The 105,061-nt window shown below is 39.7% G+C and overlaps 1 protein-coding gene across 4 annotated transcripts; it reads right to left on the reverse strand.

Annotated features, from left to right (window-relative positions):
• Positions 1-23,863: 23,863 nt before the first annotated feature.
• On the reverse strand, positions 23,864-99,039 carry NOD1 (nucleotide binding oligomerization domain containing 1). Of its 4 annotated transcripts, none has more exons than XM_081970098.1 (12): positions 98,914-99,039; positions 94,668-94,980; positions 91,385-91,559; positions 73,318-75,121; positions 72,848-72,931; positions 70,342-70,425; positions 59,677-59,760; positions 58,183-58,266; positions 37,176-37,259; positions 33,923-34,006; positions 32,262-32,345; positions 23,864-25,457 (listed from the first exon to the last, which is right to left on the reverse strand). In XM_081970098.1, the coding sequence occupies exons 2-12, from the start codon at positions 94,881-94,883 to the stop codon at positions 25,385-25,387; spliced, it is 2,856 nt and encodes a 951-aa protein (XP_081826224.1). In that variant the 5' UTR covers positions 94,884-94,980; positions 98,914-99,039; the 3' UTR covers positions 23,864-25,384. The 4 variants fall into 4 exon arrangements, with proteins under 4 accessions (XP_081826224.1, XP_081826225.1, XP_081826226.1 ...); XM_081970099.1 differs by lacking the exon at positions 98,914-99,039 and adding an exon at positions 98,536-98,818; XM_081970100.1 differs by lacking the exon at positions 98,914-99,039 and adding an exon at positions 97,762-97,881.
• Positions 99,040-105,061: the final 6,022 nt, after the last annotated feature.

A 105,061-nucleotide genomic window follows, 5' to 3' on the forward strand; every position in this document is an offset into this window, starting at 1 on the left:
TATAACACCTCTCCTGCGCGAGCTGCACTGGCTTCCTGTGGCCTACCGGGTGCGCTTCAAGGTGTTAGTCACCATCTTTAAAGCGCTCCATGGCATAGGGCCTAGTTATCTGCGGGATCGTGTCCTGCCCCATACATCCCTGCGGCCCATTCGCTCACACAGAGAGGGCCTTCTCCGGGTGCCGTCCTCTAGAGACTGTCAGCGGGCGGTGCCCAGGAGTAGGTCCTTCTCTGTGGCGGGTCCCACCCTTTGGAACGACCTCCCCCCAGACATCAGGACAACAACCGATCTCCGCTCCTTCCGCAGTAAACTGAAGACCCACCTGTTTCGGCTAGCCGGCCTGGCATAATCTCGACAACTGTTCCACCCCTTGGTTAATTTTAATTGTCAATGTTAGCTTTTAAACTTTTATTCTTATTGGGGTTTTAACTTCTCTGATTATTGTATTTATTTATTTTTACCTCCTTCTTTGTAGTCCGTAGACCGTTGCTTGTGTACGTCGCCCCGAGTCCCTGTGGGGAGAGGGGGCGACTAATAAGTCTGATAAAATAAAATAAATAATAAATAAATAAATAATATTCCAGCTGAGCTATTTAAAATCTTAAAAGATGATGCAGTAAAAGTGCTACACTCAATTTACCAGCAAATTTGGAAGTCAACAGTGGCCACAGGATTGGAAAAGGTCAGTTTACATTCCAATTCCAAAGAAGGGCAATGTCAAAGAATGTTCAAACTACTGCACCATTGCACTCATTTCATATGCTAGCAAAGTTATGCCAAACATCCTACAAGCTAGGCTTCAGCAGTATGTGGACCTAGAACTATATGATATATTTGGTCTATTTCCAAGATGTTATATATCTTGGTATATTTCCAAGATGGCGCCACCGATGGCAGCCTTGGTGAAATGCTCTCTGTTAGTTTTTCTGTTTCTTTTTTTGTCATTCTCTGTGATTCACTATGGATTTCATACTCAGGGGACCAACTACTAAGCATCTAGCAATGTTTCTTTGATGGACAGCTATCTATGACTTCACCCCCCCTTTTTTTTAACAAATGCAGAAGAGTTTCTAACACAGGAAAAAGCAACTTCCTCTGAACAATGGATAAACAAAAACAAATGGAGGAGACACTGGAGGCAAAGAAGGGATAAGCAGGTAGGGATTTTGAATAGACTTAGGAAAAGTGGGATAAAAACCCCCCTCCTTTCACTCTTTCTAACTAATTTACGTTCACTCGCTAATAAGATGGATGAAATACTTCTTTTAAATGGATGCAGTTCTGATTTTTACAACTCAGCAGTTCTCTGCTTCACTGAAACCTGGCTAAATGAGTCAATTGGTGAAAGCAGCCTGCATATCCTAGGATTTCAGATACAAAGAGCAGACAGAATTGCAGAAACATCTGGTAAAAAGAAGGGAGGAGGGTTATGTTTATATATTAACAAACCACTGGTCCTGAGATATAACTATACTAAAGAAATTCTGTGATGTGGACTTAGAGACATTAATTATCAATTGCAAACCATTCTATTCTCCATGAGAGTTCTCCTCATTTCTCCTAATTGCTGTGTATGTTTCTCCACAAGCTTGTGTAAACAATGCATTGTGAACTCTAGCTGACCAGATTATGTGGTCTGAAGTTAAATATCCAGATTCACTTCCCATTATTTTAGGAGATTTTAACAAAGCCAATTTAAGGAAAGAGCTACCAAAATATTTTTAGCATGTTAATTGTCTCACCAGAGGCAAGACTACTTTAGACCATTGTTACTTTACCACAAGTAGCTGTGGAACATTCTGATCATTGCATGATTCATCTTGTACCTGCTTACAGACAAAGGCTTAAAACCATGAAACCAACAATTAAATCAATGAGGACATGGACTGAGGAGGCGAAGCTAAAGCTACGGACTTGCCTTGATTGCACTGATTGGAATGGTTTCAAAGATACCTCTGCAGATTTGGATGGACTCACAGATACTGTAACATCATATGTCAGTTTCCGTGAAGAGCTATTTGTGCTGACCAGAAACCTGTAAATATACAGTTAACAATAAACCTTGGTTCACAGCTAAACTTAAGCAGCTATGTTGTACCAAAGATATAGCATTCTATTGCTGATTGTGCAGCAATAGAATGCTGTACAATCAGGCCAGAAATGTATTAACAAGGGAGATCAGAACAGCAATAAGAAGCTACTCTAAGGAATCAATTCTCAATAAATGAACCAGCAAACATGTGGAAAACTCTTGAAATATCACCGGTTACAGCAAACCTTCTTCCCATGCTGAAGGAAACCAACAACTGGCAGATGACCTGAATGCCTTTTACTGTTGGTTTGAGAGAAAACTAGTGCCACCCATCTCCACAATCCCCATCTCGGACAGATCAATACCAACTAAGCCTCCTACAACCTACCCCATCCCATCGGGCCCACCACCTCTGGTGATTACAGAGAATGAAGTGCAAGATCTATTTCACAGACAAAAGCCAGGAAAAGCACCAGGCCCAGACAAGATAACTCTTTCTTGCTAAAAAGTGTGTGCTGACCAACTGGCCCCAATATAAAGTCCTGCCTCTCCTTCCCGCTCCAGAAAGTAAAAGTCTTGAAATGAAATATTTCAAAAGGAACCTTTTATTAAATAGAAGTGATAGCAGAACAAAAGCAAAGCAGACTCTGAATTCCCTTAGGCAATAGTTAGAAATAAGGTATTAAAAAAAAACCTCTCTCTCTCTAGTCTGATGTGGATTCAGCTAATCCACAGGTGTGGAGATGTTGTTCCTGAGAACCTAGATAAGACAGCGTTCCCAGTGTCATCTTCCCTGGGTGAAACAACCCACATGGCCTCCCCCTTATACATTCCCCAAAAGGTAAGAAAAACTCAAGGCACTCCAGCACCAGGATAAAGGTAAATAGCAGTTGTCAAAGGTAATAGGAAAGAAATACATTCACCGTCAATCTCCACTTGTATGGCAGTATCACTTTAGGGATCTGAAGTGAAGCATCTTTAATAAATCACTAGAGATGTGCTATGTTCCTTCTTGCTTCAAATGCTCTACTATCAACCCAGTGCTGAAAAAACCTTCCATCAAGGAATTGAATGACTTCAGACTGGTTGCTCTGACATCTCTGGTTATGAAGACTTTTTAAAGACTAGTGCTGGCCCACCTGAAAACCACCACACATCTGCTGTTAGACCCCTTGCAATTTGCCTACTGAGCAAATAGATAGACAGATGATGCTGTTAATATGACTCTGAACTACTACATCCTACAACATCTTGAATCTCCAAAGACCTATGCAAGGGTCCTGTTTGTAGACTTCAACTTAGCATTCAATGCCATATTTCCAGATATTCTTCTAACTAAACTAAATTAGATAGCTGCACCTGACCACACTTGTAAATGGATCATAAGATTCCTAACAGACAGGAAGTAGCAGATGAAGCTAGGCAAAAATCACTTCAGATACCTGTACAATTAATACAGGAGCTCCCCAGGGCTATATATTTTTTTAAAAAATAAGGAATAGGTTATTATTTTAAATCTAATTTCAGTTCACATAATTTATCTTGTATTTAACTTGCAGAATGGAACTTCACAAAACCTAATTTTGTGTAAGGTACTGCCTCGTCACTCTTCTCAAGAAAGCAGAACTCTTAAAATGATTATCATTTCAAAAAGAACTTGTATTGAAAGACAGTGATGGCAAAGGAAACATAGGCAGGATCTGATATTTCCCACTCAAAGCATTAGCTACAAAGCCCCTTCCAATGTCCAGTTCAACATTGAGCCAATCCCAAGGTGCAAAGACGTTTTGAGAACCTCAGGCACAGAAGGTGATGACTGTCAATTCCCAAACGCTTCAGTTTTGCTTTCTCTGGTGTTGAGATAAAGCAGATGGCTCAAAGCGCATTCCTTCCCCCTCCCTATTTCCCACAAGGTACAACAAAGCAAAGTAAATAAAACCCTGCATAAATAATCCCTCTCAAGCCTCCCCCACTCCCACCAGAATGGCAGCATCCCAATAGAGAACTATGGGAGTTGACATTTTGTTTTATTATTTCCTGGCACAGAAAACATTATGCACTTGTACCCCTACTGTGATGGAGTACTTTTCTACAGGCTTTCCCACCTGAATTTCTGAAGTCTAAACAGACACACTGCTCTACTTCCTCTGAATTTTCACTCTGAACTTCCACTCTCCCAAAGAAGATTCTTCATGTGATCCTGTTTCCATGGAGAAAGAGAGAGGGAGGGAGAAGACCAAGGAGAGGGAAGAGAGAGAGCAAGGGAGAGGAAGAAAGAGAGAGAGAGCAGTTTTAGACCTTGGAAGTAGCCTGGCCCTTGGTGTGATTATTACATCCTATCCATCATGGAAAATGATTCTTCATTAAACTCTGTTCAATTGTTTCATGTACATTTTGGGGATTATAAATGTGTGTTCTGAAATGCTTTGTAGAGAATTCTGTCTTCTCTGTAATAATAAATTAAATTTATTATATGTGAAAAGAGGGAAAACATAGAAGCATATATTGCTTCTATACTAACTAGCCATCACACATATTTATACATGCCAAACACTTATATTAGCATTTAAAGTCTTTTTACAACAATGATAAAATGTTCATTCAAATGTAGAAAAAGAGCTGATGGACAATGAGAAGTCACTTCTTGCTTTTTCTCAGGATGCTCTTTAGAAGGCCCAAGAAAGGCATGGATAATTCATGAGCTTCATGAATTTCAGTTTTTACAACCTGGGAGACTTCAAGATTGTCATTTTAATGAATGTTTCAGCAGAAAATCAACAAAATTGGTTTGTTAATTCTCCAATAGACTTAACATACCTATAAAAAAAACCTCAGCACGGAAGAATTTGGGCTAAAAGTTTTTTCTTTTGTGATGTTTTTAGGTGACTCTTCCACACACTGCAGCTTTCACTAACAGTTAAAAATATGTGTGTGTCTTATGGCAATTCTAATTCAAGGTAGTTGATAGTTGGATCTGGGAATACAGTGTCTCCTTGGGTGTATTGTAAGCCATGCAGGGCTTCCCTTCCTCAGGTGGCACTTCCCAAATGTGTTAATATTTGGTCACACTTGCTAGATCAACCGACATACAGCCTAAATCATTTGGAACTTTGGGAACTTTGGGAATGGTGCTGTTCTAGAGTTTCAAGGTAAGATTATACTTTTTAAAATTTACCTAGGCATTCAGTTTTATTATAATGGTCACATTTCAACTGCTAGCATTTTATGGACTGTTTCAGTGTTTTCTTTTCTTTTAATGTTAATTTTATTACTGTTTTAATGATTTCTTGCTGGATGATATTTATAGATCTTTAAAATTAAATGCTTTCAGATAAGATGATGCAAGCCTCCATTATGGACAATGTCCATCCTCACATTATGGTTGAAAAGAAACTAAGCAAGTTTTAAAAATGTGCTTCGTAATATGCTATTTTGCAAATTCATAATTTCAAAACAGTATATCTAAGGCCATTTTTTAATTTTCACATAAGACTATGTTGCCCTCAGTAATGACTACTTTTCCCACAGTCTCAGCTTGGCCAATGAGAAGGCATATTGGGAATTATAGTTCCTTACCCCTGTTTATCAATAGAGTCAATAGAGTCTCTTTGTCTGACAGATGAACTTGCTATTAAACATTAGATCATCTTACATCACTCTTCATGCCTATTGGCTTTGCACTGTTTTTTAACCTCTGACTCAACAACACATGTTGGAGAGCCAATTGATGGAAATAGTCCTTAACAGCTCTTTGTTCACATGTTGGAAAAGTTCAGCTCTGACTGAGCAAACTGCATCAGAGAACAGAACCCACAAGTATTTTTTTTTTTGAATTTTTTTTACAAATAGATTTCGTGCATTACTACCACAATCATTATTTATACTTCCTTCATATTGAATTGTACATTTTAAATCAAAAATCTTTATGTATTTTGCTATCAAAGTACTATCATTCTCATTGGACTAGAATTATTGAAATGTGTTTTTATCTAGAATCATTTATATTTAAAGACACAACCACTTACTGGCATTCGTTAGCTATTTCAATAAACCTCGAATAATTACCCTTTAATAACATATTCCTTTTCCCTCCCCAACTCACTGTTCAAGGCTTATATCTAATTACTTTTACCATTATCCATTAACATTTCCTTGTTGATATTATAGTTACCTAAACATTTTTTACTATTCATATCACATCTCCTCTCATCCAACCCAAGAAAGATTACATCTTAATAATAAAATCTAAATAAAAATTTGTTAGTAGAGTTTATAAGTACCCAAGAAAGATTACATCTTTAAAATAAAATCTAAACAAAAATTTATTAGTAAAATTGATAAATCTTTTTCCTAGGTCCCGATTTGTAGTTTATATCCAAATTGCTTTTACTAGTTGAAATTATTATTTCATTATTATTATCATAATGAATTATTTGTTAACAAATAAACATTTAAAGAAACATTCTAAAAACATCTAGAAAATCCTACTTGTTAGTCACCAAAAAATAACTAAGTTTTTAATTATCAACATTCATTATCAACCTGTATCTTTCCAGTAAGAAAACAATCTTATCACTTTAGCCAGTTGTTGCGTCAATTCTCTTAACTTCTTTATAAGGTTTTTAAAGACTTTGCACTTTTTTGCTTAAAAGATCTCTCATATAGTCTCGTTGCCCTTGAATTGGTGTTGAAATTAACAACTTTGATTATCAGATGTATTTCTGAAGCTGTTTCTCTTCTTAATTCCATCATCAAATCCATATCTTGCCAAGAGGGATAGAGCTCCAGATTATCAAGTTCACTTTTCCATATTCCCTTCTTTCCACTTTTACTCATGAATGCTCCATTAGTAAGATCATCTTTATCTTCTATATCTTCATTCTCTTCTTTAATTTTGGGGGTTCCAACCCCTTCATCTTTTGCTGTGCAAGACAATAGTCTATCCAACTTCTTATCAAATCTCTCAAATCCTTCCAATATATTTTGAATTCCATCCAAAAAATCCTGAAAACCTAGGGTTTCCTCATCTGTATATTGATACATATTCCCAAGAAGAGAAGAAAGAGTCTAGAATCCACTGCCACTCTCACCTTCAGTGTCTTAGATGTATAAAAGTACTTTTATTTTGAATTTACTTAAGCACAAGATTGTTTTAATTTTTTTTCAAAAGGGGAGGGTTCTATCTTTTTCTTTTCTTTTCCTTCCCTTGCCCAAAATATTTTACAAAGACACCTGCAAAAGAACAGTCCGTGTCCTTGAGTCCTTATCAGTCTCCACAAGTAAGCTGCAAACCCTCCAGTTACAACATCAATAGAATCAAAGGAGATAGAACAAAGGATACATTGTTTCAAAAAAAGAAAAACAAACCAAGTTCTGGCTTCTGAATGGCAGATTCAACTTTCTCTTATTCGTTTCAAGCTTAAAGAAAACAGAAGTCTCCAAATGTCTTTAATAAAATTTAGTAAGCAGTAGAAGAAAGAATTATTAAAATAAAAAAAAGGTTTTTGTTCAGCCAAAAAATAAGGTAGCAAAGAATAGAAGAAGAAGAAATCAATTCATTCACTTAAGAGGAGAAACAGAAAGCCACAAAACATTGTTGCAAAGAAAAAGGAAAAAAAAACTTTCTAAGGCAGTCCAATAGAGATAAATTTTGCCATTTTATTCTTTTGTTTAAAGGACTAATTTATCTTTTTAAAAAAGGATTTTCTTTGGGCAATCATTCTCAAAGAAAAAAATCTCACCAGATGGACTCACTTTCACTGCCTTCTTTCCAGAGCCATCTCAAACTTTGTCAGCCTGGGGGCTGCCTGTTTACCCCCGGCTTGAAGAGCTTCCCTTGGGTCAATTAGGGACTTTGCGATGTCCCTCAGACCAGCAAGGATTTGTCGCCCTGTTCACCATCTCTATGGGACGGTTTAGGTCCATATGGACCATGCAGTGGTAAAAGTATCAACAGCGGTCTTGGACAATTGAGACTGCACGATGTCTCGTCGTGATGTTGGCTCCCAACCCACAAGTATTTCTATGTTTGCAGGGTGTACTTGCTCTAACTACAGCGGTTTCCACTAAGGTCCTCTGTTCCAGCAGGAACAGAGGTCTAATCCTATTGGTCGAAGGGTCTGACAGCTCCCTATAAAAGGGCTGCTGTCAGACTAAACCTTTGCTGGATTCACAACTTCTGGAGGCAAGCTGTTCCATTGATTAATTGTTCTAACTGTCAGGAAATTTCTCCTCAGTTCTAAGTTGCTTCTCTCCTTGATTAGTTTCCACCCATTGCTTCTTGTTCTACCCTCAGGTGCTTTGGAGAATAGTTTGACTCCCTCTTCTTTGTGGCAACCTCTGAGATATTGGAACAATGCTATCATGTCTCCCCTAGTCCTTCTTTCTCTTAAGCTAAACATACCCAGTTCTTGCAACCGTTCTTCATATGTTTTATTCTCCAGTCCCCTAATCATCTTTGTTGCTCTTCTCTGCACTCTTTCTAGGGTCTCCACATCTTTTTTACATCGTGGCGACCAGAACTGAATATCAGTATTCCAAGTGTGGCCTTACCAAGGCATTATAAAGTGGTATTAACACTTCACGTGATCTTGATTCTATCCCTCTGTTGATGCAGCCTAGAACTGTGTTGGCTTTTTTGGCAGCTGCTGCACACTGCTGGCTCATATTTAAATGGTTGTCCACTAGGACTCCAAGATCCCTTTCACAGTTACTACTACTGAGCAAGGTATCACCTATACTGTACCTGTGCATTCCATTTTTGTTGCCTAAATGTAGAACCTTACTCTTTTCACCACTGAATTTCATTTTATTAGATAGTGCCCAATGTTCAAGTTTGTCAAGATCCTTCTGTATCTTAAGCCTATCTTCTGGAGTGTTGGCTATTCCTGCCAGCTTGGTGTCATCTGCAAATTTGATGAGTTCCCCATTTATTCCCTCATCCAAATCATTGATGAAGATGTTGAAAAGTACTGGGCCTAAAACAGAGCCTTGGGGTACTCCACTGCATACTTCCCTCCATGTAGATGCAGTTCCATTGAGAACTACACGTTGAGTGCGGTTGGTCAGCCAGTTACGAATCCATCTGGTGGTGATGCTGTCTAACCCACATTCTTCTACTTTATCTAGTAGTAGGTTATGGTCTACCTTATCAAAAGTCTTACTGAAGTCCAAGTAAACTATATCAACGGCATTCCTCTGGTCCACTAATTTTGTCACATTATCAAAGAATGCAATAAGATTAGTCTGTTGTCACTTGTTGTACTTAATAAAGAGCTATTGTTACCGTTAAGCCTGTGTGTGCCTATCCATTACCCAATCTAACACTGGCAATGAAGATGGGATTGGAAGGCAACTAGGTGAACCGAAAAGAGCGTAGCAATCCAGCAAGTACATCCAGCCCAGAGCTCAGCGCGGCTTCAAGCAGCCATTTTTGAGTGGCAAACTCAAAACGCCCTCTGAACACAAAATGGTCATGCACGTCCCACCGACTCCATATGACCCAGTCACCGAACACTGGGACTCATAAATGCTACGATTTGACTGCTTCCTCGAGACAAATGACTTCATGGGCCTTTCTGAAAGCCGCAAGAAGAACATGTTCCTCGGGTACTATGGCCAGGAAATGTTCAAGATGGTGAAAGACCTCTCTGAGACGACACTGCTACAGTCAAGTCACCTGGTCCATGCTTCAGCAGACACTAAGGACTCACTATGCACTCAAGCCATCTAAGCACATTCGCCGGCATGAGTTTAACATCAGGAACCAGAAAGAGGGTGAGTCGATTAATGAGTATGTTGCGGTGCTCCGCAGAAGAGATTAGCCACTCTAGTTGATTCCAAAGACATCCACCCTACTCCGTCCAAGGTAGAGGCAATTAAGAAAGCCCCCCACTCCCTCCTCTAAGGCTGAACTGTAAGCCTTTCTGGAGCTGCTTAATTTTTACTGCATTTTTTACCCCATAAGGCGTCTTTGGCATAGGCTCCTGGTCTCCAAGACACCCTGGCATTGGGAGTTTAAGGAAGCCCAAGCCTTTAGAGCAGTTAAGGATGTCCTTACATCCAAATCTTTATTAGTGCAATACAGTGATCGCCTCCCATTAACTTTGGTGTGCGATGCATCGCCTTATGGCATTGGGGCCGTTCTGAGTCAAATTCTACCTAATGGCTCTAGCTGCTGTAGCAGGGGTAAAGCGGTTTCACAATTACGTTTATGTTGTTTTTTTCACTTAGTGACTGACCCTAAACCCTTCTTGGGTCATCTGGTGGGGGATCGCCAGACTCCTCAGATTTTGTCTCCATGAATGTCCAGATGGACAGTCTTTCTAGCAGCATATAATTATCAGCTACAATATAGGCCAGGAAAAAATTGGGGCACGCTGATGCCCTCAGTTGCTGCCCTCTGCCAGCGCCTGTTTTGGACCCTGCTCCTACTGTTTCGGTCCTCTTAATTGAAGAGTTGGCCATGCCAGTATCCACCCGGGATATTGCCAGGCTCTCTGCTACAGATCCCATATTGGTCCAAGTTTTGGACTGGGTGCACAGGGGGTGGCTACAGGGGACAGTAGATCCTGAGTTTCACCCCTATTATATACGGCAGCATGAGCTGTCCGTCCTTAATGGGTGTCTGTTATGGGGCAATAGGGTGGTAGCTCCTGCAAAGCTTAGGTCGCCAATTTTAAGTTGCCTGCACACTGCTCACCAAGGCATTGTGTGCATGAAGGCTTTGGGCCAAAGCTACGTGTGGTGACCCAAGATTGACCAGGAAATAGAAAACTGGATAGCCCCTGCCAGTAGTGCCAGCAATCTAGATTGGCTCCCCCTTCTGTGCCCATCAGGGAATGGGAAATGCCCCGGACTCCATGGGCATGAGTCCATTTGGACTTCGCCGGCCTGTTCTTAGGGCAGAACTTCTTGGTCCTTGTAGGTGCCTACTTGAAGTGGGTGGAGTTGGCACTCATGCCTCCACCACTTCGGAGGCCATAATTAGGGTGCTGGGGAGGCTATTCATGACCCATGGGTTGCCTGACATGATGGTGACTGACAATGGGTCCCAGTTCACGTCGGCACCCTTCCAGATGTTTTTAGGCCAGCATGGCATCCTGCCCCGGGGAACTAAGATCGACAGAGGCTGCTCCAATGCAGACAGAGCCACACGCAACACCCCCCACTGATGCATTCTTCTTGCCAGGCTTACCTGAGAATCTGGTCAGTCCCACAGCGGTCAAGTTTCCTGCCGACTCAGCTGCGCAGTCTCCTGATGTTCCACAGGAGTCTCCATCAGTTTCTTCTCCTTTGGCCACCGCCCCTGAACTTAGACAATTGGAGCAGAGCCAACACCGACCGGCGTACTTGGCTGACTATGCATGTGCTAACTGGGAGGAGAGGGGTGTTAAGTCCTCGAGGATACGACACCATTGACTATCATTGCCGGCCTGATTGGTTGAGACGCAAGCAGCCAGCTAGCAGGAGAATGCAGCCATTCTATTGGTTCAGCATCTGACAGCTCTAGTAATAAAGGGCTGTCAGCTGTCAAATGTTGCTGTTTGCTGGTTCGAGGTTTGCCTTACATTTTACCATGTTAAACTGTTAATAAAGGTTGTGTTAGCTTCAACCTGCCTTGCCTCAGTTCCTGCCTGCCTCGTTCTCCCTACAGAACAATATATTACTTTATTATCATTATACATCATTTGTTTAGCTATAACTATTATTCCTTCATTTTGAACAAAATGTTCTAGGTATTGGATTCATTTATATTATAACTTTTCATTACATCATCCTGAATCTATTCAATAATAATGTATCTTTGTAATATATTCTATATCATTCTATTGTTCTTATATTATGAAAATTCTCCAACATCTTTCATTTCCATGTTTTTTTATCTAACCACTGATAAAATAAATCTCACACCTTATAAAATTGTTCATCTTCTTGTTCTCTAATTTCAAATGTCAATTTACTCATTTCAGTGCATTCCATTATTTTCTGAATAACTTCCTCCTGTGTTAGTATTTTCTCATTTTTCCAATTTTTAGCAAATACAATTCTAGCTGCTGTTAACACATTTACAATCAAATATTTCAATTCTCTGTTGTATATTTCCAGTAATATTCCCAATAAAAAAAATCTTAGATTTAAAGTCTATATGTCATTTTTCCAACCATTTAGCCTAATATCTTTTAGCTTCTGGCACCACATATGGTAATATGAACCCGTTATCTGATGTCATTTCCAGCACTTTTCTGATTTATTCTTGAATGTTCTTGCTATTCTCACCAGGTGTAAGTGCCACCTGTAAAAATCTTATACAAGTTTTCTTTATATGCTGTTGACATTGTCATTTTATAATTTTGTGACCATAATTTTTGCCATTTCTTTAAATCAATCCCATGACCAAAATTCCCCCCCCCCAAGCAATAATAGATTCTTTAACCTGTTCTTCTTCTAGTTTAACCTCTAATAAGTATCCATATAGTTTTTAATCACCTTTTTATCAGTACCTGTTAGAATTTTATCCAAGTCAGTCATTTTATCATAAAAACCTTCTGTTTTAAGATCTTTATCATATCTAGAATGTATTTGCATACATGAAAACCAGTTCATTCTTATACCTTTTCTTCTAGTTCTTGCATAGATTTAAGTTCACACTGTACATTCAATATTTCACCATATCTAATTGTTTGTTCCTTTTTGTATGTTATTGAGTACGAGAATGCTTCAATAATTGATAACCATACTGGAATTTTTAGATAATGTTGCCTTTTGATCTTCTCCCAGTTTAATAACAAAGCTCACATATATAATGCCTTCTGAAATACCTCTGTGTTTTAGTTCCCTTGTATAATAAGAAAGCATGCCATCCGAACAACAAATCATGACCTTCTAAAGTCAATAATCTAGAGTTTCTTAGCGTTATCCATTCCTTAACCCACATCAAACTTGTTGCCTGGTAATATAATTTCCAGTTAGGTAGGCCAAATCCTCCTCTTGTTCTGGCATCTTGTAAGAGTTTTAAACCGTCCTGTAGAGACGGTGAACAGGAAGACCACGTCTTGCTGATATCAGGGACAACGCAAGTCTCTGATTGATACAAGAGAAGGACTTCAAGCTGGCGACTAAAGGCAGCCTAGGCTGATGAAATGGGGACGGCTAAGGAATGGAAGAAACGGAAAGAGAAAGTGTGTCTATCTGGTGAGGAATCCTTTTTGTTTTGAAAAAGACTGCCCTAAAAAAAATACCCTTCTTTTTTTCATGCTAAATTAAATCCTTAAGCAGAAGTTAGCGGCGGAACTGATCTTCTTTGGTTTGTTTTGGTTAGTCTTCTTGTATTGAAATGCGCTTTGCAATTTTTTTTTCTTTCTCACTCTTCTTAAAGTGAACGGACCGTTTTTTCTTCTTCGGCTCCTTCCTGCTTTATTTTTCAACTTAAGGACTAAAACCTCCCTCTCTACTCTAACAAAAATCGTCTATTATTTGCTATTAAACTCCATTTAAGAACTTTGTCCCTACTAATTCTGAGACAACACAAGAAAGTGAAAAAATACTTGAAGTTTGTTGCTTGAAGGCTACAGGCTCGAGTTTTTTTTCTTTTGAAACTACGCATCTGTCCCTGTTTCTCCTTTGATCTCACTGTCTTCGTGCTTCAAAGCTTGGTAACTAAAAATGATAAGAGTCAAAGGCACAAACTGTTTACCACAGCTGTTCCTTGAGAGCCTTATTGGCACTGGGAGAGGGGGAAAATGAAACCTCTCTCTTGTGAAGATTAAAGCTACAGTGGCAGTAATTTATAATTTGGAACATGGAGCAATTTTCAGAAGAGTAATCTTTAATTTGGCAAAAGATTTGGGATGCAATTCAAAAGTTATTGGAGGTAACTTTGACAATTGATAAGAAGATAGAGTCTATATCAGAAAAAAATGAGGGAGATGAAGCTCCAAAAACTGAGGAGAAAAATGAACACAAAGAAAACTAATGAATTGATTTCCGAAATGATAGTAGTTGAAAGCAAAATAAAACAAAAAAACAAAAAAAAACGGGAGTTTGGAGGGTGGAATTTGATGGTCCGGAGCTCTACCCCAAATTTCAAGGCACAAAAGAAGAAAAAAGAGAAAAAATGAGGGTTTTAAAGAGAAAAATGTTATCCGAAACAGGATTGACAATCAAAGATAAATCAATTAAAGCAGCAAAAGGGCGCCAAGATTACCTGAGAGATCCAACAGACAACAAGGTGCGGAGAGATATCCATAAAAACTTTACCAAGGAAATAAACAGAAAATTAATTCCACAAATGGCAAAAGAAATAAGATTATATGCCTTCTGGAAAGACACAGGTTGATATATGAAAATTGAAAATAAAAAATAATAATAGCTAGGTTTGATTATTAGCAAGTAGAAATTTAGTAATTTTTGGACTGCTTGCTTAAATAAATAGTTGATAATGATAACAATGTATATTTCTATGTTGACTGGAGGTGAGGAAACTGGATATAAGTAATAAATGATTTTGTTAACAAATATTAATGATAATAATAATGAAATGATAAGAGATATAGTTAATGACATATATATGCACTGGTCTAATATAAGGAATTTGGATATAAATTGCAAATAATGATTTGGGAAAAAAAGGTTTAGAAATTTAATTAATTCTTACTTTGAATATGTTATAAAGGTGTAATGCTATTGGATATATGAAAGTAGATAACAAAAAAATTAACTAAGTTTTATAATTAGTAAGTAGTAATTTAGTAACTTATAGATTGTTATGTTAAATAAATAATTGATAAGGGCAATAAAGTATACATATATGTTGGTTTGATGAGAAGAAAATAGATATAACTATTTTGTTAACCAATAGTAATTCTAACAATTAACAATGGAATGATAAGGATAAGGGATACAGTTAATGACATATATACATATATGTACTACCATAACAAAACCTGGACATAAATTGTAAACAATGATTTTTTGGAGGGAAAAGGGTTTAGAAATCTTGTCAACTAATTTTGTTTATGTTATAAAGGTTTAAGGCTTTTGGATGACTTTGTAATAATTAATGAAATGCCATTAGGTGGTTGTGTTTTTAACTATGGATTATTCTAGGTAAAAGGACACTAAAACAATTTCAGTCAAATGAGAACTATGATATGTTGAAAGTAAGACTTATTAAGAACTTTGACATTTGATATGAATGTAATGACTGTGGAAGAGATGCACGAAAGCTAATTGTAACCAATTGACACACTTTCTACAAGATGTAATGTAAGATGATTATTTTGTGTGTGTGTTGTTTGTTTAATAAAAAAAGGCTTTCTGTGCTTCTAAGAATATCAACGCCATTTGTTTTTCAGGATGAGCCTCATAGTATTCCAAAGTGTCCAGAATTATTCTCCTATTATCATTAATTTGTCTCTTTGGCAGAAACCCATTTTGGTCAGGATGAATAAAGTATCGTTTGAGTCTTTCTGCCAATATTGAAGCAAATTTTTATAATCTGAATTTAGCAGGGAGATTGGTCTGTAATTCTTAATTTGATGTGGCTCGGCATCCTTCTTTGGCACAAGTGTTATATATGCTTCTGACCAAGATTTGGATATCTTCATCTTTAACATGGCTTCATTCATAACTTCTAACAATGGGAGATACAACGATTCCTCTAAAGTCTTATAAAATTCCACTAGTAGTCCATCTGGACCTGGAGCCTTTCCATTATTTTGTTTTTTAAGTGCTTCAACTAATTCCATCATCATTATATTATCTTCTAACATCGTTTCAGTTTCTTTAGATATCTGGGGTAGATTTGCTTTCTACAGATATTGTTTAACTCTTTCCTCTTCTATCTTCTCTTGTTCATACAATTTTCCATAGTAATCTTGTGTAATTTTTTTCTTCTCTCTATTTCCATGACAAATTTGCCCTTGATCATCTATTAGTTGCACTATTTTTCTTGAGTCTCTCTCTTTTTTCAGTTTGTACGTACATACGTACAGTTTGTACGTATGGTTAATGTACAAATAACCATCTCCCTAGTTTATTTACTTTTTCAAAATAATTCTGTTTAGCACTTCTAATTTTTTGTGCTAATTCCTTCTTTTCCATTAGCCGCATTTTATGTATAAGTGTATCCATTTTTATTTTAATGTCCTTTTTTGTGGGGCCTTCTGTAGCTCTTTTTCACGTCTCTTGTAGTCACCATCTAGTATTTTAAAAGCTTGTCTTTTCTTAGTATTTCTTTTACTTGTATAGTCTATTATTAAACCTCTGGCATAGGCCTTCATTGTGTCCCAGAGATTCTGCATTGATGTGTCCTCTTTTGTATTTTCTTTAAAAAAGAACACCAGTTCTTTCTCCATTTTCTGTACAAAGTCATTTTCTTTTAATATAGTATTATTTAGAGTCCATCTAGATCTTCTCCTTTGTCCTTTCCATTTAATTGTCATTGGATTGTGGTCCGCCCAAGTACTTGTTTCTATATCAATTTCCTGTATATCACAAATCAATTCCATTGAAATCCATATCATATTTAATCTGGACCAAGATAAGCATCTATTTGAATAGAAAGTATATTGTTTATTTTTAAGATTTCTTTGTCTCCATGCATCTTTTAAATCGATTTCATCTGTCATTTTGAAAAAGGATTTTGGAAGAGTCTTTCTATTTTGTTTTGTTGTTTTTTGTGTTTTATAGTCCAAATTTTGATCTACTATTCCATTAAAATCTCCCATCATTCAAATATTAGCATAGTCCAGTTCAATTATTTTCATATGTAATTTTCCATAAAATTCATCTTGGTTGTCATTAGGAGCATAGATTACTATTAAAAGTATTTTCTTATTATTGTCCATAATTTCCACCATTAATATTCTTCCATCGTCATCTGTGTAGATTTGCTCTGCTAGAATTATATCTTTAATATATATAACCACTCCTCTTTTCTTACATTGTGTCAATCCAGTAAATATTTTCCCTAATTTTGGTTGTATCAATAATTGTTCCTGTTGTTTTTTAATATGTACTTCTTATAGGCAGATTATGTCCACTTTTAATTTCTCTAATTTATTAAATGTTTTCCTTCTTTTAATAGCTGAGTTAAGTCTATTTATATTAATTGAAATTAAATTTTTCTCCTCCATGTTTATACTTTATAGGAAGGATTTACTGCTCTAGTAGATCTCAGTTCTCGTTGTTATGTAGGGTCCACAATGCCACCTACCACACCTTCTTCTTTTTCAGTCACAACCTGGTCATTATCTTGTAATTCAATTAATGATTCTTCTTTTCCTGCCTCTCCCTCTTTCCCTCTAAAGTATTCTGCATAGAATATTTCTGCTTTATCAATTGAATCTATTCTATGTCTTTGTCCTTGCCATACAAACATAAGGCCTTCTGGAGTCAGCCATCTATAATTAACTCCTTTTTTCATTAAAATTTTAGTCAAAAATTGATATTCTCTTCTTAACTCTCTCAATCTTCTTGGTACTTGTTTCAGAATCACAAATTTTTGTCTTTGTATTCCAATGTTTTATCTCTTGCCATCTTGTAATATTTGTGTCCTAATTGTTTTCTTAGTAAATCTTATGTGGACTTCTCTTGGGAGCTTGCTTTTCATTGCATATCTTGTAAAGACTCAAAACACCTCATCTATACCATCCATCATTTCTCTTTGGTTATCTTCAAGGCTCCTGCGAGAATTTCTATCATTATTTCTGCCAAGTTCTCTTCCTTTTCTTCTTCTATATTTTGAAATCTGAGGTAAAATTCTGATCTCCCATCCCAATATTCCACTTTTCTCTTTTTCAAGCACACTCAATCGATTATCAATATTTCCAATTTTCTTATCTCTTTGTTCATCTTTTTCTTCAATTTTTTGAATTCTATCTTCAAATTTCATCATCATTTGGTGGATGTTCTCAACTTTTTCATCCGTTTTTTCTGTTCGCTTTTCAATATTCTCATTTCTTAATTCAATTTTTTGAATTCCTTGCATAATCATTTGTAAAGTCACTTCTCTATCTTTTTCCTGTTGCAACATTGTCTGTATTGATCTTTGTCCTCCCGACGGTGAAGAAGAGGAAGTTGGTATTGAAGAGCTGGCGGCTGTTATCTTTTTGCTCATTTCCAACGAGATAATAAGCTTTATTGGCTGAGAAGTAGAAAATCTTCAGGTTCTTCTATATTTTAATCAGCTTATGTGGAGGGCAATTATAATCCAAAGAAGAAGGAAAAAAAGAAATAGAGAGAAAAAAAGAAAAAAGAAAAAGTCTTCTTGTGTGTCCTAATCCATTGATTCCACATGTTTAAAAAAGGAAAAAGAGAAAAAGGTAAAAAAAATTGACAGCTCAATCACAATAAAAGTGGGAAAAAATAGCAATTAAAATCTTCAGGTGTGATGACAAAATCAAAAATCAAAAAAAGGAAAAAAGAGAAAAAAGGAAAAAAAGAAAATGTGTATATATACATCCATAAAAAGAAAGGAAAAGAAAAACACGCTTTCTTTAAGAAAAATAGAGACAAGGAGAAGGAAAAAAATGCTAGGCTTCTTCTGTCAAAAGCCTCCAGCCAGCTAAAAATAACTAAGTTTAAGGGAAAGTAGTGGTGGGAAAAGAAAAAAGATAAATAGAAAAAGAAAGCACTGTCACTGCCAGGGCTCTTCTGCTAAATTCCAAACAAAATTATCAGTTCTCTTTTTTCAAGGTCACAACAATCTTCTTTCTTTGCGCTGCAAATTTCCCTTTCAGTTCAGCCTCCATTCACTGATAGTATCCCAGGAAAGCACCTGTATAAACAATCTTCAATGCTCATCCCACTATCAACAGGCTCAAATACTTTGAAGTGTAACAACAGTTCTTAACATTTCTCTGAACATTCATGCAAGAAAAAGAAAACAATGTTTCCAAGCCTCTGGGTGGCAGTGTTACTTATTTTTAGCACTTTCACTTCCTTTCCCTGAACTCGAAAAGAGGTCAAAGAATTTAGTAATAGAACTAATATGCTGATTGTAATCAATTATATACCAATGCATTATATATAAATGTATACTATGGGTATGGAGGGAGGGGCGCCTTTCACATTTTGCAACTGCCAAAATTTGTAGACCTGTCCATTTACCCTTTTCCCTATAAATGTTGAAAACCCAATAAAATTTTATTATAAAAAAAAAAGGAAGAAAAAACCCATTCAGTTTGACTCTGGCTTAATCTTGCCACTTATCCTTTTTCAGTCTTCAAATTTAACTTTACTTTTAGTCTTTTAGGCTGTTCTCTCAAATAATAATGAAGAAAAAATTCTCACCAAATTGGCACACTTTCTCTCATGTTTCTCTTCCGTTCCGGAGCTGTCCCCAATTTCAGTAGCTTTAATGGTTGCCTTGCTGCTACTGAAAAGAAAGGGCTTCTCCTGGATCAACCAGGGGCTTTGTGATGTCCCTGGGATCAACAGAATGTGCCCTTCTCTATCACCATCTCTACAGGACAGTTTAGGTCCAAAAGGACGGTCCAGTGGCAGAGATATCGACAGCAATATTGGAGCTACAAGATTGCACGTCGTACCATCACGACGTCAGCACCCACCTGGATTTCACATTTATTCATTATGCAGCTGCATTTGACCATCAAAATGACCCATTTGGTTTAATAATTCAAAGATGAAAGAGCTGTTTGTTGATTATTATTTATTATTTGCTGAGATGGCAGTGAAAGGGAGAGAATGGCTGGATTTATGTACTGCCCTTGCCATGATGTGATTTACTTTAAAGCATTGTATTAAATTAGCCATTCAGTAAACCATAGTGTTTGTTGGATGCAGAAAAAATGGCCCTACATCTGCAGGGAATCCTCAGAGCATTTCCTAAAAATTCTTAGTGAATTTGTCACAGGAAGAGGAAATTTTTAAGTATCCTGATAGTATTTGTATTGCTTACATGTAATTAAAGTTCATTAAATGTTTAAAGTTAGTTTTAGTTTCACCTGACCTTGTTACCTGGGCATCAGCATGTCATTGGAGGAACAACTGGAGTTTTGATTAGACTGTATTGGAAAAACCCTGCTAGCAAAATGTGCAGCAAACTAGTGAGTGGCCAAATAGGATCAATAGGATTGTCCTCATCCTAACAAATATTGTCCACCTGAAAAGAGCTATTGGACAATCACTAGTTGATGATGCAATAAGAAATAATTTAAGTTTCACCTCTCTGATTGTAATGGATCATGAACCCCTGCTTGGTCTGTTTCCATTATCCTCCATCTGCCAGCTACTTAAAATTTCCTTTCGACCTGTTTTTGAGAAGCCCGACTAGAGGGAGGGGGATTTCCCCCCCTCGGACAGGCGGCTGTTAACATGAGATGAAGAAATAATTAAGAAAACACTAGAGTGTGCAGAAATGACATTAAAAATGAAACAGAAAGAAGATACAGAATATTATCAAACATGGTATTTATTTTATCAGTGGTTGGAATTCCAAGCAAAAACCTTTCAACCACTCATTTAAGGAGGTAGGGAGTAAAAAGAAGAAGAAAGAAAAACATAATGAGCTAGAGAGGAATGAGCTACATAGGAAGTATGTAAAAACTGCACTCTTTTTAAATTTTTTATTATTAACTGCATAGTTCTTTTTACCAGTAACTGTGCTTACTTTCAAATAAATAATTGCAAAATAAACTAAATGTAAATATTTTTACAAAGATGTTTTTTTTCCCTTTCTCCACCCATAAGTGCTGCATATTTATAAGGATTTATAATCTCTCAACCGTATTTTATACTTTATATTAACTAAATGATCCTGAATGAATTGAATGATCTGAATTTTTTCCTTCGGCAACTGAATCGTTACAAGTTCCTTGAAGAACTAATGAACTAACTGGAACGGCCAATCAAGAGGCCTCATGGAAAAAACTTCATTAAGTCTTCCTGACAGCAGCATACCATCTCTTCAAGCAACTTACTCTTAAGCACCTGCCAGAAATCAGGTGGATGCATAAGATGTCTGGATCAGATCTGATTGTCACAATACAATACAATACAATACAATACAATACAATACAATACAATAGTAGAGTTGGAACGGACCTTGGAGGTCTTCTAGTCCAACTCCCTGCCTAGGCAGGAAACCCTATACCGTTTCAGACAGATGGCTATCCAACATCTTCTTAAAGACTTCCAGTGTTGGGGCATTCACAACTTCTGGAAGCAAGCTGTTCCATTGATTAATTGTTCTGTCAGGAAATTTCTCCTCAGTTCTAAGTTGCTTCTCTCCTTGATTAGTTTCCACCCATTGCTTCCTGTTCTACCCTCAGGTGCCTTGGAGAATAGATTCCCTCTTCTTTGTGGCTACCCCTGAGATATTGGAACACTGTTATCATGTCTCACCTAGTCCTTCTTTCTATTAAACTAGACATACCCAGTTCCTGCAACCGTTCTTCATATGTTTTAGTCTCCAGTCCCCTAATCATCTTTGTTGCTCTTCTCTGCACTCTCTCCAGTCTCCACATCTTTTCTACATCGTGGCGACCAGAACTGAATGCAGTATTCCAAGTGTGGCCTTACCAAGGCATTATAAAGTGGTATTAACACTTCACGTGATCTTAATTCTATCCCTCTATTTATGCAGCCTAGAACTGTGTTGGTTTTTTTGGCTGCTGCTGCACCCTGCTGGCTCGTATTTAAATGGTTGTCCACTAGGATTCCAAGATCCCTTTCACAGTTACTACTACTGAGCAAGGTACCATCTACACTGTACCTGTGCATTCTGTTTTTGTTGCCTAAATGTAGAACCTTACTCTTTTCACCATCGAATTTCATTTTATTAGATAGTGCCCAATGTTCAAGTTTGTCAAGATCCTTCTGTATCTTAAGCCTGTCTTCTGGAGTGTTGGCTATTCCTGCCAGCTTGGTGTCATCTGCAAATTTGATGAGTTCCCCGTTTATTCCCTCATCCAAATCATTGATGAAGATGTTGAAGAGTACTGGGCCTAAAAGAGCCTTGGGGTACTCCACTGCATACCTCCCTCCATGTAGATGCAGTTCCATTGAGGATTACACGTTGAGTGCGGTTGGTCAGCCAGTTACGAATCCATCTGGTGGTGATGCTGTCTAACCCACATTCTTCTACTTTATCTAGTAGTAGGTTATGGTCTACCTTATCAAATGCCTTACTGAAGTCCAAGTATGTCGATGGCATTCACCTGTCCAGAAAATGGATGTAGTTCCATTTGGAGCAGGAAATAATCCATTCATAACAGGGAACTGATTTAATATTCACCACATTAAAATTATACAGCACTACTTGGAGGAACAAGACACCTCATATATAACTGTCCACATAACTCAGATAACTAGGGGCAAACCCATGGTTGCCATGGAATCCACAAAGAATACTTTGACTCACATCTACCTGAGAATGAAAATGCATGGGAATCCTCCACTATCCACTTGGCAACAAGGATGATTTGTATGTGTTTCTATGTGTCATTCCAGTCATCACCATGCCTGTAGATAGATGTTTCTCTTACAACAAGACAACAAAATTGTTGTTTATGTTGAATAGATACTTTACCCCAAGCCAACAGATGCAAAGAGCCTTAATGTTAGGGTTCTAAATACCATGCAGAAATAAATCATTGTCCAAGGCAAAACATCCTTAAAGGTGCAATTTATTCTGCAGGCATGTTAGCACGGCTATGGAAATTCCAACTCTGGAAGTACATCCTCTGGGTTCACCCAGTTGAAAGTTCATCATCTATCCCCACACCCACAAATCCATCACATGTTCCAATCATATTCTTCCACGCTGGCATGTACACCCATCTTCTTCCGGCCAGGTGTCGAGATGCGGAGACAAAAGATGACCTTGGCTTCTATAAAAGAATGTCAACATACATTCCACAATCCTACTCCTTTCTATTCCCCCCTCCCAACTACTACACTAATGAAACAGCATAGAAAATTATAAGAAAGTGTGGCAGGCCAAAGATCCTAAAAAGAATATAACTACAGGCCTGACACTTAGATTGGGAAATGGTAGTTTATATTAACCCTAGGTTTCTACATCCAACATTGTAATCATTTGTCAGTCCAAAAGATGTCAAAAAGAAAGACAGCAGAAAGAACCATCAGGCATGACTTTTACATACCTTAAACTACAAATAACTGTAATTATTTAAGTAACTGCCTATGTTTAATCCAAATTTGTTGCAGGATATGCACAATTGTGGAGATTTTAGGCATAACTAAGAGAGCTTTTTAGTGATAACCCCTATTTATAAAATTCCTACTGGAGTGATAAAATAATATATTTTTCATTTGTTTTTTAGAGGACTTGCCAATGTTGTATTTCTCATTTTTTAAAGAATTTATTACACTGTTATGAGTTTAATGTCTCGTTTTAGCTCAGGCTGAAAAATGGAAATGAATGTTCTAATTACGTTGTTTTTCTGGTCATTATTCACACTATTTTAAACCTTTTTTCCTCAGTTTAACAATCCATATATGATAAATCACAACCTCTATACTTCCCCACAGGAAAGCTTTGATTTCAAATATATGGTGCCATGGAGGGGGAGGAATCACATTTTAAAACTGACATAACAAGTTATCAATTGGTCATTTACAAAAGAATAATTCATTCAATGTGTCTGTTACTTTAAGATTACAAGAAGATGCCTATTTCCTCTTGGTAACAATGGTAATAGGTACACAAATGCATGTGGTATGCTAAGTCCATTTGTTCTGACTTGTAAACAGTGGAGCTAATTAAACCATTTCTACATATCTTTTTTAAAAAGTATTGCATACATGAAAAAGATAACTTACAATGTAGTCAGGACAAAGAGAAACAGAAAATGAAAATACTTTAATAAGAAAATAACTAATTCAATAAATTGAACCTTGATTACATATTGGTGGGTTTCCACCACATGATGAGAAACAAATTAATATGCAAAATGGAATACATTTCATCATACCAAACTGTAACATAAAGTATATGTCCATCAAAGTAAAACATTTTAGTCCATGTCCAATAAGTCCAGAGTTCTTCACATACCAAATTAAATTCTAAATTACCTTTATATTGTTCAACCTTTCATCTTTTATTTCTATTTCCAACCCCTAATAATTAATTTATTAATACTTGAACAAAAAGATAGCACAATGGAACATCCCCAAAATATCGGTCATTTATACCATACTTCTCTTCCAACATATTGGAGGCTGTGATCCAGCCCTTATTAAATATCCTCAGATAACCAAAAAACACTAGAAAGAGAATTTTTTTAAATGAACAAATAATATTTAACATTCTGTAACACTAACCCCATCATTTGACTACACCACTAAACCACAATTAAGGACAACTTATGTGAGCATGTTGGATGCATTTCTTCTCTTCTCCCTAAGATCTAGGAGTAAATTAGCACAACTTTCAAGTGAGCCAGTAGCAAAATAGGGGTATCCACAGTGATAGTCACTGGCTTCAAAATGGCGAGTTAACTAGTGATCAAGCTTTTACCTTAACTCTGCCCCTTTTAGGTGTGCGATAACTCATTACTTAACACATTTCTACATTGCCTGTCTCACTTAAGTCACATAAAAAAGCTTTACCCATAACTCTGAAGCTAGTGACTGGGGGACTCTGTTCACCTGTGTACAAATGTGCTCTTTACCACAATATTTGTGAAAAATGCAAATCTTCTCAAAACTCCCCATACTCTTAAAAAGGGGTAGTAGTGCAAAATCAAGTCCTAAACCTTAAGTACTAATACCTGCAATAGGTTGTGGAGAAATCTATCTTGCTATTTTCCTTTGCACCATGATTCCTTTCCTTTGAATCATGGTTGATATCAAAGGTAAAACTGACTGAAGGCAATTTGCTATGTTTCCACTGAGAGAAAGAGATTCATTGGTGGATCTAATTCTGTAGCAACAGCAGCATCCAAATCTCTTTCTCCCGGCAAAAAAAAATGTGGGGCAAACATTTGAGGGAGGGTGGAGTAAGGGAAAAGGCAGACAATAGATTTTTTCAGATGGGCTGCGAGTTCCCTCAGTTCTGATCCTCCAGTTTCGGTGTCCTTTAAGTGTTGTCTTCTGAACCAGGTTCTGCTGATGTATCTGGAGGCCTGGCATAAAATCAAAGTCATCCCACAAACCTAGCACAAATGTTGTTAGCATAGAACTGGTTCATTATTAAGGCATAATACTCCCTTCAAGCATCAGTGTCAAGACAGGCACACAGAGGATGATTGTTTTATTCAAGTTTTGGGTTCATTTATCCCAGGCTTCTGGCATTTCTCTGAGCACTGATAAAGTTATAATTGTCCTGATATGACAATTACTATCCAATCTGGAAAAGATTTCTCAGAAGCAAATAAGTCTCTTTTCATTTTCAAAGACTTTGGCCTCCTCTTGACTTATTGGATTTCCGTTTAAGCTGTTGAAAATGGAAAAAGAGAAAAAAATGGTTTTTAAAAACAGCTGTTTCTACAGGTGTATCAATAAGTATGTTTCCTTTTCTTTCCTTAGCTTCTTTATAGCTCTTTCCATTGCTTGTTTCTTCTAGGATATGGCTGATTGTAGGATGCAGAAAAACTTCAGAACACTTATAGAACCTTTCATACATTCCCCATGTTTTACCAATGCCAGGGGGATACTGAAACTAACGATGCTTGATCGATTTTTCAGTTTTGAGAAAAAATATTAAGGTTCCTCTTATTTAGCAAGAATTTGCTTTAATTATTGTGATGTGAGCCCAATTTAACAGAAATGAAATTGGAACTCTTCTGTTTCCTTCAGATTTTTATGCAGCTAATTAATTAAGAAACATTAACTAAGGCTGAGGCTGTAAATCACCACCTAGGGAACTTGTCTCTCTCTCTATCCTTATTAACAGGAACAGCAAATGTGTAATCTTCCAGATTGCAGCCTCCTTTATAATTGGCTAAACATCTGAAGGATCATCAATTGCCCATCTTTGCATAAAACATAAAAAGGATACGGAAATCTAACTATAGGCATCACATAGGTATATTTACTTTAGTTAAAGAACTGAGTCAAAGAGAATGTTTATACAACTGTCTATAGAAAACACCAAAAGGCATGTTTTAGTTTATGCCTGTGATCATCCAAATAAGATAATCCTTGACTTATGACCACAACAGAGCCCAAAATTCTTGTTGCTGAAAGACAGTTAAGTGAGTTTTGTCCCATTTAGAATCTTTCTTGTCACAGTTAAGTGAATGACTGCAGTTATTAAATTAGTTACACAGCTATAAAGTGAATCTGGCTTCCCATTGATTTTGTTTATCATAAGACTGCAAAAGGTGATGACCCTGGGGCACTGCAACTGTCATAAATATGAGATTGTTGCCAATATCTGAATTTTGATCACGTGAACATAGAGATGCTGCAATAGTTGTATGCGTGAAAAATGGGGCGTTTGTTCTTACCTGATTCGCCCCTTCTCTGGGCAGGTGGAGACAACGGTCATGCATGGGTTAACTCGGTCAGTAACCAATAGAACTGAGTCTACCAAAGTGATGTCATTGCCCCTGAGGAGTGTCCTCCCACTTTTCTTGACGAAGGAGATAAGTAGACTGCTGTGCACTATTTGATTGCTCTCAATCCCTTGATGCTCCAGTTTCGCTCCCAGATCTCCCCCTGTGAACTAGGCCAGGGCCTAAAAGGGTGGGGATGACCGCTGTCTCCACCTGCCCAGAGAAGGTGTGTATCAGGTAAGAACCAACACCCCATTCTCCAAAGTTGGTGGAGACAGCGGTCATGCATGGGAGGTACCAAAGCTGGGCCTGTCCCTGAGTGGGAATGAGACTGGGCTAGGAGCTTGAAGAGGGGAGAACCTGTTGAAGGACCCGCCGTCTGAATGCCGCATCCACTGATGCATACCTATCCACCTTATAATGGCAGATAAAGCAAGTAGGGGTAATCCAGGTGGCCGCCTTGCAGATCTCTTCCACCGAGGACTGTCTTGTCCACGCTGCTGATGTAGCTGCTCTGCACGTGGAATGCACCGTGATGTTGGATGGAGGTGTAAGGTGATGTGCCAGGTAAGCCCTTGAAATGGCAGACCTGATCCAGCACCCAACCATAGACGGAGAAGCTTTTAGCCCCTTATTTGTGGGATGGAAAGACACAAAGAGAGCTTCGGTCTGCCAGAAGATGGCCGTCTTGGCGTTGTAGATCTTAAGAGAACGTCTTACATCTAACCTGTGCCATTTGCGTTCAAGACTGTGAGAAGGATTAGGGCAGAAATTTGGAAGAGTGAGGTCTAGCAATCGATGAAAGGCCAAATTTACCTTTGGAACAAAGGTAGGATAAAGGTGAAGGACCACACAGTCTGGGTGAAATACACACAAGTCAGATCAGATAGAAAGGGTTGCCAATTCTGAGACCCACCATGCAGACGTGATGGCCACCAGAAAGGTTGTTTTTAGTGTGAGGTGATGCAATGAGGCCAACCTTAGAGGCTCGAAGGATGGTCCAGTGAGAAAGTCAAGGACCTTGGTTAGATCCCACAAGGGGAAACGGTTTATGACAGGAGGGCAGAGATTAGACGCACCCTTAATGAAGCGGCGGACATGCGGGGGCAAGGACAGGGGCTCATCCCAGTGAAGTGAGAACACCGAAGAAAGATCCAACACCTGCTGCTGTAGGGTGTTCGGTGAGAGTCCTTTATCAAGCCCTTGTTGCAAGAACTCCAAAACCAGGGGAACTGAAGCCTCCAGGGGAGTAGCATCTCTAGAAAGGCACCAAGTAATTAAAGCCTGCCACGTTAATTCATAGATTCTGTTAGTCGCTAGGCGGTGAGAAGCCTGAATAGTTCTAATTACAGTTTCAGAAAGGTTAGCTGCCCTCAAGACTGCCCGCTCAGCCTCCATGCGGTTAGGTGGAGCCAGGCCAGGTTGGGATGGTGAATGGATCCCTGATGAAGAAGGGACGTTATCAGGAGAAGATGCCATGCTGGGCCCACTGAAAGATTGATCAGATCCGCGAACCATGGTCGGCGTGGCCAGTGGGGGCGATTAGGATGAGCTCGGCTTCTTCCTCTATCATTTTCTGAATCACCCTCTGTAACAGGAGGAAGGGAGGGAAGGCGTACAGGAGACCATGAGGCCACCTGCACTTAGAGCGTCCGTCCTTTCTGCGCCTGGTGTCGTGTAACGAGACAGGTATCTGGGCAGCTGCTTGTTGGATGCCATTGCGAAGAGATCTAGCACTGGAGTCCCGGACCTGAATGACAGCTGTTTGAAGATTCGACGATTCAGACTCCACTCCACAGGGTCGATTGTTGTGCGGCTCAACCAGTCTGCTCTGGTTTTGTCGGAGCCCGAGATGTGTTCAGCGTGGAGAGAGAGAAGGTTGGCGCCCAGATTCCTAGGCGAAAGGTAGACTCCATGAGAGATACCGCTCTTGTCCCCCCCAGCAGTTGACATGTGCCTTGGCGGTCGTGTTGTCTGTCCAAATCAGCATGTGTGTATTGCGAAGGGAGGATTGGAAATGAAGGAGAGCCAGGTGGATGGCCCTCAACTCTAGCCAATCCATACTGTGAGAAAGGTTGGAATCGGACCAGAGACCCTGAGCTACTAGATCTTCCAGGTGAGCACCCCAACCCGTCAAGCTTGTGTCCATCATAACTACGAGACGTGGAGATTCCCTGAAGAGGGACCCCTGAGAAATGGCCGGAGAGATCCACCAGTCCAGAGAGCGGATTACCTCTGGAGTCAACCAGACCTTCACTAGAGAACAGCTGCTGTTGGTTTTCTGGAATGGCAGGAGAAACCACTGAAGGCAGCGACTCCCAAGTGCACTAAACGAGAGGTGGGGACAAAGTGACTCTTCTGATTGATGGAGAATCCCACCTCCTGAAGCACCTGTAAGGTGTCCTGGAGATCCCGAAAAGCCTGGTTGTGAGACCTGAACAGCAGGAGAATGTTGTCCAGGTAGCAAAAGATCCAAATGGGTCTGGCTCGCAGGTGGGCTTCTACGACTGACAGGAATTTGGTGAAAACCCTTGGGGCTGATGAGAGCCCAAAGGGGAGGGCACAATACTGAAAGTGACGGCCCGCATGAACAAAGCGGAGGAACCATCTCTGTCGCTTGTGAATGGGCACGTGGAGATAAGCCTCCGTGAGGTCCACTGACATGAGGAGATCATGTCTGCACACACTCTCTAGGATTGACAGGAGAGAGTGCATTTTGAATCTCCTGTACCTGATGAATCGATTTAGAAATTTGAGATCAAGCATTGTTCTCCAGCCCCCCAAAGACTTTGGCACGATAAAGAGATGAGAGTAAAAAACCCGTCCCACCTGGCCTCGAGGCACAGGTTGAATGGCCCTAATGTGGAGCAGATGATGGATGGCCTGTTCCACTAGGAGCTTCTTTTGAGGATCCCTGGAGATTGGGCATGTGACAAAGTGGTTCAGAAGGCTGGAGCGCAAGTCCAAGAGAAGGCTGAATCTGATCGTGGACATGACCCACGCATCATTGGTGATGTCGTCCCAATGATCTGTGAAGATTGACAGATGTCCCCCTATCGGGAGATCCTCCAGGCAGTCATTTCTGGCTCTTATAGGGACGGTTGGTATTGTCCCCGAAAGACTTTCTGTTCTAGAATCTCTGGTTGTTTCCTTCTGATCTGTTGGAAAAATATGGGCCCTGCCTGGGGGAAGCCTGATGTTGTGGACGGGAGCTGGAGGAACCCCCGTCCTCACCACGAAAAGGCTGCCTATGATAATTCCGACCTTGTTTTTTAGTGGCCGATTGCAGGACCTTCCGCTTATCCTTGGATTCTACTAGTAAAGGTTCTAATGGAGGGCCAAAGAGAAGGGAGGAAGAATAGGGAGAGGAGGCAAGCTTCCACCAAAGGAGCCGGCGGGTGGAGATGGAGGATGCAATGGCCTTAGATGCAAAATGGGCCGCATCCAAGGAGGCATCTGCGGTGTATTCTAGGGCCACCTTCAATTTGTTAATGTCCCTGCGAGTCCTAGAATCCAGGGCCGGAAGCCTTGCTTGAAGTTGTCTTAGCCCTAAGAGAGCAGAGCGACTAAAGAAAGAAGCAGAGGTACCCGCCCTAACGGCCCAAGCCAAGGCCTGGTGACCCTTGACCAGAGTTTGTTCTATCGTCTTGTCCTCAGGGCGAAGAGCCTCCTCAGGTGCTGCTGAGGCTGTGTTAGGAGAAGAAAGTCCAATTATAGGTAAGTCAATAGAAGGTACCTCTAGAGCCTTGGTGAGTTCTGGTCCCACGTTATACAGGTGCTTGTCCAAGGTATTGGGGAGGGGACCTGTACCTGGTGATGCCCATTGAGTCTGGGTGACGGAATCACCTCCTTTTCCACCATAGGCTGGATGAAGAGGGGGTCAGGCAGTCTTGTCCGCCTCCATTCCCTGAGGTGCTTTGGGAGAAGGGATGCCATGATCTTCTTGGCCTTACAAAGGAGAGATCGAAAGATAGCAGGTTTAAATAAACTGACAAGGGTAGGTGGGTCGGGTGAAGGCCCTCGTCTTCCGAGAGATCTGAATCTCTTGCCGGGCATTCCTCCTCTCTGAAAACTGACTGTTGACTGGACGTGCCAGGTAACTCATGCGATGAAGAAGCCGAGAGCTCACCATCCCTGCATCTGGAACCAGAAGAAGAAGCAGACCTGCATGGCGTAGAATGGTTAGAAGACCTATGTTTAAGTCCTGCTGCTATGCCTCGTTTGATGGCCTCAGCTATAATATCAGCCATGCCAGGTGAGTAAGAACAGCGGCAGTGGGTTGGGGGAGAAATGACTTCTGGGAAGAGGGGCTCTTCATCAGGACTGATGCTCCTGCCACCCTCAGATTCATCCCCATTGCTGGCCAGATCTCCTGTACCCCTGGCTTCCTCAGGTTGGATAATGGATGCAGCAGAGGAGAGATTGTCCTCCGAATCAGAAGATAGGTCAGGAGGAGGACTAGGATGAACAGGCCTCTGGACCTGAAACAGATGGGATTCCGAGTTCTTGGTCTTGGCCCTGGCCTTTTTAGGAGGAGCCTGGGTGGTACTGTCATTCTCCTGAGATGATGGATTGGTTGTGCTCCTGTGACTAGACCTGGGGGTCTTGGAAGGGGGCTCAGTGGGGAAAGCTTCCAGGGCAGGCCTGTGCCTGTGGATCCCTGATGAAGGGGACTCGGTGATGGGAGCAGGGGCCAAGGTGTTTGGAGGCACTTGTGGCTCAGGGGCAGGAGAGGAGGCCATGGCCTGTACTCACGGCTCGTTGAAGGAGAAGGAGACAAAATGGCCACCGGAGCTTCTTTGCACCAAAACAAACTCGCCACTGAGGCTACAGAGTCTATGGGCCGGGCGTCACGAGGTAGCCGAGGCTGCGGGATCAATGAGGGCTTTGGAGGCCCTGCGGAGAGGCTGTGGAGACGAGGGTGGCAGCAGCGGTGGTCTAGCGGTGACGGGAGCGCTGAGGAGCGGCGGCGGCATGCAGTGGCGGTTCTTCCCAACGGCAGCAGCGCCTTCTGGTGGCATTGGCGGCAAAGGAGAGCCAGCAGAGGCGGCAGCACTGAGCGGAGCCTCCAACGGCCAGTGCTAGGTAGCGCTGCATCTAAGAAGCCTCTGAAACCCGCAGGCAAAGTCAGGAGGCAGAAGCCTCGAAGAAGCCCTGACGATTCTCTTCAAGAAGCCCAGGGGCTAATTGAGAGCCCTGGCTCCGAGAGCCTTGGCCTTGGCCAAGCCGATCTGTTCTCCTTTAGTAATTTAGAGATGAAATTTTTGGAGAAGAAGCCAATTAAAATTAATTAGAGTATCCAATTGTGAAATTTAACTAAAAAGTTGAGGAGAGAGCAATTAGCACAGCCAGTTCTGATCGAACTGAGTCTAAAAAAGACATCACTTTGGTAGACTCACTTCTATTGGTTACTGACTGAGTTAACCCATGCATGACCGCTGTCTCCACCAACTTTAGAGAATGGGCATGAGCACTTTTTTCAATACTATTGTAACTTTGAATGGTCACTAAACGAACTGTTGTAAGTCAAGGACTTATCTGTATTGCTGAATGGTAACTCCTGACAGATTTAAGCAATTGGATCTGTAATTAAGGTCTCTGGGAGTTGTAGTTTGCCCCATCAAGAGGGCAAGGGTATCCCACTCTTGTTTTCCCCCTATTCAATTTAGTGAAGTTTCCATAAGAATCATGGAACTGAAGGCTCACTGGTGGGTGAGCATATTCCATATGAATGACCTTACCAGATTTCTTTGAGAGCTGTATTATCCTGAAGAGCATCAGCTAAGCTCCTAGCTCCTCGAACTGTAATCTGGTTCTGGATAAGCCTGGGGATGAAGAGAGGAGGGATAAAACAGACTGAAGTCAAATATTTTGCACTGGACAAACTCTTGTTATCTATCCTACTTTGCAGCATCCTGCCTGTCATGCATTTGGCCAGAGCTTGGTGCACCTGATGCAGAAAATCAACCCACTTCTTGACAAGTGAAACTGGTGGCCAGCCAGGAATTAATGGTTTCTGATATCCATCTGCATGGCTGGCCTGTTTGGAATCAGACAATCTTGCCACAGAAGGGAACCAAGAGGCTCCAAGCCTCTTCAATTTAAAGCTTCTTTCAGGGTTACTGAACTTAATTGTACTATTAACTTTATGACTCCTCTGTGTTCACAGCACAGCAGATGTCTGAGGGATTATACTGGCTGATTCCACACAACTGCTTGAAAGACCATTCGCTGGCCATATTGTGCTGTCTGTAAGCCACTTCAGCAAATGCCTCCAAAGACAACTCTGGGGAGTTATCAATCACTGTAAAGACTTCAGCCCTCCTTTTTTTGTTCAATTAAAAAATGAGCAAAATTCCTTCTGTTGAAGCCACATACTTCCAAAGCAGGAGCTACATTTCATGCCAAGGATAGATTGGACAAAAGCAAGTGAGGGGCATAACACAAACCAAAAGCAAGTGGAGCCCACCTTATCTCTATTTCTGATTCTTATTTCTCCTTCCATGATACCTCTTCCACAGTGGTGAAATTCAATTTTTTTTACTATCGGTTCTGTGGGCGTGTTTTGGTGGGAGTGGCAGGGGAAGGATACTGCAAAATCTCCATTCCCACCCCATTCCAGGGAAAGTTACTGCAAAATCCCCATTCCCTCCCCACTCCTGGGGGAAAGATATTGCAATATTTCCATTCCCACTCCACTCTGGGGCCAGCCAGAGGTAGTATTTCCTGGTTCTCCGAACTACTCAAAATTTCTGCTAGCAGTTCTCCAGAACCTGTCAGAACCTGCTGAATTTCACCACTGCTCTTCCCCCTTTTTCTTCCCAATGTAACATCCTCTAGATGTAAACAAGGATGAAACTTCCTGGAGTCAAGATTGACGCCTAGTGAAGTCATTTGCTTTTGTCTTCTTGTCGCATGTTGTACTTTTAGTTTATTGTATCCTAATAAACTTTATAAAGCTATGCAAACAGTTGATAAAGGCAACTAGGTTGCTGTTCCGAAAATGCAGTCTAAATATTGTACAGTACACAAGAAGAAGGAACTCAACAATTGTGTTAACATATAACAATCTTAAAGACCATCAAATATTCTTTCCTATTTTGCTTCTGCTGAAGAAAGAATTTACTGTTTGGTGTTGTTTTTCTGTGTTTGTCATATGTTAGTTTTTCTTCATTTTCTCATTTGTAATGTGCCCTGATATCCACTGGGATAGGGTGTATTACAAATAATAAATACAGAAATATATAACATTAAATAGATACCTCAGTCAAAATAATTCAAATAACCAACTATGGATCTTTCTTTACAGAATTATTACAGAATTTGTAATAGTTCTTAAAATATGGTTTACTGCCCCCAGCCATGACTAAGAATGTGTCATTCACAAACCAGTGTAACTCACCACAGATGGCCCAATCTCTTGTTAACCTTTACCATTTCAGCAAAACTCTCAGCTGCTTCATCATCCAACTCATTTTTTGTTAGCCTAGTCAAGAACACAAAAGGGTTTCAGTCATGTGAATGAATGGTAGTTAGCAGTTAAAAACATTGCCATTCTTGTTCTAGTTGCTAATTTTGATGCAGTATTATCAAAAATCCTGGCAAGCCAGAATGGATTTAAAGAAAACTCTTTTCAGTCTAATCTGTCTGTCTGCCAAGCACCATACAATTTCTGTTGTGCATACTGCATTACATTATAGCCTCTGGCAGCATAACTAGATGATAGAGTTTCATTTTGTTCACCATTTGGTTGAGAAAGTAAGAGGTCACTCAGACTAGAAAACCAACATACTCCCTCCTTATTCAAAGTCATTTCTATGTGTCCTGAAAACTTTTTGTTTTTGTCACTGTGGTTATTATATACAACTATGTAAATCACCCAAAGAAGTTTAGGGGAATGCCTGGGATAAAAATGGGAATGAAAGGGTCTGAGAACTTTTAGTAAACAACAGCAAGTCCAGTTAGCTTTTCCTCAATTACCCTGTAGATATATTCCAATAATGTGATGTGGCATTCCCAATATTCCCCCCCAGAAATTTCAGAAAAGCATTACAAATACTGTATAACTGAGGGTCTTATTAGCAGTCCTAAAACATGATCTTATTTCTGTCCATAGACCAGAAAAAAAGAAAGAAAACTTCTAAATACAGGAACCACTTTCAATTATTCATGGGACGTGAATATTGAGAACATATAAGACCAATAACAAAAAAATGCACTATATTTTCACTTCAAAAACAATCCTCCTTGAAGTTCTAGCCAGTTGACCATCCTAATCTACAACAGGACTCCATTTTGCCTCTCATGATTCTGCTCTTGCTTTCATTTCTGATGGACCCTCAATATACCACTATTGACACATTATTCAGATGAATGAGGAACATCTATATACCCACCTACGGTACCTAATGATTGCAGCTGCATCATGGAAAGATATATTCTGTCTCAGTTCTATTCATTTCTTGTTCATATTGTTCAAGCCAATAGCACTGTAGCCATTGTTCCCCAGAGTTTTGCAACAGATTCTGGGCACCATTTAGGATATCTTTAAATGCCACCTGCCCCTTTTGTTAATTCCAGGATTTGCTGTTCTACAGATAAGTGTTGTTTATTATACTGGTCACAATCAGCTATGTATTGTTAGAACTCCAATAGAATAAGAGTGGAATGATTTGTTTTTTATTTAATTACTGACATATCAGACTTAAGTGTTTGATACTTCTGCTCTCCAGATGATCATAAGCAGAATTAATGTGCCAACCTCATCCTTTCCAAATAGATCAGAGTATAACTACCTCCAACAACTCTGACTTGAAGAATTTTCAATCCTACCACAATACTATAACCCAACACCAACTATGATCTTCCAATATATGCAGCATCTCAAGGATGTAGTACAGTACAGTATGATATAGTAGAAGACAGTACATTAGACTGTTTCCACAACTATCAATAAAAGTTAATAGGTCTTATATAGAAATAGCCAAGAAAACCTTATGGATCATAACTCCCTCAGTTTGCTGTTGGTCGTATTGGCTCAGGACTGATCTGAGTAAAAACATCTAGCAGTAGCGATCAGAAATTGTTCTCTTTCGGTTTGGGTGCACAACTGAAATCACTTGGCATAACAAAAAGTATCAATTATTTTAAGATATTTTATACTAACTGCTTCAATGATACTTTTTGGAGAAGATGCTTCTTTCTGCCCCAAGTTCTTTGTTACTAGGAATGGATTTTTAAAGGAAAGAATCCTGTTTCCTTTATTGTCATTTTTAAAGATCCCACCAACTTTTATTTCACGCATATTTGCTTGTTTTAACAAGCCTAAGTTCAGTTGCCTTATCAGCTGCCAGTGTCTTCCTCTTTTTAGTACAATGATTTCTCTCTCTCTTTGGATTCCAGGTTTATGTAGAAAGGTTTTTATTTCAAGATTTGGGAATACTGGCTCTACTCTTCCAATACCCATTGTTTACTCTCTTCAAACTGGGAAACCTTAGATTATCCCTTCCAAATGACCACATTATCATGCATTTCTAACTGAGAGTGCCTGTACTGGGTGTTACAACAGAAGGCCTGAAATCAGGAACTCCTACTTCATGGCTGCTTTGGGGGTAGGGATTAAGGTGCTGACCTACAAACCAGGACACTATAAATTCTAGACCTGTCTCAGGCATGAAAACCATCTGACAGGGTGATTTGGGACCAGTCCCTCTTTCTCAACCCAACCCAGCTGACTCGGTGGTTATTGTGGGGAAAATAAGAGGAGGAAGGGATATTAGGTATGCTCACTGTCTTGAGTTGTGTGTAAAAGTAATAAAGGCATGATTTTAAAAATCTGTGGAGATGGACAGAGATGATGGCAAACTGGGGCATGACCTGTTTCTTCCTAGTTTGAAATTATCAAAATGTTCAGATTAACACATGATTAGGGCATGTTAACTATTAATCGGTCACTCTCTTTCATGCTTTTCCTTTCGCAAACTGCCAGCTTCATAGGTGTTAAGTAATTAAGCTCCCCGTTAAAAGAGCGAGTATGCAGAGAAGCGTAATGAGTGTGATATGGAATAATATGCACAAACCAGCATACAGAGACACTGAATAGTATAAAAATATAGTAGTTTACTATGTAGAAATATAGAGGTATTCAGAGTCCGGTTAACAGTCCAAGTCATACACAGTTCAGTCATTCAGTTATCAATATTGTAAGTTTAACCCACAAAGTAGCTAAACAGTAGCAAACCACAATACCTCAAAATACACCTGACCAGCTTCTAGCAAAACAGAGAGAGAGAGAACTAACAACCATTCTGGCTTCCTCTTATGGCTGCTTGAGGTAATTAACCAATTAATCTCTTAAGCATTTAAAGTAACAGTAACATAATCATAGCTTATATACATTGCCAAGCCAAGGCTAGGGTTACATCCCTAACAATAGGTTGTTCAGAGTCAGCCTATGCATCAATTTACCTTAGTGGAACCTCAGCTTTTCCAGTTCTTTCTGAAATCAAACATGCCAGAAAGACATTTGACAATGCTGAGATTTTTAATCCCCCTCCTCAGAAGGTTAGGATGCTATAAAGCAGATTTATTCCACCACTTTTGCAAAAAGATGTTCAAAATTCTGTAATGTTTATTCTCATCTTCAAGTTCCTTACCAAAATATATTTACACCATTGTTGTGTTTCATCGCTTCTGCGAGACTTTTACCTCCTTCTGTAGTGATGCTGTTAAAGGCAAGGCTGTGAAGCAAACAATGGAGAAAGAGTTTTAAAAATCCAGAAAGTAGTACCACCCAAGCAGCAATAACTATTTTGATTAGGTTTTAAATCATACTTTTAACAAATTAATTAACTGTAAAATTCTGCAGATGCTTTCTTTTTTTGTCAAATAATTTTTTATTTTTTTATTCTTTTATTCTCTTACATACCATTTTAAGTATACATTCACATAATTGTTATTCTTCTTTACATTTATCATTCTTATACATTTATTATTTCATTTAATAAGTTATAATGTACAGTTTGGATTGCTTTATTTATCATCCCTTCCTTCTTTTGTAACACCTCCTTGTTTTCCCTTTCTTTTCTCCCTCCCTCCTCTTTCTTCCTTCCTCCTCTCCTTCCCCTTCCTTCTTCCCTTCCCTTTCTCCTACTCCTGCTCTTCTTCTTCCCCTTCCTACCCTCTCTCCTTCTCTTTCTCTCCCTTCCATCCTCCTCTCCTTACCTCTTTCTTCTTTCCCCCTTCTTCGTTTCATTCCCTCCTCCTCTCTCCCTTTCTTTTTCTATTATTGTTGGTGTATAGTTCAAAACTCAGTTTATGTTTCCTTGGCATGATATTTTGCCAACCCAAATATAATTTAGAATCATTTCTTATTCCCTTACCTTCGCTAGTCTACCCTAATTATGTTCCCCCTCCCTTTATATCTCACTCTTGAATATATACTTATATATTTAATATTTTCTTTTCTGTTTTCCCCTTCTTCTCCCGACCTTTTTCATTTAATAGTGTATCATTTGGATAGTTTATCTTCTCCCTATTGTCTTTTCTAGCTTGCTTTCTCTAGCCAATCATAAAATCTTCCCCATGTCTCGAAGTACTCCGATTCCTCTTTATCCTTTATTTTCATTGTCAACCTATTCATCTCTGCACAATCTAATATCTTTTTGTTATCTCTTCATCTGTTGGTAGCTTATTTAATTTCCAATTGTGGGCAAATACAATTCTCACTGCTGTAGTTACATGTATAATCAAATAAATATCCTCTTTCTTGAATTTCTCTGGAATAATACCTAGTAAAAATATCTCTGGTCTAAATTCTATTTCTTGTCATAACATTTTCTTTAACCATACTCTTATTTTAGTCCAATATTTATTTGCTTCTGCACATGTCCACTACATATGATATGAATCTATTGCTTGTTGATATTTCCAACATTTCGTTGACTTGTCTTTAAACATCTTCGCTAGTTTTCCCGGTGACATGTACCATCTGTAAAACGTTTTGTATAAGTTTTCTTTCTAGGCTGTTGACATGGTTAATTTATAATTCCTTTCTCATAGTTGTTGCCACTTTTCTAGTTCAATCATATGGCCCAAGTTCTTTGCCTAAGTTAACATTGTATCTTTAACCACTTCTTCTTTTAGCATAGTTCTTAATAGGTAGCTATATAGTTCCTTGATTATTCTTTCTTCCATTCCCATAGTATTTATCCAACTCCAAACTTCTTAAGTTAAAACCATATCCCCTGTTATCTTTTTCATATCTTGATTGTATTTGCAATTGTGAAAAACAACCTATATCAATCCCTTGTTTTTCTAGTTCTTGTTTTAGTTTTAGTTCCCCTCTTTGTGTTAAGATATCTTTGTATCTAATAATATTTTTCATACTACTAATATTTGGATATGTCAATGCTTCCATTGTTGAAAGCCACATTGGTATTTCTAAATAATGTTTCCCTTTAACTCTTTCCTATATTGTTAATAATCCATTCCTTACATAACGTCTTTGAAAATAGCCATGTTTCCTACTTTTATCATACCACAAAAAGACCATAACCTACTACTAGATAAAGTAGAAGAATGTGGGTTAGACAGCATCACCACCAGATGGATTGGTAACTGGCTGACCAACCGCACTCAACGTGTAGTTCTCAATGGAACTGCATCTACATGGAGGGAAGTATGCAGTGGAGTACCCCAAGGCTCTGTTTTAGGCCCAGTACTCTTCAACATCTTCATCAATGATTTGGATGAGGGAATAAATGGGGAACTCATCAAATTTGCAGATGATACCAAGCTGGCAGGAATAGCCAACACTCCAGAAGATAGGCTTAAGATACAGAAGGATCTTGACAAACTTGAACATTGGGCACTATCTAATAAAATGAAATTCAATGGTGAAAAGAGTAAGGTTCTACATTTAGGCAACAAAAACGGAATGCACAGGTACAGTATAGGTGATACCTTACTCAGTAGTAGTAACTGTGAAAGGGATCTTGGAGTCCTAGTGGACAACCATTTAAATATGAGCCAGCAGTGTGCAGCAGCTGCCAAAAAAGCCAACAGAGTTCTAGGCTGCATCAACAGAGGGATAGAATCAAGATCACGTGAAGTGTTAATACCACTTTATAATGCCTTGGTAAGGCCACACTTGGAATACTGCATTCAGTTCTGGTCGCCACGATGTAGAAAAGATGTGGAGACTCTAGAAAGAGTGCAGAGAAGAGCAACAAAGATGATTAGGGGACTGGAGACTAAAACATATGAAGAACAGTTGCAGGAACTGGGTATGTTTAGCTTAAGAGAAAGAAGGACTAGGGGAGACATGATAGCATTATTCCAATATCTCAGAGGTTGCCACAAAGAAGAGGGAGTCAAACTATTCTCCAAAGCACCTGAGGGTAGAACAAGAAGCAATGGGTGGAAACTAATCAAGGAGAGAAGCAACTTAGAACTGAGGAGAAATTTCCTGACAGTGAGAACAATTAATCAGTGGAACAGCTTGCCTCCAGAAGTTGTGAATGCCCCAACACTGGAAGTCTTTAAGAAGATGTTGGATAGCTATTTGTCTGAAACGGTATAGGGTTTCCTGCCTAGGCAGGGGGTTGGACTAGAAGACCTCCAAGGTCCCTTCCAACTCTACTATTGTATTGTATTGTATTGTATTGTATTGTAAAAAAGCATGCCAACCCAATTGCAAAGCATGACCCTCTAATGTCAATAATCTTGTATTTCTCAATAAAATCCATTATTTCATCCAAACTAATCCCGCTGCTTGATAGTATAAGTATAAATCTTTATTGTGGTCAAAGACCAGCAATACACATTACTTTTTACAATATGTTAAAAATATTGACATTAAAATATATTTAAAAAGTATTGACATTAAAAGTGGATAACATACATATTCTCAAATTGTTTGGACCATTCCCTGGTTTACCTGGGTGAAAAGCCGATAAGTATGGGAGTAAATACAATGGTCCAGAAATTGTTAGAGATATGTCCATATAATTGGTACAAGATGACAACTATACTTCTGTAACCAATTTTTTTCTTGTGGACATTGCAGCAACACAGAATTTTGCCACTGTATACGTGGTAGTCGGGTTTGTGTCCTGGAGGAGAAAGTCTACATAAAAAATTCTGCCCTCCCTGGAAATCTCTCTAATAAGGGGAGAATATAAGCAGACCTACAAACTCTATATAGCTCAGAGTGTAATAGAACATATGAGATATCTTCCACTTCTCCTTTACCACATATACAAACCCGTTCTGCTATTGGTGTTCTCTTATACCTGCCCTGGAGGAGTGCTGAAGGAAGAATGTTAAATCTGGCTCTGAAGAAAGCTATTCTTTGTTTTGGGAAGATCAAGTCATTTAGATATCTTGCCGATTCCACACTCCCTGTTTGATTCTGTCCCTACTGTGGAGAGGTAACCTATTTAGTTCTTCTTGGAACTCCATGTCCTTCATTCTATTGATTACTACTTGCTTTGCTTGATCAAGCCTAGGGACATTAAGAATAACAGTGAGAGCCTATAAGAGCCCAGCTTGTGATCAATTGCCTGTTTCCAGGGGGAGGGGAAATTGTCAGTCAACACTAGTGGGGACAGTCCCTCTGGAAAGAAATGCATTGTAAACCAATGAATGATCATGAGTGCTCAGAAGGCTTTAGGGAAGCCTCTTGAAGGTCCCTGAAGCCTTTGGAGAGCTTAAAATGACCCTCCGAGCAAACTGGAAGTGACTTCCGGTTTGCTCAGAGGGTTGTTTTGACTGCTTTGGAGGCTTCAGGGAAGCCTCCTGAAGGTCCCTGAAGCCTCCGGAGGGCTTCCGGGGGGCGGGGGAGGCTGTTTTCGCCCTCCCCATGCTCCTATAAAGCCTCTGGAGCCTGGGGAGGGTGAAAAAAGCATGCAAAAATGGGGGCACGCCTGTAGTGTGCGCATGCGCACTGGGGGGTTCATGCATTGCATTATGGGTGCAGCACGCCTGCACTCGACCCTCCTGTGCTCCCCCCACTTAAGGCACGCAAGCCAAAAAAGGTTCGCCATTGCTGGTTTAGGTGTTTGGCATACAGTTTACTAATAACACTCAGAAGACTAATGGGTCTATAATTGCCTGGGTCATTTCTATTACCTTTTTAATAAATTGGTATGATAATTGCTACTCTCCAATCTCTTGGTATATGGCCTGTTTTATCTATAAATGTAAACAGAGATACTAAAAGTGGAGCCCACCAACTGGCATTCTTTTTGATTATTTCTGGCAGGACATTATCAGCACCGGGTGCCTTATTAGCCTTTAGAGCTCCGATCAACCGGGATATCTCTTATGGTGTAGCAGGGGGCCAGTAAGGAGTTTGGTCCAAATTAGTTTGGCTCTCCTTGGTTACATAGTCAGGGTCTGTATAAAGCTCCCTAAAATATTCTTTCCAGGCATGAATTAGTACCTAATTAGTTAGAAATAGGGAAGGTTTCCCCAATCCTCTGGTGATGTAACAAAAAAGAGATGCATTTTTTGTCCTGACTGACGTAATTAGTCTATGCCAAGACTCCTTCAGAGCTGCACTTTTCTTTTCTTTTAGAAGGGTCTTATATTGTGCTTTCAACTGCTTTAAGTAGTGAGTGTGATCCTCAAAAGGGGCGTTTTTACTTTTCCTGTACTCCTTATTATATAACATTTTTAGTTGCACGCAATCTCTATTGAACCATTTCTTATTCTTTGAGACCAGCCTTTTGGAGTGAGCTAGTGTTCTGTTAACCGATTTCAAATTTCAAATTAAAGTTTCAAACCTCTCTAAGTAAGATCCTCCAAACTTCTACTACTCCTTAGTAGAGATGTATGTAGCTCTATGGTTTCTGGAACTAACATCCATTTAGTAACTTCCTTAGCATTTTTATCATTCCATTTAATTTTTACCTGGGTATTTTGACTCTCTAATCTTGGTAGGTAGACTGTGCCTGCCTTTAGAGATTTCTGGTGTAATGTGAGAGGATTATTGCATCATGATCGCTTTCCAGTCGCAAGTCTACCTTCATTTTCTGTAAGAACTTCAGGTGGTCATATGCTATTATCCAGTAATCAACTGTAGTTTTTCTTCCTGATCTCCAATAATATTCTGCTGGGTAGTTGCCCTATGTGGACCCATTAAGGATACAAAGATCCAAATGTACAGTCATCTATCTTACACACAAACCTGCCCAATTTGCTTTAAGGTCTTTAAATTGTCTGGAATGCAGGGGTTCTCCTGTTACATTCTCATCATAGTGGATCTTAAATTGACTAAATAATGCTTGGTCATTTGGTCCCATTCTAGCGTTTAAGTCTCCCCACCTATAATTATTGCTGCTTTGGGGTAATTATCTGAGCAGCCAAGAATAAAATCTTCTATGCTGTTCCAAAACTTATTGATCACATTATTCTTATTAAGTGGAGGAATATACAGTAGATATTAAAAAGCAAAATCTCCACGTGTTTAAATAAGAATAATGTAGTTACAACCCATGGCTGGAAAGGTAGCAGTGATACACATTTAAATTGCAAGGATGTATTAACTAATGTCACAATACCCACTTTAGCTCTCCCCACCACCTTGCTTGGGACAGCCGGGATTGAGTTAACCCAATAACCATCTAACTGTATCTCTGTGGAGGCTCAGGTTTCATATAAGCTGCAGTTCCGCCCCATAATTCTTTTTTCTAGTGCCTTCTTACATTTTTCTGGGATTTTGGTTATTCTAGTTTTCTCTAAATATTGTCTTATTTTCCCTTGTGGAACCCTCTCATGTTGATACATTGACTTATCAGCCTTCTTTCTCTTTCCTTTTTCATTTTGTTAAGCCAGCCAACGTCCTGGTTTATTTGTATTTTCAAAAAAGTTTTGTTTTGCCAATTTTATTTTATTTGCCAAGTCCTCATTTTCTATCAGGTTCAATTTATGTTTTTTCAGTTCCATCATATTTTTTACTTTTTTATTTTGTGGGTTTTCTGCAGCTCCATCTCCAAACTTTGTACTCTGAATCCAACTTCTTTTGAACTTGTCTGTTCTGTATATTCTTTTTCCCTAAATATGTCATTGCAAGACCTCTGATATATGCTTTACAAGTGTCTCATATGTTCTGTAATGATGTGTCTTTCTTTCTATTTTCCTGGAACAAATATGTCAATTCTTTTTCCATATATTGCTGGAAACTTTTTTCTTTCAATATTCTTGAATTTAAAGTCCATCTCCCCTTTTTCCTCTGTCCCTTCAAAGTCATTGTTATTGGATTATGATCTGCCCATGTGCTTATATCTACGTCTATCTTAATTGTTTTGAGTGTTAGCTCTGTTGACATCCACATCATATAATTATTGACCATGGCAAATGTCTGTTTGAGTAGAATGTATCTTTTCTTTCTTTCGGGTGTCTTATTCTTCAAACATCTTGCAAATTTAATTCTTCTACCATTGTGAAAAATGTTATGGGTAGGATTTTTCTTGGCTTCTTGTTCATCTTTGTAGATTTATAATCTATTCCATTATTTACAATTGCATTAAAGTATCCTAATATACATATATCTTCATAGTCATATTCTATTATCTTTTTGTGTAGTTTTCCAAAGAATTCTGCTTGTTTGTCATTTGGGGCATATTTTGCCACTAATAATATCTTTCTCATATTCATCATTATTTCCACCATCAGTGTTCTCCCCTCCTCATCTTCAAAATTTTTATTTGATTGTATTGTCTTATATAAATTACCTAGTTTTGCCTGTTCCAAAAATTTCATGTGTTGCTTTCTAATATGTACTTCCTGTAAGCATGAATGAATGAATGAATGAATATTTATTTCTTAGCCGCACCCTCTCCCGAAGGACTCGGGGCGGCGTACAATAAAACATATAAAATACATATCTGGACAAAACATACATATAACATAGAATGTTATAATGTCCAATTTCAATTTCTCTAATTTGTTGAATGTTCTTTTTGTTATATTAATGGAGAGGTTTAGTTAATCTAGTCGCTTTTAGCTCCCTCTGCTCCTTTGTCTCTTTGGCCCTTGCTCCTTCTCTTAGCGCTTTCTCTTTCTGTTCTTTCTCCATCTCCCTTTGATCTTTCTCCTTAACTTCCTGGTATTTAGCTCCTCCCTCTTCGCTTATCACCATTCCCTCCTGTGCTACTATATGTTGTTCATAAAATAATTCTGCTTTCTCTATTGTATCTAGGCTGTATCTTTGTTCGTGCTAGTTTACCAAAATCCCTTCTGGAACAAGCCATCTAAAACTCTTTTTTGATCAGACTCTTAGTCAGAATGACCATTGTCTTACCTGAAGGGTCCTTTACAGGGCGCTGCAAGGGAGAGTCCAATGAAGGGTTAAACACAGCCAATCTGCCCAGAACTGAATTGAAAACTTTAAGCCACGCCTCTGGTGCTGACTATCCTCAGATTTATTCAATGAAGACGTGGAACAGTTGCGCGCTGAAAATCCAACTGGAAGTCTAATATGGAACAAGTCAAAAATAGTCCAAACAACAATAACAGAAACAACAAAACAACACTGTGACTTCACAAACACCAGCGGAGAAAAGACCCCAGGGCGGGGTGGACTCTCCCTTGCAGCGCCCTGAAAAGGACCCTTCAGGTAAGACAATGGTCATTTTCCAGGGCGCTGCTCTGGAGAGTCCAATGAAGGGACATGCCCAAGCTAACTGTCACTAGGGCGGGAAGGCTCAGCCATCAGGGTCGCTCCGCTGGTATGGATGTCCTGAAGAACACGCCTCCCAAAGGCCCCCTCCGACGATGCAAAAGTGTCCAGTTTGTAATTTCAGACAAATGGAGACAGAGAAGTCCAGGTGGCCGCCTTGCAGATCTCTTCTATCGGTGCCTGAGTAGACCAGGCAGCTGTGGTGGCGGCGCTTCTAGTCGAATGTGCTGTGATATTGCGAGGCACAGGAACGGACTTTAAAACGTGGGCAAGGGCAATGCAGGCTCGCAGCCATCCACCGATGGTAGATGAAGAGACCTTCTTGCCTTGAGAAGCTGGTTGAAAAGAGACGAATAGAGATTCGGATCTCCGAAAACTGGCCATGTGCTTGATGTATCTGCGAATAGTCCTGCGCACATCCAGCATGTGCCAGCGTTTTTCCCTCGGGTGCCGAGGATGCGGACAAAAATCCGAAAGGACCACCTCCTGTGCCCGATGGAACCAGGAATTGACCTTCGGAATAAAGGAAGGATCCAGCCTCAGGATTACTCTGTCATTACGAATGAGACACAAGTCCTCTCTGACTGACAAGGCAGCCAGTTCCGATATGCGTCGAGCAGAGGTGATAGCGACCAGAAAGACCGTCTTGAATGTGAGGTGTCTGAGACTGGCCATCTTAAGTGGCTCAAACGGGGAACCGATGAGGGACCGCAACACTACATTGAGATCCCAAGACGGGTATCTGTGGACCACTGGGGGTCTCAGGTTGGTCGCTCCCCTGAGAAAACTGCGGATGGTCGGATTCCGGCCAAGAGATGCGTAGCCCTCAACTGAGAGTTGAGGTTGACAGGGCTGCCGCCTGACGCCTCAGAGTGTTAGGTGCCAGGCCCTTGTCCAAACCTTCCTGCAGGAAGTCCAGGATGACAGGAACCGAAGCAGAGGGCGCAGACGTACCATGAGCAGTGCACCAACTGGCGAAGGATTTCCAAGTGGCATCGTAGATGCGCGTCGTGGACTGCCGTCGTGACGCTTGGATGGTGCCAATCACCTTGTCTGACAACTTGCCTCTGCTCAGGAGATCCCTCTCAAGTGCCAGACGGCCAGCTGAAGCCACTGGGGCTCTGGATGTTGAAGGGCCCCCTGGCTGAGAGAGATGTCCTGTGGAGGAATCCGCCACGGTGGTGTGATTGAGAGACTCACCAAGTCTGCAAACCAGGTTCTCCTGGGCCAGTACGGTGCTACCAGCAGCACCTCCGCCTCCTCTGATAGGATCTTCCTGATGACTCTGGGAAGAAGAGGTAGCGGGGGGAAGGCGTAAAGCAGACCTTTCGGTCATGGGCCGTGCAGCGCGTTGACTCCTTCCGCCCTCGGGTCGTGGAACCTTGTGAAGAACCGCGGAAGATGCGCGTTGGCCGTGGTGGCAAACAGGTCCACCAGCGGAAGACCGAACCTCTGGGACAGTTGCTGGAACAGCAGCGGATGTAGACGCCACTCCGAGTGGTCGACTGTGGATCTGCTCAGCCAGTCCGCCTGGGTGTTGCTCGTGCCTGAGATGTGCTCCGCCTGAAGAGAGAGAAGACACCTCTCTGCCCATCGACCCAAGAGCTCCGCCTCCTTCATCAGGGATCTGGAGCGCGTTCCCCCGTCGATTGATGTGCGCCTTGGTGGCAACATTGTCTGTCATGATGTGCACGTGGTGGCCCTGAACGGTGCTCTGGAAGCGCTTGAGCGCAAGCCTGACTGCCCTCAGCTCCAGCCAGTTGATGCTGTGAGTGGCTTCGGAAGGTGACCACCTGCCCTGTGCGAGCTGGTTGTCGCAGTGGGCCCCCCAACCGAACAGGCTGGCATCCGTTGTGATGGTGAGCCTGACTGGCTCCTTGAATGGCGACCCCTTTAACAGGGCCGGAGACAACCACCACTGTAGAGAGCGACGTACCTCTGCCGGAACTGGAATCAGTCTTGTTGAGCTGCTTTCGTTTGTTCTTTGATATGGAAGCAGGAGCCACTGAAGGGGACGGGAGTGAAGTCTCTCCCAAGGCACGATTGACAGGCACGAGATCATCTTGCCGAGGAGCTGTGAGAGCTGAACCACCTTGACTAGTCATGACTGCTACACCTGAACGACCATCTCCCGAAGGCTGGCCACCCTTTCCGGGGACAGGGATACCGTGCACGAGGTAGTGTCGATGACGGCCCCTAGATGTTGCAGTCTGGTCGTGGGAATGAGATGACTTTTTTCCAGGTTGATGCTGAACCCGTGGTCCCGGAGCGCCTGAATGGTGTGTTCTAGGTCGCTGACAGCTTGTTGATGCAATGATGACAGAATGAGAACATCGTCCAGGTAACAGTGGAGTCTGACCGGACGTGACCATAGAAAGGTCGCCACGGCTGCGAGAACCTTTGTGAATGTCCTGGGTGCCGATGACAGGCCGAATGGCAAGGCCCGGTACTAGTAATGAAGGCCCGCGTAAGAGAACCTCAGGAACTTGCAGTGGGCTTTGCGGATAGGGACGTGGAGGTAGGCCTCTTTGAGGTCTATGGACGTTAGTATATCGCCTGGTCTGATGCACCCCAAGATGGACTGGAGGGACTGCATCTTGAACCTGCGATATGTCACGTGGTAATTGAACCTTTTTAGATCTAATATCCCCCTCCACCCTCCTGAGTTTTTGGGGACCAGAAACAGGATGGAGTAAAACCCTCTTCCCTCCTGGCCTGCTGGGACAGGCTTTATGGCCCTGATCTCCTTGAGGTGCCTTATCTCCTGTTCCATGAGGGATCTTTTGACTAAGCCTGAGGGAACTGGACACCGGATGAAGTGGCGGGAAGGGGGGGGACCAGAATTCCAGAGTGAGACCTATGCGGACCGTTTGAAGAACCCACTGGTCCGACGTGGTCTGCTCCCATTTGGCGTGAAACAACTGCAGCCGCCCTCCTATGGGAGCTGACCTGTGATGGTCATTTATACCTCCTAAAGGGTCAGGAGCCGGAGCCCCCCCGAAATGGCCGCTTGGAGAAAGGCTGCTGGCGACCTCTGTCTCAAAAGGACTGACGGTCCTGGGACCGCTCACCCTGCTGGGGATACGCCCGATGATAGGGGACGGAGCTGGTGGAGGGCTCATTGCTCCGAAAGGCCTGCCTCCTGTAAGAGCCAGGACCCTTACGATCAGGCTTCTTGGCGACTGATGGCATCACTTTCTTTTTGTCCTTGTTTTCCACAAGGACTGGATCAAGGACCTCACCAAACAGCTTGTCCCCTTTAAAGGGGGCAGTAACAAGCTTCCATTTGGAGCGCATATCCACATTCCAGTGCCTAAGCCACAGGAGGCGCCTGGAAGTAACATTAGACGCCAGGGCACGCGAGGCAAACTTAGCAGCAGTCAGAGTGGCATCAGCAGTGTACTCTGTGGCTGCCATGATCTTATTGATATCCTGCCTCACTTTAACGTCCTTGGCAGGTATCTTCCTCAACAACTGTCTCAGCCACAGGAGAGCAGCCCTGGAGAAAAAGGAGGCAGAAGCGGAGGACTTAATAGCCCATGCAGCTGCCTGATGAGTCTTGTGACAAGCAGTTTTGGTTCTCTTGTCCTCAGCCTTGAGCCCCTCCAACAGGTCAGGAGGGAGCACAGAAGAGGAGGTAAGAGCCGCTACAGGGGGATCGATAGGAGGGAGCTTGAGCAGATCCTCCAGGCTGGCATCCACCGTGTATAGCCTCTTGTCATTGCTGCTGGGGGTAGCCATGGTAGCTGGCTGCGCCCACTGTCTTTGAACTAAATTTAGGAACATCTTGGGCACGGAATCTCCTGGACCGAAATAGGTTCCTCAAAGAGATCCCCAGATAGATCATCAGGGTCTACAGCCTCTTGAGCTGGGGGAGTGGACCCCATGTGAGTTGAGATCTTAGCCTTATCTAAAATGGTTTTGAAGTTATCCAATTTAAATAGGCCTGAAAAGGCCGACTTTTTGGCGGGGCCTGCCTCATCCCCAGAGAATTCAGCTTCCTGCCTAGGAAGAATATCCTCTTCCTCCTCCCAGTCTGACTCATCGGAGGCCACTGAAGAATGCAGGGACGGGGGTGGAAGGCTAGGAGTCATCTCTCTGGGATCCTCCTGGGGCTGCAAATGGTGGGTCTTGCGAGTGCACTTGCCACCCCTTCGCATGCCTGCCTCAATGCCCTGGGAAATGGCCCTGTTAATTACTTCCTGCATTTCAGTGGATAAGTTAGGCCCTTGATCCTCAATGGGGCGAACCCCTTGAGTGGGCCCGGAGATCGGCTGTTGAGGGGCTAAGGGCCCCATTGGAGCTGGTCCCTCCTCCATATCAGAGGGACAGACAAAGAGATCAGCCTGATCAGCCATGGAATGGCCTGGAGAAGTTGCCATGGCCAAGGAGCCCGTGGGGGAGAATTCCTGGCCTTCCTCTTCACTATCAGAAATGGGGCCTCCCTGGGCTGGAGGAATTTCCCTGGAGGGCTCTCCAGGAGACACCGAAAGGGAAGATTGGGCCTGCTGTTGGGCTTTGGAAAACTGTTTTTCTAAGGCCTTCTGGCGCCTTAATGCATCTTTGTCTAGGCCTGAGCCCTGTTTGGGACCATGCCTGGAGTAAGGTTTACTCCCTCTAAAGGCCTCCCTGGCAGCTTTCCCGGCCTGTCTTACAGGGGCTCTGGAAGAGACACCCTCAGAAGTCTCAGGGGCCTGATCTGCCATGGTAACAATCACTGGATAGGACGGTAGGGGGATGGGAAAACCACCACTCACCACCTCCAGAAAGCCCACCGCAGCACGATGCTCCTGAGGAGACAGAAAAAAAACTGCAAGGCCTGAAGTAAACTTTGGAAATTTTGGCGTGAGCAGAATTCGCTCCCAGCGCCTGCAGGAGAGTAAGGGAGGCGACCCAGCAGGCCACGATCCCACGCCGCTATCACTTGCTTGGATTGGGGCCCAGGTTGCCGGTCACACCGGCCAAGTCTGACTCCACGCGGCTCCTGCAAAGAGTCAGGCACCAGGCAGCTGCGGCAAACTTTTACACGAGGAAACGGAAGGTTGCGCAATCCAAAATGGCGGCCGGAACTCACCGCTGCTTTGCGCGCCAAATTTGAAGAGGGAACAAGCCAAAATGGCTGCCCTGGAAGCCCGCGCCGCAATTTGACTTGCTAGAAGCACAAATGGCAACAGCGGGCTTCCAGCGGGAATCGGCCCCCAGTAGGGGTGCCCCAACAGCGCTGGCATCGGCACTCCGACCCACGCGCTTCCCCCAACAGCTGCCTGCGGCTTCGAGGAGCCAGAGCAAAGCCCCGGACACCAGGAGAGCCGAAAGGGTGAGAAATTCCAATTAAAGAGGGGGAAAAAAACTTAATTTAAACTCACCAGCCTGCTCTAAAAGCCTCCTTAATTACTTAAGTGTTAAGAAATTTTCTTCCTCTGGAGAGTCCAAGGAATCAATCTTAGAACTGGAGAAAATTTTAAGCGCGTCCACTGGGCTAGCTGAATTGAAAAAATCTGAGGATAGTCAGCACCAGAGGTGTGGCTTAAAGTTTTCAATTCAGTTCTGGGCAGATTGGCTGTGTTTAACCCTTCATTGGACTCTCCAGAGCAGCGCCCTGGAAAAAATGGTATTCCTTTCTTATTTCTCTGACCTTCCTTGGGACTTGCTTCAATACCACTATATTTCTAGACTTGTATTTTATTGTGGTACTTCTTGCTGCTTGCAATATTTCATTTTTAGAGGGTTTCTTTTTTTTGACAAATCTTACATGTACCTCTCTGGGCAAGTTGTTTCTCATTGCATATCTTTTTTTTTTAAACAAAGTTTTATTGGTTTTTTTATATTTTACAAAGGGGAAAGGTAAGGGAAAAGTTACAAATTTTGGCAGCTGCGAAATACAGTAGATGCACCCTCCCTCCAAACTCATAGTATACATTTGCATAAAATTCAATATTAAGTAATAACATGTAGTCAGTGTGGTAAATTCAATTGGTAATTTCGATCAGTTTATATCAGATGACTTTTCTTACTCATTTGTGTGATCTGAGCTTTCTTGTTGTCGCCCCATCTCCCCCCGCTGGCAGAGCTCCGGCCCCTCCCGTGTCTTGTATGTCTGTTGAAGAATCATCTGGTTTTTCTAGGAGCAGTTTATTTTTCTCCATAAAGGCCTGTGCCTCTATGGGTGTATTAATCCTAACTCTTGTCTCCTCCCAGAATATTAACATACCTTCAGGCATCAACCATCTAAACCACACCCTCTTCTGGTATAATTTATTCGCCAATTGCGAATATTGTTTTCTTTTTTCCCTCACTTTCTTGGGGATCTGTTTCAGGATGGTTATCTCCTTATCTTTATATGTCAAGGCTTGCCCCCTTTGTGCATTCAGGATTTCATCTCTTGTACTTTTCCTAAGAAATTTAATGTGTACCTCCCTGGGAACATTGTGTGTTCTAGCATAAGCTGTGTTTACTCTATAAGCCAGGTCTATTTCCCACCCCATCTGTTGTTTCTCCTTCTGAATATACTCAGCCAAAATGTTTATCATGATGTCCCTTATGTTTTCATCATCTGTCTCCATCACGTTTTGGAATCTAAGATAAAAAGACATTCTCTCAAACTCTATTTTCATTTGTTGGGTGTCAAGTTCTTTGTTTCCCTTCTGCACACCCTCTATCCCCCCCCCCTCATCTCAGCCGCCCCTTCCTCCAAAAGATCCAGTCTCTGTGAGTTCTTATTAATTTTATCCTGGTTCTCTTTAATTTCTTCTTTCATCTCCTTCAGTTGTCTCTTTATTTCCTCTTGTCCCTGTAGAATTTGTTGAAACATTTGATGAAACTCCAGGTCCGTAGATTTAGGTTGCTTGAAGGCTGTTAACGTTGATTGTGTGCTAGGACTGGAGGTTGCAGATGTTGGGGCAGAGGCAGCAAAGCCTGACTTTCCAGGAGGTGGTCTTTTAGATGCCATTGTTTATGAAGTAAAGAGTCCAGTCAGTATAAAAAAGGATCAGTCAGAAGAGTAGAACAGCCAAGAGAGTCCAGGAGACAGAGAGTCCAGGCAGAGGGGGATTTTCTAATCACCCTGGCAGTTGAGCAAAAGTTTTTAACTCCAAGGAGTTCAAAGGCAAACAATCAACAAGAGAGTTATCCAGGTAACACGGAGACAAAGACCGGAAGCCTGAAGTTTGGAAGGTGGAGTCAAGTTTCACATTTCATAAAGACAACGGAAGTGTGCCATCTTGCCCTGCCAGCTTCGGGTTTCGAGGCAACAAATAAAGTTTTCAAAGTTCAAAAATCCCAAAGCTTCCAGATCTCATTATTTATAGGTTTAAGTCCGAAAATCCACTTAGCTAGGGTGTGGCATCTTTGGTTTGGCTCTCCCCCTCCTCCTTCCCTTGGGGCTGAGAGCACACTTGTTTCCAGCCGCTTGTCCGAGGGGCGGGAAATCCCTCTCCCTTCCAGCCGCGCCTCTCCAAATCAAACCGAAAAAAAAGTTTGCACAACTGACGAGTTTTAAAATTAGTAATGGGGATGAAGGGAGTCTACACCTCACCGCTCCGCCACCGCATCCTTCAGTTTTCTTTTTCTCCGCACAGCCTCTCAGCGAAGACGCCCACGCGTCCTCCGATCTGCTCCCCGGTGCCTTGGGCGAGGCGGGGGACCTCCCGCCGGCCGCCGCCGATCCAGGGATCCTCTGCGGTGCCGCCCCTCCGGCAGGACGCCTCTGCGGGGCGTCCTGTGCCCCCCAAGAAGTGGGGAAGCCCACCGGGGAGCCGGAGCGAGCAACAAGTTGCCCGTCGCCTTCAGCCGCCAGAACCGGAAGTTCCCTCATTGCATATCTTATATATACTCTAAAGGTTTTCATCCATTCTGCCTAGGATATATTCCTTACTCATTTCTGTAGCCACTGAGAGAATTTCTGCGATCTTCTCTGCTAAATTCTCTCATTTCTCCTCTTCTATGTTCTGGAGTCTTAGATAGAATTCGGATCTTTCCATCTCCCACAAAACACTGACTCCATCTTGCTTTTCATCAATTGCTGTCAGCCTATAATCCATCTCCTCCACTTTTTTCTGTTATCTGCTTTTCTTCCACCTTCTGCAGTCTCTGCTCATTTTTCCCCATCATTTCCTTGACTTATTCCACTTTGCCCACTTTCTCTTCTACTCTGTTTATATGCTCCTTGATATCCACATGTATGTCTTGCAACATACTTTTTAGCTCCAAAATAGCTTTGTCTTGTTGTGTTCCTATGCCTGCTGCTTTCTGTGTCATTGAACTGGGCGGGGTGGCTGTTGCAGAAACATATGATGTTATTTTCTTCATCTCGGTATTTTGTTCTGACATTATTGCATTTAAGTTGTAATCAACTTTTGTAATCCAAAAAATAGATTAGTAGATTAATTGTAATCCTGGAGTTGCTCACACCACCCCAAGCACCGGCCTCCAATAAACCGGCCCCTATTCTTGGGCTCCATCTTCAGGTTCTTGCTACCTTAATCCATTTGCTTTATAATAACCACGTGAAGTAAAAAAAAGAGAAAAAAAAAGAAACAAGGAGAGAAAAAATAAACACATAAAAGAATATTGGTCAAAAAGCACTCATCCACCCAAGGAGATTAAAAAACAGGAGAAAAAACCCACAAAATTAATTCCACAATGGTAATCTACACCTCTTTGCAAGAGGTAAAAAAAGGAGATTAAAAAAAGAAAGAAAAAGATAAAAATTGAGTAGATAGAAAATGACCCAAAGTAACCAAATGAAAAAAAAGGAACCTTTAGTATGAATTGTCTGGGTTATCCAAGTTTCTCAGCCCTGCCCTCATAGGAAAAAGGGGGAAAGATACACTATCAGGAAGAGATTCTCAGAAATCCATTATAATGTAGCCAGGGAAGGCAAGGCAACAGCTGGTCTTATTTCTTTCTTCTAAAAGATTCACTTCATTATTATCCACAATGGTTCAAGGTCAACTCTTCTACCGGGCACAATTTACTACTAGACAGCAATGCAGACAATTAATTCAACATATTTTCTTTTAAGTTCCTGGCTTCGAAAGCAAATCTCAGCGATTCTCGAAAGTTACCAAGAAAATCAAAGGCATAGAGTGAAAGTTAAATACTGAGAGCTTCTGATTTGCTTTCTAATATCCTTAAGCAGTTCTCAAGATCTATCACTTCCTTTCTTCTATCTATCATCTCCTTCTGTTTGCTGCTGGCCCGAGGGAGGGAGAGCTTTGTAATGTCCCCTACCTCCCCTTTTTCTGTCACTCTCTCTTTCAAAAGCTTTAAACAGTGGTTAAAAAGTTAAGTTACCGGAATGTTGCATTTTCAAGCACTCTTATAATCTCACACAGATGTTCATCATGCTGATTTCCGTGCTGTCTGGCCTTCCTGCTGCGGTAGCTCACGTGGCTACTTTTCTTGCTTTGAGTCCAAAGGCAAATGCAGGCATTTTAGGGGAATTGCGTGTTCCCCAATCACACCTACTTGTGCCCCCCCTTCACTGTCCCCCCAGGACAGCTATGGTAGGGTTAAAAATAACCCTCCCTTGATACAGCAGGAATCTGACGGTTCTTCAGAGAGCCCTCTGGAGAACACGTCCTGTTGCTGGGATTCAGGCCACACCCACCCTGCAGATACTTTCTTAGGCATTACGGGTATCTTAATACAGAAGAAGAAACTGGAAAGATTTCCTGAGTTCTATCTATACTGCAAATAGATCCTGGTGATGATTAATTAGCTTTTGGCAGAACAAATAATTAGCTGTAGACAACTAATTAAAAAAAGTCTCCCATATTTTCACAATATTTTGAACATAGCATTTCAAGCTGCATTAATGAAAAAATGCATGACTGCAAGGCAAGCATGGGAGTAAAGTGAAAGGGCAAGCTATTTGGAAAATATGAAAAGGAATGCAGATCCCAAGTCCCTCAACCTGTGTTTCCTGAACTCTCCAGGAACTATAATCATATATACATTTCTATGCATTTGATACGAGTTCAAAGAGAGGTCAGTGGCCCTGCTGCCTCCAAAGGCTGCAATAACAAATTCAGGGAAAACATTTATTTTTCTCCCAAGTTTGGAGCAGTGTTTCTTTATGTAAGCTGGCTAGGAAATTCTGGGAGTTGAAGTTCACACAACTTCAAGAAAAACACTAATTTAGAATATTTAAGATTAGGTTTCAGTTAGAAGCAGGACCAAAGGTCCGATATAGATATCACAAGACTGTTACTCTTGAGGCAAGCAAAGAAATCTAATTAGATCTTTCTTTAAAACAAAACAATTGGGAAGATGAGAAGTCAAAACTGCTTACTGGTATCGTTCTGCAGCTGACTGAGAAACCAAAAGAAATGGAAGTTCTTAGACTAGATGTTCCATTGTCACTGAGAGCAGCTACTACACTTGGGAAAATAAGTGTCCTAATGAAATTCATTAACCAATTTCCCATGTCATACTTTTAATTGCCACTATAAACCATCTTAGAGCTTTGGAAAAATAAAAACCACTCAAAGTCTTTGAATAGCTGTGAAAAAAAGAGACTAAAATAAACAAACTACATTAATTATGAAGCAAATAAAGAACAGTCTACTAATGTTTACTAATTGAACATTTACCCCAAATCACATCTGTTTTCCTCCTGGACACCAAGCACAAAAGTTTTAAGGGCGGGCGGGTGGTGGAATTCCCAAGTTTAAAAATCATCAGGGTTCTGGAAACAACAATTTAGAACATTTTCTTTCCTTCCATATTTCTTTGTATGCTATTTCCTCATAGGGCTGTAGGTGATTTACACTACATAAATAGTTTTTTAAATATTCATAAAATTGAAATAGAACAATTCATTAAAAACAGAGCTATTTGCTATTACTAACACAATAAAATGCTACTATTACTGGGCTGTACAGGGAGCATAAATTTTACCACAAGACCATTGTCAAGCAAATAAAGGAATAAGTTAAAGAATGGATGTTTCTTCAAGTCATGTCAAAGAACTTTTGCCTAAAATTTATCCTTTTTTAAAAAAAGAATGGAAGGTGAAAGTAAGTACTGATATGGGATGAAGGTCTGTTGTTCAAAAAACATTTCGCTTGGTAGAAATAAACCTTGGGATCCTCATACTCTGGTAGCAAGTGATTGAAAATAAGATAATTTAGTATCTCTTCTTCAGAACTAATAATATGATTCATTTCTTTGTAATAATAGCAAATATTTGATTGTGATATGAAGAAAAACAAATGGAAGCTCATTGATTTTTCTTTTTTCATATACATGAACCAAGTAAAGCATGGTTCTCTGACATTTTGGCTTACCTGGGCTGCACTGAGTGAAAAGGAATTGTCTTAGGGTTGCATATAATATATATAATATATTTAATCTATATAAATAACAAACTTCCTTTATTTTTTAATATTTGTATTATCTTGTGGAGCCACATAATTAACTGTCCAGGGAGGCATGTGGACATGCGTGAAGTAAAGAAAGAATAAGGAAGAAAGAAGTCAATAGGAGTTCTTTCTTCAACACAGCCCATTGGCTGAATAATTTTTTGTGGAACCTAGGAAAAAAATGTTTTCTGCTTACAGAATGTACATCATTAATAAGGAGAGCATGACTCTTCCTAAAAGCTATTTAGTGAGTGATACGACTAAATAGATTTTCAGAATCTAGATTCAGTTCTTTTCCTGTCAAGCTATCTTACGTACTACCTAGGAATTCTGAAAGTTGTAGTTTCAATACATCTATAGAGGACAGGATTGCAGAAGGTGTCATGAAGAAGCAGGCCTGCACCAATTACTGGGATTTATTCTTAGTAAGGAATAGAAGCAATGGTAGTTTAGGATATTCTATTGGAGTGACACATTGGGTGTGTCCTGGGACAATCAGATCTTGGCTGCAAAAATCTGGATAACAATGATGACAGCAAATATGGTATCTATGCTGTCATCTTATCTTAGTCAATAAGTATTGAAATTGGATATCATAATCTGTTGCTCTACCCAACTCTGATATCCTAGAAAAATGCATAGGTTCCTCTGGGGGACGTTCCCCGGCTTCAATAAGACCAATTTTATTTTTATATTTTTCCATATGAAATCCCTCCTGCTTTGAGTGCATTTCTATCACTGAGCTTTTTTAAAAAAAATATGCACAACTACTGCCATTTATCCAAAAGAAATCCAGTAAAGTTTGCCATCTTGTGGAGGAATTAGAAATGCCTATATTTCTTATTTAAACCAGATGATGTTTGAAAGATTGAAAAAAAAGTGATGGACATCCCCACCACCTCTTTTTCTTTTAAAAAAAGAAATTTCTTAAAAAGTCTCCTTGTTAAATTTTGAAGGGATGTCAATACTTATTTTATTTTTAATGGATTTTTGTACAGTCAAATATAAACTGCCAGTATCATTTTCTAACTGTCACACCGCATTTTAAAACATCACTTAAATTTGATGTTTTAAATGATTGATGCTCTATTTTATCCTTTAAAATCCATTGCCAAATGTTTATCTGTTCCTCTAGTTCTTTTTCAAAAAAGGTCATATCTTCTTTTGAACTGATTGCTCTTTACTTACAATAGGATGGTCGATCTACTGGGGTCTCAGAACTGTATTTACATGTGAAGGGGAGGATCACAGAGTGTGACTATATAGTCCATGTTTTGGGCTATCATATCTGGGGTTGCAAAAATCTAAATTACTTGATGGCTGAAAAGAGATATTCTATCTAGCCAAGCTTTGATTTTTTCCCCAATGCTATAACTGCGTAAGTAAGGCCCTGGCAAAGGTATTGTTGGGAATTTTAAAAATGGCATTGTGATGCTCTGGATAGGATGAAGGAGAAAAGAGAGGTAATGTTGACAGTGACACCAGAATATTGAGGTTCTGCACAAAAGGGTAATAATGCTGGTTCTGCAAAGCTCATTGAACAATTCTGAATCTAGAGGGCCTTTTGGGTGGCATGTGGCATGAATATCAGTTTACTCATAAAGATTTTACCTGATATTGGTTAAGGTGGGGTGATTTTTCAGTGCCTCTGCAAAGGCCTTTGCTCCTTCATCCCCAATCTTGTTACCCCACATTCTGCCAAAGAGAAAAAGACCAGGTACATTAAAGAATATTACCATCATGGGTTTTTTAGAAATATTTTTTAATCCTACCTTTATAATTTTTATAAATAACTCAACCCAGCAAGCATACTTAATACTCCTTTCTATTCTTACTTTTTCCCCACAATAGCAAGTCTTTGAGGCAAATTAAGCTGCAGCGAAGTGACTGGCCAAAGTTACCCAGCTTGCTTGCATGCATAAGGCAGGACTAGAACTCAGATCTCCTAATTTTTACTTTAGTACATTCCAATAAGCTGTCAGAATCACACTATCCCTAGGGTTCTTTTTTTAAAAAAGGAACTGGACTTTCTGTTCAGAAAGCACTTTGGGACAACCAGGTCCTGGATGACTGAGAATCTCCACAGACAGAATCACACTAGTAGAGAATTCAGGAAGTTGAAGTCCTCACACATGGAAGGTGCTTAGGATGGCAATAGCAGGTTCAGGCTTAACATTATATGTGTATTAGGTCAATTGTGCCTTTTTCAATAATCCATAGGTAAGATATAGTAAGCAGCCCTTGACTTACAACCATTTATTTAATAACAGTGTGAATTCATGGCAATCTCTGAAAAAGTTAGTTACAAATTGGTTTACAATCTGTTGCAATATCCTGTAATCATGATTTGTAATGTTTTTTGCTGGTTTCTGACAAACACCTTTGCATAACTGGATTTGCACTAGCAACTGCATGACTTGAATTATAACTACATGATTCTTATGACTGTTACAAAAATGCAGTAAAATCAGTTCCAGTCAAAGATGATTCACTTTATGTGGCAGTGGCTTACAATGGAAATTCTGGACTTAAATTGTGGCCATAAATCAAGGCATTCCCATGCATGTGGTTTAACATTATGAATAAAATAATTTATACTCATTCGTTTGGAAAACAAATTTGCAAGTAGATAAAAAGCTAACAATGGGATTAGAAATGAGATTTAATAAAGCTAGACTTCTTAGCAACATAAATGTTAAAATGAAGTTACAGATTGTCTTTGTTTAACAACGACTTGTTTTTAGCGATGGGTCAAATTTACAATGGTGCTGAATGACCAGACCTCATACACAGTGATCATGACTGTGGGTTATTGCAGTGTCCCACAGTCATGATCACTACTTGTGAGTTTCCCTGCCAGTTTCTTGCAAACAAAATCAATGGGGAAGTCAGCTGGAAATAGGAAGTCATGGTCATGTGAGGTCCTCATTTAGTGATCCATGTGGTCCTTGCTTAAAAACCACAACTGGACTCCTGGAAGTGTTGCCACTAGACAGGAAGGTTACATAGTTTTTTGGTTTATGACCATATCACTTAATGGCAGTTTCTGGTTCCCATTAGCCTCATTAAATGAAGACTACATTTCTTTAAAAATGCCATACTTACCCAATTTCATACATAGTTTTACTTTTCTTGATGGCGTAAGCAAGACTTCTCCCTCCCTCGCTTGTTATCTTGTTTGCTCCTATCCTGTAAAGAAATTATTTTCCTTGAAATCAAATCAACAAACATTTTTATTTCAATTCTGTTTTAGATATCTAACATTGTTTTGGAAAAAACTGGTCTTTTCACCATGGCTCAGTTAGCCTTATGCCCCATTCCTACTTCTTCTCCTTCTTGTGCCATATCTGTCATGCCTGGACCTCGTTTTGCGTTCAATTTTTTCCTGGAGGATTAAGTGAAGTATGCCATATTTCCCTGGGTGTCGCATTGCTTGTCCAAAATATTCTAACTTTTGCTTTTTAATGACTGATGATTCCCTTTGCTTTTCCCATTCCTACATCAGCATATAATTTGATAATCTCAGTTGCAAACAGTGGTGGGTTTGGCCGTACCAGTAGTAGCCGGGAGAAATGGCCACCGTACCGATACGGTGGCTCATTTGGCCCACCCGCGTTCCATGGCCATTTAATAACACGACCGGCCCATTGCACAAGTGTGTGCAGCGTTCAGTGCTTGCACAACCTCCAACGGCCAGCTGTGTGTCACAGGGTCGTGGTGTGTGCAGGTGTGTGCAGGCGCACGCAGCGCACATGCCCATCTAGGATGCCCAGCTCCGTGTGCAGCGTACTGGCTGCGCCGGGGTCCGGAACCCACCACTGGTTCCAATCCTTATCCTGCCTTTATTACCTGTGTTCTGGCTTGCTGCTCCATGGTGGTGTTCTGCTTTCAGATATGTAGAGGTTTTAAGCCACCCAGCTTTGCTGCCCTCTTCTTTCTAACTGACATAAGCTTGCAGATACTTGTCAATTATATCTTTGCTGTGACTGGCAGATGGAGAAGACATGCCTAAACCAGTTTAGGCTGTTTTTGCTACTTTACAGTTATAATTAATCACAGTTTCACATTTGCCACACTCTAAATCACAGGTGTCAAACTTGCCGCATCATGTTATTGTCATGTGACATTTTTCCTCTTTGCGGAGCTGGGGTGGAAGTGGCCTTTGTGGGTTGCATCCAGCCTGCGGGTCACCAGTTTGACACTCCTGCTTTAGGTAATGGCTAATTTTTAAAAAGTGGAAACTTCCAACATTCTTCAGAGAAGAAGCCAGCAAACTAGTCTGCTCTGATATCATTCAACCAAGATTTAGCACTGCATCTAAACACAACTATTTGCCTTTTACTAGTACACTATGCTTTTAGTTCATACTGTGTACTCTTTCTGCTCTTTTATGAATTTTTTTAAGTACTGTATTTTTCAGAGTGTAAGATGCACTCTTCACCCCCCTAAAAGAGGCTGAAAATTTGGAGTCTTATACTCTGAATGTAGCTTTTGGAAGCTTTTTTTCACCCCTAATGAGGTGCTAATGAGTGAAATGTTAGCACCTCATTAGGGCTGAAAAAAAGCTTTGAATATTTTTATTGCAGCATACTCACACCTTTGTATACCGATACATCTAAGTGAGGCTTGGAAGAGTAAAGACAAACAAAATGGAGTCTGTGCTTCAAAAACAATTTCTCAAGGAATAGAAAATCTACTTCTCTCCAATGCCACACATTCTTTTGCAAATTGTGGCTATCTTCTTTGAATTTTCTCATTTAAGTATTCCCTTCAACTTTTCTGAGGAGCAGATAATTTGCTAGTATTACTGCTCCAAGTTTCCACATTAAAAATAGCATCGATCGTGCTGGTTGGTGATGTCAGATAAAGTTTAGATAGGAAAGTGTACTTTTTGCCCTCAATGATTATTTGTAATGATTGTAAGTGATTATTAATCAGTGTGGCCTCACTTGGAATGCATAGTCCAGGGAATAAAAAGTGTGTGCCCTCAAAACCAGCAAATTTATATGCTGAAGCTGACCAGACTAAGGACGCTAGCCAGATGAATACCTGGTAGGCAAAAAAAAATTCCTATTTCCTCCCCCAAAACTAAGATGCATCTTATACTCCAAAAACATGGTACTTTTAATTGATTCATTAAAACTAAACAGATATGCACAGTGCACAAACCATGTGCAAATTGAATCTTGGAAATTTTTGTTGGGAGAATATGTAAATTACTTTGTAATCTACTTACAAATTAAAATGTAATCAAATGGGCAGGAGAGATTACTCTTCCTTCTAAAACAAGGCAATTAAAATATTGAACAGGGTATTTCATTCTTTGCACACACACACACACACACACACACACAATCCACTCACTCATCACAAAATTTCCAGAACTGTAAAATCTACAAACTTGAAATTTGCCACGTATGTTCCTCTTGGCTTCTAGGTGCTTACTAAGAAAGGATTTTTCGAAATGACCATCAGATCATTAGTATTTCTTATACAGTATTTATATATATAGATAGATTAACACGCTCTGATGCTAAGGAGTTAGACATTCTATTCCCCCACAGTTCTGAAAAGAACTGTGTTCCAACTGCCAATTGCCTCACATTCTGTTACCTCAGTTCAAACTGGCAGATGTTCCACTCCTTCACTCAAGAGCGATCTGGGGTTCCTTACAGTATTAAATGTTGGTACCCCACCAAAATGTCTACGCCTTCCACCTATAAAACTGCATCCAAACTCAAGAAGGCAGGGGAAATATTCCCTTATGAGTTTCAATCATCGACCACCACTGAGCCAACGGTTTATGAACCAATTTTTCCTGCATATTGTCCCATCCCCAAGTCACTTCTTACACTGATCTCCTCAGTTCAGATTAATCTGTTCCTCTTACTGTAACACCAATTAAAGGGAAAAGAAGGAAAAAATGCCACCAGCACCCCTGGATTTTTGGTCTATGTAGCCAGGCTAATAACTTGCATAGCATAGACTTTCAATTCCTCCGTCAGATGAATTGCTCAGGACCTCCCTGTAAACAAAATTCCTGGTTTTATTCTCTGGCTGGAGGATGGCCAGGCTATCAGGTGAACTGATTCTGGAGCATATCACATACAACTGGCCATGGGAGAAACAGTCACTCCTCAGATGCATATCAGCCACTTTCAAAGTCTGTCCCTATGCCTTATTGATGGTGATGGCATAGCACATTTTAACAGGAAATTGTAGATGTTTGAACTTGAAGTGGTAGTCTGATGGGATCAGAGGAATTTGGGGGGATGAAAACGGTTTCTCCCTGATTGACACCTGTGAAAACCGTGGCTTCGATTACATGTTTGTACGGTCTTCACCTGAAGCCTGATGCCTTTGCACAGTTTCGGAGGGCTTAGATTGTGTAACAGCAGGTTTGGAGCCCCAACCTTGAGGTAGAGGACATGAGGTAGTAATCATGGAGGGTTGAGAGTGTGCAAGAACTCCACAGGGTAATGTACAGCATCCTCAACCTAACTGCCCATTAATTTTCAAGCTTTAAATGTCAATTTATCAAGCCTGATCACATAGCTTCGTAGCAAAGCACTATCCAGCTAGTGTGCTTATATGGAAAAAGTTTCTAAAGCTGATGAATCCTAGCCAAAGTTACAATATTAAAATAATTTTGGGAAACATTCATATGCAAAGAATATTCTTAAATTCAAATACAGATAGTCAGTGAAACAACACCATCATTGAGCCTGCTCATTATGATTATAAGTTGTGGTCATTAAGCAAGCTGCCAAGGTGCTTGCCTCACTTACTGACCACAGTCTCTGCTCTCCCCATCGCAGTCACTCAGTAACCATGCAGATTGTTAAGCAGAGGATAAGTTTCCTTATGAGTGTGGAGGCCCTGGGAGATCTAGTGCAGGCCCAGACTTGTATTGCAGCACCTCTCTAGCTCACAGATGACCAGGGCATCTCCCATTCTCATGGACCCTGTGCTCTGCTTCCTGCCAAATTGGGTCTCCATAGACTTTGGGTACCATATCCTCCTCCCTACCCCATTCCTGTTGCAGATTGGTCATTTATCTTTTTGGTATATCCTTGGGAAGAAACCACTCCATCGCAAGGCCTTCCTACATAATGGTCCCATTGGAAGTGACCCTTATTTTGAAAGCATTCACAATGAATGATACACACTCAGCTTCTTTATACAGTGGTGGTCATATGGTGTCATCCCAGAAGTAGGCACCATTTTGCAGAGCAAGACATATGGAATCACTACAGTATCCCTGCTGTTGTTCATAAGGGTGGGCCAATTGCTAAGAGGCTGAATTTTGTTCACATGACTGCAGAGGCACTGTAGAGACTATTGACTTTGGGTAAGGGTTATAAGTCCCTTTGTTCAGTGTCACTGTAATTGAATAGTTGTTGAACAATCATTATACACACACACACACTCACTCTACAAGCCACCAAACCAAACAGAGGAAATAGATGAATTTTTTGCTATCAGCTAGCTAATGAGTAAGGAAACAAATCATAATGGTAATAGGGAACTTTAACTACCCTGACATCAACTGAAAGACAAATTCTGCATGTGGGAGATTAAACAGTTTCCTGACAAGCTTAGCTGATCACTTTGTCAACCAAAAAGTATAGGAAAGACCTAGAAGGTCAGTCTTACAAACATGATGAAATGATAGAGGGGGTTGAAGTTGCAGGAACTTGGGGGGAGAGTAATCATGTCATACTGGAATTCAACATAATGCAGGCACAAGTAATTGAACAAAGTCAAATACTATCTTAGACTTCAACAAACTAAGAGTTTAGGAAGGATTCCATGGATGGAAATCCTAAAAGAGAAAACAACTCAAGATGCTTGGAAAACTCTGAAAAATGATATTATAAAAGCCCAATTTAACACAATATCCCAGAGACAGACAAACAAGAAACCCCAGATGAAGCCAGAATGGTTGCATAAAGAACACTCTGACAAACTGAGAGAAAAAAAGGACAAGTATAAAAAATGGAAAGTGGAACATATAACTAAAACAGAATACCAACAAATAGACCGAATGTACAAGGACGAAGTCAGGAAAGTTAAGACTAAGAATTAACTAAGACTTGCAACAAATGCCAAAATTAAGAGTTTCTGTCAACATGTAAAATCAAGACAAAACTCAAGGAAATGACTGTTTCACTATTAGAAGATGACAAAGTAGTGACAGATAGCAGGGAGAAAGCAGAACTGATTAATTCATTCTTTGTATCTGTCATCCCACAATAGGAAAAAATAGTCCAATCTACCAACAACAGCACCATAGGAAACAGACCAGGAATGCAAGTCAAAACAGGCAAGAAAGTGGTAAGAGAACACTTATCCACTTTAGATGAGTTCAAATTGCCAGGTGCATTACTGAGTTCTGAAGAAGCTGGCAAACATTATCTTGGAACCACTGAACATAATCTTTCAGACCTCCTAGAGAACAAGGGAACTACCAAAGAACTGAAAAAGACCTCATGTGGTTGCAATCTATAAAAAGGGAGAAAATATATTCCAGAAACTAGACAAATCAGCTTGATATCAATACCTTGGAAGATCCTGGAAAAGATAATCAATGCATTTGTGGGCATCTTGAAATGAACAAGATAATTAACAGAAGCCAACATTGGTTTGTCAAAAACAGATTATGCCAGATAAACCTTATTGCCTTCTTTGGCAAAATGGTTAAATTCGTGGATAGGGGAAACAGTGTGGACTATTTATTTAGATTTCAGTAAGGCATTTGACAATGTAGCCCATAGCCTACTTTTTTGTAAGACAGAACAATATGGGACAGTACAATTGTGGAGGAGTTAATAAGAGAACTAATCATATTTGCAGAAGATACCAAGCTAGGGGAATATAATATTTTAGATTTGGATAGAAATACAGAAGGACCTTGACAGAGGTTTCTTTTCAACAAAATGAAATTCAGTGTTGAGAAAAATAGGGTCCTGCACTTCAGCAGGAAAAATCAAATGCATAGCTTTAGAATTGCTCAACAGTAGTAACTATGAGAGGGATCTAGGTGTCCTAATATAGCACCACTTAAGTTAGAACCAGCAATGTCCTGCAGCTGCAAAAAAAGCTAATACAATTCTAGATTACATCAACAGAAGAATAGTTTCAAGATCATGTGAAGTGATAATGCCACTTTATATGCATTATTGAGACTACATTTGGAATACTCCATCCATTTCTAGTTACCATGATACAAAAAAAGAGATTGAGACCCCAGAAAAAGTGCAGACAAGAACAACAAAGATAATATGGAAATCTGGTGGCTAAACCATATGAGAATGATTGTGGGAACTAGGTATGTTTAGTCTAATGAAGAGATGACTAGAAGTGATATGATAGCAATCTTCCAATACTTTAGGGGTTTCATATAGAAGAGGGAGGATGGAAAATCATTAAAGAAAACCAACCTAGAACTAAAGAAAAATTTCTGACAATGAGAACAATTAATCAGTGAAATGGCTGACTTCCGGAAGTTGTGTATGCTCCATCACAGGAGGTTTTCAAGAAGAGACTGGAGAATAATTTGTATAGAATGGTTTAAGATTTCCTGCCATTGGATAGAAGCTTGGACTAGAAGATCTCAAAACTCACTTCCAACCTTATTATTCTATGTTCTATCTATTCTATTATCTGTCAGACAATCTATACATTTTTCACCCATCCAAGAAAGGGACTGAGTTACTTGGCATTAAATTCACAGATTTTCTGGATAAACATTTAAACTGAACAGCACGCATGTAGAATAATTAATTGATACAGAACATTTCTGTCCCCAGCAATCTAAAATTCATAGGGTTATCAGTGCATGTAACATAGATGTTTGTGCGGGTAAGATTATCACTCCTGCTGTCAAGCAAAACCAAGCATTTAATAGTGAGTGCCATATCATGTGCATGAATCATACAAGTGGCAAGAAAATAGGGACAGTCAGGCATAACACAGGTTATGTAGACAGTAAACACAGGGTCAATCAAAATGGACTCAAATGTCTATACAGCAATGCACAGAGTATGAGGAATAAACAGGGTGAATTAGAAATTCAAGTAAATGAGGGCAGATACGATATTGTTGCCATTACAAAACTTGGTGGGATGAAACCCACAAATGGAACATATAGCTAGAAGGATTTAAATTATTTAAAAGAAATAGACCAAATAAAAGAGGAGGTGGAGTTGCATTCTATATAAGAAATAACTACATCTCTACAGAAATAGAGCACAACAATAATGAGAACTATCTTGAATGCATTTGGGTCAATATTAAAGATTGGGGAGTAAATGACATTGCCATAGGTCTATACTACAGGCCACACAACCAAGCAGAGGAATTAGATGAACTTTTTGCTAATCAACTAACTAAGGTATGTGGGAAGCACACCACAATAGTAATGGGGGAATGTATTGATAGAAATAGACTCAGAAACAGAATTAGTTAAAGATTGTATGATAAAATGGGCACAAAATTTTGAAGAACCAATAATGATGGAAACATGGGAAGAGATTTGGGTAAGAAATGTAAAATTTACACAAGCTCAGAACTTGAGAGACAATTTCTACAAGATGTTGTACAGATGGCATTTAGATCCAAAAAGGCTAGCCTGTATGTATCCGAATCTACAATCTAAATGTTGGAGATGTGACTGTGTTGGTGCCATGTACTACCATATTTGGTGGACTTGTAAAAAAGTTAAAGCATTTTAGATAAAAATATGGAGGATTATTCAAAATATTTTGAAAAAGAAGATAAAGTTCACAGCCCAGTTTTTGTTAGGCATAGTTTCAGACTGTACTGTCATAGAGACTAATCTGATCTTGAACCTAACGATGGCAGCAAGATTGTTGGTGGCGCAATACTGGAAGAAGGAAGAGTTGCCCACTATCCAAGAATGGACGTTAAAAGTAGTAAACTTAGCAGAGATGGTCAAAATTTCAGCGTATCTGAAGGATCACTCCGATGAGAAGTACAAGCTGGACTGGAGAAGATGGATTGACTATATTCAAAACAAATACCGGACTAAAAAAATTCAGTTAGCTTATGAATGAAGGCATAAAGAATGTTACAATTTATTCAAAGTTAGTTTAATAAAGTTAAAGCACAAGAATTAGTAACATGTTAAAATTAGTTAGCTTATGTTAGCGTATGGTTGTTAAATGTTTATACCCTGTATTTTGCTCTGGGAGGTCAGGGGGAGGGAGGGTGGGAAGAGGGAAGGGTAAGGGGAGTGGTAATTGTAAATTTTATTTTAAAAATTTAATACAAAAAATAGTAATGGGGGATTTTAACTACCCTGACGTCAACTGGGAAACAAACTTTGCACCAAGAAGAAGATCCAACAGGTTCCTAACAAACCTGGCAGACAACTTTGTTTCCCGAAAAGTAGAGAAGGGAACAAGGGGATCAGCCATATTAGACTTAATTCTCACTATCAGAGAGGAAATGATAGAAGGTGTTGAAGCCACAGGAACCCTGGGGGCAAGTGACCATGCAATATTGGAATTCAACATTATGCAAACACAAATAGTAGAACAAAGTCAAGCTAGAGTCTTGGACTTTAAGAGAGCTAATTTCAATAAACTTAGAGAGAGCTTGGGAAGAATTCCATGGATGAGAATCCTCAAGGGGAAAACAACTCAAGAAGCTTGGGAAATTTTGAAAAATGAGATTACAAAAGCCCAGTCTAGCACAATACCAATGAAGAAGAAAAATAACAGCTCCCAAAAGAAACCAGCAAGGCTGCATTAAGAACTCTCTGACAAATAGAAAGACAAAAAAGATAAGTATAAAAAGTGGAAAGATGGGGACATAACTAATCAGCAAATAGCCTGAGCCTGTATAGATGAAGTGAGGAAAGCTAAGGCTCACAATGAAGAAAGGCTTGCCACAAAAGTAAAACAAAAACAAAAAAAGCTTCCAACATGTTAAAAACAAGAAAAAGGTTAAGGAAACAATTGGTCCATTGCTAGGAGAAAGTGGCAAGAAGGTGACAAGCAACAGGGAGAAAGCAGAACTATTTAACTCATTTTTTTGCATCTGTCTTTACACAAAGGGATAAAACAGTCCAATCTATCAAAAACAGCCCACCAAAATCAGATTAGGAACCCAAGTTGAAATAGGGAAGAAAATGATAAGTGAGTACCTGTCTACCCTAGACGAGTTCAAATCACCAGGACCGGATGGATTACACCCCAGGGTTCTGAAGGAACTGGCAGACGAGATCTCAGAACCACTGAACTATATCTTTCAGAGATCCTGGAGCACCGGGGAACTGCCAGAGGACTGGAAAAGAGCTGATGTGGTTTCCATCTTCAAAAAAGGAAAACTATAGACCTATCAGCCTGATCTCAATACCAGGAAAGGTTCTGGAAAAGATAATCAAGCAACGAATTAGCGAACACCTAGAAGTAAACAAAGTAATAGCCAAAAGCCAAAATGGGTTTGTCAAAAATAGATCATGCCAGACTAATCTTATTGTACTCTTTGACAAAGTAACAAAATTAGTGGACCAGAGGAATGCCGTCAATATAGTTTACTTGGACTTCAGTAAGGCATTTGATAAGGTAGATCATAATCTACTACTAGATAAAGTAGAAGAATGTGGGTTAGACAGCACCCCCACCAGATGGATTCATAACTGGCTGACCAACCGCACTCAACGTGTAGTCCTCTACATGGAGGGAAGTAAGCAGTGGAGTACCCCAAGGCTCTGTTTTAGGCCCAGTACTCTTCAACATCTTCATCAATGATTTGGATGAGGGAATAAACGGGGAACTCATCAAATTTGCAGATGACACCAAGCTGGCAGGAATAGCCAACACTCCAGAAGACAGGCTTAAGATACAGAAAGATCTTGACAAACGTGAACATTGCACACTATCTAATAAAATGAAATTCAGTGGTGAAAAGAGTAAGGTTCTACATTTAGGCAAGAAAAATGAAATGCATAGGTACAATATAGGTGGTACCTTGCTCAATCGTAATAACTGTGAGAGGGATCTTGGAATCCTAGTGGACAACCATTTAAATATGAGCCAGCAGTGTGCAGCAGCTGCCAAAAAAGCCAACACAGTTCTAGGTTGCATAAACAGAGGGATAGAATCAAGATCACGTGAAGTGTTAATACCACTTTATAATGCCTTGGTAAGGCCACACTTGGAATACTGCATTCAGTTTTGGTCGCCACGATGTAGAAAAGATGTGGAGACTCTAGAAAGAATGCAGAGAAGAGCAACAAAGATGATTAGGGGACTGGAGACTAAAACATATGAAGAACAGTTGCAGGAACTGGGTATGTCTAGTTTAATGAAAAGAAGGACTAGGTGAGACATGATAGCAGTGTTCCAATATCTCAGGGGTTGCCACAAAGAAGAGGGAGTCAAACTATTCTCCAAGGCACCTGAGGGTAGAACAAGAAGCAATGGGTGGAAACTGATCAAGAAGAGAAGCAACTTGGAACTGAGCAGAAATTTCCTGACAGAACAATTAAACAGTGGAACAGCTTGGCTTCAGAAGTTGTGAATGCCCCAACACTGGAAGTATTTAAGAAGATGTTGGATAGCCATCTATCTGAAACGGTGTAGGGTTTCCTGCCTAGGCAGGGGGTTGGACTAGAAGACCTCCAAGGTCCCTTCCAACTCTGCTATTGTATTGTATTGTATTGTATTGTATTAAGAGTCCATTTTTGAAGGCTTGATCACTTGAGAGCTAGGATGGTATAGGTATGGGAGAGATACTTACTTAACATAGATGAGGCTTGGACATTCCTCAATGAGTCTTGCCACATATTTTGCTCCAATATCAGTAATCTGGTTGTTGTATAAGCTTCGGAAGGAATAATAGCAGTTAGAGTATTAACTAATTAAGTTAATTACATCAAATACATATTTTTTTTAAAAGTACAAATACATTTTCCCAATTATAACCTAATTGAGATTTCCTTTGCACAGGAATCAATAAAAATTAAAAAACCAGTTCCATATAGTTTTGGACCTCTTAAAATTTGTTACGATATGTTGCTCATTCAGTAATTTTTGACGCATATACTGCTTTTTCAATTGATCTTAGAATAAAAGGCATTACATTCAAGGCAGTTTCTTCTAAGGGGACAAGTATAAGTTTACTGTTCTATTAAAACAGAAATTAACAGATAGAAGGTACTTAGCTATTTAGCTCTCATCAGAGAGTGGCTAACAAATCTTAGTGGCTAACAAATCTGCCTAATATGTAACACAGCCCAGGTTCAAATCCCAGTAAGGGTATGGCTAGCTGATGAGAGCTAAATAGCGTGAAATAGATCTATACTAGTCTCCCTTTATTTATTTATCAGCACAAATACAACACAAATATAAAAAGGCAACATTAAAAATAAAAATATGGTTTTCTCCCTGGATGGTCCTCTGTAATGAGCCGAACGACATAAAGGGGGAGTAGTGAGCTCCCGCCCATATTTGGGCATAGCAGGGGTTGTAACACAAATACATACCTATTTCCCTGGATCAGCTGATAAGGAGGAGAGCCTGTGGCTTAGTGGCTAACAAATCTGCCTAATATGTAACACAGCCCAGGTTCAAATCCCAGTAAGGATATGGCTAGCTGATGAGAGCTAAATAGCTTGAAATAGATCTATACTAGTCTCCCTTTATTTATTTATCAGCACAAATACAACACAAACATAAAAAGGCAACATTAAAAATAAAAATATGGTTTTCTCCCTGGATGGTCCTCTGTAATGAGCCGAAGGACAGAAAAGGGGAGTAGTGAGCTCCCTCCCATATTTGGGCATACCAGGGGTTGTAACACAAATATGTATGTATGTATGTGTGTGTGTGTGTATGTGTATGTATGTATATGTATATGTATATATGTATGTATGTATGTATGTATGTATGTATGTATGTATGTATGTATGTATGTTAGCCACTACACCACAGATTTGTTAGCCACTACACCACAGGCTCTCCTCCTTTATCAGCTAAGCCAGGGAAATAGGTATGTATTTGTGTTACAACCCCTGGTATGCCCAAATATGTATGCCCAAATTTATTTATCAGCACAAATACAACATATATATATATATACAACAAATACAACATATATATATATACAACAAATACAACATTTGTTGTATATATATATATGTTGTATTTGTGCTGATAAATAAATTTGGGCATACATATTTGGGCATACCAGGGGTTGTAACACAAATACATACCTATTTCCCTGGCTTAGCTGATAAAGGAGGAGAGCCTGTGGTGTAGTGGCTAACAAATCTGCCTAATATGTAACACATCCCAGGTTCAAATCCCAGTAAGGGTATGGCTAGCTGATGAGAGCTAAATAGCTTGAAATGGATCCATATTAGTCTCCCTTTATTTATTTATCAGCACAAATACAACACAAATATAAAAAGGCAACATTAAAGATAAAAATATGGGTTTCTGCCTGGATGGTTTTCTGTGATGAGCCGAAGGACAGAAAGAGGGAGGAGTGAGCTCCCTCCCATATTTGGGCATAGCAGGGGTTGTAACACAAATACATACCTATTTCCCTGGCTCAGCTGATGAGGAGGAGAGCCTGTGGCTTAGTGGCTAACAAATCTGCCTAATATGTAACACAGCCCAGGTTCAAATCCCAGTAAGGATATGGCTAGCTGATGAGAGCTAAATAGCTTGAAATAGATCTATACTAGTCTCCCTTTATTTATTTATCAGCACAAATACAACACAAATATAAAAAGGCAACATTAAAAATAAAAATATGGTTTTCTCCCTGGATGGTCCTCTGTAATGAGCCGAAGGACAGAAAAGGGGACTAGTGAGCTCCCTCCCATATTTGGGCATACCAGGGGTTGTAACACATACACACACACACACACACACACACACACACACACACATATATATATAATATATATATATATATATATATATATATATATATATATATATATATATATATATATATATATATATATATATATATATATAGTTTTCCTAGTGCTCTCCAACTCATCTCTGTTATTCTGTTATTTCATGATGTTGCATTAAATATAAAAATTCTAAAGGCAGGATATAACTAACTAACTAACTAACTAACTAACTATGTATTGATAGCAATCAAGTAATGGATCAAATGATCTGGCAATGATCTAGATGTGGAAGTCATTACTCTTTCACATTACTCCCCTTGATAATTGAAACACGCCTTCACACAATGAATTTCTGAGCTCGTCCTTTGTACATACCCCAAATAAGACACAATTTTGAATTTGGACAGCTCCTCGTAAAGCACTCTCACACCTTGATCTGTGATCTGGTTCACGCTCACCCTAAAGTAAAAGAAAGATGTGATAAAGTAGCTGGTTCACAGCACCATATATATTGAAGTATGAGCCTTTTAATTCAAAGAAGCATCAGCATTCTTTGTAATACCATCAATGTTTGAAAACAGAACAAAATGGCCTCTTTCTTTTCTCCTTCACTAACTGAAGCAATTTATCCATAAATAAGTAAAACAATCTCTAAAAGAAACTCATTATAATTCCTACAAGTAATATTTTAGGGATTCCTAGAATTACTCAAAGGACAATTTTATCAGCACTGTGTAGATGAGAGGGTGAAAAAAGGAAGAATGAAGAGTCTGTCCTCGATTCTTTCAAGGAGAAATAGCTTCTTTCCTTATATCAGTTCCTATTATATCATTGTGTTACTGTACCTGAGTACTGCCAGATGGCTAAAGCAAGGCTGCAGCTGCTTGATCCCATAATCATTGATGTTGTTATTGTCCAGATCAAGGGCCAGGTGTTTCTGGAAATGATGCATAACAAAGGAGATGGCACTGCAATCAGCGGAGTAGGCATTGCAGTAAGTCAGTTTGATGTAGTTGGCACGCATGCATTTGGCAACCCCTTTACCAACTTTCTCACTCTGTGTCTCATAGATGCATCTCAGCATCCAAACAAAGTTTGGCATTACTTGAACCTGTTTGTATTCTTTCAGCGTTGACCGAGAGAGACCCTTCAGGTGAGACTTCATGCTTTCAAAAAAATAGGCAAGAAGAATCCTCCTTTTTTTCTTGACTGTACTCAGAGGAATCAGATGCCTCAAGAGTTTCTGCCTTGCCTTAGAAAGCAACCCACACAAGAAGAGATTAGTAAAATGAAAGTGCTCTTTATTTCGGAAAGGATCCCCTCCTGTTGGGTGGTAATTTTTTAACCAGGAAAGAGGCAAGCAGGAAGACAGAGTTCTGTCTTGCATGGAGCATTCAGCAAAGAACTGCAACAAATCCCTGGCCCCCACTTTCTCATCTGTTACCAGATAAAAAGCTGCGAAAAATGACTGCAAGGTCAAATGCAGGAATTCATAGCAAGATTGGTCTACAGTACCTTCATAATTAGGAACTGTCCTGAGAAATCCTAAATGTAAATCCTGCTCAAGGAGGTCACTAAGGACTTCCTCTTGCTCAAAGACAAAGAGAGATTTCTGCATTCCTATGTAGGCTATTTTACTCAGTGCAAACAATTTATCTTTATTGGACCTGTATGTTTCTTCTTGGCTTCTGTTGTTCTTCTTTAGCAAATTTGTCTTTTGAATGCGATTAAGGTGGACTTCAGTCATGAGCAAGAATATGTCCGTTAGAGTGACAGTGAAGTCTGGGAGCTCATGGCTATCAAATGCAGAGTGGAAATGTTCAAAGCATTTGAACATAATCCAGCAAAATAATGGCACCAAACACAAACTGCTTAGATTTGGGTTGGCTTCCAGTTGGTTCAAAACCAAAGTCTGACATCCTTCATCTTTGAAGAATATTTTAGTATAATCTTTCAGGTTACTACTGGAAAACCCTCGGAGATGTACTTTCTTCCGGACAATGTTTTTATCAATTTCTGTCCCTGTCCTGGCTGTCAGAATTTTTCTAGAACCCTTCAAAAGTTTTCCACTGAGGAGGCCCACCAGAAGAGCAAGTGGGTGAATAGATTCAGTGGGAGAGCAGATTTCAGGAATACTACTGAGATCAAAATCAGAATGAATTTCATCAAATCCATCAAATGTAAACAAGACAGTATGAGGAAATTTTACAATGAAGTTGAAAACCTCCTCTTGATCCTGATCTGGGAAACAATTATACTTGAAGAGAAGATCCTTTAAACAAAACGCTTCTTCTTGCTTGAAGCAGCTGAACATTCGGCATCGGAAACGAAAGAAGAATTTGGCCCCTACGTCAAAGGCATTTTTGGACCAGAGATTTTGCATCTTTTGCAGTAACATGGACTTTCCAATTCCAGCATCCCCAAAAATATAGATGGTCTCTCCATTTTCATTGATCAGCCCAGAACTATCAAGAAGTAGATCTTCTAAAGCATCCACATTACTGAGTTTCTCATTTTTATGATTCAGAAACTCCATAATATTGGCAGAATATATTTCTTCAAGCAACATGTCTTCCTTTTGGGCATATGACATGACAAACTTTGTTTCTCGGCCCAATTCATCTTTAAGTTTCTGCTGGTATCTGCTGACTAAAGATAAAGCTGAGTATTATTAAATGAATTTTAATGCAGTTCACCTAACAGAAAGCTTTTTAGGAGCCATTAAAAATATACTACTAATAGATGATGTGATTTATTTAAATTGTGCTCTACTCTTTCATATTTCTCTGGAATATGTGAGAATTTTCAAAGCAGCTATTGACTTTCTTAAGGGACTGACATCTACTCAAAAAGTAACAGTAAAATATACATACACTCATAAACACCAAGTATTTGGTTCATAAACTTTACACATATAGACTTCCTCCACAAAGATATATTGCTGTAAATGTATGCCAGGAAATTGATGTCCCCCTCAATACACAAAGTGTAATTTCACATGCATGACATAGTCACACATTATATGTCCTAAAGGCACATTAATTTTATGGTCCTCTTTTTAAAGATTTGATAAATTATTTTTGAAAGACTATATTATTGCATATGTGCAATTGCATATGTATATGTGTTTGTGCACAATTATTGATTGATTGCAATATTTAGATTTGCTTTTATTAGTGTTATTCGATTTTGTCACAGCATTCTAAAGTTTTCTCTTTGGTTAACAATTCTTTTGATATTTTATGAAGCTGTATTAGGTTTAAACATCATTTCCCTAAGATTAGCATATTTCCAACTTGCAAATTGTCACAGGATTACTTTACTCTGTCTGAACCCAATTGCAATAATAAATAATATTAAAATATCTATTATATAAAATTATATACATTTTTCACTTACTTTGCCCAGTGGGGAAAGTAAGTCTCCCAAATGTAATGGTTATAATGCCTATTATTTTGTTTAGTGACAAGTAGTTACAAGGAATTCAATACAATTAGTCCTTGACTTACAACAGTCATTTAGTGACTATTCAAAGTTATAATGGCACTGAAAAAAAGTGATTTATTACCATTTTTCACACTTATAATCATTGCAGCAATCTGATAGTCATACAATCAAAATTCAAATGCTTGGAAACTGATTCATATTTATGACTGTTGCAGTGTCCCAGGATCATGTGAACACCTTTTGTGACCTTCTGATCGACTTAACAACCACTCCGCTCCTGATTTGTTTTCAACTCCATTGTTGTTCATCCTCTCTAAATCACTAAGCTCACATTTTTAATATGATCCATATTTATTCAGCCACTCATTTCTAAACCTATATTTTGTTTCTTTTACTTCTTAAGAACCCATTTTTACCACACTCCACTCATTTTTATTTTTCTCTTTACACATCCAACTCTCATTCCCATGTAACAAGTTAAGCAGGGCATACTTTTGTATGCTGCCATTTTACATTTCCTTCAATATACTTTATCACAATAAAACGCATTGCAATTCGCTGCTTTTATACCAACATCTATACTTGCAGTCTGATAATAAAACTTCTCCATCCATTTCCTCATTCTAAGAAAATACCTATCTGCATTTCTGTATAACCTCCAATTGTTTACTACATTTTCCAGTGAAGCATAGAACCTTCATCTACGATAATTAATTTTCAAATCCATATCTTTATTTAACCAAACAGTCTATTGATCATTAACTTCAAATCATTTGTGTTCTCAGCCAATGACATGGCTGTAATAGCATACATAGTAAATATTCATCAAAATCTCACCTAGCGTTCTTTGTATAAACTGATTAAAGGGCTATCACTTGCCTCACTCTTTTTTCAGTTTGAACCATTCACTAAGGATTCAATTTATTCCCACATAGGCTTTATTCCATTCTTGTAATGGGCTGTGGGAATAAATTTGAGGAACAGAAGGTAGAGACGCTGCCAAGACAATGCTCAATCCACAGCAGGAATGTAATTTGAAAAAGCATCTCCAACTTGATCCTCCCTAGTTCTCTTTAGAATAAAGGCAGGGAACACCCATTTAAGGTTGTAAGATTCTGTTTCTATGATAAATAATATAATAAAACTGTGACCCTAACACTAAAAGTAACTTTAGTATTCTCAATCTTAGTAGTTAAGATTTCTCTTATCTGACCATTGTCATTGCTGTATCTCTTCCTCCTATTCCTCCTTATTTTTCTCTCTATTCCAAGGAGCTTCCCCTTTCCAGGCATTAACTTATTACTGTTAAAACGCTTTTTCTTATATATATTGTACTTTCCCTTTCCTTTTCTTTCATGTCCATTTTTGCCTAAGATCCACTCCTGACATGTTGACAAATTGTCATTCAGATTCTCATCAACTTAATATTGTCAGCCTTTCAATATAAATAATCAAATCCATTATGTTTAAAGATTTATATATTTAATTCAACAAATTAAAATAATAGGACTTGTTTGACGAACGTCTGAACAGGCTTATACGTAAATTGAAACAGATTATTAATTTCATTTTAATTCTTGGATGATCCAATCATTCTCTCCTCTCATTCCTATCTAGTGTAATATACTTTTATTTTGGATTGCCTATTTTCATAAGATTACACATTTTCTTTCAAAACTCCTTAAAATTACATATTTATTCATCTAGGTAGTTCTCAACTTGCAACCACAATTGAGCCCAAAACTTGTTCCTAAACAATTATGTCATTAAGTGAATTGTGCTCTAATTTACTTTAGTTTTTGTCACAATTGATGTGATGATGATGATAACAACAACAACAACAACAATAGGAGAGAACATTGATGAAGTCATTGGGAGAACATTGGTGAAGTCAACATCAGACGAGGAATCTTCCAAGGGGATTCACTTTCACCACTACTGTTCAACATTGCATTAATTCCACTGACAATAATCCTACGAAACCCAAAACTGGAATACCAAACCTCAAGCCAAGATAAACCATCTACTATACATGAATGACTTTAAAATGTATGAGAAAAGCCCCACTGAACTTAAATCAATACTCAACACAGTTCAATTGTTCAGCAGTGACATCAAAATGAACTTTGGGCTTGAAAAATGTGCTGTATTATCCATGTATCGAGGAAAAAAAGAAAAAAACAGAAGGAATGGAACTGGGAAATGGAAATATAGTGAAAGTTTTAGCAAAGGATGATGGTTACAAGTACCTAGGCATATAGGAAGCAGATAACATCTTGAATGGAAAAGTCAAAGAGTCAACGCAAAAGGAATACATCGGGAGGGTCCGCAAAATACTAAAATCAAAGCTGAATGCTGGAAACATAATTAAAGTCATTAATACATGGGCAGTTCCAGTGATACGCTACTCAGCTAGAATCATCAACTGGACTTTGGTTTAACTGGAAAATCTGGACTGGAAAACACACAAACTTTTGAATATGTACCATGCTTTACATCCATGAAGTGACATTCACACGTTTTACCTGCCAAGAAAAATAGGGGGCAGGGGGCTATTGCAAATCCATCACACTGTAGAAGAAGAAAAACAAAGTTTGAATGATTGTGTGAACCAACGTACAGAAAAATTGCTGCAGGCTGTGAAAACAGAGAACAGCATAAAAACAACAGAAACAAAGGCAGAATATAAGGAAAAACAGCTGAAGGACAGATTAAATAGATGGAAAACCAAAGTTTTGCATGCACAGCACTTGGAAAACATTGAAGCAAAATGTGATGACAACTTGACATGGATATGGCTTAAGATGGGAACCATCAAGAAAGAAACAGAAGGTTTAATACTGGCTGCTCAAGAACAAACACTTCAAACGAATGTCATGAAAACAAAGATACAAAAATCTACTGACAACCCAAACTGCCGACTTTGCAATAACAAAGTCGAAACTGTTTCACATTTAATATGTGAATGCAGCGAAATCGCACAAACTGATTACAAAGCTAGACATGACCGAGTTGCTAAATTAATCCACTGGTCATTATGTAAAAAATATGATTTACCTGTATCCAGAAAGTCATGGGAAAGTCATAAAGTGGAAAAAGCTATTAAAAATGAGAAGGTGAAGATCTTGTAGGACTTTCGAATACAAACGGATCGTCATTTGGAGCACAACACGCCAGATATCACGGATGTAGAGGGCCGAAGTGTACAATTTATTGATATCACTGTTCCTGGAGATGTCAGAGTCGAAGAAAAAGAACTGGAAAAAATAATGAAATATCGCGACCTGGCCATCGAAACTACACGGCTGTGGATGGAGCATGTTACAGTGATACCCATTGTCATCGGGGCACTTGGCACCATATCCAAGAATTTTACAAGGTACATCAACAAATTGCAGCTTCCTGCAATAACACCAGCAGAACTGCAAATAACTGCACTACTCGGAATCTCTTATATTTTAAGAAGGTACTTGGTTGATACCTAGGACGCTGGCAGCAAACCTTATCAACTATTAGCACCAGTCACTGATATTTGTAATGCATTTTTGAATGTTCAGTTGGCTGAGTTTCATGTTGAATGAATAAAGTATATAATAATAATAATAATAATAATAATAATAATAATAATAATAATAACAACAACAACAACAACAACAACTCCGCCGTTGCCGTTGCCAAACTCTGCCGTTGCCAGTCCCAAGCCCAGATGAGAAAGGAGGAGGGTTGGGGTCAGGTTGGCAACCTGGCCCCATAAAAAAAAAACGCCAACCCATATACCACATCGATCGTCACGCAGGTTAACAAGGGTCACGGCGGATGTTGAGGTCCCTGGACATCCGTCGACAAGTGGGCTACAAGTGGACCAGCCAACAAAACGACAAAAATATAGTGCAGATTAAAACCGTGCCATAATGGCGTGTTACTACAACTCACAGCCTGGAAAAAGAGGTTATTTAAAGCGAATGTATGAATTATGGAAACAACAATATCCAGATTCAAATATTAGTAAACAACGACTTGCAGATCAAAGGCGATTTATTACACGGAATAAAGTGTTTAGTGAAGTTGAACTTGAGGAAATTCAGGCAAATTGCAAAACTAACAAAACAACATCACAAGCAGAAATAACTGATACTCAAGACACACCTAAAGACATTGTAGTAGAACTCCCAGAAGAAGCTGTCAGGGAGGAAATAACAACACTATCACCAGAACCAGTTATCACTGAACCAACTGATGAACTAACTCAAAAACAAAAAGAATTGAAGGACAAGATCATGGAGCATTTTCTGTTTAATAAGGAACGGCAACGTTTACCATCATTAAAAACTGTGCCTAAGAAAATTTTGGCCCCCATCATGAAAATGGTTAATGCAGTGCTTTCAACAATTGAATCGGGATCCATCTTGGAAACGAACCAGTTAATGTACAGCGCAGCTGCAATAGTCACTAATGAACTAGGCATTAAAATCAAAGCACCTAGTTACACAACGGAAAAAGCATCAAAGCCAAAGCGGAAAATCCGATTAGAACAAAAAGTCAAAAAATTAAGGGCAGATGCTAGCAACTTGAAGAACATGCGTGAGCAACGGCTTAAAAACAACAAAATTATAGATCAGCTAATCAGAAGTTATAGATTGGATACAAGAAACATCAATGAAACTGTAGAGATTGTAAAACAGCAGATAACAGCAACAGCTAGGAAAATTGAAAGATATGAGGCACGAATCATCCAGTATAAACAAAATCAGCAATTTTGATCAGACCAATGGCGTTTTTATCAAAGTCTTAATGTGAATGGTGACACCAAAAGTCAAAAACCAGAAAAGCAGGCCATAGTTGAATTCTGGAAAGAATTGTGCGAAAATGCAAAGGACTACAATGAGGAAGCAAAATGGATACATGACTTTGAGAAAAGCATTGGCAACAAACAAATGCAAGTATTAGAAATAATAACTGAGATGGTCATAAATAATAATAAATAATAACTGAGATGGTCAAAAATCGAGTAAAAAAAGTAAAGAATTGGACATCACCTGGAAAGGACCAATTACATGGTTTCTGGCTCAAATATCTGACCAGTTTACATGCAATATTGGCCAGGCAACTGAATGAGATTTTACAAAATGGCCAAATTGATGAATGGTTGACAACTGGAAAAACATACTTGATTCAGAAAGATGCAACTAAAGGAACAATACCTGAAAACTACAGACCAATAACATGCTTGCCAACAACCTTCAAATTACTCATCTGTACGCTCATCTGTACGCTGATGATACTCAGCTGTACATTTCCACCCCGAACCAACCCAACGAGGCCGTCGAAGTGATGTCCCGGTGTGTGGAAGCCGTACGGGTCTGGATGGATGACAACCGACTCAAACTCAACCCCTCCAAGACGGAGTGGCTGTGGGTACCGGCTCCCCGGTTCAGCCAATTAATCCCATCATTGGCCATTGGGGGCATTCAACTCGCCCCCGTGGAGCGGGCACACAATTTGGGCGTCCTCCTGGATGCCCGGCTGTCCATGGATGACCATGTGACAGCAGTGGCAAGGGGGGCGTTCCACCAGGTCCGCCTGGTGCGCCAATTGCGCCCCCTACTGGACCGGGATGCCTTACGCACAGTCACTCATGCACTGGTGACGTCTCGCTTGGACTACTGTAACGCTCTCTACATGGGGCTTCCCTTGAAATGCACCCAGAGGCTACAGTTTGTCCAGAACGCAGCCGCGCGGGTAATTATGGGGAGTACTAGGTACTCCCATGTGACACCGTTCCTGCGCGAGCTGCACTGGCTTCCTGTGGTCTATCGGGTGCGTTTCAAGGTTTTGATAACGATCTTTAAAGCGCTCCATGGCTCAGGACCTAGTTACTTGCGGGATCGTATTCTGCCCCATACATCCCTGCGTCCAATCCGCTCGCACAGAGAGGGTCTCCTCCAGGTGCCGTCCACCAGACAGTGTCGAGGGGCGGCGCCTAGGAGTAGAGCCTTCTCTGTGGCGGGCCCAGCCCTGTGGAATGACCTCCCTCCGGATATTAGGAATACCTCTGACCTCCGCTCCTTCCGTGTAAAGCTCAAGACCCACCTATTCCAAGTAGCTGGCCTGGCTCAACTATGATCTAACTGTATCGCTCCTGACAGGTTTTTTATTTGGGTAATTTAATTGTATTCATTTATTTAGGGGTTTTTAAACATTGTGATTTTAATTGTTTTTATTCATCAGCCCACCTCCTCCTTGTACACGTCTTGGTATACGTCTTTGTTATATGTATGTCTTGTCTAGATATGTATTTTATGTGTTTTATTGTACGCCGCCCCGAGTCCTTCGGGAGAGGGTGCGGCTAAGAAATAAATATTTATTATTATTATTATTATCACAGGCATTATTGCAGATAACATTATGGATTATTTGGAAACAAACAACATCTTGCCAGTAGAGCAGAAAGGCAACAAAAGAAGGAGCAGGGGCACAAAAGATCAGCTCCTAATTGATAAAATGATATTAGAAAATTGTAAGAACAGAAAAACGAACTTGAATATGGTCTGGATTGATTACAAAAAGGCATTCGACTCATTGCCACATAATTGGATCATAAAATGCTTAGAAACAACTGGCATTAGCAAAAATATTACATCCTTTACTGAAAAGGCGATGAAACAATGGAGAACCGAGTTGGCAGTAGGGAATGAGAACTACAGGATGGTTAATATCAAGCGAGGAATTTTCCAGGGTGATTCACTTTCACCTCTTCTCTTCATCATCGCAATGATCCCACTATCAGTAATCTTTAAAAAAATGAAATTAGGCTGCCAAACAGCCAAAGAAGCCAAAAAAATTTCGCATTTATTATATATGGATGATTTGAAACTCTATGGAAAGTCAGAAATAGAAATCCAATCATTGACAAACACAGTCCGAGTATTCAGCACCGATATTTCAACGCAGTTTGGCATGGAAAAATGTGCCACTGTATCCATAAAAAGGGGCAAAATCACTACATATGAGGGAATTGAAATGCCCAATGGCCAACTAATTAAATGCAATGAAAATGAAGCCTACAAATACTTAGGCATTCTGCAGTTGGATAACATCAAGCATGGAGAAGTAAAAACTATTGTCAGGGGAGAGTACACCAACAGAGTTAGGAAAATTTTGAAATCTAAATTGAATGGTGGAAATACAATCAAGGCCATAAACACCTGGGCAATACCAGTTATAAGATACACAGCTGGTATAGTTAACTGGACACAAGCTGATTTGGACATTTTGGACCGAAAAACCAGGAAACGAGTGACAATGCACTACAGTCTACATCCACATGGTGATATTGATAGACATACCTATCCCGAAAATCAGGTGGCAGAGGATTATTACAAGTGAAGCAAATAGTTGAAGAAGAAAAACATGCACTGGCTGATTATTTAAAAGAAAGTCAAGAACATCTATTAATCGAAGTAAAGAACAAAAATCTATTAAAGGCCCAACAGACGAAACAAGAATACAGAAAAAATGTGATAAAATTAAGAACAGAGAGTTGGCAGAACAAAGCATTGCATGGCCAATTTCTGGAAAACATAAAAGATAAAGTGGACAGTGAAAAAACTTGGTTATGGTTAACCGCAGGTACATTAAAGAAAGAAACAGAGTCACTAATCCTGGCTGCGCAAGAACAAGCTACCCGCACAAATGCCATTAAGGCCAAAATCGAAAAATCCTCTGATGATGCCAAATGCAGACTTTGCAAAGAGGCTGATGAAACTGTTGACCACATACTCAGCTGCTGTAAAAAAATCACGCAGACTGACTATAAAATGCAGCACAATTCAGTGGCACAAATGATCCACTGGAATTTGTGCAAAAATTATAATATTAAAACAGCAACAAACTGGTGGGAACATAAGCCTGAAAAAGTTGTCGAGGGTCAGATGGTCAAGATCTTGTGCGATTTTCGCATACAAAAGGATAAAATACTGGCACATAATACACCAGACATCACACTGGTTGAGAAAAATAAGGTTACAATCATAGACATTGAAATACCAGGTGATACCAGGGTCACCAAGAAGGAATATGAAAAAATCGCAAAATACCAGGACTTAAAAATTGAAATTCAACGATTATGGCACAAACCAGCAGTGGTAATTCCAGTGGTAATCGGCACACTGGGTGCTATTACAAAAGCACTGGAATTACATTTAAAACAGTTAAAAATTGACTAAATCACCATCAGTCAAATGCAAAAGGCCGCACTGCTTAGATCCGCACACGTTACGAAAATACGTTATGACGTCCTAGGCCCCTGGGTGGGGCCCGACTAGTAATCAATGCCAAATTCGGCGAAACAACTGGCCACTGTGATATAATTCTGTTGAAATAATAATAATAATAATAATAATAACAACAACAACAACAACCCCTCCAAGGAGCTTTACCTTGTCGTGGTGGAGGGGCTTCTGTGCTCTTATGATCCTAAGGGCTATGCTGAACAGGTGCAACCATATCAGAAAGGTCTCAGGTGAAGGGCCAGACAAAATTTGCTCCACAACCCATTCAAATATGGTGAATACAAAAAAAAAATGAAATTTATGCCGGCTGAACCGTCACCCGGATTAACAAAGGTTCCGTTGGATGCTATGGCTCCTGGGCATTCTGCGCAAAATGAGCTACAGGGCTCAGCTCCCTCTGCTAGGCAACCAGGGCATGGAGCTGACAAGCTACTGGAAGAAAAAGCGAAAAAGCGAAAAATCTGGACTAGGGAAGAAAACATCTCTATTATCAAAGTTTACTATCAGTCTGAGCCAGCAAAATGTGGATTTCAAAAACGAATGTATCAGATATCGAAGATGAACCACATGGATTGTGATATCAGTGAACAAAGGCTAATGGACCAACGACGTGTAATTCTGAGCCACAATTTTTTCACTACAGCAGAATTAATAGGAATCTAAGAGAAAGCAACTAATGGTATGAGTATACCAACAAAGAAGAGTAACATCAAGAATGATCTGCAAACTGAGACTTCCGGTTCCGGCGGCTGACGGCAACGGGCAAGTCGTTTGCCCACTCCGGCTCCCCGGTGGGCTTCCCCACTTCTTGGGGGGCACAGGACGCCCCGGAGAGGCGTCCTGCCGGAGGAGCAGTTTTGCGGGGGCTGGTGGGGGCCCCCCCGCTTCGCTCTATGCATTGGGGAGCAGTTTCGGAGGGCGCTTCGCGTCTTCGCAACAGGCTGATCGGAGTATGAAAAAATAGAAGGAAGCAGCGGCGGTGTGATGAGGCGCTACCCCCCTTCATTCCCTTTCTTGACTTGAAGGACCTTTCAGCATTTTAAAACCTTAACTTTCGGATTACTTTGGAGGCGCGGCTGGAGGGAGGGGGATTTCCCCCCCCCTTGGACAAGCGGCTTGGAACAATTCTGCTCTCAGCCCCAGGGGAAGGAGGAGGGGGGAGAGCCAACCAATGCAGCCTCACCCTTGCTAAAGTGACTTTTCATTGAATCTAACTCCATAACTTATTGATGATCTGAGGACTTTGGGAACTTTTAAAACTTTGTTATGCCTCTGAGCCCAAAGCTGGCAGGGCAAGATGGTACACTTCCGTTGTCTTCATGAATTGTGAAACCTGACTCCACCTTTAAAATTCAGGCTTCCGGTCTTTGTCTCCGTGCCACCCAGAAGAACCTCTTGTGGATTGTTATTGAACTCTCTGGGGGGAAAACTTTTCTCTATTGCCAGACTGACTAAAGAAATTCTCTTCTGCTTGGATCTTCTGCCTCCTGGACTCATCTGGCTGCTCTGCTTCTCCAGTTGTCCATTCTCCATACTGACTGAACTCTTTATTTTACAAACTATGTCTCCTAAAAGACCACCCCCTGGAAAACCTGGCTTTGCTACCTCTGCCCCGACATCTGCAACATCCAGTCCTGCCACACAATCAAAGATTACAGACCTGATGCAACCTAAGAGTACACAAATGGATTTGCAACAAATGCTTCAGCAACTTATACAGGGCCAGGAGGAAATTAAGAAACAATTAAAGGAAATGAAAGAAGAAATTAAAGAGAACCAAGTTCAAATCTATAACAACTCACAGAGACTGGACCTTGTGGAGGGTGGGGTGGCGGAGGTGAGGGGGGGGGTAGAAGCGGTGCAGAAGGGAAACAAAGAACTTGATACCCAGCAAATGAAAACAGAATTTGAGAGAATGTCCTTTTATCTTAGATTTCAAAATGTCATAGAGGCAGATGGGGAAAATATAAGGGACATTATGACAAACATTTTGGCTGAATATATACACAAAGAAAAACAACAGATGGAATGGGAGATAGATCTGGTTTACAGAGTGAACTCAGCTTATGCTAGAACACACAATGTACCCAGGGAGGTCCATATTAAATTTCTTAGAAAAAGCACAAGAGACGAAATTCTGGGTGTGCAAAGGGGGCAGGCACTGACATACCGCGATAGGGAAATAACCATCTTGAAGCAGATTCCCCAAGAAAATTAGGGAAAAAAGGAAAAATTATTCACAATTGGCGAATAAATTATACCAGAAGGGGGTGTGGTTTAGATGGTTGATGCCTGAAGGTATGCTGATATTCTGGGAGGAGACAAGAATTAGAATTAACACACCCATAGAGGCACAGGCCTTTATGGAAAAAAACAAAACACACCTAGAAAAAACAGAAGATCCTACAACGGATATGCAAGACACGGGAGGGGCCGGAGCTCTGCCAGCGGGGGGAGAAGGGGCAATACCAAGAAAGCTCAGATCACAAAAATGAATAAGAAAATCTCATTGTTATAAACTGACCGAAAGTAGTAATGGAATTATATGTGGATTATATACTACAATGTATAAACTGATTGAAAATACCAATAGAATTAATATGCTGATTATATATGACTATGTATTAATGTTTTACACTCAGATGTATACTATGAGTTTGGAGGGAGGGGGCGCCTGCCACACTTTGCAACTGCCAAAATTTGTATACCTTTCCATTTACCTTTTCCCTTATAAATGTTAAAAAAACCAATAAAATTAAAAAAAAAGAATGATCTGCAAACTGAAAAGCAAACTGAGAAAGAAAGGGAGGAAGAGGATGCTGAAATGGATGAAGATAAAGAGCAAGGAAACACTAAAGAACAAACACCAACAGATATTGCTCAATTAGCTGAGAAAAGAAAGCATCAAATGGAAGATACTGAAAGAACACGTTTACCAAAGCTGAACCAAGTGAACCGGAAAGAATTGAGAAATGAACTAAAAAAGGTCAATGAGGCTGTGCAAACCATTCAAACCACTACATTAGCTAAAACAAACCAGCTGATGTATGCAGCAGCCTTCATACCCACCAAAGAATTAGGTTTGAAAATTCAAAAGAACCAAAGAAGCAAGAAGGGGAAGCTTAAGTGGAAAATTAGGTTGGAATCGAAGATCAAAAAATTTAGTGGAGACTTGAGCAACTTGAAGAACCTAAGGCAAGGGCAGCTAAAGAACAAGCAGGTCAAAAGCAGCCTGGAAGTAAGATATGATTTGAGAACAAGGAGATTGCGGTAGTAATTGAAGAGCTGAAGCAGAGGGTTGTTGCCGTTGCTGAAAAGATTAAAAGGTATGAAAACCGAGTTAACTCAGTTCAAGGAAAACTCACAGTTCAGAGCAAATCAGCACCAGTTTTATAAAAGATTAGAAAGTGGAGATGGAGTAACAACAAATGAAAAGCCCAATAAAGAGAAAGCTCTGAAATTCTGGAAGAATTTCTGGGAAGCCAACAAGAACCACAACAGAAATGCAACATGGATCAAAGAAATTGAGGATTCTATCAAAGTGCCTAAAATGGAAGATGTGAAAATAACAAAAGAAATGGTGCAAAGACAGTCAAGAAAAGTGAAGAACTGGAGTGCACCTGGACCAGATGAGTTACATGGCCTCTGGTTAAAGGCACTTACAAGTGTGCACAAAGATTGGCAGCCCAAATGAACCAGATCTTAAAAACACCTGAAAATGATGAATGGATGACAACTGGAAGGACATTTTTGATCCAAAAAGATAAAGAAAAAGGAAAGGACCCTGGAAACTATAGGCCAATCACCTGTTTGCTAACAACATACAAGTTCCTTACTGGTATCATTGCAAACCAAATTTACGGATACTTGGAAAGAAATGACTTGCTTCCTGTAGAACAGAAAGGATGCTGCAAAAATTCAAGAGGAACAAAGGACCAACTGCTGATTGACAAGCTAATCCTAAAGAATTCAAAGAAAAGATGAACCAACCTGTTCATGGCTTGGATAGACTATAAGAAAGGATTTGCTTCAGTTCCCCATAGCTGGATCAAGAAAAGCCTGAAAATCTTTGGCATCAGCAGCAACATACAAAAATTCATGGAAACTTCAATGAACCTCTGGAAAATGAAGCTTATAGCTAATGAAGAAGAACTGGGTGAAGTTGAAATTAAACGAGGCATTTTCCAGGGTGATTCTCTTTCACCCCTACTTTTTATACTCTCAATGACACCACTGACAATCATTTTGAAGAAGATGAACTGTGGATACGAACTTGCAAAGAAAGGACTGAAAATCTTGCACTTGGTGTACATGGATGATTTAAAGCTGTTTGGTAAAACAAAAGCTGAACTAAGTTTATTAGTTGAAAGCACAAAAGAATTTAGCCAAGACATTGGTATGCAGTTTGGAATTGACAAATGTGCAACAATGGCAACCAAAGCAGGCAAGGTCATAGAAGATGATGGAATAGAACTTGAGAATGAAGAAATGATAAAGGCAGTAAAACCAGAAGAAGGCTGCAAGTACTTGGGGATTTTAGAGGCCTCTGACTTAATGCATAATAAAGTCAAGGAATTAACTTCAGCCAAGTACATTCGACGAATTCGCAAGATTTTAAAGTCCAAATTGAATGGAGGAAACATCATAAAAGCCATAAATACCTGGGCTATACCTGTGATTCGATACTCTGCAGGAATAATTGACTGGACCCAGTTGGAGTTGGACAATTTGGACAGAAAAACAAGGAAGCTTATGACAATGAATCATGCTTTGCACCCTAAAAGTGATGTTGACCAATTGTATCTACCAAGAGCAGAGAGTGGTCGAGGACTTCTACAAGTAAAACAGACTGTGGAAGAAGAAAAACACAGCTTGAATGATTACATCCAGAAAAGTGAAGAACCAATGATTAAGGAAGTAAATAAAGAAGGCCTTTTAAAGACAACTAAGTCAAAAGCTGAATATAAGAAAGAAGTAACTGAGAAGCGAACTGAAAATTGGAAAAACAAAGCTATGCATAGCCAATACTTGAAAAGTATTGAAGGCAAAGCTGACCAAAAGCTAACTTGGAACTGGTTAAGATCAGGAGCATTGAAAAAAGAAACAGAAGGCTTTATTTTGGCAGCTCAGGAACAAGCCTTAGCCACAAACTACAGAAGATCATTCACTGGAAATTGTGCCAAAAGTTTGGATTTGAGTACAGCAAAAACCACTGGGACTATCAGGTTGAGAAGGTTTTAGAGAATGAGAAAGACAAAATCTTGTAGGACTTCAGAATCCAGACTGACAGGCACTTGGCCCACAACACACCTGACTTAACAATAGTTGAAAAGAAAAAAGTATGGTTCATTGACATTGCAATACCTGGAGATGCACGAATTGAAGATAAACAGCAAGAAAAAAATCACAAAATACCAGGACTTGCAAATTGAGGTTGAGCGACTGTGGAAAAAGAAATCGTGTGTTGTCCCAATTGTAATTGGAGCCCTTGGAGCAATACCTAAAGGACTACCTCGCTATTTGGAAATTTTAAATTTATCAGATTTGAACATTCTGATTCTACAAAAAACTGCCCTACTTGGAACAACTTATATTCTTCGACGTTACCTTAACAGTTCCTAGGTCCTTGGTTAGGACTCGAGCTGTTGAGCTACCAACCAGCCCCAAAGGCTGTGAATCTCACCAAAGATTAACCATGTAATAATAATAGCAGCCTTTATTGTCATTGTACATCATGTATACAACGAAATTGGTTTAGCCTCTACTGGTGCAATCCATAACAGAAAATACAAGACAGCATGAATAGTATAGAGAATAATCCTTATACAAGTAATTGTGGGGGGTGGGGAAACTAGTCATGTTTCCATATGTACGTGGAGTGATTGTGATTGTGTTTAGGAGTCTGACAGCCCATGGGTAAGAGCTGTTTTTAAACCTGTTTGTCTGCCTGGCTATACTTTGATGTCTTCTGTCCAATGATAAAAGTGAAAAGAGATACTGGTCAGGGTGTGAATCATCCCTAAGTATCTTCCTTACTCTGCTGAAACAGTAAGACCTGCCAATGTCATCCAGTGGTGTTAGAGGGCAACCTTTCTTGTGATGAATTGATCACTCTCTGTAGTGCCTTCCTGTTTGCAGCTGTTAAACCAGCTACCATACTACAGTATGTGAGGACACTTTCTACCATGGACCGATAGAAAGAAGTCATCAGCCGTTGTTCCACCTGATTTTTCTACAGGACTCTAAAGAAAAGAAGTCTCTGTTGAACCTTACTAATCACCAGAGACGTGTTGTTTTTCCAGGTGAGATCTTGACTCCCAAGAATTTAAAAGAGGAAACCCTCTCCACACAGCCCCCCTTGATATACAGTGGGGCAGGTTCCTCTCTGTGCTTCTGGAATCTAGCACCATCTCTTTTGTCTTGCTAGTATTTAGATGTAGGTTGTCTTAATGCCTGTCCTCAAGTTTGCCCTGGCCTCATTGTATTCATCTTTGTTACCTGCCTTGAAGGTGGAGTTTCAGGCTCTCAGAAGTGATTGTACCTCTGCTGACATCCAGGGTTTACGATTACTGTAAAAATTCTAATACGCTTATTCACTGTTACATCGTCTATGCGTGTTTTAATGTATGAGAGTACAATGTCAGTGAATTCATGCAGCTCCAAATGTTCACATATACTCCACTTAGTAGTCTCAAAGCAGTCCTGCAACTGGCAGGAGCAGTTGTTAAGTGAATCATGAAGATTCCAAGTCAATCTTGCTTCCCTTATTTGACTTTGCTTGTCCAAAGCCAGCTGTGAGGATTACAAACAGTGGTCACATGATCCCAGGAAAGTACAACTGACCTAAATACATGCCAGTTGCTGAATGCCAGAATTTAGATCATGTGATCATGGGGATGCTACAACAGTGGTAAATGTGAAAAACAATCATAAGTCATTTTTGTCAGTTCTGTTACAACTTTAAAATGGTCACTAAACAAATGGTTGTAAGTTGAGATCTACCTGTATATCTTCGCTTTTTAACTACTCTTGGCTTTATCCTGATAGTTTTCTATGTTATATTATCACAATCATCACCACCATCAACATCCTTATGCTTTGGTTTCTATATTGAAAAAGCTAATTTTAAAAATTAAAAGAAAAAAGAGCAAACTTTCCTAACTGGATGTCTTACCTGGGTCAGTATTTTCCACAGGTTTGCTACAAATGACTTCTGATGGGTGGAAGCCAATCTCCTCCAACCAAGGATGTAAATCATAGTAAGCATCACCAGCTTGTTGCAGGACATACAGGCAATACTCTGCAACTTCCTCACCTTTACTCTGGGCTAGATCCAGAATTTTACGGACCTTAAGGAAAGATCAGATAAAGTCTCAAGCATATTTAGGCTATATGTAACTATTCACTGAACCACCATCATACATGGTGCAATTGCTTGGTGTTACAAATGGCTATAACACAGAACTAATTTACATTCATTCTACATAAATGTTAATATAATTACAATTAATAAAATTACAATTAATGTGATTGCTCTCTGTGTATTTAACAATCTCCTAACAATATCCAATACAATCTGGTGATAAGTTTGAAGTTACATTAAGACAAATGAGACACCTAATCCAGGAAATACAAGTGATGTACCCCAATGTCTGGAGGAATACTATTTTATTACATACACAAGTGTATTTATAATGGGTCATGAAAGTCTTCATGTGTTCACTATTATCTATAGAAGCTTCCATGTGATCTGGAATATGATGATTGAAAAAGTTTCTAGAATCAAAGGAAGCTTCCATATTTCATTTGAAGAATTCAAATTGTACTTGTCCATAGAAGTGCAGAATTCAGAAAGGGAGAAGTTGGCAACCAGCCCAATCTGTTAATTTCTATATATTTTATGTCCTTAAGCAAGTAACAATACAAAGGGCTATGTAAAATAAACAAACTCTTTTACTGAACATTAATAGGATATAACTAATCTACTATCAAGGGAGGAAAAGACCTCTATCATGCTAACATTGACAATATAAATGCATTGTCACAAAAACAAAAGAAATCTGAAGCCATGAGAATCCATAGCAAAAGATTCCTGTGTATCAGTTTCTTGATAGATAACAGAAAAAGTTTTGAAGCTTCAAATGCTGCTTAACTGGTTCATCAAGCAGATCAAGCAGAACCTTCTGGAAATGAATAGTCATTAACTGCAGAAACAGCTTAAAGATCATCAGACTCTGAAGGAACTAATTCCAAAAGGTGAGGGGAAAGCATTTAAAAGGACACTTGGTGTCTATACACCAATTAATCACTGGAAAATAGAACACAATATAAAGAATTTGGAATTGGAATAGATGGAGAAGGAAGAGATCCATAGCATTGGGCTAGTATTGAAAATAGAAACCACAAAACTAAAACCAATACACAAAAGTATATTTTAGACATACTATCAAGAATCTGAAAAATTAGAATTCCCTGAATTCCCTAAGAGAATTGTAAATATGTTTGTACAATTGGCTGAAGCGATTGTGGGGGGACCTCTTACAGTAAAGAACTGTTTTACGTGTGGAGGAACAAACATGGGAGAACCACAATACAATGGTAGAGAAGTGGAACAATGAAACTTTAAAATTTACAAAAGGTAAGGAGGGGACTTGGATTTGACAATGAATTTAGTAGGAAAAGTGTGTTATGAGCAAAGAAGGAAACAGAAAGGTAGCAGTAGGAGATATTATTTGCCTAACTGTATGGAATAACAACAATTGGTGGGGAGGAAGTAGGACTATGAAAGAAGAGGAAATACTAAGTCAAATAACTGAAATGGCTTAAATCCTGAAAGTGATACCCTGGAATGGTATGTATTGGATATGTGGAAAGTATGCCATACTTACCTTAGGGTGATATGGATCTCGTGTATTAGGAATAATAAAATGAAGCTTTTTCCTCTTCCTCATTGAACAAAAACAACTGCTGGGATTAACTGTATGTGATGATTTATTAAGCAGAAATTGAGAAAAAAGATATGTACAACCTAGTGATATACAGATTGGAGAATAGAAAGATGATGAATGGCCTCCAAAGAAGATAATCAATTATTATGGACCTGCCACATGGGCAGAAGATGGTACCTTAGGTGCCAGAGAACCAATATATATTTTAAATAGTGTAATTCGATTACAAGCAGTGCTCGAAGTATTAATTAATGACATGGTAAGTATCTTAAAACATTTAGCTAAGGAGAGTGTAAAGTTTCAGATTTATATTATGCAGAATAGATTGGCTTTAGATTATTTACTAGCTAAAGAAGGAGGTATATGTGGAAAAAATTTATTTGAGTAATTATAATAGATGAGAGTGGGAATTGTTGAAATAGATGAGAGTGGGAAAGTAGTAAAGGAAATTACAGACTGAATGATAAAGCTCCATTTGGTTTGTTCCAACCCAAACCTAGGAAGGGCTAACTTTAAAAGGGGTAAATGATTGGTTTGGTGAGTGGTTTACAAACTGGAAAGACTTAGCAACAATTGCAATATTAGGATTCCTAGCTATCCTGTTTTTACCATTCTTGATTCCTCTCATATAAATGTTAATAAAAAAGGACTATAAGCAGTATGACCTTAATAACTACATCAATAACAAATGGAAAGAAAGATCTATGCTAATAATGAAAGTGGGGAAGCAGGGGGTGAAGATGGAGAACTCTGAATATAAAAACTTGCTTTCATATGAACCTAAGGGGAAGTAGGACATTATGAATGATTGTAGGTATAAAAAATTGCAGGTAGAAAAGAGTAAGTTACTAAGAAGAGAAAAAGTGAGGATTGAAAGAAAGGATATTAAGTTACTCTTTTATAAAATGTTAAAAGATTGCCTTTGTATTCTTTTTACAACGTTAAATGTATAAGCCATTATATTCTTGCCTAAAATGTGTAATACATTATTGTGTTTTTACTAACTACAAAATGTGTTAAGTAAACAGGACAAGATAAATCTTTATTATTCCAAGTCGTTTACAGGCACCTATGTACAAGGTAGATAGGAAGCCATCTGCTCAGACAAAAGGCATCTGAAATACCAATAGAACATGGAATGATGAAAGAAACGATGTAAATGAATGAGCAGGAAGGGGGAAGTTTCTTAGGAGTAGCGTCTATTAAAATGTATTATTTGAATGTTATTCTTTGCTCTCTTTGTACTCGATCCACTTGGGAGGAGACTTGGAGGCCGCCTTTGCAAATGCTTTTTATATTTCTGTAAATAAATCTTTTTGAACATGAACCAGACTTGTCTCTGTGTTGTGAGGATTTGATAATTGGGTTTTTATCGCACGCTCTAGCCAGCTTGCTCACTTGCCTATATGAAAGATTGTGAGTAAAAACATGGTTTATAGAGTGCACTAAACCATGATTTATTATTAAACTACACTTAAGCCAAAGACTGAAATAACATGTATACTGTACCTTGTCTGCTTGTGTAGAAAACTGTGCAGCAATCTCTGCATCTTCTATAGAGAAATAGTCATTCTTAATCAAGTTGTCAATCAAACACTGCGTGTTGCGGATTCGATTGACTAGCAATTCTCTGTGGACTTTCAGTGAGCTTACGAAGGACAGTGAATCTCCTCCTGCTGTAGCTTTGTGGGTAATTTTTGTTTTATCAGTTAGCTGCTCTGCCATTATAGTAAGAGGTTGTGCTTTCCAAACTCATACTTGGGCAGCTGCATACGTTAAGGGCTGATTTCAACAGGACAATCAATGCCTCACTTTGGTGGATCTGCAAAGATAACAGTGTATTATAAGATTCAGCTTTTAAAAACATTAGAGTCTTTTTTCCAACCCACTTTAACATTTTATACTTGAGTGTTAGACAGAAGGTTCCATAAAATCCAATTTCATAAGAAAAAACATGAATGAACCCGATTAGTGCATGTGTTTTACTTTGTCTTCCTGTTTTATTTTGCTTTCCATCTGTATAAATTTTAACTGGTATGTTCTTAGGGCTTTAGTGCTTTTATTTCAGCTGTTGGACTACGTTGCAAATCCTTGGTTGTAAATAAAATGTTTGATGTTATAGATTAAGGCTGAAGAATCAATGGTCATCTTGCTAGAGGTATGTCCACCTCTAAAACAGTTCTACTTAAATCAATTCTGATTTGTCTCACTGTTTTCAGTGGTACCATTATCCTAATTATGATTAAATCTAGATTGGTCAACTGAAAGCAAACTATTCATACTTATTTGGAAGTAAGGCTACTAACACTGTACAATGACTAATTTAAACTAGAATTAATTTACAAAATAGCCATAATAGCTGGCTTTACAAGTGTATGGCTTAATCTTTCAGTGAGAAATAAACCACATTTTCTTAAGCCACAGTGGTTGAACTGATACAACATGGAAAGCCAAAACCAAAAAAATGTTCCAGTTGCTTTATATTGGTTTACATTGTAAGAGACTGATCAAGAAATTTAAAATACTCACTTTTTAATTTTATGAGCATAGGACAAGTAAACTATTTTTATTTTATAACAACTTTCACTTCTTCTTGTCAGAAAAAGATTCTGGTCATTTTAGAAAAATCTATCAGATTTTACTCACCCTGCTTCCACTTAGCTAACCCTTTTTCAGAAGAGAGGAGGAAGAAAAAAAGGGGAACAAAAACAACTATTGTGGCAATAACCATGTTGCACTTATTTAGGGAGGGAGTTCATTCAAGCAATATCTCTCACTATATCTTATTAGTAAATGCGTAAAAAAATCTAAGGGGGAAAACATCTCAAAAATAGGGATCTTGCATTATAGTACAATGGGCACATTCAGAGTATTTAATTATTTAATCACAGGTAGTTCTTGGCTTCCAACCAGTCACTTGGCAAACTTTTGACATTATGGGGTCTTCCCTGGGGTTACTTACAATCTGTATTCAAAATTCTAATGTTTGCCCTCCCTCAATCACATGGTCACACTTATGGATGACTGCAATGCCCTGCAGTCACACAGTCAGCTACCATCACATGATCATGATTTTCAATGTTTCCTGCCAGCTTCCCATAAGCAACATTTCTGAGGAATCCAGTAGAAAGTTGCTTGTGCTTTTTTGGCTGCCCATGGTCATTCATTATATAGTTACTGAATTTCCAATCTTTTCCCCATTTTATTTTTATAGCAAGCATGTGACATAGGTAGAGTTGAAAGACAATCCCTGCTCCTAGTAGAGTTTTAGAGTAAGTATCTGCATCTCTGAATATATTATCACATCTAGTTAACAATCTGATTAGTACAGTCTACTGGCTCTCCTAGATTCATTCTTCCACTTAATTGTGAGGTGGGGGGGGGGCTTTAGTTAGAAAAGCTCTAATAGACCAACTCCTGGATTTTAAAATGTAACATTAAGAAAAAGTTTACAAATCCAGACTGCTAAACAAATCATAGGCTCCTAACTTTTAGAAATTCAGTATTTCCATTCCATTATTAAAGTTGGGGCTAAATCCTTCCATACTTTTGACAACTCAAATGGAAGCTTGCTTAAAACGATATGGTCATCATCTTTGGCCTAGCATCCATCATGTACCAACCCATACCAGCTGGAAATCCTGAGAGTTGTCATTCTTACATTTACATAGCAATAGCAGAAAGAAGGTTGTTTCCAATTCTCATTTAATCTTATTTTTCCATTGCTGATATTTTGATACACAGAGATGGATAAGAAGAAAATAAAATATTTTTTATTACAAGGTGCCAGTTCTCTTGAAAAACTTTTCTATACTGAAAGCTCTCAAATAAAATTATTTAGCAGTGAGAAGAGGTTGTATGAACTGTGTCTTTGTGATGAGTTGAATTCTTTCAAGTCAGACACAGTCCCACAGTTGCACCTCAAGAAAATTAAACTAGTTAAGACTAATTTGGGTTTCCCCTTAACTCAAAGCTTAAAACCCATTCCATATATACCCTAGCAGCTTAGCCAATAAGAAATTCTACTTAGCCTTTTGCTCATCTTATGCTGAACTGCTTAATCACAAATTATAGCTTAGCTTTAAGACGTTTGTTCTAGAAAATAGGCAACTGACAGAAATGCAAAAGTTAACAACTGTGATAGCTGTTGTGATGTGAAATCATTGTTAATCTGAGAGACACAGTCATTAATCCAAACTCAGTCTGACAACTTCATGACTAAATAGGGTTTCACTCTGGATCTGTCTTGTCCAATTGTGTAACTACTGCTTTAGGCCTATGGCATGCAACTGAACCCTTCTGGTATCTTGCGTTTTATCTTCAAGCAGCCCCAGTTACCACAAGTAATGTCAGGGGATTGTTAATATTGTAGCCTCAAGTATCTGCTAAATACTATACTGCCTATCCCTGAAGTACATTAGGTTAATTCTGGTTTCTTCTATATTAGTGTCTCTGACCTGCCTTCTCCCCTTCTTAAACCCTCATCTTGCATTCACAGCTCCTTCAGCACAATTGTGTAATACTTTGCAGCAACAGCTTGTAATTTTTAGTCACTTGGTAGATAATCCACCACCACTTGTGTGGTGGGTAGGAAGTCACTCACCAAATTCAAGTATCAGTCCATGGCTGTGCGACTATCATTCCATGTTAGGAATTAAAGTTAAAAACTGGTTCTGCCACTGGAATTGATGATGCTAGGGAGTTCCCTTCTATCTCCTTGAAGTGTTACAGAATTTGACTTCCTATCTTATTATCAGCAATAAGTCTACTTCACAGTGCTGGCTCCTGATCACACACCTTGCTACTGCCTGCATCTGACAGTAGTTTCAACCCAATACATTTTCCGAGGTCTCATTTAGGGAAGACTGGCACAGGCTTCTAAGTATTACTCTTATTTATACCCCACCCTTTGATCAAAACTCACAAGATTTTAAAGCACTGCAGCTTGTTAGCATCTGATGTCAGGTGAAACTTAGCCAATGTTCTGCAACCTGATTTAAATAAACTTTCTGAGAAAAGAAAACAGAGCACTGCTGGTTTTGGGAAAGGCTGTTTTCCTCTCCCTTTTTATTATCAGCTGCTCTCAGAAAAGGCTTTTCAAAAAAGGCTTTTTTTAATTGGATCTTCCTTGCCTCCTTGCTCATGTTTATTGATAGCTTGTAAGTTGACATTTTTCTCCACTAATATAGTTTATTCCTCTTTCCATGAAGGATTCACATTTCTTTCCTGCCAGGCGTTTCAAAGAAGGAATCGCACTTTCGGTTTTAACCGCCAATCTTCCCTTTTACAACTACCCAAGAGACAGAACAGATTCCCTCACTGTCAAGACTCTGAAACCGTCAACAATGTCATCGGTTTGAACTTTTAAGGCACAAACATTTACTCGTGCGCTTCTCCAGTGCCAGTTACCAATTCGAACGGCAACTCTTCCCAAGACGCTCAGAACTATTCAAGGATCTGCAGAAAAGAGCTTAAGCGGTGCCGAAAAGAGCATTGATCTCTCCTTTTCCGAGTTGCATTTGGTCTGTTTGTAAGATGCTTAATGCAGCCCTCGTTGCCTCGCCTCGCCCAGTGAACAGCGCAACTACAATGAAGCGAAAGTCATTTGTGCCCTACTCACACTTCTTTGCCGGGCCTCAGCTCCAAATTCCTATGTCTCCGCAACCCCAGGGGCCTTTTTTCCTGTTCCCCGTCTGTTTTCATACGTTCTGTACACTCCCGCCCCCACCAACCTCGGGGCGCACTTCAAGCATACCTGCACGCGGATAGACAGGGCTGGAAAAAGAAAAAATAACAGAGGCGGGGCGAGGGTAGGGGCTCATTAATCGTGCTTCCTGCGGGTGCGGCGGGAACTTGAGCGTCAAAGGAGGGGAAACTCCACGCCCTGCCTTTCCTCACTCGAAACCCCCGCCCCCGAGATCCCTGCCAGGACAGCCCTCCGATTCCTCCCAATTGGCGTCGGTCAGCCTCGCTTTGCCCTCTGCAGGACTGGAAGGAAGCCGGCAGAGGCCCTCGCACCCAAACTTTTATGAATTTCACTTCATAGTATAGTTCTTGTTCTTAAAACCAGCAGGGCTGCCTAAAACAAATAGCCTGTGTGTCTCTATAAAATTTAAACTTTACCTGTAGGTCATAGGATCACAATATGTAGCTTTCAGGACTTCTTAGCACAACTAATACTTGGGCCTAGATTTAACGGAAGCTTAGGTTAACAGTCTCTTACAAGACCGTATTTTGCCTTATTTCCTTTTGCTCTTTGCAAAACTAGGATGGGTCCCTTCTGAGACAAAAGCCATGTCCTCCCTCCTGTGGTCTGAGGCATCTTTTACAAACCATTGTCCAGTCTGGCTCTTCATCCTATCTTCCAAAGTCAAGTCAGAATATCATTATAGGCTGTTTGTTCTTTGAACACCTCCACTAAGTTTTGAAAGGCTCACTGATCAAGGTGAGGGCATTTTTTTTTTACAAAGATCCACATTGTTGGACACTCATACAAAAAACAGTAGAAAACCTCCTGCAACTGTTAATCTATTAAAAAGATACTTTTGATCCATCTTTTTAGGTACTTCAGCTGTACAATATATACTTACAAGTCTCTTCTCACTATTCTAAATCCCAGAATTATTGTCCAACATATATATATATATATATATATATATATATATATATATATATATATATATATATATATATATATATATATATATATATATATATATATATATATATATATATATATATATATATATATATATATATATATATATATATATATATATATATATATATATATATATATATATATATATATATATATATATATATATATATATATATATATATATATATATATATATATATATATATATATATATATATATATATATATATATATATCTTCAAGCGTGGGCTTAAAATGGGAACGGAGCTGCCGTCTTTCTGTAAGTCTTGGTGGGAGGGGATGGGGTGCTGGCTTTGTTTCAGTAAGTGGAATGATTGGTTGTGTGGTTGTATCATGATTGGTAGATTGCTGCTGATTGGTGCAGGCTGTATGTGCATTGTTGTTTTGTATTGTAACGGCTTGGGTGGTGGGTGGTGTTCGTTTGTTGGCTAGGGCTGGTTTCCAGATGTTTGGTAGGCGGGAGGTATCATCACGTTTGTTCATGCTGTGGGGGTGTTTCTCTATTTCGATGGCTTCCATGATTATTCTCTTGTGGAGGTGTTCTGTTTTGGAGATTAACCTGGCTCCTTCAAAGTTGATTTTATGTCCTGTAGCTTTAAGGTGCTGGAAAAGGGAAGAAGTTTTTTCTTTTTTTCTTACTGCGTTTTTGTATTCTGTGATGCGTGCATTTATTCTCCTGTTTGTTTGTCCTATGTATATTGCTGGGCAGATTTTCCATGCAAATATATATATTTACAAGGCAAGAAACAATTCCCAGAAAAAGGAATCGTGATTAAATCAGCTTTTTAGAAAGTTTGATGACTGGAGGCTGGGATAAAACTATCACAGCAAAGTTAACATACCGTACATTTGGTCCTTGCTTAACAACCCTAATTGTTAAGATTGGGATGGCATTTCCATTGCTAAGTGGTCATTAAATGAAACATTTGACAGCTGATCTTTGCAATGGGAGATAGGAAAATTGGGTGAGTTGAAGCACTATCGGAGGCAAGGACCACGAGCTCCACAGCCCTGCTCCAAGCTTTCCCCATCAGAGAGATCCAAAAGGAGCCATAGCCACCCTGTAGGGGTGATGAAGTAAAGGGGGGTGCCTTGCAGGTCGAGGAGAGCTGTATCTCTCTTCCCTGACTTGAAAATCCCTATCAGGCATGACTCCTTCAATATCCAAGAAAGAGAAAAAAACATCAACTCCATTTGACTAGAGATAAAGTACTTTTAGTAGATATGAATTGAAAGCAGCAAAAGGGAAATCAAGATCTGAGCCAAAAAGGCACGAACATGTACATATCAAACATTTACCCAGCATCCTCCCCCCAACCCAATGTCCAATCTGCAACTCCCTAAGGTGTCATGTGGGGTGCATCTTCAAAAAGCCTCATCTAGTTGGTATGCAAGACGGTTGGCCTTGACCAAGTCCAAACATAGGCCACCAGCATGCGTTGAAGATGGTAAGAACAAAACTCCCTTCTTCATACTCCTGCAGCACCAGTAATTCCCCCTTCCAAATATCTCAGGCCCCCTCCCTCCCCGTTTCTATGGCAGCCAATAGCAAGCAAGGAAAGTAGAGGCTGACATTCCCCCTCATCCAAAAATGAGAGCAGCGGCAATCAACATGTCCACCATGAAACTGGGGGCAGCCAGAACACCTAAGAAAGTGCAAGAGCAAAGAAAGCAGGGAACAGAGACTGTGTTGCTGGGTGAGATTATTCTTTTTTCTTTAGAAATTACCCCCAAGGATTTAAAAAAATCCTAGAGAAGAGACTGTAAAAATATAACTGGTTAGGTGGAAGAAAATATTTTTAAAGAGATCTATGCTGAAAAGTAAGTTGAGATCGCCATCTACTGATGAAAGGAAAAGTGACTCCTAGACTCCTGGAAATTTACAGAGGAGAAAATACTTGATATTTGGTGGCTGTGATTTCTACCTATTTATTGCCTTATGCTTACTGAAGCAGAAATAAGAAAGACATTTTATAAAAGAGATGCTGTGAAGCTAGAATAAAAGACTAAAACCACAGAGTAGACTTTAGAAACTTGGAAAATATCTTGGACTATCAGAGTATTGAGTAAATGCTGGAATTGGCCCATTTAAACAATTGACCTAGTTTTGAAAGAAATGGAGATTGAATGAAAAATATCTGCTGGAAAAAAGGCAGTATGGAAATTTGACAGGAGAACCTCATTTAATAAGCCATACTTCTAGGGTTTTGGATTCTCTGAATTTGATTAAAGTTATATTGTTTAATCTACTCATCACTATTATGACTGGAGTTGAAGGAACAGCTGTGGAAATGAGAGTATTTCTTAATGAGATGACCTTGGTGTTCCAAAATATTATGAATTCAGTCGATGGTTTAGATCAGAAAATGGAAAACGTTTTGCAAAGAACAAGGAACGAAGACTAAACTGCCCATGAACTGGCGGAAGCAACAGAAAGATTGGATGAAATGGATCATTTAAGCCAACAAATGGAACATCAACAGGGAAAAATATGGATCAGAAAAATCAGCAAATTAAGTAACAGTTTGATGAAGAGGACCACCAGATAAATGATAAACAAGAGGAGTGGAAAGAACAGATGGTTTGGCCACATCAACAAATAAATCAAGGACTGGAGCAAAAAAAAGGGTTGACAAATTGGCTGAAAAAGGCAGAAAGTTTGAAGAAAATAAAACAGACAAATCAACAATCCAAGAGACAGGAAGATACCTTTGTTAAGAAGATTGGGATATGGGCAGATAACTGGGGGAATTGACAGCACAAGATTGTACTGGGAGAAATGTTTAGATTGAACAAAAAAGAGATAGAAGAAGATAGAGTTAAAGATGAGGAGTGTGGGAGGCAAATTAAAAAATGGATAAGAATTGAAGTACTAAAGAGAAGAGATGGTGGATAGAAAGAATTGACCTTTAAATATTAAAGTAGCCTGATTGTAAGCTGAAAGAAGCAGAAATAAAATTAGATAGGAAAAATATTAGACTATAAATTGTTTATAGAATGAATAAAAATAATAGAAAGAAGTTTTTAGATGTTAGGCATTTTTCTTTTGTGTACATTTAAATAATATAAGGAGGATCAAATTTGTTTATATATAATAGAAAAATGTTTAGATTCAACAATAGAGATATAGATGAAGAAACAAAGATGAAGAGTTAGGCATTTTTTGTTTATGTATGTTTGAATAATATAACGAGGATTACCTAAATTTGATAAATGTGATAGAGATCACTAATACTGTTATTGTGAATTGGATTAATATGAAAAAAATGGATAAGAATTCAAGCAAAAAAGAGAAGAGGTGACGTTAGACAGTCTCCTTTTATGTATGATTAAATAATATGATTAAATAAATTTTATAAATGCAATAGATTAACAATGTGTTCTGACCCCCCTCCGCGTCCAACAAAGCGCTCCGAGACAAGGACTCTGCAAGATGATTTATAAACACACAGACTAAACCTTGGCAGCAATCCAGTACAGACAAGACCTTGGCAGCAATCCAGCCTGCCGAGATAGGGCTCAGACTTGATAGCATCTCCAGCTCTAGTAAATATGTTGATTCCTGCAAACAGTTTGCGCAAAGTCATTTCTTTTTATACAGTCTTGAGAGGAGCCTAATTGCAACCACCTGGGTCCAATTATCTCCTGTAACTGCGTAGCTGTTCTTTACGTCTATTAGCTCTCCGTTGCCGGGCATCCAGAACCACCTCCTTTGTCTCCTCCCCACTGCTCCAATGCATGACGTCAGGAGCACACTCGCTTTGGCTTTCACCACTGCTCCATGCCTCAGGTGCCTCCTGGTGGCCAACCAGCCTCTCTGATCCCTGCTCGGAGTCAGAACCCTGTCCAGGGTCCTCCACATCTTCCAGAGCCGAGTCATAAGGCCTCACTGTCGGAGTCTGGTTGCAGCTCCAACGGCTCCTGCTGGGTCACAATGTTAGCATGAATTGTATGAATATGAATGATACCTAGTCAAATTTGCTCATATATAATAGAAAAATGTTTAGATTGAACAAGAAAGACAATCTAAATACAATCTAAAGACAATCTTGATGGAGATAGAGATAAAAATGAGGAGTTGGGCATTTCTTGCTTATGTATGTTTAAACAATATAATGAGGATTACTTAAATTTGAGAAATGTGATAGAGTTTACTAATACTGTTATTGTGAATTGAATTAATATGAATGATACTCAGAACCAACTATGTTCACACGTAATGTGGATGTATATTTTAAAAAATAAAAATATATTATAAATAAATAAATAAATGTGGGTGGGCTGCCAAATGCCCAAATTTTGATTACATGATGATAGGAGTGCTACAATCAGTGACGTGCGGTGAGGTTTATGGCTGGTGAGGCAGCAATTTTTTTAGACTTCAACTCCCAGAATTCAACTCCCAGAATTCCACAGCCAGGCATGCTCAGTTCTGATTTAAAGCGACAGCATTTGTTTTCCTTCTTTCTTTTTCTTCTCCCTTCCCCTCCTTCCTTCCTCTCCCCTCTCTCAAACACACACACACACAAACACACACACAGAAGTTGGATTGTAGTGTTTAATTCCATGTAGCTGATTTACAATGCAAAGGAGGAGTTATTTTTGCCCTGTCCAAGCTTTTCTCTTGCATTTTCTTTGATAAAAGGGACGGTAAGATGGTCTTTGGGTTACCTCTTTGAATGAGAGAATCCGTTGTAGTCAGAACGTTCAAATGTAATAAAATGATCTTCCTGTCTCGATCTGTTTCATTGGAAAAGATGCCCACCTGAGGAAAGAGCCTTTCACGTCTCTGAAAGCCAGCCCGGGGTAGGATCCCTCCAGGATGGGCGCAAGTTTGGCTTCCAGAGCGGGCAGTGCAGGCGCCGATGGGCTCCTCCGGGCTCCCACCTTCCCAAAGCGCGTCCCTTTTTTTGCGGAAAGCAAAAGAATGGAGAAGAAACAGGGAAGCTTCGGGTGTGAAATGAGGCCACGTTCACCGGCAAAGGGTAAAACTCTCTTCCACGGCCTCAGGGGAGGGGAGCCGGGCCCTCAGCACCCGAGCCCTCCGGTCGGAGTCAACCAAGGCTGGTCCAGCTTGGGAGAGGCCAGCCACACCGTGAAGAGTCTGGCCCGGCCTCCCTGCCGCCCTCCGCCCCAGGATTCAGCCACGGTACCACCTGCCAGAGCTGCCTGGCATCTGGGGCGTGTTTGTTGTGTGAGAGCAGTGCAGGTGGGATGCGGA

The sequence above is a fragment of the Natrix helvetica genome (genome assembly GCF_964273705.1).
Source record: "Natrix helvetica genome assembly, chromosome: Z".
NCBI classification, from domain to species: domain Eukaryota; kingdom Metazoa; phylum Chordata; class Lepidosauria; order Squamata; family Natricidae; genus Natrix; species Natrix helvetica.

Bases quoted from the DNA above. Each gene is read 5' to 3' on its own strand.
- NOD1 (XM_081970098.1), bottom strand. From the start codon at position 94,883: ATGGCAGAGCAGCTAACTGATAAAACAAAAATTACCCACAAAGCTACA. The intron at 72,932-73,317 runs GTACAGTAACAC...CTTTTACTTTAG, and splicing joins AGCCATCTGGCAGTACTCAG to GGTGAGCGTGAACCAGATCA. The intron at 58,267-59,676 runs GTAAGTATGGCA...TCTCTTTGGCAG, and splicing joins AAAACTATGTATGAAATTGG to AATGTGGGGTAACAAGATTG.